This window comes from Felis catus, chromosome B1, assembly GCF_018350175.1.
Source record: "Felis catus isolate Fca126 chromosome B1, F.catus_Fca126_mat1.0, whole genome shotgun sequence".
Lineage (NCBI taxonomy): Eukaryota > Metazoa > Chordata > Mammalia > Carnivora > Felidae > Felis > Felis catus.
Window position 1 is genome coordinate 122,000,847 of NC_058371.1, and position 106,883 is coordinate 122,107,729.

Below are 106,883 nucleotides of genomic sequence, written 5' to 3' on the forward strand. Positions count from 1 at the left end.
TTTCACCTGACCAACCAAAGACATCTAACTGTGTCATTAAGTAGCATTGTGAGGAGCACCTGCCAAGGTATGTGATGCTCTGGTGACGCCCAAGAGCAACCTAGACAAGTTTCCCCGAGGGCACACATGGAGGCCCAGGAAATTGTGCTTGTCCCCTTCAAAGCATAAATATTAGAGGCACACATTTTGGAGACCGAGCGCACAGTGAGGATCAATGCTTTAACAAGTTCTTTAAGGCAACCACTAATCAACTGGAGTTGATCAAAGCCTCCAAAATATTTGAGCCCACATTCCACAAAGAGAGATGTCCAGGATCCCTCACATATGTCCAGGGGTTGGGGGTAATGGGGCAAGAAAGAGTTGAGGACAGTTACAAGCCTTATGTTTTCCTGAGTCACCTGTAGATTCCAGGTCTTGTTTCCAGTGAATTCTCAAATTCCATTCTCCATTTTGTGTCAAGTGTTCACGGTGTTACTCAACACTGCATTGCCCCCATGGAGTTTAAGGCAGTACACCCATCAAATCCTGGGCATTCCAGACTCAAAACTATATGTAGGGCAGGATTTGGAGGAAGGTTTAGGGAGCATGGGTTGGAGATTAGCAGGTACTCCCATTGCATGGCAGCCAGCTGCATCAGCAAACACCTTAAATCCAAACCAATGATATCCCCATTCTAGATAATCTCTGGTGTCTCTGGTGTTAGATGATTTCACTGGTTGTTGACTTCACTTGTACTTCAACCACTCTCCCTATTATGACATTCCTCTCCCTCCTTCATCCTCGCTTCCTCTGCTCCTTATTTTCTGGCTTAGAATCCTCTAACATCCTATTATTTCTTACACAGAGCAATTTGGCCACCTAATGAAGGCCCACTAATGCAGACCCACTACAATATCTGCAGAAGACCCATCTTCATAACCAAGTACATGCATTGCTCTAGCTTTGTATTGCTAAGTGACAATCCACCACCAAACAGGGGCTTAAAACCCACAAAAACCATTTGCTTAGCTTGTGAATCTGTAATTTGGGCAGGGTTCAGCATGGGAGGCTTGGCTGTGTTTTACACAGCCGCTCAACTAGGGACCAGAGAATCTACTTCCATGATGGTTTACTGATATGACTGGAAAGCTGCTGTTATTGGCCAGGCATTCAGCAGGGCCTCAGTTTCTCTTCACCTGGGCTTCTCCATGGGCTGCTTGGGCTTCCTCAAAACATGGTGGCTGACTTCCAACAATGAGTATCCCAACAGACAGTAGCAGATACTACCAGTTCCCAAGGCCTCAATTCATGCAGTGACATAGCATCCACTTTCATCACACTCTATTTGACAAGCAAACACAGAATCCTGATTCAATAGGCTAGAACATAGATCCCATCTCTCAACAGGAAGAGTATCAAATAATTTGGGGACATGTTTTAAAGGCAGTATGCTGATTAAGGTGTGTTTTTAAACAGGTATTTTTTTTTTAAATAAAAGGAATTCTAAAGTCAGTTTTCAGGTTAGTGTAGGCTCAGATTCTAGAAAATTCTAGATTCTAGAATTATTCTAGAAAATATTTAGAATGACAGCAGCCTGTACAAGGTTTAGTGGGCACACTGTGTGTGTGTGTGTTGGGTATATGTTGGAGTCTCACAGAGCAGAAATCTCTGTTGAGTTTCCAGTGTGGAGGGACTCAATATCCTTTGGGAATGAATGAATGCCTGCTATATGCCAGGTGCTCTAATTCATGAAGAGGTTCAGATTTCAGGAAGCCCTTAAATATGGTGAGAATGCCTGATATGCTGGTGAAGCTATCTGGTCTAAGCCTTGTCAAAGGCATGGAGAATGAAAGAGGAACCTGGCTAAGAGCCACCACAAGAAGATATCCAAGCCAACGACCCAGCATGGGGCAGGCAGGGAACAGAGGGGGAAGTGAGAAGAGAACCAGGAAAACCAGAGCAGTAGCAAGAGACCAAAAATGAAGAGCTATGTAGTTGTGCAGGGAGCAGGGAGCTACTGAAGGGCAATAGTAGACCGGTACTAAAAAGGGTATACACGAGGAGAAGCAACACACCCAGAGCCCTTTGACAGGAAGCTTATCCCACAGAAGTGGTGTGAAAAGACAGTCAAAGACAGAGCCAAAACTACGGTTTCTTTTGCCCCTTGAAGTTACAACCTTCATCAACAGATTGTCGTCAACTGTAATCTTCTCTGCATGCTAATGTACTTCAGTACACTGGATACAGAATAAAAACAGGTTTTATTATATACATATGTGTATGGACACACACTAGAAACACAATATTGCTAAATAACATTATGTTGTACCTATTATTATAAAGTGAGAATTACACAGAGATACTCTATATTACCTCTAGCCTGAGGTTAGCATTCAAGAAATATTAACTACTATGCTACGCCTCTCCATTACAGCACTTCTGCTTCTGAAAAATTCAAATTCACTGCTGTAGAGGTTGCTTAAAAATACTCAAACTGTTTATTTGGACATGTTCTACTTAGCATAATAATGCATGTTCTTTGAAGGAAATTGAGAGAATGTTAGGATATTCTAGAAACTGAAGAGTTGAGAAAATTTGTCATCACCCAGAGGTACCCACTACATAAACTGCTTTCTAGGAATAAATACTTGTAAGTATATTTGATACTTTATATGTTTTTTTATAGTCTACTTTTTTGCTTCATAAAATTATAAACCTACCTCCTTTTTTAAAAAATGTTTATTTTTGAGAGAGAGAGAGAGAGAGAACATGAGTGGGAGAAAGGGAGAGAGAGGGAGACAGAGAATCCCAAGGAGGCTCCACACCATCAGTGCAGACTCCAATGCAGGGCTCAAATTCATGAACCATGAGATCATGACCTGAGCCAAAATCAACAGTCAGTAGCTTGACGGAGCCACCCAGGCACCTCGAAACCTACCTTCTTATCTTCCCATATCCTTAGAGGAATAATTTTTAACAGCTGTATCTTATTTCCTCAGATGGCATTATAATTTGTTTAATCAATCTCATATTTTAAGTACTTGGTTTTTATAGCTTTGGGCTGTGAAAATGATACTTCAGTGAACATCTTTGAACACAAATCTTTTCAAGCATCTCTGATTATTTCCTTGAGATAAAGCCCTCTAAGTGGAATTACTGAATGAAAAGGACATGAACATTCTTAAACTTGAGACACATGGGATTTTGAGATGTCTCCCTGCCTCCTTTATCCCAGTTCTGCACACCCACCCACTAACATGCAAACTCACCATCTACAAACTTCATATTTGAGTACTTGTTTAAAATTATCCTAGGGGCGCCTGGGTGGCTCAGTCGGTTAAGTGTCCGACTTCAGCTCAGGTCATGATCTCACAGGTTTGTGAGTTGGAGCCCTGAGTCAGGCTCTGTGCTGACAGCTCAGGGCCTGGAGCCTGCTTTGGATTCTGTGTCTCCCTCTCTGCCCCTCCTCTGCTCGCAATCTCTCTCTCTCTCTCTCTCTCTCTCTCATAAATAAATAAACGTTAAATTAATAAATAAGTAAATAAATAAATAAATAAAATTATCCTAAAGGGGCACCTGGGTGGCTCAGTTGGTTAGGCATCAGACTTCGGCTCAGGTCATGATCTCACAGTTTGTGAGTTTCAGCCCTGCGTCGGTCTCTGTGCTGACAGCTCAGAGCCTGGAGCCTGCTTCAGATTCTGTTTCCCTCTCTCTCTGCCCCTCCCATGCTAATGCTCTGTCTCTCTCTGTCTCTCAATAATAAATAAATGTTAAAAAAATTTTTTTAATTATTCTAAAGACGGAGGGGTGAGAGGCTCCTAATGATTTGCTGAAACCACAGACTTACTTTCTCACCCTCCCTCCCAGCTCCCACCCCCCCACCCCAATTTACAAATGTTAGGAGAGATCAATGGTCTTACTATGATATGAAGTGTCTTCCTCCTTCTCTAGGAGCAAGAATCTAAAAGTGCAGTCCTCATACCAACAGCAAGGGCTTCAACTAGGAAATGCCACCTAGGAAACATTATCTGTTTTCAATGCAAATCCTTGGCCTACCTCAGGCCAATAGTTGAATCTGCAATGGGGGTGGGGGGCGGGGGGGGGTTGGTGGCAGACAGCATCTGTGTTTTAAGAAGCCCTCCAGATGACTCTCATGCACACAGTTTTGGGAACCACTGCTCTGAACCACAGTTGACTGATGACCACAGGCTGACCCCTTGGAAGGAAGCAAGAAGGTTGCTGTCCCTGAGTAGAGAACCCTGCTCTTGAACCATCACGTTAGCATACTAGCCCCCAGTAAATACTGCTTTTCTGATCCTCATTTTTCTCAATGATTTTTTTTTCTAACAGAGATAACAGATGTCTGCATCAGGGTCTTTGTGAGCATTTAAAAAAGACAGTGCTTAAGAAATATGGCTTTCTTTACTTTTTGGCAAAATAAATTTAGTCTTTTTCTTGCATTTTTATTTTATTTTATTTTGAGGGGAGTGTAAGAATACTGGATCATTAAAGGGGAGTAAAATGATTTGTTTCAGAGGATCTGACTGAAATCTGTCTGCTTCAAATGGCTCTTTGGCCATCCTGAAAGGTACAAATGCAGTGACATCCATAGGGAACAGCTCAGTAGTTACTGAACATCATGCACTGCATGGAGGATTCTAAGGACGGTATACGTAGCCCTGAGCTTGAGAAGCTCTTACCCTATTTGGGAAAATAAGATATTTACATAACGAAAGTAATTTGTTAATAACACGACACAATGCAGAAAGGCAGTCCCCCAAGTTGGTACGATTAATTCCCAAGTAGGTGCTAAGTGTAATAAGCATACCTGGGAAGCAGGTGTCTTGGCAGCTGGAAGCTGCCATGCCCAGGAAATGTGATGGGAGCTGGGCTTGCTAAGATCCCTTTGGGCAGAAAGCAGGGGGACAGATGAGAGCAGAGGAACTGAAACAGTTGAATGTTGGTGTGCTCAGGGCGTGCATGCTGCAGGGAAAGGAAGTGTGTTGTTCAAGAAGAGCAGTGCCTATGAGGCCCCAATGAAATGTTGAACCTAAGTGTGGAGAGTGAATGGATTTCCAGGCTTAGGGACTCAGACTGGACCCTGGTTAGGTAGCAGAGTACAGTAGGTACATGCTTGAACTCTAGAAGGAGGCTTCCCTAGGTTAAATCCTGGCTCCTCTCTTCACCATCTGTGAAAATCTTGGACAAGTCACTGTATCTCTCCGTGCTCCATATACCAAGGGTATATAGTAATAGTTCCTACCTTATAGGGTTGGTATAAGAATGAAATGATTGGATACCTGTGAAGTGCCTAGAACCGTGTATGATACCTAACAAGTGCACCTAACCTAAAATGTTTGATAAGTAATAAAGGGAGAGAGGGAGACTTTGGTTAGGCGTAAATTGGTTAATTTTTAGAAATTGTCTACTCCCAATAAATGCTTTGTATTCAGCATGGCCCTCTAGGATTTCATTAAAGAGCTAATGTCTTCTTTCCTGAGAAATACTTTAGAACATCACTGCTAAGCATCTCTTTATAGCTCAATAATTTGAAAGATTCATCTCACACATCTTACCCCATGACTGTGGTTACGTGATTTATCTTCAGGAAAACTGAGTGGAAGACATATTTAAAAACAAAAAAAGTGGGGAGGGGCTAAGCATCTCTTTATAGCTCAATAATTTGAAAGATTCATCTCACACATCTTACCCCATGACTGTGGTTACGTGATTTATCTTCAGGAAAACTGAGTGGAAGACATATTTAAAAACAAAAAAAGTGGGGAGGGGCGCCTGGGTGGCTCAGTCAGTTGAGTGTCCAACTTTGGCTCAGGTCATGATCTCACGGTTCATGAGTTGGAGCCCCACGTCAGGCTCTGTGCTGACAGCTCAGAGCCTGAAGCCTGCTTCAGATTCTGTGTCTCCCTCTCTCTCTCTCTCTCTCTGCCCTTCCCCTGCTCGCTCTCTCTCTCTCTCTCTCTGAAAATGTTTTTATTTAATTTTCAAGTTAATTTTATTTAGTTTAAAAGTGAGGATAGGAAACCTAAAACAGAATGGAAGTGACTCACTTTCAGTAACAAAAGGAATCAGGTAATTCTTTTTTAATTTTTATTTAAATTAATTTAAATTATTTTATTTTATTTAAATTTATTTAACATACAGTGTACTGTTAATTTCAGGTGTACAATACAGTGATTCAACACCTTTATACAACACCTGGTGCTCATCACAAGTGCACTCCTTATCGCTTCTCGGCCTTTTGGCTAAGATCAAGTGTAGTACAAGTGCATTCCTTAATCCCCATCACTTATTTAACTCCTTCCCCCCACCACCATTCCTTTCTGGTAACCATCATTTTGTTCTTTATAGTTAAGAATCTGTTTCTTGGTTTGGTTCTCTCTCTTTCTCTTTCCCACCTTTGTTCATTTGTTTTCTTTCTTAAATTCTATGTGACTGAAATCATACGATATTTTCCTTTTTTGACTTATTTTGCTTAGCATAATACTCTCTAATTCCATCCATGTAATTGCAAATGGCAAGATTTTATTCTTTTTTATGGCTGAGTAATATTCCATTATATAGATACATACCACTTCTTTATCCATTCATCAATCGATAGACACTTGGGCTGTTTCCATAATTTGGTTATTGTAGATAATACTGCTATAAGCATCAGGGTGCATCTATCCCTTTCAATTAATATTTTTGTGTTCTTTGGGTAAATAAGTAGTAGTGTGATTGCTGGATCATAGGGTAGTTCTATTTCTAACTTTTTGAGAAAACTCCACACTTTTCCAGAGTGGCTGCACCTGTTTGCATTCCCACTAACAGTGCAAGATGGTTCCCCCTACTCCACCTCCTCACCAACACCTGTTGTTTCTTGTGTTGTTGATTTTAGCCATTCTGACAGGTGTGAGGTGATATATATATATATATATATATATATATATACACACACACACACATATATGGATATATATATATGGATATATGGATATATATATATATAGGGATATATATATATAAGGATATATATATATAGGGATATATATATAGGGATATATATAGGGATATATATATATATACATATATATATATATAGGGATATATATATATAAGGATATATATATATAGGGATATATATATATAGGGATATATATATATATAGGGATATATATATATATAGGGATATATATATATAGGGATATATATATATATATAGGGATATATATATATAGGGATATATATATATAGGGATATATATACAGGGATATATATATATATATATCATTGTAGTTTTGATATATTTGAGGTCATATATATATATATATATATATATATCATTGTAGTTTTGATTTGCATATCCATGATAATAAGTGATGTTGAGCATCTTTTGATGTGTCTGTTGTCCATCTGTGTGTCTTCTTTGGAAAAATGTCCATTCATGTCTTTTGCCTATTTTTCATTGGATTATTCATTTTTTGTGTATTGAGTTTTATTAGTTTTTTAAAAATATATTTTGGATACTAACACTTTATCAGATGTGTCATTTGAAAATATCTTCTTCCATTCCACAGGTTGCCTTTTAGTTTTGTTGATTGTTTCCTTCACTGTGCAGAAGCTTTTTCTTTTGAGTAGTCTCAATATTTATTTTTGCTTTTGTTTCTCTTGCCTCAGGAGACATATCTAGAAAGAAGTTGCTATGGCCAATGTCAAAGAGTTACTGCCAGGAATCAGGTATTTAAACCTAAAACCTATTCTGGAGAGAATACGTCCAAGATTTTTTATTGCAGTATAGATAATATACAGTGTCATATTAGCTTCAGGTGTACAATATATTGATTTAACAATTCTATACATTACTCAATGCTCATTATGATAAGTGAACTCCTAATCCCCTTTGCCAATTTCATCCATCCTCTACACCCACCACCCCTCTGGTAACCACCAGTTTGTTCTCTGTATTTAAAGTCTGTTTTTTCGTTTGTCTCTTTTTTCTTTGTTCATTTATTTGGTTTCTTAAATTCCACATATGAGTGAAATCACATGGTGTCTTTCTCTGACTTATTTTGTTTAGCATTATACTCTCTAGGTCCATCCATGTGGTTGCAAATGGCAAGATCTCATTCTTTTTTATGCCTCAGTAATAGTCCATTGTATGTATACATGTCCTTTATCCATTCATCTATCCATGGATACTTGGGTTACTTCCATAGCTTGGCTATTGTAACTAATGCCACAATAAACATAGAGGTGCGTGTATCTTTTCACATTAGTGTTTTCATTTTCTTTGGGGAGATTCCCAGTAGTGGAATTACTGGATCATATGGTAATTCTATTTTTAATTTTTTGAGGAACTTCCATACTGTTTTCCACAGTGGCTCTGCCAATTTGCATTCCCACCAACAGTGCACAGGGTTTGCACAGGGTTCTTTTTTCTCCACATCCTCACCAACACTTGTTATGTCTTGTCTTTTTTATTCAAGCCATTCTGACAGGTGTAAAGTGATATCTCATTGTGGATTTGACTTGTACTTCCCTGATGATTAGGGTTGTTAAGCATCTTTTCATTCGAGCAGTGAAGGAAACCGTCAACAAAATGACAAGGTAACCTACTGAATGGGAGAAGATATTTGGAAATGACATATCCACTAAGGAGTTAATATCCAAAATATATAAAGAGCTTATACAACTCAACACTAAAAGAACCCCAAATTATCCAATTTAAAAATGGACAGAGGACCTGAGTAGACATTTTTCCAAAGAAGACAAACACATGGTCAACAGAGAACAAACTTTTACATGTAATCCTAGAAGATTATGGCAGGAATCTTTCTAGTAAAAATAGAAGGATAAAAATAGCTTACAGGTTTATGTGATGTTCCAAGTCAACTGTGAATAAATTAAACTTTTATTAATAGGAGGGTAGCAAATGATTACAAATTCATTCTAGATTAACTGTAATCCCCTGATGGTAGGTAAATGGTGAACTAATATACCACCAATGATGGGCTTTTTATTGATCTAAATTTTTATATTCTTTTATACTCTCATAAAGTAGAAAATGCAATTGTATAGTAAGTTCTCTGAAAGTGAGAATCGTTTATCTGTGGACTCAAGCTGAAGGTACACAGAACATACTTCACTTTGGGGTTGTAGGTATCATGGATTGTAAAGGAATCTGATACACAGCCAAGGGAAGAGGCCAATTTTGGTTGACAGCAGCTGGGATAGAGGTAAAGAAGTCAGGTGAACTAGCTCGAATTTTACCTCCTTGATGTTTTCTTTATCTTTCTTCCTTTTATGCTCTCTTTGGATTTTGAACCCATTTTTTTTTACAACATTTATACCATTGTGCTAAAATTATTTTTAGCTGTATGGCTTACCTCACTTCACTGATTTTCTTGAGGTGAAGGAATCTATTTTATTTTAATTTTTTTAACCTAGTACATTTCTTATTCCTAATAGACCCATCATGTTGTATAAGATGACTGATTAAATCAACTGATAAATTGGAAAGACTCATATAAGCTTGGGCTTTCCATTTTCCCTTCCAAACCTCTATCTACCCTTCCCACCTTTATAGATAGTCTGGATCAATAGGCATTCTTGCCTCTGGCTTCTGGTTGGTATTAGCCAGTGGGTACCACAGACAGGAGATTGGAGGGAGAAAAGCAAGCAAGGTATGGTGTTTGTTTCCCTGCTCCCTCCAGAGGATGTGGTGAGGGCTGCTTGTGCTCTTTAATTCAACGTCATAACTCCACATAGTTTATGTTCTCTAGATTCCAGTGAGTACTCTCTCCCTTGACCTTTCAGGCTTCCTGTGGTTGTGAGCCTCAGGATGCACCGTCTCTTGTTGGCTTCCCTCTAACCTGCTCATACCTTTATGACATTTACTGAGCTCTTCTGAACTTACCCAGTTTGGATGTGCCATCTGTTTCACACAGTGACCCTCTTTCTACAGGGTCCCTGACAAAGAAAGAGAATCTGACAGTGAGGGGGGTGGTGAGTAAGAATTGGTTGACGATTAGATGCAGGACATTCTGTTCCAGTCCTGAAGAAGGATGAGAACTGAGGTGGGATGCAGTCTTCTTCTGGTGTCTTCTTCCCTCTCAAAATGCTATCCATCTCACTTATGATGTGGAGTCCTCTTACTATTGTCCCCCAAAACTCTACTGGAACTCGCTTATTTTATGTCTAGATTTTAGATTCATTCCTTGCTTCCTCATGAAAATACTTACTCTTTCCTCTTGGTAATTATCACAGTCCCAGAGACCAAAAGCAAACCAATTTGGTAAAGAAAGGATCAATGAAATCTGGAATGTGGAGAAATGGGTGAAAGTCATGTTGTTACAAAATATGCAAATGATTTTTAGAATGTGAAACTAGTGTTTTCACGATAAGCAAATAAGCAAACCTGGTGATCTTCCTAAAATCCATGATGCCCACGAGTGAAAATGCAGAAAACAGATTCACTCCATGAGTCAGAATATAAAATGTTGCTTAATTGAGGAGTTCTATAGGACCACATATTAAAAGTTAATATTAGCAAATACTTAGTGCATGCTATGTGCCAGGCACTGGCCCATTAACTTATTTCAACCTCACAATGACCTATGAGGGGCTGCTCATTTTACAGAGGAGGAAACTGAGAAGCTTGGAGGTTTATAAAGCAGACGTGTGTGGACAAGGTGAGATTTCAGATGTGCTGGAGTATCTTACTCCAAATCGCCTTCACTGCTATACTGCCCTGCTTCCCACTTCCCAGATGCTGCATACAAGAGGTTTAGCTACCCAAACCACATTGCACTAAGCCCTGACAGAGAACCACTGTGCTCTCCAACTAGTTGCAAGGTAGAACAAACCAACTTCTTTGCTATTAAATAAGATCAAAGCTGATTGTTGATAAATAAGAACTTGTTCACTACAGCTCTAATATTAAAAACAACATTAATGATAGTAAAAAAAAAAAAAAAACATTTATCAAATGCTCTGTATACTTGGCACTGTACTTTAACATGTCCTGTCTCAACTTAAAATAACCCAGTGAAACATAGATTATCATACCCATATTAGAGATGACAATTGAGTCACATACCCAATGTCATTCAAGCAGTAGGCAGTGGAATTAGAATTCCAAACCAGGCCTCCCTGTCTCCCTCTCTGCCACGCCCACTGCCTTTCAGTTAACCACCAAAATGATGAAGAGCAGTGAAGCTTCAATTAAAGAGAAGTGAAGCTTCTGAATCTCTAAGATTCTTTTTTTTTTTTTTTTCAACGTTTATTTACTTTTGGGACAGAGAGAGACAGAGCATGAACGGGGGAGGGGCAGAGAGAGAAGGAGACACAGAATCGGAAACAGGCTCCAGGCTCTGAGCCATCAGCCCAGAGCCTGACGCGGGGCTTGAACTCACAGACCGCGAGATCGTGACCTGGCTGAAGTCGGACGCTTAACCGACTGCGCCACCCAGGTGCCCCATCTAAGATTCTTAATGCCAGGAGAGACACTTCAAGTTCTGCTTTCCCCATCCCTGTATTTCATTAGGGAGGGCATTTGGATTATTTAAGTGTTTAAGCTTTCAAATAAGACTTTATGAATTCTCAACTACAATTACTTAGAACTAGAGCCATTCCCAATTAATTTGAGCCTTCCTTTTATGTTCTGTGGTCATGAAGGGGAGTTACTGCTATTACTCCCCAACACCATCTTCACCAGCACTGTCATCTTGGCTATGACCACTCTCACCACTCCTATTCAGCACTGTCCTGGAGGTTCTAGCCAGGACGATCTGGCAAGAAAATGAAATTAAAGAAATTCAGATTGGAAAGGAAGAAATAAATCAATCTCTATTTACAGATGGCATGATGTTTTACATAGAAAATCCTAAGTAACTACCAAAAAAATATTAGAACTGGTTAGTTCAGCGGTGCCTGGGTGGCCCAGTCAGTTAAGTGTCCAACTTCAGCTCAGGTCATGCATGATCTTGTGGTTCCTGAGTTCGAGCCCCGTGTGAGCTCTGTGCTGACAGCTCAGAGCCTGGAGCCTGCTTCGGATTCTGTGTCTCCCTCTCTCTCTGCCCCTCTCCTGCTTGCGTGGGCTCTCGCTCTCTCTCACTCTCTCTCTCTCTCAAAATTAAATAAACATTAAAAAATTTTAAAAAAGAACTAGTAAGTTCAACAAGGTTGCAGGATTCATGATCAGTGTACAAAAATCAACTGTATTTATGTACACCTGTAATGAACAATCCAAAAATGAAAGAAAACAATTTCATTTACAATAGCATAGAAATAATAAAACGTGGAATAAATTTAACAAAAGTGCAAAACTTATACCCTGAAAATTATGAAACATTGTTGAAAGAAATTAAAGATTGAAGTAGAAAGATGCCCCATGTTTATGCCTCAGGAGATTTAACATTAAAATGACAATATTCCTAAAACTGATACATAGGTTCAACACAATCCCTATCAGATTCCTAGCTAGCTCTGTAGAAATTGACAAATTGATCCTAAAATCCATATGGAAACCCAAGGAACTCACTATAGCCAAAACAATGTTGAAAAAGAACAAAGTAGATGAACTCACATTTCCTAATTTCATAGCATACTACAAAGCAACAGTAATCAAGTGTGGTACTGGCATAAAGGTAGGTATGTAGATTAATGGAATAAAATTGACAATCCAGAAATGACCTGTTATATATAGTCAATCAAATTGAAGCAAGAGTGCTAAAACAACTCAATGGGAAAGAATCATCTTCCAACAAATGCTGCTGGGATAATTGGATATCCATATACAAAGGAATAAATTTGGACCCCCTACTGCCCACAATATACACAAATAAACTCAAAATGGATCAAATACCTAAATTTAGAGATAAAACTATAATACTCTTCATGGAGAAAGGCATACTTGCAAAGAAACAAATAGAGGTCTATGAATGGACAAGAACTTCAGGTAATATCGGAGAAAAAGACGCAAGAATCATAGAGAAGAGAAGGGCACTGAGACTCAAAACTTTGTAATACAGCTTAAAGCCTTGTAGCTGCTGTTCCATGTTTGTCATTTTCATAACTGCTGTCTGTCTTCTTTAAGTGGCAAATTTTCAAAACCAAAATGATCTGGAAAATATAGTGAATTTGGAGAGCAGATTCTGGGAAAGACCACTCGTATTTGAATCCTAGTTTTACCATTTTCTGGCCAAGAAAATATCTTCTGTGCCAGAAGTTAAATGTCTTCTGTGTCCCAGTTTCTCCATTTATAATTGTACTCTCCAATTCAGTGACAACTAGCCACATGCGGCTATTAAGCATTTGAAACGTGGCTAATCCAAACTGAGATGTGGTGTGCAGTGTATGCTAATTATATACCACGTTTCAAAGATCTAATCCTCCTCCCCCAAAACATCCCATTGATATTTTTTATATTTCTTACATGTTGATATAATACTTTGCATATATTGGGTTAAAATATATTATTAAAATTCATTTCACTCGTTTCTGTTCATTTTTTTTTAAGTCACTACTAGAAATTTAAAATTGTTTATGTGGTTTACATTATGTTTCTTTTTTTTAATTTTATTTTAGGTGGGAGGAGAGGGATAGAGGGGGAGAGAGTTAAAGAGGGGGAGAACCTTAAGCTGGCTCCACACTCAGTGTGGCGCTCGCCGCGGGACTGGATCCCACCATCCCGGGATCATGACCTGAGCCGAAAGCAAGAGTCGGATGCTCAACCAACTGAGCCACCCAGACGCTCCCACATTCTGTTTCTATTGGACAGTGCTGATCTGTAATACGGAAATAATAATGCTCCCTATTAAATATAGCTATTGTGACAATTAAATAATTTAACATATATACAATGCTTACAATACCTGCTACATAACAAGCACTGAAGAAGTGTTAGCTTTAAAATTATTTTTCACGATGGTCAGGTTCAGAGAGGCAGGGAGCAACCTGTCGAGGGCAATACTCTAATGAGATACGGGAATGGCAGCACTTCACGGAAGCAAAGCCGTCAGCTTAAATCTCTAAGGTATACAGGAAGAAGCTACGGCACCTTCCCAGGAAGACATCTTTGCAGGGGACAGAGCTACGGACACTGGTGTTTGAAGCAGTGAAGTCAGAGACTACAAGTGAGGCTTATGGTTACATTTCTGGCTCCAATACATCATTCCAAAATGTGGACTATCACTCCATCCCTCTTAAATTTCTACCTTTTCATCCAGACAGGAGGTAGTGTTTGTTCTATGCTTCAGGTTTCTTGTTTCTTTGGAGCAAGTTAGAGTTGCGAAGTACTATCCATTCTCCAAATGGGCAGCAGCGTTTGACTCGGCCCGGCAAACAAGCAGTTGGGAAGTCCTATAACTCTAATGTCCAGAACACCACAGTCATCACTCTTGAGTAAATTATTGTTTTACATTTTACAGAAGCAATTGTAGTTCATTAAGCATCACATGGCTGAGGTTCCTTCCTGAGATATCCGTGACATCTTTCTCTTAGTGCTCTAGATCAATTTGCTTTTGCTGTAGCATGAGTATCTTTACAGAGTACTCCTTCCAAGACCAATGCCACCACCAGTGATACACTGCCCCCCCTCCAGGTTTTGATTCCTGTTTCTCTTCTCAGTAACATAACAATGAAAGTGCTGGCCCTGAGCCTTATGAAAACTGCAATTAGAGCTTGTTTTCAACAGGTTCTGACTGTGGCTATTCTCAGTTGCTCATTTTCCAAAGGGCTCTGACCTATTGGAGAATCTGGCCTGCTCTATAGAGTGGCAGAAGCTTAGTTGCATATGTGTCTGCGCTCAGAAAGTGGCAGAAACAGAGAAATATGGTGTCCAAAGTAATGGAAGACAAAAGCAGTTCAATAGGATTTCCATATGTTTATTTCACCACACGTCATTTAAAATTTACAACCAGTGATGGGCTAGCTAAACGTCCATTGTGTGTGTGTGTCTGTGTGTGTGTGTGTGTGTGTGTGTGTGTAATGGGCAAATGAGCACTATTATCTGTTTTGAGTTTATCACTATCAACACATATATCTGTTTTCATTAACAGATATTTAAAGATGTTTAACATGGCTCTTTCAATTTGTACAGATAAAGACAATATTTTCTTGATCTCATATTTTAGAAGTCCAAATCCATCAGTTTCTAAAAGCAGTGTTAAAGTCTTTGGGCCATTCTGGTTTTTGTACAGATTGTATTCAAACAGACTAGAACTTTCACCACAAAACAGTTGAATGAAAGATAAAATAATGACTAGATTAAGATGTCCCTTATAAAGGACACTGTACCACATGACAGTCTCAAAGAGACAGTACAAGTAAAATCAAATGGAGTTTCTGAAATTAGTATTTCCAACTCTTATGTGCTAAGTCCAGTATTTTTGCAGGGCAGAAGTCAGAGAACTAAATGGCTTTCTTCTAGCAGTCTGACTTTGTGGTCCGCAGAAAGATAATGTATGTTTTAAATCTGTGTGTCTTCTACCTCAATACTTAGTAAAACTAACAACAAAAGAGATAAATATTCACTCTTGAAGCTGTGACAAAAGTGTTTAGAAAGTCATATCCCCTCCCCCCCCCCCACTTTCCCTCAAAAAAGAAAAAAAGAAAAAGGTCTGGTGTTTTGTTTGTTTTTGTTTTAGTTTTCTGATTGGGCGACACATTTGGTAGAAACGAGCCATGCTTAAGGTCCTGTCAAGGTTTTTATACACACTGATTAAAAATTGTTAAAACAAAATTGGGTTCTCCTGAGCATATGCGTGCTTTGTCATGTGTTTTATAAACAATCGTTTCTTCTCAGGACAGCCCTCTTCCCACCGCACCAAACGGGATTTGATGGAGGGACAAGAAAACTGGGAATGTTGCCGGAAGTATCACGTATGTTGGCTCAGAATGACACTATAGGGAGCATACCGAATAGGCCCACATTTAATCATTGGAGGTTTTTCATAGCTTTTTACAAAAATCTTAAATACAGGTAAACATGTAAACACTGTGCTCTCAGAGAGCAAGTACACAGGCATGTCACATGGTATCCCTTCTGGGAAGACAGATTCAAGTGAAACATCACCAATCAGTTTCAGAACCAACCGCTAGAAGTACTTGCTGGCTCAGGAGCAAACACCACCTTGCACATCTCCGAGTTCTCTTGGTGGAGAGGGAATTCAGATCCTGCTATGAGGCTTTCTTTTCTTCTCCGAGAGACGTAACCTCTGCCTGTGGACAGTCTTTCATACTTGGTCTCCAATTGCCTGCATGACGACAGCAACAATAACAAAATTATACACATATTCAAGTTACCCCACACTCCTCAGAGGCAAATTATTGAGTGTAGACTTGAAGCTTCTGTTTCAAAGCAATCTGAGAAAGGATGGGAGTGCCAAAGACTACCGGTTTCCGTTCCCATGAATGGGGTGATTTTTTCTTCCCATGTCTTTCTATACCAATAGACAAACTGTAGATTCCTGGAATATAGGAGCCCTGCCACACATTTTTCTAGAATGAAGGTCCAAATTCTTCTCAGCTTTCTGGAGATGCCGTTAAGCTCTGCAGACCTTGCTATGTCTCCCACCCATCATTCCAGGAGCCCCACCTTGGGAGCTAGTCCAACTGGATTTAGGCTGAGAATGCTGACAGGCATAACATTCCTTGAGCTCTGGGCCAAGTGGAATGTGGAACCAAACCAGTTAGCTGTGAGCCTGAGTTGGTGGTCACTGCATTTCAACCACAGGAAGGTTGATTTTTTTTAATTCATTAATGGAGATTTATTCTAAAAATAAGTTAGTGTGGGTTAACAATAGCTTAATATTCTGATTATAATCTACTATCTTTTATCTGTAAAAATACAACCCACTCATCTTTGTATTTACATCATTTATGTATTCCTTATATGGGTCATGAAATTTCAGTAAAATAAAGAAGGTGCTCAACTCTGGCCTGCTTATTGAAGGAGATGATAGAAGATGTGGCTTGCTGTTTTAAACATACAAAGTGCCTTCATGGTTAATAACGTGTGTCAGGGTGACCTCTACAACTAACAGAGGAGTCAGCGCTAACTAGACCCAAAGCATTCTACTTCCATGTGGCAATACTGTTACAAATGACCATTAGAAGAGTCAAAGGACACAGTATAAATGAGATGCTATAGGGTAGAAGAGGTGCTAGGAAACTTACATGAACAATCATATATTTAGTATTTGAGACACTAAGAATTCTACTGAAAGCATTTTTTTTTTTTTATTCAAAATCCCAAACTCTCAAGCTTGAGCCAAAACTTAAACAAGGTCAAGTTGCTATGGTACAATTCCCTAAAAATTATGAATTAATTTGGGCTCTTAACCCATGCTAAATGATTGCCAGCTGTTTTGTTTTGCACTTTCTGTCCAGGAAACAGTTGTGAAGTTAACAGACAGTAAATACACATCCACTATTTTTGCTGAAACTACATGGCAACTCTTATAGTGAATCAAATCCCTTTGTTACCTTGATAAATTATTTCTGGACTAGAATATGATATTATCTCCAGAATCAAATGAACTGGTCCTTATAGTTTCTTGGTATCCTGGAAGCTGACTTTTTTTTTTTTAAAAGCTTTATCAATTATTCTCTTATTATGTAAAGGAAATTTATGTTTCACTGTATTTTTATCATTTACTTGTAATTTCTGAAACTAAATGCTCAAAACTGGCTGTTAAGTTCCTGGCCAAATGGGGACTGCCCGAGAACATTCCACGAGCGCGGCCTCTTACCTAAGTGGAGCTCCATCCTTGTCCATCTGCATGCAAACTAAGAACGGGTACTGAGAAAACTGCACCGTGGAGATAAATTCCAGGCCTGTTTCTGTTTCTGTGCTGATCTCCAGGCCAGCTTTCACAAAAGAGGAGTCTACAGTGATGCTGCCAGTTATTGCCAGAGCCACCCTAAAGATTTAGGTAAAACAAACACCATTAATATCACATTTAACTGATTTGGACCAACAGCTATAATTTCATAGGGTCTGAACTCACTAACGTGTGACCTAAATGTGGTCAGAGTTCTGCTGGTAATCAGGGCCTGGCTAGTTTCAGGGATTAGGCAGTGAAGTTCTGCCCTTCCCCTGAGCCCTCCCACAGACTTCAGTTCTAGATCTGGGGATGAAGTGTCTATCAGGTACTACTGTTTGCTATGGGCATACCAAGGGCCAGGGTAAAAACATGCTTGGAATGTGATTCTCTCAGGAAGTCAGAAACACCTGAGCTAGCTTAAAACGAAGTCTAAACTCACAAAGACAGTTGACATTCGTAACAATGCTCTTGGTAACTATCTCTCTGCGGGCTTCTGTGTAGCTATTTCAATTCCATTTGTTTACTGTCTCCAAAGGGTCTCTATATCTATGGTTGCCAAGATATTTGAAAAAAATATTGTGTCACAAAAAACGATTCCTAGAGTGGGGCACGTACAGGCGTGCCCTAGGAAGGACAAATATGGTGGGTGCTCCAGTAATCGCTTTGAGAACTGAGTAGGCAGATTGGGTTGACTGGGGAACATGGCTTGGATGATGATGAAGAAGCAGAAGGCTTACCTCTAGGATCACTCTAATTTAATTGTAGACTTTAAATGAAATTGTGGAAATTACTCCACAATTAAATCTGAGTTTATGCTCCTGCTATTTTGATAGAAGGATACTATCAAGGTTTGCTGTGCAAATTAAAGTCCCTGCTGCTGTTGTTGTCAGTGTAAAAGTAGGTCAGAGGTGGTATCATTTAAATCCCTGAATCCCTTATCATACCTTCTAATATCTTACACTCAACAGAGGCTTAAGAGATATTTTTTAAATGAACAAATGAAAAATTGAAAATAGATTGGCTACAATGTGGATACTGGTAAATTCATAGGGATACTGTGTCCTTTTTAAAAATCCAGATAATTTTTGGTGTTGCTGTTGTTGATTTGTTTCTGCAAAGAATTCAATTCAGTCAAATTTGGGGAAACTTCTATCTAGAAAATACTTCAGAAAAAGGAGAAAGAAGACCAATTCACTGGGAAGCCCTAAATTATACCGCTGATCCCTCTGATGGCCCGTTCTATTTCTCATTCTTCGGTTCCTTTTAGTAACACTGTGGGTCACCTTTCACATTAAATGTGCTGCCTTTTGATTTTTCTCAATTCCTTTAGCCATAGTTTAACATAAATCAAAAATTTAATTTTATCACTCCTATCTCACTTCTGCCCCACCATATTCATAAATATCAAAAAGGGGGGCGCTGGGGTGGCTCAGTAGGTTAAGTGTTTGACTCTAGGTTTCAGCTTACGCCACGATCTTGCAGTTTCATGAGTTCAAGCCCTGCGCTGGGCTCTGTGTTGGCAGTGTGGAGCCTGCTTGGGATTCTCTGTCTCCCTCTCTCTCTCTGCCTCTCCCCCCACTTGTGCTGTCTCTGTCTCTCTCAAAATAAATAAACTTAAAAATATAAATAAATATCAAAAAAGGTAAAAATCAATTGCACTTCCATATTCTTTACTTTGATTTTACAACAAACAGAATCATTCTTTTGATTATCACACTGGTTCAGTTTATCACCTTTTACTCAAAATACAATACTTTCATTTGATTTGACACCTACATTAGAAAAACAAAAGGAGCTGAGGACATTTTGTTTAGAAAAATGAACGCTAATGAAAAACTTAAGGACTCCTACCATTTAAGACATAGATTCTGCACACAAGTGATCATCTTATTAATTTTTCTCCACTGAAGACAGCAAAGGAGGGAACATTTAAAATCCCAACAAGAGGGATAAACTAAAATGTTTGCTTCAAGACAGTATTTCCTGAGAGCATTGTCAACTACTAACGTGGACTACTAAGAGAAAATGAACTTCCCATCCATGGGGCATGCTGTATGTGGACGTCTTTAAAAGTGTGACCATTGTTGGCTGAGTTGATTAGATAACTAACCGGCTCATAAGAAGCTATGGAAAGAATGAGTTCCCATGGTTTCTTCCTGCTCTATGGTTTAGTCATTACAAATAGAAAATACAGATTTTTGAAAAATCAGAGATCTAAACAATTCCAAAAGCATATCTCTGCAGTTCATTGCATAGAATATTATACATATGCTTACCGAGTTTTCACTCGGGTTTTAGACTCACGATACCACAGGCTAAACTCCATTGCACCTGAAATGTCAATAGCTAGGCCACCCTGGACATCCATATTGGCCTTTAGTCCAGATTGCAACTGAAGCTCCTAGAAGCAAAAATATATCATCATCATCATCGTCGTCATCATCATAAGCAAATTTAGTCTACCCCTTTCCAAAGGCATGTTCAACCTCCTGCTATACATAATACCATTTGGGCTATGCTAATGTTGGAGTCTTTCTCTAGGCTTGGAAACACATTATTCTAATCTTGATCACTAGAAGTAGACTGTTGATTTGCTCAAGTATTTAGTCTATTAAAATACTAGAGAAGTGCAGTGCCAATTGAGATGGGTGATGTTTTTCAATCATTGCCTCACTTTGGGAAAGGCAAAGGTTCTCAAAGTGTGCTCCCCTTAGGAACAACATCTGGGAACTTGTTAGAAATGCAAGTGCCATACCTACTGAATTAGAAACTCTAAGGATGGGGCCAAGCAATGTGGGTTTTAATAAGCTCTCGTGATTCTGATGCACATAAATTTGAGAACTACCAGAATGGGGAAAATGAAAGCATTGTCACCCGAAATCCAGCTGTGGCTTTGGGGTGGGGGTCAGAAGTTGGGCTGGATGATCTCTTGTGGTCCTTCAGCACCTCTCTAGCTATGTGCTGTGCCAAATATAGGCAGCTGCAGCGTCATGCTGGCAAAGTAAGTGCAGAATAAAAACTGCTGGTGCAATATACAAGTTCCAGGAATTGCCTAGATAAAGCTGGGAAAGGAAGGCAAGGCAATCTAACTAAGCCTTAACACCTTGTTGTTTGACATTTGAAATGACATCAAATTAACAAACAAGTCCAACATGAACTTAAGAGCATATTCCAGAGGGACACTTCTCATTTACAAACGTAGTCCATCCTAAGTAATTTTGCAGTTGTCTGAAGCCCACTGTTTTGTGTTGTTTGTCAACATTTAAGTCTTGCATTTTCTGAGTACATTAATGAGGTGATGTTGGCTTAAAAGTTCTTCAGCTGGATTGCAATCAGATTGACTGGAGACAGTGTTGGAAATGATAATGGCTCTGGAAAAAAAGGCTCCATATCCTTAATTTTGATATCCCTCCAAAGATCTTAGATTCACGGTAACTGCCAGCATGACTAACTTCCTTATGTAACTGCCCTACTGAGACCAAAGAAGCCATGCTTTCACCAACCATAAATGCCGTGATTTCGCTTTCTAGAAAGGATCATATTGATCTCCTTGAATTCTTCCCCCCTTTCCGAAAAACATGGCAAGAAATCTCAGTCAAAGGCCTTCATTTACAACCAGGTATATCAAAAAAGTCTCACTGTGGCATGAAGCTACTTTCAGTCTAAAAGACACTTGGATGAAAGCATGAGATTCTTGACACAGAGCTCAGGACACATTAGGAGAGCCCTAAGAATACTTAACAGCTACATTTAGTCTAGAATAAAATGTGGTTGTAGTATGATACGAGGTTGTCTCATATATCATAACTAATATGAAGGAACACAAATTATCCTAGGAAAGCCAGAAAATTATGCCCAAATTTTAACCTATGCCTATGAACTACAGAATATCAGATATCAGAGTTCTGCAGTTGCACAGTGGTTGTGATTATTCCCAAATGAATCCTACTGTGTGCCCTGTCTTAAAAGTATTTCCTTGGATCTTTTGATCTCTTCCCAATTTGAAAGCTATAATCTTGTTAGTCCACTCAATCAAAAAAAGGTCTTTGATGTGGACTTTAGCTTTCCCACTGGCCATACATTAAGTAGATATCAAAGCACACCAAGTGCCATGGAAAAGAACATTTCACAGCTTTTAGACGCTGTGCCTTTTATGGGGAGAGAGCATTTCCATTGTGGTCTGGGTTTTAGGGAGTACCCTGGCTTTCTTGGAAGATTCAATTTCTCTCATGCAAAGGGATCATGGAAGAACTCTTATTTGTAGTCACAGAGGAATTTTCCTGAGCCCCCGTGGAAGGACAGAGCACTAACCCCTGTAGAAGAGCAAACCACTCTCTCTTTGGGAAAGGGACTGAACCACATAGTGCAGTGGTTCTAATTTTTGGGGGTATAAAATAAGAGAAACTAACAGTTTTGAGCACCTACTGTGTCCCCAAGGGTCTACATTTGGTATCTCACTTAATTCCCATACTGATCTTCCATGGTAGGCATTATATCTTGAAGATTAAAAAGGAGGTTCAGGCTTGGTGGCACATGTGGAGACAGAATAAAACCCAGACTGTCTCTAGGGCGGATTCTTTTCTATTACCACACATGGTTATCACAAAATCATCTCTCTTTTGTCTCCTGGTGTGCAAGAAAGCATCTTCTGAGAAATATTGTGATAAAAGATCATAGGTTTATGTCCTTATTTGACCCAGGATGCATATTTATTTAAATTATTGTCTATGAACTATAGGAACAAGATACTAAAGCTTTGCATTTGTAGCTAGTGTGACTCCTTTGATCTTGCACCTTTGGCCCCAAAGGTGTTTCTTACAGTTCAAACACTAATATTTTGACAACATGTACCATTGCATCCATTCAGGAAAATATGGTCTTTGCTGGCTAAAGAGGATCTCTCTATTAAGCTGACTTTATCAGACAGCCTTCTCTGAAGAGTAATCCAATTAGACGAAAAGAGAGAGCAAGAGTAAGCACAGAGTAATTCCATCTGCCCTGGTGGCTGTGACAGGCTATCCACTGCCAAAATTTCCTTCAATGTCAGCACTTGACCTAGAGTGGTATGTGCCTCTGAAGCTGGGATGGCATTACTGGAGTGCTCTGCAGAGCCAGGGAGCCTCAAAGAGCCTATTTGTATGGTTACCCTTGATCTGCCAAATACTCCAATCTGAAATTCAGACATTGGGTTACGTTTAATAGCTACAGGATGATCTTGCCTTAGAATATGCTTTAGGTGCCCTCTCTTAATGAACAGAAGAACTTTAAAAGATAATCTAGACCAGGAGTTGGCAAACTATGGCCTGCAGGCAAATCTGGCCCACTTGCTGTTTTTGTAAATAAAATTTTGTTGGAGCACATTCACTTGTTAATATATTGCTGATGGCTGTTTCCACTCTAGTGGCAGAGTTGAGTAGTTGCAACAGAGACCATATGTCCCACAAAGCCTAAAATATTTGCTTTCTGCCTCTTACATAAACTGTCTGCTGAGCCTGATCTAGATTACTGTTTTTATCAGGTTTCACACCCCAATTCTGACCATCAGACTGTTGAAAGGTAGTTGAATACACACAGATGGTGTTGAACCGTAATTATTCCTGTGTCTTAAAATGTGGACCACTTACTCAGCACTCTTACGCCTTCTTCATAGATTCATTAAGAATTCATCTCGCCAGAATCAATACTACAATGGGTATGCACAATGTAAAATTGTGATATAATTTGAGACTTGTTTTTTCATATGTGACCTTGAGGATTAAGGGATATGACAGATCCTGTTCATTGTCCTTCTCTTCATTTGTTCGGAGTGACAATGCACCCATTGAAAAACTACATTTACCAGTTTTCCTTGAAGCTAGAGATAGCCATATGACACAGTTTTGATTAACAACAAAAAGAGCCTTGGTTATTTTCTCCATTAATTTCTTTGTTTCTGTCAGCATCAGTATTGTCTTTTTTTTCTTTCAGTTTTATTGAGATATATGTGGCATTATTATACTCATATTATATTGACTATATCCTCTTTTGCCTCAACAGTGAGATGTCTTCATGGGCTAATGAAGTTGAGAGAAAACCCTGCTTACCTGTAACAAAGGGGAAAAGGATGAAGGGCGGGCGGCAATACCACTAGGGTGGGTGCTTAGAATGTGAATTCCTAGATGGGTGCAACTTTGTCTTGTGTTCTCCAAGCACTGAGCACATTTAAAATGTGCCTAGAACACACTAGGGATTCAATAAATATTTGCAGAATGAATGGATTACCTGGGAATGATCTATCAACAGAATAAGTCCCTTCACCACACTGATAGGGTCACCAGATGCCGACAACATTTTGGACATCAAATCACTGTATCCGTTGAAAAAAGTGACAGGTCTGAGCTGAACATCAAAGAGGATGGCTGACATGCCTGCGTAGGAGTCAAGGTTCTCCTCCCCCTCGTCGGGAGTGGCTGCAATCAAGGCCTCCAGGCCTTGGGCTTCGATGACTACCTAGGGGAAATGCAGATCACATTCATGACGTTAAGCTCCTTGCCTATTCTGTAAGTGATGGTGAGGCTCCTGAGCTATTGCTAGAACTTTCCAAAACCTGAGGTATCTGCAGCAGCTAGGCAAACAAAAACAAAACAAAACAAAACAAACAAAACAAACCACACCTCTGTGCCTGAACATAAGGTGAATTCATTTTCTTCCTTTAGTTCCCACACCCATTGATCCATTTTGTAGAGGCAAAAACTAAAAACAAAAAATTCAAATGGCAGAGGCAGAACTCAAACCCCTTCTGTGTGACTGCCAATGCCATGAACTTTCCTTTTTGTGGTGTCATCCTTGAGACTCTTAATCCCTCCAGGACTGTCATACATAATGGATCAGCTGTCTGGCAGAGCCCCAAGAAGGAGATGGAGAAATGCTGGGACAATTGCCTTGAGGCTATTGCTACAAGAGGATATGGAACACTCCAAGGCATGACTCACACCCTTCCTATCAAACTTTTCTCTCTAGCTGAAAGAAAAGATGATGGAGGCTCACATCAAGATCTCCACCATGTATAGGAATCTTACATATTCTCCGTCCTCTGTACCAGCCCCATACCCAGTGGGTGCTTGGCATTTCAGAATGCATATCAGAAAACAGATGGCAATTCCTCAGGATAGAAGGACATTCCTCAGGATAGAGGTATTCTGACTAGCGTCCTACCAAAGGGTGTAAAATATAATATTGATAAGAACTCAAGTTTGTGTAGGACTGGACCATTTTTAAAACTTAAATGAGCTTATTTAGAAGGCTATAATTTGATATGCATAAAAAGAAGTATATTTCATAATTAGGAAGACTTTATAGATTATAACCAAATTTTGTGTAAGACTAAAGAGATGGAATTCAGTCAGTCATCACATGCCTACACTTTATTCTTTTCTCTCCTAATGGTACTAAAAAATATAGATGGGCTCTTTAGAGAGTCAAAGTTCTTATGGGGAATCAATCTGTTCATAGACACAACCAGAAAAGGGAAGAGAAGGGAGGCGCCTGGGTGGCTCAGGTCATGATCTCACAGCTAGTGAGTCCAAGCCCCGCGTCGGGCTTTGCGCTGACAGCTCAGAGCCTGCGGCCTGCTTCAGATTCTGTCTCCCTCTCTCTCTCTCTCTCTCTCTCTCTGCCCCTCCCCCACTTATGCTCTGTGTCTCTCTCTCTCTCTCCCAAAAATAAACATTAAAAAAAATTAAGAAACAACCAGAGAAGGAAAATATATTCCAGAGTTAGATAAGTGGAGCTTTAACGAATATATCTATGAATAAAAATAAAATATTTTTTAAACATATCTGAAAAATATTAGCACAGTTTCAACTTTGTGAATATGTTTGCCTTTGAAATGACGCATGGATGTTTAACGAGTCTAGTAAATCAAATTACTTAGGTTTCAAGTTCATGCTTGAAACTTTCTCTGGCATTATAAACCATATAGCTTCCTGCAAATGATGGAACTGTGAGCAACCTAAAACAGAAGCCACCATTAACTTATGCATTTTGTAGTGTTACCATCAGTATGTTTTTTATTTTACTTCAGACTAATTTCTTATATATTTATGAAGCAAAATTAATGGAAAATGAGTTACCTGGCTACTGTGAAGATGAGCCTTCCCAATGTACTGAAAGATGTTCAGGTTACTTCTCCTTAGAATGCCAGAACCAGAGTAAAGAATGTCAAGGCTGTAAGTAGATGCTGAATGGGGAGTACCTAATGACGAAACGAAACAAAACAACTCTTGTAGTTTAGTAACAGTTCCCACGATACCAACTTGCGGAAGGGCAGAGAGGGAGAACCCCTTTCTGGGTTACGTACGTTCTATGTAGCCAGTATAGGCAGAAGAGGATCCACTCTTGGAGAAGCGGTCATAATTATGAGCAACCATTTCCTTCAGAACTCTACGGACCATTTTGCTGCAACACGTAAAAGGAAAAAGCACATGCATTGTAATGGCTGCTTCCCAAGTCAGATTTGGAAAAAAAAAACAAATCCTCAGTGGAAAAAAGAGGGGCCAAATTTTCCCCATGCTGCTCCAAGACTGGGGAGGTGCCAGCTGGAGGGCCAGCATCAGGGTTAGGGCTTTCCCCTTCATTCCTCAGATATTTGAAATTTGGTTTGGTATCAAAATGAAAGCAAGACGAGGATGCCCAGCTATGAATGGCTTAAACTAACTGATGGACACACCTCAGGAGTGGAAAATACATATTCCATGAATCATTATGGTTGTATTATTAAATAGTATATACTTTCAAGGAAAGCTGTACCAGACAGGGGATGGTGGAGCAGTTGCCCAATATTTCTTTAAATATTTTCCTACACTCTCTAATGATACCAGTGGCTGATGACATATCACAGTTAATTTCCAGGAATTTTTTCTATTTCTGTAGTTTTCAATTAAAGAGACATCTCAGTAAAACCCATTTTTAAATGATCATCTCCTCTAAAGTAAGTCTTAAACCTTGCCCTATGCCTCTATCTTGTCTACTATCTAAGGACTGTTGAGATCTTTCCAATCTTGACTACTTAACACTAATCATATCAGGAATAATAAAATTATGACACCACCACAAAAAATATCAAAATAATCCACTCAAGAAATTAGGATCTGGACCTGAGGTAGAAACTTATTGAGAGGTGGAAATGGTGACCCTATAGGTGCCCCCCACCACCCAATATCACTAGGTGATAAGATTTAGCCTGGAGAAAGGCTGAGGACACCATGATATCTGTTTTGTAATATTCAAAGGGCCTGGGGGTGGATGAAATGATTAGACCTGCTCTGCTTTGTTCCAAGGATTGGGGCAAATAGGGCCAATGGGAAGCTCTCAGTTACACAAAGAAGTCCTAGTGACACTGTGAATAATGACACAAGTTCCCTCAGGGGAGGTGAGCCCCTGCCACTGGCCAGGTGCAAGCAAAGACTGGATTTCCCTGCTAGGAGACTAGACCCGCACATTGGAGAGAAGCCAAGCAAAGTGGCCTGTGATGTCCTTTCCAACTAGAACCATTCCGGTCGTGAGAATCTGAACCTCAGTGTTTCCAATGGTCTCCTCGCCTTTCCCTGCTGCTCTCTACCCCACAGCCTCCTCTTTTACCATCCCCTGCATCACTAGGTTCACAAGACAAGGACAGAAAACCCACTCAGGATCTCCTTCTCAGAGTCTCATAAAAATAAACAAAGAAATAGAAGTCAAATCCATTCTACTAGGAACACATGGTTGTAGATAGACTGCTTCTTCCTCCCTCACTCATCTGCTCCTTCTTCTTCCTTATCTGTCCCTGCTCTTTTCTCCTGTCTACTCACTCCTCTCACACCTTTTTTCTTTTACTGCCTTATTTTTTTTCCTTTCTCTTTATCCATTTTCCAACACCCACTCCCCCCCATACCTGTTTTCCTTTTCAACTTAAAATACTCAAATTTGATCTTTCCTGGGGATACTGCCGTGCAAATAACTCAGGGGAAATGGAAATTTCTTTTTCAGCCCTCTCATTTCAGTAAGGAAGTGCAGAGAGCCCTGGGGAACTCCCACTTTGAAGGGAGACATCAGTGAATGAAGAGGAAGAGGCCCAGGAACTGGAAGGAAAATGAATCCAGTAAGAGTTACTGAGCCTGATGAAGTCTGCTGATCCCACTCTTCATACCTTGAAGAGTCCCCAAACATGAGCCATGCTTAAGGTATTTAACTTAAATGGCAAATTCATTTGATCTGTGATAGATGAGGTTTCAATGTTAGGTCACTAACGTTTGGAAAGTTAACATGGAAGACCATTTGGTGGGAATTTACATCGCTTTGTTATGCTGTTTATAAAACAATCCTATTAAAGATGTAGTTGGGTTGTAAAACATTACAAACATTTGGCAATATATATTTACAGACTGAACAGGAGACCCAGAGTAACAATCATACACCGGGTTTCAAATCATAGTGCCAGAGTGAAGTTGTTTTATCTGGCCCGCTAAATAGTTCTCATGGGAAATTTGGCAAACTTTGGTTTTATGCAACATAAACTAGCATGATGACCACACCATTATTATCAGCCACATGTGTACCACACCAATATACAAATAAGCTTGAACAAATAAAATAAGCTTGCTTAAATAAACGGAGAGACAGGTGCACTCTATCATACCTTGCAGGCATTTCAAAACGTAGGATGTCTTGAACAAGAGTGAGCATGTATTTATTCATTTCTTTGGGAAGCTCCCCAATAGAAAGAAGAATGTTTTTTACTTCCATGTAGGATGGATTGTTATTTAAAATGATAGCAGCTGCAGTAGTGCGCACAGTCTTTTCATGAACTTTACGATTCTGGTGGTATATCCTGTTCAAAGTCTTCTTGACCTGTTCAAAGATGTTCAAACTTAGTGCACATCTAGATTTTTAAAATTGATATTGTAGCAGGAACAGTTAGTGCTCTTAAAACATATGTGTGTTCTTACATTTCCCAAGGTTCTTTGCAGTCAGGTTGGGGCCGTAATTGTAGCTAATGGACTATGAAGAGAACGGCCATGGGAAACTTCTAGACTGAGACAGTTAAGAGCTGCTGTGCCTTCTCCCTCTGTTTTTATTACTACTTTAGTAGGCTTAGAGCCACATTTTCCTTACCTACACTAGGCATAGCATGAATGAGAAATAAACTTTTGATAAGCTGAGATTTTGTAGCTCGTTTGTTATTGCAGCTTATCATGGTGTTATCCAACTAATATTGACTTTTAAAGACTACTGTCACATAGCAATAGATCTCTGGGGAGCAATGGCTATATTAGCTGATATTTCCTTACAATGGAGTCTCTCAGGATCTTCCCTTTATCCTTTTTTAAAATTAATAAAACTTTCATTTTTTAGAGCAATTTTCGGTTCACAGCAAAACTGAGCTGAGAGTTCCTATATACCCCTTGCTTCCAGGCTCCTCCCTGCCCAGCACATACAAGCTCACCTCTATCAACATCCTGCATCCTACATTTGATAAAACCCATACTGCCACATCGTTGTCACCCGGAGTCCACAGGCTACATTAGGGACTTTTTTTTTTTTAAACAAAATATTCACACCAAAGAAAACTTGCCAAAATAATGGCATTCTGTGGCAACGAATAATTTCACTGGTTACTAGCATTATGTGGTATGGAGTGAGGTGGGGGTGCTCTGTACTAGGCATTTCTGAACAGTTCTTTCCATTCCCACTTCCCTCTGCTTTTTTTTCCCCCCCCCTAAATCTTGGCCTTGTTCTCAGGTATATAGGAGTTAAATGACTCACCTGAGCAAAACAACTGGGAAGGAACAGCCAGAATTTATTTGTGGGTCTGTCTGTCTCAAACACTTGTGGCCCTAGCCATCATGCTCTGCAGCCTACCGACTTTGACACAAAAGCAGTGGGAGGGGTCTCAGCTGCAAACCGGAAATATCATTCTCAGCAGACAGCTTATCTTGAGGCTTATAGACTTTTGCGCTCTTAGAAAAGTTTAATTTAGATGGCTTCCTGAAAATGTAGCTATAGGAACCACCGCAGTAATCCTTAAGCCAGGATATTTCAGTGTTGAAAATTTAACAGCATCTTAAAGCTTATGGAAGTAAAGATATTTCTGGAAAGAGTTTGTTTCTTAAAATAAGAGAATGTGCTTCAATATTTATGCTTCAGGATACGGGACATTATCTATTCAAAATGTGAGGCTGCTTCAAAATAGCCTTAAATTCAATTTAAGAGCTATTTCTCAACAGGAAAGAGAGATCCTCAGTTTGGAAAAAAAAAAAATAGGATGACTTCAGAGAACTTCGCGTTTGACTCAAGTTTAGGCATGCTTCTTTTCTTTTGTTTATGTTACAAATATTCTTTTACCTCATCAGTTATGAAAGAGACATCGTATCTCTGGAGAGCGGTGGTAGCGAGGTGGCTGACGGGCCCTTCTCCAGCCTCTGCAAACTTCAGAAGGAGTGGGATGCCTTCCGGCAGCAGAGCATTCTTCAGAGCCAATAGGTACATCATGGTGTCCTCTTTTTTCTCTGCTCTTTCAAGTCCTCCTAGGATTAATTTCTTGGCTTCTACAACTGCCTAAAAAAATCACATACTACCTCAAACATACATACGACCACAAATTACACAAGGCTTGGACAACACTGGCTTCACTCTTGGACCTAAGAGAACAACCTAAAGTTTTATTTATTTTTTTTAATTTTTATTTTATTTTTTATGTTTATCTGAGAGAGAGAGAGAGAGAAAGAGAGAGACAGACAGAGCATGAGCAGGGGAGGCACAGAGAGAGGAAGGGAGATACAGAATCTGAACCAGGCACCAAGCTCTGAGCTGTCAGCACAGAGCCCGACGTGGGGCTTGAACCCACAAACTGAGCTCATGACCTGAGTTGAAGTCGGATGCCCAACTGAATGAGCCACCCAGGCACTCCAAAAGCAGGCTAAAGTTTTAGAAAGTTTTGCACTAGTTGCCTGACTGAGACACACAATAAAAATGAATAAGTATACTTTATAAAGGTGTTCTGTTTTTTAAGAAATGCAAAAATTAACATATTCGTAAGAAGCAATTTATACAACTAATAATAGATATATAGGGCACCTGGGTGGTTCAGTCAGTTAAGCATTCGACTCTTGATTTCAGCTCAGGTCATGATCTCATGGCTTGTGGAATTGAGCCTGGCATCAGGCTCTATGCTGACAGCACAGAGCCTGCTTGGGATTCTCTCTTTCTCTCCCTGCCCCTTACTTGTGTGCACATGCGCACTTGCTGTCTCTCAAAGTAAATAAGTAAACACTAAAAAAATAGGTATATTTACTTTTGAACACATTCTGAATGTATAAAGTCATTTTTAAAATTCTTTTGTGATCGATTATTCGTAAAACTATCCACACATTGAATTTCTAAAGCAACAATTAAATGGCACCTAAGTGATGCCACGTACTTCTTCTTAAGTAATAATTTGGTGAAAATACTTAGAACTTGACCATAAGGTCTTGTTCTCAATGTTTAAAAAGGGCTTGTTTCCACTTGAATCAAAATTTGATTAATGCTGCCATACAGTTCAAAAAATATTTCAGAAAAATGTCTTCTATATGGCAGATACTTTGCTAGGTACTTTTCACATATGTTCTTTAATCAAAAAGGCCCCTTTTCCTGGCCTAGGGAAAAAAAATGATTGAGTATAAGTTAGTAAGTCAATGGAAAAGCAAAGTAAAAATAGGGACACCTAGATTCTGATTTTTGTCACTATCTATGTTCTAGGGGCTTCAGTTTCATCTTTAAAGAGTCCTAAAATCTAATCCATCTGTAGGATTTGGAAATTATGAAATTAAGCTACAGGGACGTGCGGGCGCAAGCGCGCGCGCGCGCGCGCGCGCGCGCGCGCGCACGCACACACACACACACACACACACCAGAGGAGAGACAGAGAGAGAGGGATAGGAGTTGGGGAAGATATAAAAGGTCTCTAAATGGAAGGAAAGGCACTAAATTTCACAGGTAATAAGAGAAATGCCATTTCTCAACTATCAGATTGATTAAAAGATTCAAAAGTTTGATAAGACGCTTTCCTATTGAGGCTATGGGGAAATAGGCGTTCTCGTGCATTACTGGTGGACGCATAAAATGATACAATTCCTAAGGAAGGTAACTGGCAAAAGCTAACATATCTGCATTTTGTTCCAGCAACCCTAGCCCTGAGGCTATGTCTCCAAAAACGAGAAAAAAATGTGCCCACGATTATTCATCTCTGCATTATTTGTAACAGCAAAATGGTCGAAACCACCTACTGATCACAGGTGGGAGATGCTGAGGACACTGGTATGCCGACACATGCAGTTCTAAGCGCTGCTAAAAGGAACAAGGAAGATCCCTGAGAACAGTACGGGATGACTTCCCGGGTATGTTGTTAGGAGGACAAAATAAGACACAAAAGAGTGTATATTTTGTGAAAGAAAAAATAAGTAAAAATGTGTGTGTACATTTGCTTAGGAAGCACAGGAAGGAGAAACCAAAAACTGACACTGGTTACGTGGAGGAGGCTGGTGAGAACGGGTGGAAGGGGTAAGACAGGGAACAGGACCCCTTTGAGAATGCTTTTAAAATGCAGTTTTGACTTTTGAACCATGTCAATATTTCACATATTCAAGAAATACAACTCAATCAGCAAGGATGGAAGATTGCTAAAAGTGAATTCAAACAGCAGGGAATGTATGTGTATCAAACTGCTAACATAACTAAACAAAAAAGAGTAACAGAGACTTCTGGATATGGACCCATGGCTATCTTTTTTTTTTTTTACATTTATTTATTTTTGAGAGACACAGAGAGAAAGAGAGACAGAGAGCATGAGCAGGGGCGGGGCAGACAGAGAGGGAGACACAGAATCCAAAGCAGACTCCAGGCTCCGAGCTATCAGCACAGGGTCCGACAAGGGGCTCGAACCCATAAACCATGAGATCATGACCTGAGCCAAAGTCGGACGCTTAACCAACGCTTAACCAGGTGCCCCATCTGGCTGTCTATCTTTAGTATATTCCAAAACAAAAGAGCTGCGATGAAGTCTTAATCTTTATTTAGTCTGATTTTTGTAGCAATATCGGTGTAGCAATTCACAAACTATTTTGTGTGCGTTTTAGGCCTGAGCAAATGAATCAACAGGTTGATGTTCTAGAACACCAAGGTTCTCACTATAGGAGAAGGAAGATAAATTTATGGCATGGAAGGAGAGAAAGAAGCTTGTTGCACTGGCCCGGAATTAAAGACAGCAGTATGCACTCACCATATGATAAATATAAATATAAATATACATATTTTGTCCATCTTAAGGGCCAAGATGCAATAGCACTCAAGTAATTAGAAGTAAAGCATTTAGGGGTAAAATGCCAGATATTTGCAACTCAATCTCAAATGGTTCAATATAAGTACAAATAAAATGAAATAAAACAGAATGACACAATGGAAATATGCAAGATGTTGAAAATTGGCAAATCTAGATGAAGCGTACACAGATGTTTGTGGAATTGTGCTATTCTTACAACTTTTCTATAGGTTTTAATTTTTTCAAATGCAAGTTTGAGGAAAAACAAAATTAGGAGGCAAGGAGGTTGAAATGTACGCCAAAAACTAATAGAAAAAAGAAATAGGGGGCTTTGTACTCAATGAGTAAACTTGACCAGCTGCCACTCAGACTGTCACAGGGCAGGTGGGAGCTTTCATGCTAGCAAATGCTGGAAAATCTTTAGTAGTCTATCAGATGGCAGGTACCATTTGGGCAGTAGAAGTATTGTATGCCTTGTAAGGAGATACCTTAAATTTTTGCTTAGAGTACATCATTTTCTTCCTATTCATATGTCTGTGGTTTGGGCTGGAGATAGATGAATATTCCATAGCAGAACGTTGAAAACAAAATGTGAGCATTTACAACAATCTATCTGGTGACTAATTTTCTTCAAAGATGCATTGTTTTAAAAGTTGCTCAAAAACATTAACAGAATTGAATGACAGTGATAGTGGACAGTTTTGAGCTACCTACAAGGTAAATCTAAAGATGTGAGTAGAACTTGGCTCTCCTGTTATCAGCAAAACTTTACATTTAATCCTTTGTTCAGTTTCCTTCTTGTGCTATTCTATTCTCTCTCAAGGTTGCAGCCACTCTCTGTTCCTGGCCCTAACTCCTCTTCTGGGCTGCAGGTGGATATGGCCATCTGCCTTTTGGACAACTCAACTTGGTGGCCCAAAGGACTTCAAATTTAACATGACCAAAACAAATTCATAGCTCTACCCTCCTCCCAACCCCCAAACTGGGTTCTATAAATTGTGCTTAAGTGGTTGACATCACCACACCTAGTACCCTACCCTGGAAGCTTAATAGTCACCCAGCTTCTTACCTCTTTCACACTACCCACCCACATCCCATCAGTCACTGGGTACTATTAACTCTACCTCCTAAATGGCTCTTGAAGCTGTCTCCTTCTCTCTGCCTGCTGCCTCTATGTTAATTCAGACCTTTACTTATTCTTTCCCAGTTGTTGCAAATATTTCCAATCAAATCTTGCTGACTCTAATCCAGTCCACAGCTGGTCCATACACTCTGCTTCTTTCTAAATAAAAAAAAATCTAAGCATATCGTTCACCTGCCTAAAAACGCACTATTCTCCCTTCTCTCTATGGAATGAAGGCCAGACTTGTTAGCTTCTCATTAATAAACATCCTCTTTTCTGTATTTCCACTCTCATCTATCTGCCCCATAAATATGAATACTTTGTTTTCCAGCCCCACAGAATTTCTCATGTTCTCAGGCATACCAGACCCATTTTGACATTGGCCTTTTCATGCATTGTTGTATTTCTCCTAGAATGTCCTTCATTCCATACTACCATCTCTTCACCTAAAGAGCTTTTCTATACGAAGTTCAAATATCACTATTTTGGTGAAACTTTCCCTAGCACCCCCAAACAGAATAGTTTGCTACATATTCTGTATTCTCAGAGCACTTCGTTTATATTTCAATATTATTTTTTGTTTGTATTTGAGAAATGGAGTGGAAGATCTTTGAGGATGGTAGAATATTTTATGCCTTTTTGTATTAAGGGATTAACATCACATCTAGCACAGAGTAGATGTTCATTAAATTATGTGAATGGACTTTTTCAGGTATGAGCTTTGTCTTTAGCCAAGATATTTGATACAGGATTACTGAGGTAAATTGGCTACTCAAATAATCGTGGAAATTGGAAAATATAAGAAGTTATAGTTCTTTGATGTCATAGAAATAGTACAAATTTTATCTCTGCCTGAGCTTACTAAGCTGATACTCAAACATTTTCAATGCCATTTCTTTTTTAGTAATCTTTTTCACACTTAGCTTACATTCTAGTTATGGGTTGCCTCTTTTGGAACTATTTGGTTTCAAGAATGTTTTCTCTATTATTTTTAAGAGCAAGCATTCTGTAAGCAAAATAATACAGTGATGTCTTTTTTGAGATAGAAGAAAAATGCTGACTATAAGCTGGCTATATAATAAATGTGGACAGAAAAAGACTGTTTTTATATATTTAACATTTTCAACCTATTTGCATTATAGAAAGATAGGCTATATTGGATACTAATCTATTTGGATTTTCTACATCTAGTTAAGCTTACAAAGTGAGTTTTTGGTTTTTTATGAGAAAGGTGTCAAAGTTGATAGTCCACTCTGGCAAATGGATAAACTTTGAGCAAATGAAATTAAAAATAAAATGTAAAGTTTTCGGTAATTAGAAATAACTAAATTCACACCATCAAAACTCAAAACTGCAAACCACACTTATAAAGTTCTCCTCTAGGAGATAGCCCTAAAGTCTAATATTTTTTCTAAGAATAAGAACTATACCATACATGCCATTGAAGGCTGCATACATAGTGGGCACTTAGTAAATACAATTGGTGAGGGATTAATAGACTATTTACTCTTTAGCAAGCATTTGTTGAACATTATGCATCACATATTATTTTAAGCAATTGGCGTTAACAAGACAAAGATCCATTTATGCATTGATCTTATGATTTCAGTAGAAGACAAAAATAAGCAATAAATGTAATGAATAACGGAATTGTATCAGGTATGTTAAATAACAATAATTGCTATGAAATAAAGAAAGTGGCATAAGGTAAGGGGAAATAGGAGGGCCAGTGGTGGCCAGCTCAGTAAGACATAGAATGATCTGGAACTATATAACACACAAGATTGGATTCACACTTACTTTGAGTTTGCAGCCTTCATTCTGACACAACTTCTTGACGAGGGCCCCAATGATGATCATAACAGTTTCTCTGATGTCGTTGCTCGCAAAGGAACCTTTGAACTTACTCTATTAGCCAAACAGAGATAAAATAGGTTATCAAAATATTTAAACATTTCTGAGGGACATTTTTAGAAATGAAGACACAAAGTAACCAATGTCTAAGAGAAATGTTTTATGTTCCTAGATAGCAAATTCAAAATTTTGATTTGGGGATACTTGCAAATTCACTACCTAACTTTGAATCGAAGAGTTTATAGAATCTCTCCTATGCAAGTCTTATTAACATATGAACTATGAACTCAGGAAGTCTATGAACTCCTGAGAGGTTTATGGATTGGGCTCACTGGGTTAGTGAACAAAAAAGGAAAAAAAAGAGATCTGCAAAAATTTGTGTATGGGTGAAGAGGGGATTCATTGCTTTTTTCTTCTTCTTCTAAAGTTTATTTATTTATTTTGAGAGAGAAAGAGAAGGAGAGACCACAAGAGGGGAAGGGGCAGAGAGAGGGAGAGACAGAATCCCAAGCAGGCTCCTTGCTGCCAGCATAGAGCCCAATGCAGGGCTTGCACCCACAAACCGTGAGATCATGACCTGAGCCGAGATCAAGAGTTGGATGCTCAACCAACTGAGCGACTCAGGTGCCCCGGGGTTTCATTGCTTTTATCAGGTTCTTAAACGATCTCACTTTCCAAAAAGATTATGAGTTATCCCACTAGATCATAAGCAGATAAGTGCACATTTTGTTTTTAAATCTTGGACCCAAGAGAAGTCTAGTTTTATTTCCAATATAAATTTTTTAATATTGGAAGAATTGTATCTCTTCAATGTGTTGTATATTAAATGCTGTGAAGACTTTTGAACTCAAAACAAATCTTTTAAAATCAATTTTGGGGGGTGCCTGGGTGGCTCAGTCAGTTTAGCACTCAACTTCAGCTCAGGTCATGATCTCACAGTTCTTCGATTTGAGCCCCCATCGGGCTCTGCCCCGACAGCGTGGAGCCTGCTTGGGATTCTCTCTCTTTCCTTCTCTTTCTGCCCCTCTCCAATTCATGCTTTCTTTTTCTTCTCTCAAAAATAAATAAATAAACTTAAAAAACAAATAAAATAAAATAAAATAAAATAAAATAAAATAAAATAAAAATTTAAAGCATAACCAAGACTCATCTCCTCTGAAATTTTATCCCATGTCATATTATATGATGGGTGAATACAATCTTTATATTTCTATATGGCATAGTTTATGTTATTTAGAGGAATTGCAAAGAAGACATTATGTGAAATAGTGTACCACAGTTAATGATTAATGGATGGAAGACAGCCCAATTCCTGTTTAGAGTCTTATGAACTTTTTAGCAGCTGACAAACTTTATTTTCACAGTGTTCATTTGACTTACAATGAGGCCTCTCAGGAGTTCTTCATTGGGATGGGAGGCAAATCCACAGGCATAGAGAAACCTCTCCTGGAGGATAATGCTACTGTCACTTTTGAAATCCAGAAAGTCCAAAATGGCGTCTAATGAGTCTGAGGTCTGAGCAGAGGTGACAGCATCCACCAGTTGAGGTCTACAAAAAAGGGGGAGTCATTGATATCAATTTTTAGCATGCTTAAGGAATTATTTAAATCTCTACCATTCACAGATTCTCCATTGATCTAAGTTTCATAAAGAAGTGAAATTTTTGTATAAACAAAAAAATGAATAATTCCCTCAAAAAGACCCCCTAATTTTGTTTTAAACCTCCCATTTAATTCCTCGCTCTTTAGCTCAATGTATACTCAATATATAAACTAACTTCACATAATAGCCTAAGTCAAACATAATTTGGAAATTTGTATGTCAAAAAATTATACACTAGGTTCAAATTCTTTTCTCTACGAGTAATACATCAGAGTTATAGTCTCAAATATTGATTCTCTTTCTCTAATGATCTCGACAAATATATACATTTCTTAAATGCCTAATTTAACTCAGGTGCTATTAGGAAATTCTTTTAACTTTAATTTATATCCAAGGGAGAAGATTTTGCCCATTGTTTCTAAAAATAAAAAGTACCATGGTATATTCCAGTGTTCAACCATAATGATTATGTGTGGGCAGAATGGAACTCCTATAGGCAAGTTCTCATTAGATATACCAGTCATCAAGAATCTTTGGTTAGTTGAGTCTGGGGTGGTAAAATTTCTGAAACTAGTTGTCATGCTAATGAATATATCATGTATGTAAGTATATTCCACATTGTATACACACACTGTGCATGTGTTTAGCGCTTTATACTATAAAAAAATGATATACTTGCACTGTATCATTTTGTTCCTAACAAAAAACCTAGTGAATGAAGCAGACACTGAGAGATAATACTTATGAGGTGCCTATTATGTAAGTATTGCACTATAAATTTTAAATATGCAATTTTTGCTTTCACTTCTTCGTCTGTAAGATGGGGTTAAAAATAGTGGTTACTTTCAAATTTTGGGGAGAACTGGACTGCATAATCTATGCAGAGCACTTAGAATAGTGTTTGACATGTGGTAAATACTCAATAAAAATACACTGCTATTAACAATTACTTCATTTAATAGACTAAACATCTCTGTCAGTTTAATACTAATATCCCCCTTACATATGAAGAAACAGACTTCAAGGCCCTATAGGTGTTAAGTGTATAGCTGGAGTTGGAACTCAAGGTTTTTCTGACCTAAGGTGTCTCAGGTATCCATGATCTTTTATTTTGTAATTTTTTTTTAATTTTTTTAACGTTTATTTATTTTTGAGACAGAGAGAGACAGAGCATGAACGGGGGAGGGTCAGAGAGAGGGAAACCCAGAATCTGAAACAGGCCCCAGGCTCTGAGCAGTCAGCACAGAGCCCGACGCGGGGCTCGAACTCACGGACCGCGAGATTGTGACCTGAGCCAAAGTCGGCCGCTCAACCGACTGAGCCACCCAGGCGCCCCTATTTTGTAATTTTTTTTAAATGCTCATTTATTTTTGAGGGGGCGGTTGGGGCAGAAAGAAAAGGAGACAGAGGATCCAAAGCAGTCTCTGCACTGACAGGAATGAGCCCAACGCAGGCCTCAAATTCACAAACCATGAGATCATGACCTACGCCAAAGTCGGATGCTCAACTGACTGAGCCACCCAGGTACCCCCATGATCTTTTAAATACATTGATGTTTCCCAAAGTGTTGTCCATGTGGAACATGGTACCTGTAAGCAAAGGGATCTTCAAGGCTGTTTAAGTTTAGAAAATGTTTAAGGAAACTTACACCTAACATTATATGATTAAATATGCTGAAAATTTCTACAGCCAAGAAAACTATTTGATTTGGTTTCACCCCACGCTTTTCTAACTCAGTTGCTCACAGAATCCTTTTCTCTTGCCATACTTGCTAGTATTCTGCAAATTACAGGATACACACAATGGACTCTTTGGGAAATGTTATATTTCTACCACCCTGACTTGCACTATCCTACCATAAACAGAAAGAATTATTCTCTGTATTTTACAGATGTTGAAAGTGAAACTTGGAGAAGCTAAATGTAAACAATTTGCTCAAAGGTTATATGCTGTTGGAAGCCAAAATTAGAAACGACGTTTTCTGATTTTAGTTCATCCTAGTATCCTTTCCATTACACTATGCTACATGTGGTCTACATATGATATGGCACAATATTATGTAAATACAAGTATCTCCTGCTTTTCCAAAGTTTGTGTTAGGCTACTTTGCTTTTACAAAAGACCTATATTAGTACTTGTTTTTGCTAACCAAAAGAAATCCTGAAGAGGAATTTTGCTTTTACCAAAAAAAGGTTAAAAGAAAAATAGCATTCAACGTGTTTTGCAGCAATCCTGTTATAGAGGCAGTGTGCACCCTGAGCAGTGAGGATAGCCCCACCAAGCCCCTTCCCTGGGAAGCACACTCAGCATCTTACAATCAAGTCACGATAGCCTAGAACTGTATCTGTGAGCATCTGTGCTTTCTCTCAATGTACTGTGTACATCCATTAGCAAGATAATGGCCTAAGGTATCAGAAAAACCTAAAAGAAGTTATTTTGGGGGTCTGGAAATGGTCAAAAGATTTGCCACGTAAATTAATGGTAATTCGTTGCTTTGCACAATTGCGGGTTACAAAAGGTTTCATAGAAGTCTCCACTTTGGGATAGCAGGAGAAACCTGCAATCTGATTTAGAAAATACATCATGAAATCATCCAAATTGTTGCCACCTGAAGGTTTCTAGGACTCACATAAGGTTAAAGTGTCATACAATCTCCATTCTAAATTAATAGCTAATTTTTAAACTTTTCTGATCAGTATCTTTGCCTTTCCTATAAAGAAAAATCACCCTACAAATATTTTTTAAAGTTCTATGATTAAAACATGAGTCTGAGAATTTATTATTTCATGTATTTTTCAATTTCTGGTTTAAATATTTATTTTTGAAGAGAGCAACCAACTCTGTTTAGTCATATGGAGTTCCTATCAATTTTTTTAAATGTCCTCAAGGCAAGTAAATAACAAATACAATCAAGAATAAACAGACTTCTCTGTTACTTTTAAGTTATTTATTTATTTATTTTTGAGAGAGAGAGCATGCATGCATAGGTGCACACAAGTCAGGAAGGAGCAGAGAGAGGAGAGAGAAAGAATCCCAAAGCAGGCTCCACAATGCCAGTGCAGAGCCTGATGCCAGGCTCAAACCCACAAACCGCAAGATCATGACCTGAGCTAAAGTCGGACACTTAACCAACTGAGCCACCCAGGTGTCTCAAGAATAAACAGAATTAAAAAAAAAAAAAGCTAAATTATCTTCTTAGAGAATTGAGTTGAGTCCTTTGTACTCAGTGACTACTGTTGCCGCTATTGCTGCTGCTGTTGCTGTGTGTTTGTGTGTGTGTGTGTGTGTGCGTGTGTGTGTGTGTGTGTGTGTGTGTGTAAGTTGGCCAATTTCCACTTTTGATTATGTTAATGGCTAGTTTTGACAGTCAAATTAATTAAGCTATTTTCTGTATCATGAGGGTAATTAGTATCATATAGTTGAATTTGTATTTACAAATTCTATATTACAGACAAAAAACATTTACATCTGGGCGCCTGGATGGCTCAGTCAGTTAAGTGGCCGACTTTGGCTCAGGTTATGATCTCGCGGTCCGTGAGTTCGAGCTCCGTGTCGGGCTCTGTGCTGACAGCTCAGAGCCTGGAGCCTGTTTCAGATTCTGTGTCTCCCTCTCTCTGACCCTCCCCCGTTCATGCTCTGTCTCTCCCTGTCTCAAAAATAAATAAAACGTTAAAAAAAATTAAAAAATAATAAAACATTTACATCTACAAAATAAATTTGAGAATTAAGTCAACTCTTCACTGTGTGTGTGCAATGAATCATACTTTCACCAAACATTCAAGTAGCATACAGATGTCTTTTTCTATATTTTTTGACTATTTACCTCCATTCTCAATTTTCTATATAAAACATGGCTTTGATGGGGATGATCATTGGATCTCTAATAAAATTTTTCATTTTTCAATCGAAAAAGTCATATTCTTTTTTTGTTTTTATAATCAACTCTGCAATCTCTTCAAATGTAAATTAATAGGTCCAAAAACAGGAGGCAGCACATATCAAGATGAAGCCCTCCCCTCCCTTATGTATGTACCAATTTAGACCTGATTTAAACTCATAAACACTCAAAATATGTTCATTCTGAGTCACTGTTAGAACCTTGTTACTACATTTCTGGTCAAGTAACTGTTAAATTACCATATTGAAGCATAACTGTTTGATGAAAATGCAAAACAATGCAATAATTGATTTGGAGGTTGGGCAGTTGGTTAAAAAGGAGTTTTTCTTTGTGGCGCCTGGGGAGCTCAGTCGAGCGCCGACTTCGGCTCAGGTCATGATCTCGCAGTTGGTGAGTTCAAGCCCCTCTGTGCTGTCAGGTAGAGCCACTGCTTTGGATCCTCTGTCCCCCCCCCTCTCTCTCTCTGCCCCTCCCCTATTCAGGCTTTCAATCTCAAAAATAAATAAAAGCATTAAAATAAATATAAAAATAAATAAATAAATAAATAAATAAAAGGAATCTTTCTTGCTTAATTAAAGCTAATAACCAAGAAATGCTTTTCTACAGACAATGCCACACAGTATTCGGGAACTTACAATACTTCCTTGTTTTCAGCCTTTAAGATCTGGAGGATCTCTTCTCTAGTCGCAGTCCTGAGGTGCTGAATGAAGGCCAGGAAGCTTCTGACAGCCTCAGCTTTAGAGAGGTTGTCAGGCTGCAGGTGTTTTCTGGTAGACTGCCAGTGCTCCGAGAGCTGCAAGAAAACATGGCCGCAGGCTCGCACCCTGTTCATAATTCTGAACATCCACATTGACAAGGGATGTTCTCCCCAGAAACAAATTTTTCCTTGTATCTGACAAGCAAAAGAAGCTTTTTGTATCGCCTCAATATGCCAGATTGCTACCTGCCAGTATCACATTCCTGGGATTCACGGAGACAAATATTGAGGCCTGTCGACCCTGTGTATGATTCTTTCTCAGGAGCACCATTTCTGTCTATTACTCTTTAGCTTGAAAGAAATCAGGCTTCTGGGCCTAGAAGGTCATTCCATGGTTACCCTAAGGAAATTCTGTGTGAGGCCGGGCTTTGACTACCATACTAGAACTATGCAGAATTTTTGTTAACAGCAGGATATGTTGGAGGGGGAATAAATCAAAACTGCTGAATAATTGTGTCAGGTTTATTATTTACAGGGAACTCACTGAAAATCAGTATTTGTAATAACGTGAGCTCCCCATTCTATCTCTTTCTTTTATTGTTTTTATGAAATGCAATGTTTAACTACACTGAGGTCTGAACTGCTCATTACTTAAAATGTTAAGTAGAGTATTATTTAGATAAAAGTAATTCTCCTACTATTGTTATTCTACTATGGTTTTAAAAATAGTAAATAATTCTAACTAGTGACATATTCTGGCTTTGAAATAAGCTAAGTAACTGATTTTTCATAGTTTGCCACTTTTCCCCTACTTGTAAATAATGTGTTTAATCCCATTAGCCACCTCCAGCTCTCTAACTCTGAGGTAATCAGCATGCTACCGATTTTTTAAATTATTCAGTCCTTCTAATAAGCAATAGACACATATTTTCTCTTTTTCAAACTCCTCTTGGTTATCTAATCTTAAGAGGATATTCCAAAGCAAAATTCTAGCTATTCTTAGCTAAATATTTACTGGGTCATTTCTGAGGGCAGAAAGAACACTAGTGTGAATTCAGATTTTTTTTCTTTGAAGGGTTGCAATGGTGACAGTATATGGAAATTGGAAAAGCAATTGCTCAAAGACATCAACGCTTCCTATGATAATGAAGAAGTAATTATCAAAAATCTTAAACAGCTTATTCTTTTTAATAACCATGGGGGAGACAAATTAATAATTCACAGTATTAAAAAAGATGATTGGTTTCATTAGTCGTCTTCCTATATAATTTCCACCTCCATATGACACATTAGAAAATCACAGTAGAATATTAAATGATATATGGAAGAAAAACAATTAAAGGGAAAACAAAATTTGAGAATTATTTTTTCTGTTTTTTTCTTTAGTTCAATTTTGATAAATTTGAAATTAGCAAGGAATAGTGTCTTGAACTTTAAGCAAATTATGGTATTCGTTCTTGATAATTCTACTTCTCTGAATACCAATAAAACCCAAGGGAACAGAATCTTCTGGTAGCTACCAATGGAGCATGTTGCTCTGTTGTTCATGCTCAGGGTTTGCTCTCCTGACAAGAGGTTAAGTATTAGGAAATGCTAGATCCTAAGGTCACATCTGTAGCCATCATCACAACTGACTCGTGTAATAAACGAAATTTCTCTTTGCTGATTTTAAAATGTTATAAGATGACCTATCCTTTGCCTGGGAGATGTGAGATCTCGTTTTGCCTATAATTGTAGAGGAATTTGGGGCATGGTAGAAAAATGTTTCCTAATTTAGAAGAGAGCTTGGCATCCTTTTTTAGTTCTCAAAGCAATACTCAGAACACTGAGCTCAGCAAAATATTTCACCTAAGGACTTATTGCTATTAAGTGGCGAAAACTTTCAGGATTCAGATCCTGTCCATGCTCTTGACACTATATGCTTTCCCCTGACTTCATTAGGGCCTTTATCCCCCCAGGTATTCTAGGTGCTACTATTCAGAAGCTGCCCTTACTTAAGTCATAACATTTTTAACTTGAGATGAGTGGATGATAATTATTTGTTAAATATCATTGGATTACCCATCATCTCAGGTGCATATTGTTAAGATAGTGCCATTATAATTCCGTGGTGGCTGGTAGCTCTTTATAAACTTTCTTCAAAGAATTAACTGAAGCTTCCATTGGAAACAAAAAGAAAACGGAATTTTAAGCCTTGAGTATTCCCCTATCCGACCACTCAATGCAGTTGTTCACACTTACGGAAGGGCATCTTTTACACTTGCTCTGGAAGTCCTGTCCCACAATGGGAAGGGCCTTGTACTCTGAATCAACTGCTTTAATTATGGCTGCAACCTGCTTTCCAGACATCAGTCTTGGGCCTGCTTCAGTGGTCTTCAGCTCCAATTTCTGCCTGTGCAACAAGGAAGAGAAATACCACATAAGCAGTTTCCCTTTGAGTGAACAAGCTACTAATGACCATTCTCTTGGCAAACAATTTATTCACACTATGGAAGTCCATATCTTTCAAACTGCAATATCTCAGTAACAGACCTCGAGCTAATTATGAAGTCTTTTTGGAGCAAAAATTTCATTCAAAGATTTGAAAATTTAAGTCTGGATTTAAGAGAATACAGGGAAAAAACTTGCCTGGATGCTGAACAAGATATGTGATGTCACCTCTTTTGAATTTAGCCCTACTTTCTGCAAATAATACCATCAGTACAACCACACACCACTTATTAACTAAGACAGTTAAGAAATCTTTTTTACTAAAAATGGTTTCACAGATATTTTTGCCTGATATACACTCTTTCAGAACCGTGTCTCTCTCCCGTCAAGTGGTAGAGTCTGCATCCCTATCCTTGAGCCTGGGCAGGACTCTGTGACTTCCCCAACTAAGAGAGGGACAGTAGAAGTGACATTGTGTGACTTCTAAGGATAAATCTTAAAAGGAAATTCAGCCTTCATCTGGAAAGCTAGCAGCGCCTGTACCTTCGGAGACTTGAGCCGCCATGTACAAAGTCTGGCTACCCAAACCTACCATTTTGAGAGGCCACATATTGATAAAAGAGAAATGCTTGGGGAGCCTCAGTAGTTTGTCTCCCCAGCCCAGGTACCAAATAGGCAAGGGAGCAACCTTTGAACCAGCTCTGGTCAGTGCCTGTCTGCAACTGCAGAATAGATGCCAAACAAGGCATGCTTAGTTGAACCAACGCGAGACTCAGAATTATGAGAGAATGATAAAATGATTGTTGCTTCTTACACCACTGACTTTGGAGTGGTTTGCTATAAAGCAATGGAAATCTGATAGACCTGGTACGTAATTTAAAATATTTATTTTGTATGAGAATAGATGAAAGTAATATGGTACAAAGTAAAATGCAAAATTCTATCCAGATGAGACTTCAAAAATACTTCAAGCATTTATGGTTTGATGCACTTCTCCCAAGATTTTGCATCCACTGATCTCTGATATTGGAGCTATTTCAGAGAAAACATTTGACAAGCAATGGTATAAGATATAATACATTTAATGCTAGAAAAATCTTTTTCTAAATTAAAATCTTAAAGGAACACATACTCTTAGATTTGAAAATTTAGTTCTTAAGCCTGTGAGAACTTCTGATCAGAGAAATCTTCTTAAATTGAAATAACAGGCTTGAATTTGTAAGTACTATAAATCAAGACTACAAAAATTCTGTCATATCACTTTACTATGGATTTTTTTATGTGTTTTTTAACAACAGTAACAAAAAAAATCTCAAGGAGAGAACATGCAAACGTCACCACTTTTTAACCTTATCATTGTAAACTTCTGACAGAGAAATTAGAAAATAAACCAGAACTTATCAAGTAGTTTGCCTTTTTAAAATGTAAATTCTATTCAATAAACAATTGATACAATTTTTAAATGAAATTCTATTAAATAAACAGTAAGTATTTAATGTATCCCATTATTATAGACGATGTGAAAAAATAAAGATGAACAAGATGTAATCACAGTTTTCAAGAAGCTAACAGTCAAAATGAGGAAGCACTAAATATACATAAAACATATATATTTAACATGTCTAACATATACATGTAAAAACCAAATATGATAATATATAAAAGAATAGGAAAGAAAATTTATATTCCAGCATTATCTTACTTTGATATTATTTTGCCTGCAATGGTTTGTAGAGAATTCATCCGAAAAGCATGTGTCTCTTCTGCAAGCACAGCTATAACAAAGCTGTCTTCTATCTTATAGGTAGTGACAGACGTGGCTTTTGAAGTGACACCCAAGACCTAAATAAGATAGATAGATGATTGATAGATAGATAGATAGATAGATAGATAGATAGATATTTGTAGTTGTAAAAATAAGCTTTTTATCTTTGAATCAAGTCAAGTAGCAAACTGTCTTTTGATGTTCAAAAGAGCTTCCCCTTAATATCTTCCCTTCACCGCCCAAACTTACAACATATGAAAACAAACCTTTTCATTTGACATTGTATGAAACAATACCCTAAACTAAAAATCATAAATATTCCAAAATTATATTATTACCTTATTCTTCTACTATTTTAAATTAATCTCTAAAAATGTAATTATTTGAATGCCTTAAAGAGAGTGATATCAATCATACCTGATTTGAGGTTGTAAATCCAGACCTCTCTATTTTGCATGAATCCAACGCCTTAATTTTGATCACTTTGTCTTGATGAGCCTGGTATGTCACCTTACAATCCCCAGAAATATCCACCTAAAAAGAAAAGTAAAAATACAATGTTTGGCATTTTCCCATGAACCATTTGAATTCCAGGGGGAAGTAGCCTGAAAACTGGGGTTCCTGAGATGCCATGGGGGACTACCTTTTGTCCAAGCTGACAAGATGGTAAGACAGGAAGAACTCAATGCTTCCCATAACATGTGGATTCTTTTCCATCCTCTTTTGCTGAGTCTTACTAGCACCTTCTTATTGCCCCAGGAATAATAAAGGATTTCCTATATTTCTCTAAAGTTTAATGAGAATTGGACAAATGACCTGGTCATAATCAAAACCTCTGGAAAAGGGGTAATTGTGTGGGAAGGGGATTTGACTTTTGATGCCGTATCTAGATGTGAATTGTGTACATGTGTTCTTTGATTAGATGAATATAACTAGAGATCCTTAAAAACCTGTGGGATTAATTCAGCTCATAAGTCACATTAATAATTTGAGTGTGGGCAAATGTATGCCAGTACAGACTGTTTAGCTTCTCTGAGCCTTCCCTCCAAGTCTCTGCCAGCATCACACCCAGCTTTTATTCTAGCAAACTAACGGATATTCCCTCAGCCCCGCCCTGTGATTAGATTTTCTTGCCCATTCGTGGGTTGGCTGAATTCAGAACAGGAAACTTAGACTCAGTTCTGCTTTTGACTCAAAGTATGACACTGGGAGGACCACTTAACTTCTCTAGTTTTAACCTCAGTTTCTTCATCTGTAAAATGAAGGGGGTTGTTGGTATAGACCACTGGTTCTCCAAACGGATAATGTACCCAAATTATCTGAGAAAACTGTTATAATACAGATGCTCAGGTCCTCTCTAATCTATTGAATCAGAATCTTCACAGTGAATCCAGGGAATCTATATCTTAAATAAGCTCCCCATGAGATAGTGATGCACAGTGATGCCACTGACATGCTCCCCAAGGTTTTCTGCATCTCTGTCATTCAATCATTCTATATGCCCCCTTAGTATAATGGATTCTAATTTCCTTTACCCTGTATTTGGGTACAAATTGGGGTAAACGGCAATCTGTTTCACATGTAAATGAGACTTAACCACCCTACTCACCTTTTCTGAGCATTACCATAATAGTAACTTTTTTACTGAATTTCTACAAATAGAAATCCATATAAGCAATTTTGTTAACTATTGATAAATAATATTCTGGATCCTTAATAATATTAGTAAGTACCTCATTGGTGGTTCCAGAACTTAACTGCATCTGAAATAGGCTAGCCAGGCCTCTTTTGAGATTTTCTATGGCCACCGGCTCATTTGCATATGAGTAGAACTCTTTGACCTAGGGAGAAAGAAAGACAAACATAAATGAAGCAAAAATGCATCATTTATTAGATTTGGTTAAACAAGTGGCATGAAAGTTCAGATTTTCACCCTTATCAATCTGGGAAATAGAGATCTGTTTACTCCAAAGCTGGGATTTCTTTTTTGTGTGTGAAAAGAGGCTATTTAAATGTCTAAGAAGCTAGACCATGAGAACATGAAATTTGGGGAGACTGATAATTACGGCTCTGAACATGATGGGAATAGTATAGGGAAGGAAAGAGTGCACGGATTTAGACTGGGATTTCTATGAAAACAAGAAGGATTGCCCAAGGAAGAGAAATCAGGAATATTCTCTTTGAACACATCAACATGTTCTCTACCTATAACTCTGCCTGAAACAAAAATTAACCAATGTTTAAAATGACAAAGAGACTGGTGCTTAAAAGAGAATGGCAATTACACTTGACAGTCATGAGTTAGCACAGCCTCTAAGGGCTGTGACAAGGGCCTAGACATGACCATAATGCCCATGGACAAAATTCCACAGGGGTGACTTTCTCTGGCTCTCCAGAGCATCCATGTTGGCATTAGGTATAAGGAGATAAAGAAGGTTGGAGGATTTGAGGTTGAGATTGCTAGCATGACATGGCCTGATGCAGGCGCTGCTTTGAGTCCCTTTAGAAGGCAGGAAGAGAGGTTGAAATGAGGGGATGACTGTGATTTGGCTGAAATAGCAAACATCTTATCTTAGCTTTGTTTTTTCCTTGATATTTATAGGCACAAGGGTGATAACAATGTCTCATACCATTTTGATAATTTAGGTCATGTTTAAGAAACAAGAATATAAATACAAAGGGAATTTCCTGGAAGGCCTGTGTCACTTTTCACCAAGTATTAACTCCAAACACATCACACAATTTAGAAATAGAGGCTGGGGGCACCTGGGTGGCTCAGTCGGTTAAGCATACAACTCTTAATTTCAGCTCAGGTCATGATCTCACAGTTGAGCTTGAGCCCCACGTCCGGTTCTGTGCTAACTGTGGAGGCTGGTTAAGATTCTCTCTCTCCCTCTCTCTCTGCCCTTCCCCTGCTGACGCTTTTGCATGCATGCACACATGTGTGCATACTCTCTCTAAAAATTTTTTAAAAAGATAGAAATAGAGGATGGATATAGCTTCCCTGTCAAAATTCCCAAGGTCTATGCTAATTATAGCCGAGCATTCCTACTGGAAATATCCTGAATGTCTTACTATTCTCTTTAAAATCAACCATGATTTCTCAAGTAAAACAGAATGCTCAGTAATTTGGCAATGAATTCAATTAATGCCAATCTGAACACAGTTCGATCTATACGGAAACTCTTACACCTTAGAAGGGACTATTTTGTCTGGATTAGCCAAACGAGTGTCTCAAAACTCTATTTTTATTTTCTGCATATACTCTGCCTAGTGACAAATTTACTAGGTATTTTATCCAGCAATCAATTTTAGTCATTACACTAAACGAACCTATAAATGTTGGAAATGTATTTGTCCAGGTTAAAAAGGAACTGGAATAGTGACCTCAGCGTCTGAAAATCCATGGTATCATATTCTCAAACAAATCACTGGCAATTTCTCAGATCCAAGGCTGAGTTTCTGATGTTCTATTTTGTAAACTGGGTCTTCTTTCCTTTTAGGAATTACAGCGTAACCTCCTTTTCAAATATTTGGGAGTATATCTCTAGATATCATGACTTTTAAAAGTTCATAAGTGGGTCTCTTGAACCCAGATACAGTCAGAAGGACTCATTTAGTGGCAATACACATATGTCTATGGTCTGTGACTTTTTGGCAAGGCTTTAGTACTTTAGAAAGCAAAAAGGAGTCATTAAGTGGTAAAAATACTTGTATGATTATCATTAGTATCCTCACTTTCCTTCCATGCTATAAAATGTACCTGAACTATTTATAAAGTTTCACCTAAAATTTCAGGAAACCTAGTTCTCCAATTTAATCTTTGAACTACACAAAAGATTAAGTACTCATCTATCAATGGCCCATGTGTACGGATCAAGTTTTGATCTCGACCACCAGGTCTCTAAGAAAATGGTGTTCACAACTTTTTTTCCCTAATAAACAAACCAAATAAATAACAAACAAAATAATAAACAAACAAAATAAACCAGAAAACAAAAAGAGATTTTTTTTTCAGTTTTCTATTAATTTCTATCATTTCCCTAAAATTAGAAAAGTGGACACATCTGTTTTTCCTCACTTGTATGACAGCTATCTTTGAGGCCTAAATTCTGTTAAGTGCAGACCATTGTGAGCCAAAGTGAAAACAGCTCTGGTATCCACATTAGCTAAATGTCAACTATTAGAATTGAGCAGGCTCTCAATAATTGACAAAACAGTAAGTCAGAACTTTGCAGTTCAATCCTTGTGGCTGTCACAGCAATAATCTTAAATTCATTATTTCACAACAGGAACCAAGTAAGTTTTATTATATTCATGCCATAAAGCTGATTTGCTTCATCCAGTTCTGAAATGAGCTCTGAACATCTGCAAGCACAGGACTCTTATCTAAACTCACAGTCCCCATAGCTTCCGGAGAGCAACAGTGACACCACCTAGTTACAAACTAAGTCTTAAACTCAAGGAAACCAAACATAGGAGAAGATAGGTGAGTTGCAGAAAAGGAGAAAAGGATTATATTCTAGAATAGAACAGAAAGTCTCCTGCTAAATTTTGAGGGCTAATTTCACCGTGGAATCAGTCGAGATTCATTGTATTTTTTCCTTAGGGAAAAAAAATGCTTCTATCCATCCCCTTAATGTATGTATTCTTGAAGAATAAGAGAAAGCAAAATTCCATTAACTGGCCAAACAGCACAAATAAACAAAAAGAATCCTAGCAAACAGACTATCATTTTGTTTAGTCTATTTAGCTGATTTATGCCTTTAAAAATATCTTTGATATATATCTAACAGAGAGTATAGCTAGGGAATGACACAATGAAAAACAGACAAGTGAAGATATACTTGAAGAATTGAAGGTTTTCAAGGTGTCATATTTCTTTCGGAGGTTCAGTGTGTGTGAAGGAGCCATACTGCCAGATTCAGAGAACAAATCAATGCCCAGAAACAACACAAAATAAAGGGCCAACTCGGCAGCCATGAGGTTCATTTAATCCATACTGACAGAAAAAAACAGAAATGGAAATCTGGTAATTATCCAGTTAATTGTATTAGCATTTCAGGCCAAAAAAGGATCCATGCTGTAACTTGAGGCATCTTTTGCTTGTCAGTGTTAATCAACGTAACCAGAAAACTGTCATATGTCCAACTTCACTTATGATCTGTAGACAAAAGCAGAGCCATGCCCAAACACTTATATAGGGAAGATGAGTGGGCATGGAAAAAGGATGATGTGCAATAAATATGCATCTGAGTGTTTTAATGGGCTCTCCTTTTACCATGTAAATATGGGAGCTTAAAACAGGGGGCTCTGGAAGGACAAAAAATACATGTTGTTGAGCATCCCTGAAATCACAGAAATTTCAGGGAGTAAAACTTAATTTGAGCTTGGAGTGGAAAATATTTTTCAATAAAACTGCCAATCAGGAGCTCAGCCCTTGCTTCCCTAATTCCTCTCATGGTAGGCTGAGGTGATCATTTAAATAATGATCTCTCTGACAATGATGCGGCTGAAAACTCCACATGGCTTCTTAGTCTCCAGGGTCATTTTTTTTTCCCAACAGGTACTTTATCATATCATTGATAGATACCACAGTGCACTTTAACCTGAGGCTATCGTAAACCATCACAATCACAGCTCCTGTAGAATTGGCATGTTGGAGTCATTGAAATAATGATGTGGCAGCTCCATCCCAGCCTTTGAACAGTGAGGGCACTGAGTTCTTTTGTGTGTGTAACAAAAGACTTTGTACTCAACTGCTACCCAAGGGGCTATAAAATGGCAGGTTGTCATTAAGATTATAAATGCAACTTATATTTTATGGGCTCAAGTGTCTTTCCACATTAGAAGGTCAGAGAGGAAGAAAATAGTATTTCATGTTGTTGTGCCATATGAAAATCAAATGAGTTAATAGATATACTGAAGGATAAAGTAGGAATATTGCAAGTCAACCAAAGAGGTGGTACTTCCCCAAATACTTCACAATTAGAAAACAGTATAATGTGGAGGTTTCCAGCCTAGCCTCGGAGATTAGACCTGTTTGAATCCCAGCTCCACCACTTGCCAGTTGTGTGACCCTAGGCAAATTTCTTTACTGCTCTTAACTTTGGTTTCCTCATCTATTACAAGAGGACGATAAAGCAGCATCTGCTTCCCAGAGCTGTCATGAGGATAAAAGAGATCACTAATGTAATGCCTTAGGCCTCTGGTGCACATGAAGTGCTCAATATGATTTAGCTAATATTCAGCAAACAATAGCCCAAGACTTTCTCAAAGTTCAACTCATTTTAGCCCCATATAACTTTATGTGTTCATTCCTTTAATTTACATTCATTGAGACCCCACTATGAGCAGGACACTGAAAAATACAGAGTGAAAGACACAATTGCTGCCTATGAGCTTACTCTGAATGCTGACTGCAGACAAAGAGAGGATTTAAACATCTATGATAAACACTTGAATAGAAATAAGCCTAAAGGAGTATGGGGTTTGGGAGAATGTTGGGAAAGTCTCTTAGAATACCAGGTCAGTCAGTACAAGGCATGGTTCTGGGTGTTTTGCAGAGGAAGGGAGTGGAAGGGCATGAAGGGGAGTATGAGGGGCTAGAATACAAAGAGGAATGGGAATTTTCTCTACCAAAACCCAAAGTCTAGTAATGGACACAAATGACCAAAAGGACAGTGATAAGGGCCATGAGTGAGTTACAAAGTGCTAAGAGGGTTCTAAAGAGAGGTGATTATTTCCGGTTGACTGGAAAGATATGAACTTTATAAAAGAAAGGGCCTGTGAGCAATGCCTAGGGCATGGTAAGTATTTTGACAAGTGGAGAAGAGAAGCATCCTTGAGATGGGGATTCACATTTGCTTGTAGGAGAGGTGACAACATAAGAATTCCTTTTACTGCTTTATATAAAAATGCAGATCATGATTAGCAATATATCACATGTCTGAAATTTACGTTATTTTAAAGTATTTGTTTTCACCTTTAAAAATTTTGAATCTAGAGACATTTTGCAGATGTGTAGAGTTTTAACTATAATGGTCCCTCTGTTTTTCTACTTTGGTAACTAAAACTGAGTGTACATCTTTACAGATACATTTTTATGTACATCAATATAATATCTCTACTTTTCATAAACCCACATATGTCATGCCTAGTATTTCACTGATCACAGTTTCTTCTCAGTTACAAACATATTAAGACCATTGTAATAGATCACAAACCATAAGTAATGCACACTTACAGAATTTTCTGAGCAAATTTACAAATGGATGTTATAGTGTTCATTCTTTAATATATAAAATACTTTTCAAAGTCATTGTTTTTAAATAACCCCTAAGTACTTTTTTAAAACACCAACTCTACCTTAGGAATGACATGCCCTTTCAAAAGCTTCAATTTTGTGCATTAGCCAGATACTGATAGTCTCATGAGTTAATATCATTTATCGAATGAAGCTAGATCATTCCATTCTCACAATTTGTCTGCTTTCCTGAATGATGTACACAATCATCTGTGATGACCTAATGTGTTACAATATCTTTCTAATCCTTCCTAATAAGGAATATACCTTTTAATAGTGCCTCTCAATAAACAAATACTTGATTCTATTGTAAAGAGTTTCATAAAAATAAGAAACAAATGGCTAGAAAATATAATGAAAATAAAATGATTGACTTCTGAAGCATTTAGTTTGCAACCTCTACTTATCTACTTAGTTCTTGAAAAAATTCCATTTACTATAAAAGTAGTGATATCATGATCATTTCAATGTAATAACTACAGAAGGAAGAAAAAATTTGAAGTAGGAGAAAAAAGATGTGGACCCCCAAAATCACTTTTACCTTTCCATGGATTAGATGAAGGAGCACAGGTCTTTGTAAAGCTTCCAAGTTTTCCTTTCTTATGATTTTGGGTGGATTTTTTCCTTTGAAAATGCTCTTCTCTCCTCTCTGCTGATTCACATTTTCAACATTTACGTCTTTCATCTGGAAGCATGGAAAGAAACATGTTAGAAAAACTTGCTATCTCTATTTCCATCATAGTCTTTTAGAAAATAAAATGCTAAAGCAATAAACAGGGTTGGCCATAACTTATTCTGTTGCTTTTCAATTCATGATTCATAGGACTTAGCCATTAACTTTAAAATAATGGAGAAGTCACATGAAAATTAGGTTTTTGAATTAGGTAAAAATACTGATACTTTAATAAATCTGTGAATTCAGGTTTGTAATAATCATGACTGAAAGGTAGCTCTTTTTTGTCATTGTCACTCTCCTTATTCATTTTGACTATTGCTGTCTGCCTGGTCTCCTCACTTTCTTTACCATTTTTTGGAAAGGAATCCTGTCCCATTGTATTTCACTTGTATATACAAAATCAAAGATGAACAGTCTGATTACTGAACAAGGAGGTACATAATGTTTTCTGCAGAATAGTTTACTGTTCTATTAAGAAATGGTTTAGAGAGGTGGATGATGAAGTTTTGAGCCAACCTGGAAGTCACAACAGCTATTAGAGACATCCAAAGAAGCAAAGATCACTTGATACATGTATTGCCATGACACCTCATTATAAAGTTTATCAACAACTACTTATCAGTTATAATGGAACAAATCTTGGTCCCGTGTACCTGCTTCACACCAATACGTAGAAGAATAACAGACTTTACTAGAGAAATCTATTGCCTTTAGGCCTTTGAAAGCAAATATGGAATCACCATATATTAAAACTGAAAGAGGTCTCAGAGACCATATGATTTGACCTCCTTTCTCAACACATAAATCTAAACTGTCATAATTGACCAAATACAGCCATGCAGGAGAGCACCTGGCTCTTTCCTCAGGAAGAACACAGAATGGGTTCACTTCCTCATTGGTACTTCCGTTATATGGAGGCACTCAGGAAAATTGAGAGGTTCCAATATTATCTCCTCCTTCAGTGAAAGTAGTCTTAATTGTTTTTCACATGACATGGATTCTAGACTCCTCACTCCTAGAACATTTCAACTGGGTTATAGTTTAATGTGCCTATTAGTGAGAAATATAGACCTGGACATCATACCATAGTTACTCACTAGCATATGCCTTCTTTTGCTTGCTTCAACAACTTAGAAAGACCAGATTACTTTTTATTGGCAAAAACTCCAAAACTGTAGATCTATTTATTTTAGTGATAGATAACAAAGTAAAGGGATATATAACCAAGAGCACAAAACAATTGCTCTCAAATGATAACATTTCTCAAAGACTTTGCTGACATCTAATCTTTGCATGCCTGGTAGAAAATACCTACTGTGATTTGGATCAGTTGGTCATCATCGCCATCAGGATTCCTCCACAGTAAGACGACATCCACATTAGATGAAATTCGGTAGCCTACACTGTCTTGGAGTTTTCCTTTGCCCCGATCAAGAAGAACTTCAGTGGAATATGTGAGTTTGTACAGACGGTCATTATTTAATGAGAGACCGGTTGTGTGACCTGCATAAAGATTGTGACACAAGTCAAATCTCAGTTGTGAGGTACTTGTCATGCCATGGAGTGTGCTATCTTGCCATCAATGCATTCCTTGTCCAGCATAGTGCTGCCTAGTGGGACCTTAGTAATATTTGCTAAATGAAAGATGGTTCTATTCTCCATTTGCTGAAATCACTGACTTGAACAACAACAAAAAGAACAACAAACAAACAAATAAACTTCCATTTCAGAACAGACATTAATTTGTATCCTTTATCAATAATCAGATGATCTAAATATCGTTCTGGTTGAACTATAGAACAGTTTTTTTAAGGAAATGTCATTGCATTGCTTTTAATTATATGAATGTGATTTCTCTTCTCTCTCCAGCTTTATTGAGGTAAAATGAGTATGATTCCAGGTAGAGGTTTAGCCAGGAATTGCTTTACAAAATTAATAAAAACTATTTGTAACTAATATATCATTTCAGTGCAACAGATCAATGCCAAGGTAATTTTAGGGGTTAGAAGGCAGTTCCTTAAATTGGATATTTTGAATATTTAAAGACTATCCCCCCCAATGCAATTAACTCTACTAATTACAGTAAAAATATTATAGTTTATTTAATTATAGTAAACTTTTAGTACAAAGGTACATTTCAAGGTTATACATATGTAATTTTAAATTAGCTATTCCTGAAGAAAATAATGCTTTACTACACAAGATTTTAGTACCAGTTTTAATTTAGCATCGGCAGCTTAATGTCAAATAGTATAGTGAGCCAAAATAATTGATACATGAAGCAGTTTACACATTGTCTAATTCAGCTTACCTTAACCCAAAGAAATGTGACACAGGAGGATCAAATCTTTACCAGAGATGATTTGAAGTTTATGGTCATGCAAACCCTCTGTGTATTTTCTATCTATGGCTCACAGGACATAGTCAAAAAAGATTTCAGTATACATTTTTCCTCCGTGCTAATGGGGTTGCATTGCCTAGTGAACTATAATAAGCAACCATAAGTTTTTCTTCCCTCAGGAAATATGCGTATGGAGGGAGGGCGAGGAAAGGGAGTTCAAATGAGTAGGCCAGAAGAGAGGCAGCTGAGAAAGAAAACAAAGTTACTTTGCAAAGCCAAAAATTAAGAAAACTTCTGAAGTCTACTGTCTCCATCATCTACTATAGTGTCTCCTGTTGAGAGGAAAAAAAATGGTCAAAACACATCGTCTCAGGGCATCTGGGTGGCTCAGTCAGATAAATGTCCGACTTCGGCTCAGGTCATGATCTCTCAGTCAGTGAGTTCAAGCCCCGTGTCAGGCTCTGTGCTGACAGCTCAGAGCCTGGAGCCTGCTTTGGATTCTGTGTCTCCCTCGCTCTCTGCCCCTCCCCCACTCCCTCCCTCTCTCTCTTTCAGATAAATGAGCATTAAAAAAATTTTTAATTAAAAAAACATATTGTCTCTAATAAACTGTTCAATGTGCTTTATGTACATTAACTTCTTTAATTCTCACAAAACCCAGTGGGGTAAGTACCATTATTAGTCTCCTTTTATAGATAAGGAAACCAAAGGGCATAGAGATTATACATTTTCCCCAAGATGACCCAGACAGTTAGTGATACAGTCGGGATTTGAACCCAGGCTGTCTGGCTCTAGAGACCATGCTCTTGCCTGTACTACACACAACTAAACCTTTAGGTTGAACTCTTCTCCATTCCTAGGGAGGGAGCTAGGAATTCACTCATACATCCAACAAGGATGGACTGAGCACCTGGGTGGTAGGCACTTTTCTAGGCTCTGGGGCTGTACTAATTAATAAGCAGACAAAATGTCTGCCTTTGTGGAGCTTACATTTAAATGAGGAGATGAGCAATAAAAAAGTATATAAGCATATTAGAAATGTTAGAAGTGCTAATGAAGAAAAATGAAACAGGAAAGGGAATGGGAATGCTGAGGGAAAGAGCTTAGTGAGAAGGTAATAGTCTGGACAAAGGCTTTAGGCCACATGGATATCTGTGGGAAGGGCATCCCTTCTATGTCCATGCTTACACCTGCCCCAGCCCTCCACACACATAGACAGAATAGCAAGTTTAAAGGCCCTAAGGAGAGAGCAGCGCAGGTGTAATGGAGGAACAGCAGGGAGGCCAAAGAGGCCAGAATTCAGTGAAAGACACTACAGAAGATGAGGTCAAAAAGGAAAGTTTTGGGTGGTGAAGTTATATATTTTGACAAACCTTCAAAGCAAGGGGATACAGAGACAAGGAACAGGGATCTAGAAAAGCTAGAAGGAAGTGTGGGAAGGGAGTATCCAAGAGTATACATACAAACATACACTGTGTCCAAGCAGCAAATCAGGCAGAACCTCAGGTATAAGATACAGAAGACAAAAAAAAAAAAGTCAGGAAAGGGGCACCCGGGTGGCTCAGTTGGCTGAGTGTCTGGCTCTTGATTTCAGCTCAGGTCATGATCCTGGGGTTGTGGGATCAAGGCCCATGTTGTGGAGAGAAATTCTCCCTCTCTCTCCCTTTGTCCCTCTCCCCTGCTCACATGTTCTCTCTCTCTCTCTCTCTCTCTCTCTCTCTCTCTCTCTCTCTCTCTCTCCCTCTCGATAATAAGAAAAAAAAAGTCAGGAAAAACCCTGGAGGAGATAAAGCCTATGACTACCTCTTGCCTCCCCTACCTCAACCTCTTCCACATTTTAACTGGGACACTGCTACAGGTTCAAACATTGATTTTCTGATCAGGAAAGACATTTTGGCCAGAGAGCCTTCTTTTTATCATGCCTATCGAATTCCACAGAGGGCATAAAGGAAATAACATGTCTTATCTAATCCTCACAGCAATTCTGAAAGGTAAGCATTATAGACAGCCGAGAAAAGCTGACTCTGCTCTCAACCCAACATAGCAGATAGAATGCAGAATTTGATGTTTAAATTTACTAAGATCCAAGTTTTGTGGGCTACATAAAGATATCTTCTGGTTAAAATAACTATGAAAAGTTTGTAGGAAGGTAGCCTCTCTTAAATTTTAAAGATTTCCAAAGTATTATGTTGATCATTTTTTCCTTGCTCTTACTTTACCAGTCAAAAGAATGTGAAAGCAGACAATATATAATAGATCAGAACTTGACTATGATGTGGAAATGATAAAGCATAGGAAAGAATAGGCCTTGTTCTAGATCTTTTTCCTACCTCTTGAAACAAGAGCTAAAACCTCAAATGATTCAAATAAGTGGATCATGCTGTAATATTGTCCCTGTTATCCTTTCCTCTTTGACTAGTGTTTCTCTGTTCATGTTATTCAGAGATCTGGCAACACTGGTGATGGGAGCATGTTCTGTTTATACTGCTGACTTACTTCTTTCTTAGGATGTTACTCTATAGAGTATACGGGATGGCATTTTTTGAAACCGAATTTAGACAAAACCTCTTCAACATGTCCCTTCAAATGCATTTAAAAATTTTAAGTGACTTAAAAGCACCAAAACTCTTGGTTTTGAACCTGTAAAGAAATATCTTAAAATATGTATTTTGAAACAGGTAAATTCAAGGTGAGGCTTAAAGGCGCATGCAACAGTGGTAAGGGTAGGCAATGGAATTGAGGATTCCAACAGAAAACTCTAAGACAAAATGTAAAAGAGTAGGATGAAGGACAAGGGGAAAAGATTGGAAGATGTGATTGATGTGAATGGACTGAAAAGCGTGGGTCAAGCCAGGGACTTGAGAGCAAGACTGGAAGTAAAGGAATCGGTCGTGTTCAGAGATAACAAGATTAATAAACAGAACGCTCATGCCTAGGTTAGCAAAAGTAAAAGCACACCCGAAGAATGCACTGAAAATAGATACATCATTACAAAATACGATTGAGAAAAAGTAGGGGAAACTTGAGTCTTTAGGATATTCATACTCAGCCTATCTCTTCTAAATAGACCCTCATCTGTACAAATCTTACCCACCTTCTCTCAGTCCAACCTCTGCTCAATATCTGCCCAGATCTGGGGATTTGCCAAACAGTTGCATGTATAATTAAATATAACATGGGTGTTGAGGTGATACATGAGATCCCCAAATTTACCATGGCCTGATTTTAAAATAGACTTTCACAAGGAGTTTGTTTCTTAAATGTCAATCATTACAGAAGGCAAGGAATCTATAATAAAATCATGGTACTGTAATACAAAAAGTTATCACATTCAGATAGAGAGAGAGCTGCCAAGTCCTATACTTTTTATTTATGGTATTTGGTATAGGTAGCTTGTACCGTGAAGCTAATGATGCTTAAGCTTTGGGGCCCTCACTTGCCCAAGCTCCTTCCAAGATCTTGGAAGGGCACCCTAGCAATGCGCACACATGCCATATCTTTTCTTTCAGTAACATTTGCAAAAGTAAGGTGTTTTTGCAATTTTTTCTCAAGATGCCCCCTAAATTGCATAACCTTCAGGTTCTAAAACTCTGGATTCGCCACTGAGTTTGTACACAACACATGGTAGCTATCTGTCATATTTTAAACAAATTTCCTGTATGTCATTGTTGTGTATGTGTGTGTGTGTGCTTCAGTCATTATAACTGCATGTATTTGAAAACACCAAGTTATCCAATTTTTTTCCTTTATAGAGTAGAAAAAAAATAGAAGTATATAACTACCATAGTTCAATTATTTTTCTCAAAATAATAAGGGTATTAGGCTTGATATTACGGTGTATAAATCCCTCATATTTCAAATACTCTACAATTCATTTGGCAGATAATAGCAAGTAAGGACTGTATTTTTAAATACTAAACACTTTAGAAACTGGTGTTTTAAGAAGCTAAAGAAATCTTTAGTTCAAGAAACTAAAGTGTTATTTGCTTAGGTAAAATAATTTCAATTTAGCCCTGCGTTTTTCTGCTTCAATAACAAAGATTGTCTTCTCTCCTCATGTGGAAATTTTCCACACGAGAAATCTTGAGACAAATTTCACTTATGAAAATATAATTATCCCAAAAGGGTTTTAGAAGTTTAATGTGAATTGTTTGGTATCACTTAGGATACACAGTTATTAAAACTGGACCCTATCATGCACGCTAAGTGATGTGTTAGATCAACTGGTTTTGACAGTGTATCCTCGTAAGAGACTCTACAAGTGTTTATTTTACAGGTGCAACATTTAGAAATCCAAGGAGTTTGTTTACATTCTGGTTGATTTAAAAGAAGATTCCATAATAATACATTTCATTCAGTTTTTAGAAATCATCCCATAAACCATCATAAACCATCTGGTAAACCATCATAAAATATGTTTGTTCTGAAAGGTATACAATTCATATGCATTTTTAAAAATCAACTTTATCTTAAAGTAGAAACTACAACTAGCAACACTATTAATCCAAAGACAGTAAGTCTTATTTCTTAAATCAATACCATGTAGTTTTATTTTCTTTAATTCGCCACTTATGATAATCCTCACTTTTGAATGGCAATGCAATTAAATACATACTTTACTATTTCATTCATAATTCTTTGGCAAATCAAATGCCTGTTTCATTGAGCCTAATGCTTCTTGATGTCACATTGCTAAGCAACTAGAAGAAAATTTAAAAACTGATTTTTTAAAATCCTCTTTTACAATTCAAATGAAGGAGCTGCTTTCAGTGAGTGACCAACAGCAGCAGGTAACAATAGCTGGCATTTCTTTTCTCCCTTTTAAAAATAGACCATGAATGAGACATTGAAGCAAGGAGCACATTAGTCTAAGGGACTGAAACTAAAAGGGACCTCTGTTTCCTTAATGTATGTAGGAATTTGAATTTGATTTTCATTCCAATCCAGTCATGCCTTCACAAGTATTCCAAAGTTTTGTAGTTTTGAAGACGATTTAGTTAGAAACTCTTTCACTGTTCACACACACACACACACACACACACACACACACACACACACTTTTTCCTCTCAGCGATTAAAATTAAAGTTAAGCAAACGGTGACACAAACTTACCTTTGACAGAGGCTGAATATGAGGAAATGAAGCAGAGAAAAAGCACAGCAAGAAGAATCATATTGACTAGCTACCCTCTAATGCATCCAGTTCCCAGCCAGGAGTCACTGAGAAGTGGACTCTTCTGGTGGCAATGAGGGAGTGACCCTCCTCAGAACCTTCAACGAGTGTGTTTATCTTTGGGGAAAGGTCAGATTCCAAACTCCAAAATGAGGACCTAAGTTCACCAAAGAACTCACTATTAATGATTAAACTTAGGTGGGCTGCAGTTTTCAGTTTCTCACTCTTTTTACTTTTTTTTTACTCAAGAAGGAAAATCAAGAAAATGTTCACTTTTGAGAGCTAAACCAGTCTGCCTTCCTATAAATTCAGAAGTGCTTAAGGACATTTGAGAACAACTGGTAGTGATGCTTTTTGGCTCAACACACAATAATCATCATGCCTATATTAAGAGCTTATCTGTACATTTGGCCACATTGTGTGGGAGGGGGACAAGGATTCTCAAACTAAGCTAAACTTAATTGAATTTTATTATGTCTTTTATGGTCATCTTGGATTTTTTTTATACTATTTTTACGCTGTTATTTAAAAATCACTCTGAATTTTATAATTTATTTAAACATTTTTAGGTTGTACCACCACCAATCACTTCAAAAATCATGTTACAGTACATAGAACTTTCAGTTTTGAAAACTAGATGGTTCTTTTTATATGTGAAACTAATGGGGTTGTAGCAAATCAGCATTGTCTATCATTAACATGTGAGCCTATCAAATGAGGATATTACAGTAGAAACATCTAGCTATTTCTGTGACAAGAAACACTTGTCTAAGTCCTCAGACTGGCTGGCTGGAGTCCCCTATGCTTTCTGAATCTCATTTCTAGGAAGAAATTCAGAGGGGGAATTCCAGCCCTTAGCACTTTTGCTACAGAAAATTAATTAGGAAAGTTTTCTAGAATTAAAGTGAATATTCAAGTATGGCTATGACCATACTAACTGAACTAACTCTTGTCCTTGAAAACTCCTGTGAGAAACCTGCTAGGAATAAAATCTACTAAAATGAGGTGGTTTGGGGAGGCATTGTGGGGATGTTTTGGCAGGGAATCAAATACTTGTGAAGGGCTATTTGAATGAAAATATTATAAGTAAGTAAATAATGTAAGTATATGAAAATACTTACAGCCATGTGTAAGTATAAAACAGGTTCTTAAAGTTTCTATCCTCTTTCTCAAAACCCTTTTCTAGAATTCTAACCTTAAGCTTACATCTTTTAGACAACTCAGATAAGAGACAGCTAACTTAATAGAGCCACAAAATGAAATATAAACTTTAAACATCTCTGAAGTTAAGCATATTACCTCTTGAAATCTATTTTTGTATAAAGAACTGAGAGATGAAAATTGTTTGTCTTTATCATCCATTGTGATTAGAATTTTATTTGCTACCATAAGTTTCATATATAAATAATGGCTAAATGTTTAAAATAAACATTTCAAAAATAAAATATTTGGCTGTGACTATCACCTTAAAAGTATAAATATTAATTTTTCCTGGGGTAAATAGAAAAGGCCATTCTTAGAAAAATGTTTGTTGAAAAAATAAAAGTTTTTATGAATAACAGGAATTCTAAACACAAGGTAATGTGGAAATGCTTTGTTGCTTTACATTTAATTAGATTTCTATGTGCTCCACAATTTCCGCATTACATACATAGTGATATGCAGCCTTTAGACTCACCTAAACTTGCTATGTTTATTTATTTAAATAAAAGACTGGTTTAAATCATATGTGATTCTATGATAACTGTCTTTTGTATTTCCATTTGAGGCTCACAGTTACATAGACCTTTAATGTTTGTGGTTAGACTATGTGATGCATGATACGTGTCTCTTTGGGTAAAGTACCATTTGTTGTCAAACGTTTACCAGAGTCCAACCAATAAAAGACACATCACTATTGCCTAATAAAATAAATGCTGTTTCATTCAAGCATTTGCTTTGGACTAGAACGCTTCTATGAATCACACTATTAAATAGTCATTTCAGCATAGAATGTTCAAAGAAGCCTGTTTCTGTCGGTAATAAATAATATCATCGTTCTATATTTTGCTTAGAACTTTCACTTTGTACAAAGACATTTGAAAGACTTAAGGTTGTTTCACCGAAAATAAAGTAAGAATGCCAAACTCTTTCCATATTCGGTGAATTCTGTATACTGAAGAAGAGGCACACTCCTCTATAGCTCGGTTGATCAAGTAAAGCAAACATAGTATAATATATGTGGGAGGTATCTCCCCAAACTCATCTCTTATTTTACATGCATGTGAAGCAGGACCAGAGCATAGCACAGTATAAAAATAACAAGAGCTATCATCTATGAAACAATTACTATGTATAATAAACTATGCTGAGCACTTTAGATTTTTTATTGTACATCCTAACAATCAATTTACATATTAGAAAAATGAGGCTTGGATTAATTTGGTAAAAATGATTTAAGAAATTGGAAAAACAAACCCTAAAACCTAATCATTATTCTCCTTTACTTTAAAAATATTAAAGATAGGATGCAGAAAACTTGATTTCTTAAGAATGACAGAGAATTATTAATTGGGACTGTCACTAACTTTGGTAAATCCACCACAATTTTGTACAGAGGCTAACAGGGCACTTGACTGTTGTGTTTAAATGTTCCAGGCTGAACATACAGGTGAAAAAACTGATCTGTGCTAACGAGACCAAAAATCAAACAATAGATTTTAAAACAATTCTCTTGCAATGAAATTCTATTGGTAGTACTTGACACTGGAATATCTGCTATACACCTATTTTGCAGTGATAAATAAGAAACTATGACATAAAGATGAATTACTAATTCCAAAGTGCAGTTGTGTTTCTGTTGAGTATCAGAGGTTGTTAGGAGTTAACTCATTTTCATAGATTGGAAGATAAATGAACTTCACACGCTAGAGGTTGGAAGGAAATGTATTACCCTACCAGATATAGATACAGTAAGTCAGGCTATATGAAAGCTGTTAGAGGGAGGGAAAGTCTTTATAACATTATAACACTTTACTCTGTTCTTAGAAAAAAACCATGGCACTAATGGGAAAAAAATGTAAAAGGACACTTCAAATACCCCAAAGTGGTCATAATAAAGTCTAACAGCATTTTCAATTCAGTGAGGGGGTTAGAATTTTCAAGATCCTGCATAAAATAATTTTGTTAGATTGAGAATACTCTTATGATGTGATGATCTCTTTTATACCAATGCAAAATTATAGGAGAGTATATAAACTATTTTAAAAGGTATACTTTAAGAATTCTTTGAAAAAATAAAAACCGAAGTGCCTAACACTAAATGCCTTTCTTTAACAAGAATAAACTTGAGACTTAGGTTTGAAACATTTGAAATCTCCAAAAAGGATAGCAATTTTTCCAAAATGAAGTTATCAAACAAACTTTACCTTCACCCCCACCTCCAGACACACACATATTTGACAACAAAAACAAAATCTTTAAGTGTCAATAACAGTCACCCTGAGGGGAATCTAACTTTACATTCTCTTTAGCCACAAAACCCCTGAATTTCTAGCATTTAAAGGAGAGGATTGATGACTCTCTTTCAGTAGACTGCTATAAAGACAACAAAATTTATTATTATTTTTAACATTTTTATTTATTTTTGAAAGACAGAGAGAGAGCACAAGTGAGGGAGGAAGAGAGAGAAGGAGACACAGAACCCGAAGCAGGCTCCAGGCTCTGAGCTGTCAGCCCAAAACCCGACATGGGGCTCGAACTTACAAACTGTGAGATCATGACCTGAGCCAAAGTCGGACGCTTAACCGACTGAGCCAGCCAGGCACCCCAAAAGACAACAAACTTTAAATTTGGATCATGATGACTGATTTTAATTACCAAGACAGTCCAGAGATTTCCCATATAGCCTATACCAAGGCATTCCTATTATTATCTTACATTATTGTGGTAGATTTGTTGATTAAAAAAACAATACTGATACATTATTATTAACTAAAATACATACATTATTGTGGTAGATTTGTTGATTAAAAAAACAATATTGATACATTATTATTAACTAAAATACATACAGGCATAGAATACCTCATTCTATTGCACTTCACCTTACTGGGCTTTGAAGATCAAACTGGTGCCATTTTTCCAATAGCATTTGCTCACTCTGTGACTCTGTGTCACATTTTGGTAATTCTTGCAATATTTCAAACTTTTTCATTATTATATTTGTTATGGAGATCTGTGACCAGTGATCTTTGATGTTACTCTTGTAATTGTTTTAGGGCACCACAAACCACATCCACATAAGATGGAGAATTTAATAAATATGTGTGTGTGTTCTGAATGCTCCACTGACTGGCCATTCCTCCATCTTTTCCATCTCCTTTGGCCTCCTTATTCCGTGAGTCACAATATTGAAATTAGGTCAGATGATAGCCCTACAATAGCCTCTAAATGTTCAAGTGAAAGGAAGGATCACAAGTCTCTCATGTTAAATAAAAAGCTGCAAATGATTAAGCGTAGTGAGAAACGCATGTTGAAAGTCAAGATAGGCCAAAAGCGAGGACTCTGGTGCCAAACAATTAGCCAACTTGTGAATGCAAAGGCAAAGTTCTTGAAGGAAATTAATATTAAAATTATTTCACTGAACACACGAATGGTAAGAAAGTGAAACAGCCTTCTTGCAGATATGAAGAAAGGTTGAGTGTTCTAGATAGAAGATCAAATCAGCCACAACATTCCCTCATGCTAAAGCTTAATCCAGGGCAAGGCCCTCTTTTTAATTCTCTGAAGGGTGAGAAAGGTGAGGAAGCTGCAGAATTTGAAGCTAAAACAGAAAAATATGAAGAAAAGTTTGAAGCTAGCCGAGGTTGGTTCATGAGGTTTAAAGAAAGGAGTCACCTCCATAACATTAGTGCAAGGTGAAGCAGCAAGTGCTCATGTAGAAGCTACAGAAAGTTTTCCAGAAGATGTAGCTAAGATAATTCATGAAGGTGGCTACACTAAATAATAGATTCTCAATGTAGACAAAGCAGAATATGCCATATTAATCATCATCTCAAATGTTCAAAGGACAGGCTAACTGTCTTCTTAAGGGCTAATGCAGCTTGTGACTTTAGGTTGAAGCCAGGGCTCATTTGCCATTCAAAAGATCCTGGGGCCCTTAAGAATCATGCTAAAAAAATAAAATAAAAATAAAAAATAAAGAATCATGCTAAATCTCCTCTGCCTGTGCTCTATCAATGAAACAACAAAGTCTGGATGATAGCACATCTGTTTAAAACATGGTATACTAAATACTTTAAGCCCACTATTGTGACTTACTGCTCAGAAGACTTCCTTTCAAAATATTATGGCTCACTGACAATGCACCTGGTCACCCAAGAGCTCTGATGGAGCTGTACAATGAGATTCATGTTGTTTTAATCACCACTAACACAATATCTATTCCACAGCCTATGGATCAAGGAGTAATTTCAACTTTCAAGTCTTATTATTTAAGAAATGCATTTCATAAGGGACACTTGGGTGGCTCAGTCAGTTGAGCGTCCAGCTTTGGCTCAGCTCATGATCTCGTGATTCATGGGTTCAAACCCCACATCAGGCTCTGTGTTGACAGCTCAGAGCCTGGAGCCTGCTTCAGGTTCTATGTCTCCCTCTCTTTCTCCCCCTCCCCCACACACTCTCTCTCTCAAAAATAAACATTAAAAAAAAAGAAATACATTTCATAAGGCTATAGCTGCCATAGCTCTGATGGATCTGAACAAAACCAATTAAAAACCTTTTGGAAAATATTCACCAATCTAGATGCCATTAAGAACATCTGTGATTCATGGGAAGAGATCAAAATAGCAACATCAAAAGGAGTTTGGAAGAAGTTGACTCCAATCCTCAGGGAGTACTTTGAAGTGTTTAAGACTTCAGTGAAGGAAGTAAATACAGATATGGTAGAAACAGCAAGAGAACTAGAAGTGAAGCCTGAAGATGTAACTGGATTTGTGACTGGATTGTTGCAATGTCATGATAAAACCATAACAGGTGAAAAGTTGCATTTTATGGGTGAGCAAAGAAAGTGGTTTCCTGAAATGGAATCCACTCCTGGTAAAGATTGTTGAAATGACAATAAAAAATTTAGAATATTACATAAACTTAGTTAACAAAGCAGCAGGGTTTGAGAGGATTGACTCCAATTTTGAAAGAAGCGCTATTGTGGGTAAAAAGCATTTGCTGCGCATGAGCTGTAAGGCAATATCTCATTCCAGTTTGGATTTACCTTTCCCTGATGATTAGTGATGAAAAAGGTCTTCTCATGTGTCTGTTGGCCATCTGTATGTTTTCATGGAAAAGCAAATGTCTACTCAAGTCTTCTGCTCATTTTTAAATCAGGTTTTTTTTATATTAATTTGTGTGTGTTCTTTATATATTTTGGGTATTAACCTCTTATTGGATGTTTGACTTGCAAATATCTTCTCCCACTCAGTAGGTTGCCATTTCATTTTGTTGATGGTTTCCTTCACTGTTACAAAGTTTTTAGTTCAATGTAATTCCCCCCCCCCCCCACCTTTTTTAAAAGCTTTTGTTGTCCTTGGACCAGGAGATGGTCCAAAAAAAGTATTGGTAAGATTTATGTTTACAAGCTTCTTGCCTATGTTTTCTTTTAGGAGTTCTATGGTTTCAGGGCTTATAATCAAACTTTTAATCTATTTTTAATTTATCTTGTATACAGTGTAAGATAGTGGTCCAGTTTTCCCAACACCATTGATGGAAGAGACTCTCTCTTCCCCAGTGAATATTTTTGCCCCCTTTGTTATAAATTAATTGACCATGTATGTGTGGGTTTATCTCTAGGCTGTATATTAAATTCCATTGATCTATACATCTGTTTCCATGTCAATACCATACTGTTTTGAATATTGTAGCTTTGTACTGTAGTATCAGGTAGTGTGATACTTCTGCCTTTGTTCTCCTTTTCAAGATTGCTTTGGCTATTCAGGATCATTTGTGGTTCCATACAAATTTTAGAATTATTTGTTCTAGTTCTGTGAAAAAAGCCATTGATATTTTAGTGGGGACTGCATTGAATCTGTGGACTGTTTTGGGTAGTATGAACATTTTAACAATATTAACTCTTCCATACCATGAGCATGGCATATCACTCCATTTATCCATGTCATCTTCAATTTCTTTCATCAATGTCTTATAGGGTTCAGAGTATAGGTCTTTCACCTCCTTGGTTAAAGTTATGCCTAGGTATCTTTTTTTTTTTGGATGCAATTATAATGAGATTTTCTTAATTCCTCTGATAGTTATTAACGTACAAAATGCAACAGGTTTCTGTATATTAATTTTGTATCCTGTAACTTTACTGAATTTATTAGTTTTAAAAGATTTTTGCTCAAAAAAACTTTTAGCATTTTTTTAATATATGAAATTTATTGTCAAATTGGTTTCCATACAACACCCAGTGCTCATCCCAAAAGATGCCCTCTTCAATGCCCATCACCTACCCTTCCCTCCCTCCCACCCCCCCATCAACCCTCAGTTTGTTCTCAGTTTTTAAGAGTCTCTTATGCTTTGGCTCTCTCTCACTCTAACCTCATTTTTTTTCCTTCCCCTCCCCCATGGGTTTCTGTTAAGTTTCTCAGGATCCACATAAGAGTGAAAACATATGGTATCTGTCTTTCTCTGTATGGCTTATTAAACTTAGCATCACACTCTCCAGTTCCATCCATGTTGCTACAAAGGGCCATATTTCATTCTTTCTCATTGCCACGTAGTACTCCATTGTGTATATAAACCACAATTTCTTTATCCATTCATCAGTTGATGGACATTTAGGCTTTTTCCACAATTTGGCTATTGTTGAGAGTGCTAGAATTTTCTATATATAGTAACATGACATCTGCAGGTTGTGACAGTTTTACTTCTTCCTTACCAATTTGGAAGCCTTTTCTTTCTTTTTCTTGTCTGATTGCTATGGCTAGGACTTCCAGTATTATGTTGAATAAAAGTGGTGAGAGTGGCCTTCCTTATCTTGTTCTTGATCTTAGAGGGAAAACTTTTAGTTTTTCACACTAAGTATGATGTTAGCTGTGAGTCTGTCATATGTGGCCTTTATTATATTGAGGCATGTTCCTTCTATACCCACTTTGTTAAACATTTTTATCATAAACTGATATTGAATTTTGTTAATTTCTGCATTAATTGGGATGATAGGATTTTATCTTTTGTTTTATTAATCTAGTATATTCCATTGTTTGTAGCTGTTGAATTATCCTTGCATCTCTAGAATAAATTCCACTTGATCATGAATTGTGATCCTTTTAATGTATTATTGAATTTGGTTTACTAACTTTGTTGAGAATTTTTGCATCTGTTTTGATCAGAAATGTTGGCCTGTATTACTATTATTACTATTATTATTATTATTCTTTTTGACAGTGTCTTTGGTTTTGGTATCAAGGTAATGCTGGCATCATAAAATGAGTTTGAAAGTATTCCTCCCTCTTCAATTTTTTTGGAATAATTTGAGAAGGATTGATACTAACTCTTTTTTAAATGTTTGGTAGAATTCAACTGTGAAGCTGCCTGGTCCTTGTTTTTTAAAGATTTTTTAAATTACTGGTTCAATTTCATTACTTGTAATTGGTCTATTCAGATTTTTCTATTTCTTCATGATTCAGTTTTACAAGGTTCTATATTTCTGTGAATCTATCAATTTCTTCTAGGTTCTCCAATTTGTTGGTATACTTGTTCTAGTAGTCTCTAAGAAAAGTTTTTTTCTTTTCTTATTGCACTAACTAGGACTTCCAGTAAGATGGTTGAATATATATGTGTACTTTTAATATTCTGTATTCTTTTCTGAGTTCTGTCACTCTTCACATCTCTTCTCCAATCACTTTATTTCTCAGGGTTTTTTGTTTTATGTTGTTTTACCTTTTATCTCTAAATTTTTTTTTCCTGTTTTGAAATATTGGGTTATATTTTTCATATGCTTTTTTCTACTTCATATTCTATTATAATAATTTAAAAAGGATTCAATAATAATCCTTTTGTCATATGTTTTTAAGCTAAGTGGATTATTCTTCACCTTTAAGAAAGAGGGGCAGGTATAATAGCTTTTCTAGCCTCATAGTTCTAAAGCTTCCTTTTCTCATGTTTTCATAAAATGACACTTATATATCATTGTCATTTCTGAGCTCTGTCTCTTCCCTCTACTTTTATTTTGACCTGCATTTTTCTTTTCCTCTATTGTCCCTGTCCTGTTCAATTTGGATTTTAGTCCCAGAAATTTCTTACTGTTGGGCTTTGTCCAAGAATGGACCTCAGCTTTATTAAGTTTGATGAGTTCATAAGCTCTATACCCCTCCAGCATTCTCAGACTTTCCTGCTCCTCCCTTTGTTACTCACCCTGAAATTATAGTCAACCAGTTTTGCTTCTGATCTCATACTAGTCTCCCTTGCTTTTCAGTAAATAGCTGTTGGTAGCTTGGGGGTCCTCCCACTCTCATGGCCTTCAGATGCTCTGTGGTCTTCCCACTGTTTCCTCCTACACAGATGCTGATACTAAGTTGATGGTTTGTTCCCACCTGCTCACATTTTGAGCTTTATAAGGATTCTTTTTCACTTAGTTATGTTATTGCCATGACCTGAATTTGTTGTTGTTTTGCTATCCAAGACAGTCTATCTGTTTTTATGAGTAAATTCAGACTACAATGCCTCCATAGTCATCTTCCTAGAGTTTCACTATTCATGTATTACTTGGGGAGAGGGGATAAGTTTTTTTTCGTTTGTTTGTTTTGTTGTTGTTGTTGTTTTTAAATTTTTTCTATATTTTCAAAATCAATCAAAATACAAGTTGAAATTATAATAATAGGTTGATTCTGATTTTTAGATAGCTTTCAAGTAATTTAAAAATTAATGTTTTGCTTTCTTAGCCTGAAATTAACATACTCCAGAGTGTTACTCTATTCCCATACCTTCCCACTTCCAACTTGCTGAAGAATACTCTCAGACTTAATGAAATACCAGAACTAGGCTTAAAATAATGGAATTTGTGATGACTGCCCAATGTTTTCAGGCCAAACATTTGGAGGAGCTCATAGCTGTATTTATTACCATTTTGTTATTGTTATTACAAAATTCTATCTGTAGCCCCTTTCTCATTCTATGGTATACAATCCAATTTAACAAACTGCCAATTATCTGATTGTGGTCCACATGTTCTGTTTAGCCTGCTCACTATTTAAAAAATGAACAAACAAAAGAGTTGCCAACACTTAAAAACCAGATTTCACATAAAAATCCAGTTTCCTGGCTGCTCTTTAAAAATTGAGATCTGGTGTAATTAAGCCCATATTCCTACTTAGAACTTGTGCCCTGACTAAACAGAGAATATTGTCTCCAGTTTGTGATACTTTTCTCCCAGATAGTTTCTCTCATTTGCTACCACCCAGTTCTCATAGACATTATAGATTTGCAACGCATGAACTAGCGTCTCTTTGATTTCAAACTCTTATTTTGGCTTAAGCCACCAGTTATGTGCTGATGATTTCTAAATCTGTTTCTACTTAGACATCCTGTATACTCCCCAGAACCCACATATTCAATATCAAACTATTTTTTTCAAAATGTAATTTCCTTCCACTATTCTTTAAATGACCCAGTTAACATAATTATATTCCTACAGTTGTCCAAATTAAAAAACCCTAGGGTTATTCTTTCATCCTTTTTCCTCATCCTACCCACAGCTTCTCAATCATATGCCAAATTATGACATATCTTTGCTTTTATAGCTCCCAATATTTTAAATACCTTTCCCTTCTTTATATCTGGGAAAACCACTTACTTTCCAAGACGAAGCAAAATTATCCAATTTCTAAAACTGCATCCCCTGTGTCCAGGAGCATTTAGTTGCTCTTTTCCATGTATAGCCATCTCAAGCACATTATATGTTGTATGGTATTTATTTACTCTCCCAGTAGTCTATGGAGTCCTTACCAGGGCAGCGATTATGATTTAGTTATCTCTGTATCAACAGTACTAAGACAAAAACATGGAACTCAATAAATGTGTCAAAAAACAAATACATGAATCTTACAAATCAATGAAAATGAGATTATTTCATGTCATGAATTTACCTTCCTGTACTTTCTATATTATGTTTCAATCTTTGGTTAAATTGCCCCCTCCCCCCTTTTTCTTGCTGGTACTTTTTTGGGAGTTTGCTTTGGATTAACAGAATCATTTAAAACTGTGCACCATATGATTGTAACATTAAATGGCTGTATCAAAAGAAAACTTATTGACTCCACCATGACAATATAAGGGATTTTAAGGTAACTTAAAAGTTATGCTTTAAATAGCTAAGGATGCCAGGTATTAACACTGAAAAAAATATATAATTACTCATAAACAGAATCCTGAGGGGCACTGAACAGCTGTTGAAAAATTTGGCACATCACTATGCCAGCCTGAGTTTAATGACCTACATGTGAAGGGCTACATATCCGATTACTAATCCTTCCTCAGCTACTCTTTGCCCTGATACAGAGGCAGCTGAAAAAAGATGCCCTACTAACATCAGAAATGGATCCAGACTTTGTTGTCAATGTTCAGTTAAAAGATCTTTTCGATTTAAGATGAGGAACAAACAAGGAATGACCCACAGCAGTGTTGCAGCTCACACAGTTTTTCAAGTAAAATTTGAAGGTTGAAAGCAAGAATGACTTCAGTTTTGTGACTAGAAAACTCAAATTCTGAATTTAATTTTCTGGTCATTAAAACCTTTAAACATGTTCAAATATGCTTTCAAATACCAAGAATTATTCACTTCACAATTCTTTCCATACCAATTTGGCAGTCTTCTAGTCATCAATTCAAACTTCATTCTTATCTTCAAATTCTGCAATTATCACCTATGAGAAATAGGCCAAAAGCAAAACTAAATAGAAAATGAGTCTATTAGATTATGTTTCAGTTCTCCCTCTGTTGACTGGGTCTATATATAGCAAAGAAGATCATATAAGGTCACGTATTATAAACAATGAAATGCCACATGATGTTTTGCAAAATAGCGTAGGAAAAATAGCTCAAGGAATGAATGGAGACTAAGATTTATGGCTACAATAATGAAAAAAAGTTTAAACATTCTAGATTAAACGCATCTTACTGGGAATTTGACTCACTCTTTAAATGTGATTTTCCATTTGAGTTGGGTGAAATTATGTGATGCAACCTTCTTCGGTACAAATTATGGCTGAGGCGAGCTACGCTTTCATCTCCAGCAGAGAATTAAGAGCCCTCCATCAGTGTTTTCGCATTTAAAATTTGTAACACTAGGTATGCCTTAACACCCCTCCTCCATCCCCATAGGAATACATAAATGGATACATGCCCGCCAAGTACACATTTGCCTTGAGGTGGAAAAACAGACACCGCTACAAGCATGTCCCTCTCCAAAAACCCTAACTCTAGACCCCGCCCAACATAAAACTCCCTCCCCCTGTCTTCCACTGCGGGTCCAAAATTGGCGCAGTTCGATGACGCTAAAACGTAAGCGCGCAGCCTCCTACGCGTAGCGACCGTCCCTGCCTCTGGGAGTTGAAGTTTCCCGGGGAAGACTCGCGAGCTGTATCAAGATCATTAAGAGAAGGGTTTGTGTTGGTGTTCCCGGTTTCCTGACAACTCCTGAGCTCGGTAAGTCTCCTGGTACTGCAGCTGGCCCTTGCCTCCCCTCTGGTCTCCTTTGGGCGCAAAAGGAGCTCTGGTAAGTGCCATCCTCGACTAGCATCAGGGCTTCCGGCGGAGAGGGGAGTGGGGCCGTGGAAGCCGCGCCTGGACCCAATTCCCGAAGGAAGTGATGTCAGATAGAGCGCGTCCCCGGCGCCAAGCAGCTCCCTGATTCGCTGGCTGCAGTTTAATCCCTCCTCGAGTGCGGCCGCAGGCGGGTGGTCTAGAGAGGGAGAGTGGGGTGAGGTTCTGCCCACCCCCAGTGGGGCCGCCTACGGCAGAGGTTTGTTTGGGGGTCGGGATCCGGTCCTTAGTACGGGAAGAGTGTGAGCCCCCAAAGAATGAAGGGAGAGGGAAATCTGGATTCTGAAGGGCTGGAAAACGAGTTGTGCTTCTGCCACTTGGTGGCTAGAGACCGTGAGCCGTCGCTTTACCTGTTTAAATCGGCCTTACCTCATTTCTCCAGCGAGGGGCTGACGTGGCTGAGCGCTCTGAAATGTAGAGCCCAGGACAGAGTTGCTGCAAGTGCTCTTAAGCCCATGGTGGTGGGCCGAGGATGGTTTTTAAGAAGACTGTTAACTTGATTTCAGTGAAATATTTTCAGTGTTAAAATGCGGGAATTTTTCTGGAGATATAAAGAGGATAGCATCATATGACTTTCTCACTTTTTGTTTGGGTTGTTTTGTAACTTCTTCCCCACTCCCTATCCCAGCCAAATCCTCCCAAGGGGCCTGAGAGCTGAACCAAGCGCTTTCGATACTGCCCATCAGGCTGGCGCATTTTAAAAAGGGTATTCTTTCTTTCCCTGTCACTGTCAGGTCATTTAATTTCATTTTGCAGTTCTTCCAACATTCGTTTGTATCTTTCAGGAAGGGAGGCAGTGTCCTAAATTATGAAGACTTTATTTAGCCCAATCCATGAAAGTTGGTGGGGGTTTTTATGTTTTATTTTTATTTTTTATTTTGGCAATTCACTGATGTGTGATATCTGTGTTCCCTGCTGGAAGCCGTGCTAAGAAGTGGAAATACAAGGAAGATTGAGACGTTTTTCTTTTTCTTTCTTTCTTTCTTTCTTTCTTTCTTTCTTTCTTTCTTTCTTTTTTTTTTTCTTCTTTGTTTCACACCAAATGGGCTTAGTCATCTTTATCCAGTTCTTAGTTTTATCAGATCACCTGGTAACCTATTTCTGTGACTAAATGAACCAACCTTTTACAACTTATGTGTTAAACTAACGTTCATACAAATATTTCTATAATGGCTACAATATATTGTTCTTACATATTTGTTGAACGTGGTTGAATAAACGAAAATATGCTGTGAGTGTCACTTCTCTGGAGGGAAGAACACAAAACTGGTGTGAGGCTTCTAAACGAGCAAAAAAACTTTAAAAAGCGGATATATGTAGTAAAATGCCATATTTTATCAGCTAACCTGAACAAGCTAGTACATAGTGAAATGCTTATTGTATGGGAAGTGGGAGTTAGTACACATCTTTGTATGTAAAGTGTGATGTAAGCAGTAATATATTGGACCTTAAGCTAGCATCATTACTTTTTTATTTTGTGCCTCTCTATATGTAGCTTATCAAAGCTTAAAAAAATTCACTTGCTGCAGTGCATTTTCTTAATTGCGAATAGCTTTAAAAATAATGATGATAAAGTCGACCAGTTCCTGATCTTTCTTTGCATATGATAGCCTGTTTAAAAACATTAGTATGCAATGATAGGCCAAGTTAAAATTAACTTAGACTTCTTAGATAGAAAGGGCAAAAGCTCCCCCTGGTGTACGTGCGAGCTGTAAAACATTGCTATCTATATATTGCTTTTTAAAAATTTTCACATTATAGAGCCAATCAACACTTGCAGCTTTTTAACAGAATAAAGAACTAGCACAAAACACAATGCCACTATGAACAGAAATGTTCTCCTTTGGAATATTTTTTTTAAATGTTAATGTTTACTTATTTTTGAGAGCGCGCACGTGCGTGAGAGAGAGAGAGACATGGAGTGTGAGTGGGGGAGGGGCAGAGAGAGAGAAGGACACACAGAATCTGAAGCAGGCTCCAGGCTCTGAGCTGTCAGCACAGAGCCTGATGCGGGGCTCGAACTCATGAACTGCGAGATCATGACCTGAGCTGAAGTTAGATGCTTAACCAACTGAGCCACCCATGTGCCCCCTCCTTTGTCATATTAATCATTGTTTCATGAAGAAAGCAATTTGTCTCCTGTGGATTTTAATTGGTTTACAGGTTTAGCTTACTGGGCAGGTCTAGCTTACATTTTCTCTACCATGTATTGTTTTGCATATATGCATTGCTGGCTTTTATTTAATGCACTATGTATGGAAAGGAAGTAAAAATGATTCTGGGAATCACAATATTCTAAAATTTTCTTCTAATTTTTTTTGAGCTTACTGAGTTTCCCCTGTCTCCTGTTTCTTAAGCTGAATGCTTATTTTACAGCTTTTTAAAAACACTCTTTAATGAACGCACTCAAGGTTATACATTTATTTTCAGTTAACTTTTTGCTTGTATTTCTCTCATCCTGTTATTCAAGTCTTAACTGTTCTGACATATTTTGTCATTCTAGTTCTCTGAATTCTGAGATTGTCATGATGTCTTCTAATTCATCCATTACCTCTTGGATTCCAGGTAATCTGGAGTTTATCTCATCTGTTGAAATTTTTATATCTTCATTTCCTAGTTTCCAGATAGGTTCTTTTTCATGGATTTTGGTTTTGATTTTTTTATGCCTGCTTTTGTGTCCCAATTTCCTGTATTGTTTTTTATGATTCTTATTCATCTGACCTCTGAAAGATTCCAACCAGACTTATTTTAAAGTCATTTTCACATTGTGCTATTATTTTCAATTTGTGAAGAGTGAATTTGTCTCCTGATTGTTGATTTTATTGTTTTTTTTCCTGCATCATTTCTCTCCTTTTCTAACTTTGCATAGTTCTCTTGAATGGAATTACCACTTCTCTCCCAAGCATCTCTCTATCTACTGGTGATTCTGTGGTTGCTTCTACCCATGGCCCTGTTCAGTGCTTCGTTCCACAGCACAGCTTACATAGGTGGGTTAGAATTCCGATCCTGTAGTGTTCTGTTTTTTTTTGTTTTTTTTTTTATTGATTTTGAGAGAGAGAGATTAAGTGTGCACTGGGAAGGGGCAGAGAGAGAAGGGGAGAGAGAATCCCAAGCAGGCTCCACACTATCAGTGTGGAGCCTGATGCGGGCTCGAACTCATGAGCCGTGAGATCATAACCTGAACCAAAGTCAGATGCTTAACCAACTGAGCCACCCAGGCACCCCCTAATCCTGTAGGGTTCTGAGTTTATATGTCATCGCATGGTTTGGCCCTTGTTGTAGCCAAGAAGCCGTGTCTACTTGCGTCAGATTTCCCCCAAGTATTCAGTGTGGTATAAACCATTATTAGCCTAAATTTCACCTGTTTTCAGACTTTTTCGTGGAAAGAGGAACCCTATCCCCGACACTAGTTTAAGGGTTCATCTTCAACTAGCTCCTGTCTTTCTCCCATCTTCTTTAAAGCTAGGAAAACTCCCAGTTGCCTTTACACAGCAGACCCAGCAGGAACAATATCTGTTCTAGTTCTTGTTTTTGGTTTTGAGAGAGGCTATACCTTTTTTGTCTCCCCTTTTTATATTTTATCTAATATTGTCATGTATTTCAAGATTGAGAGACGGGGTATCTTAAAACATGAACTTCTGGCAACTATCTCTAGGAAGTCTGTCCCATTTTTATATTCAGTGGCATAGGAATAGAACTAGAGCTATTTTTTGTCTTCTTTCAGTGACACAGTGTTCTCAGAGCCCTCCCACAGCAGGGTTGAAACAACACAGCTCTTTTACACTCCTTGGAAACCCTCATTTTCTAAATAAGATTTTGGATTTCTGGGAAAGTGGAGTTGGATGTGGGTTTGAATCTTAGCTCCATCATTTCATTTGTCTATTCGTTGTCTATTCATTCAGCAAGTATTTTGAGAACATGCTTTGTCCTAGATTTGTTCTAGGTGCCTTATTTCTTGGGAATTATTTAGTAGTTTTGTAATTTGGGGCATTCTTTCTTTGTAATTTGTAATTGTTTCTTTGCAAAGTAGGCATGATACTATCTACTTCACTGGTTTGTTTTAAGGATTAAATGAGATAATACATTCTTTACTTAGCACAGTATTTAATAAATGTTCATCATAACCACTTTCATTCATTTTTAAAATCCTTTGTGATATAGTCACTCATTTATTTATTCCAAAAATTTATAATAAGCATCTAAGTGCCAGGCACTGTGTTAGTAATGTAATTAATGTGGCAATGTAATGTTAGGTAAAAGCAGACATCATCCATGCCCATAGGAAGTTTCCAGGGTAAAATCAAATTTGGGTTGTCATTTCTAGGAGATACTTCCCCCAAACTAAGGATACTGTTTGGTTTGTGGTATAAGGAAAACTTGTGAACTCTCACTTGGATTACCAGATGATTCTTTACCTTTAGTAATTTGTGACCTAGCAAAAGGTTAGAGCTTTTGCTGTAGCCCCTAAAGCACACATCTTAAAATTCATCTTTCAGTCAAAAGTTGGTAAACTTTGTGTTTGTTTAATTATCCCCAGGTATCCTGTTACAACATTGTACTTTTAAAGAAAGCAAGAACCATATAATAAAACTACTGTTCATATTATGTTCTGCAAAGGTTTAGTTCTTTCCATTTTCTGAATTGTCAGGATTTTTCTGTTACATACTAGCTTTTCTGCACAGACTTGTTAGCTGTCTCTTTAAGAAGGAATAATCATAGAATTTTCTTTAAGGCCAAGAGAACATTTGCAAGCTTCATGCTTAGTCTTTGGTAGGGACAAGTAAATAAATTTTTAAGCTGTGGTGTTCGTAATGTATTAAAGAAAAGAAATCTCAGTACTTTTAGCCCTTTCCTAATCTGAAGGTAAGTTCATTTCTAGACATAGATATAAAGATGTGGGTTGTTAATCCAATTAAAAATGTTTGAGATGGTTCTAAGTATTCCATGACTGATTATAGGATCATCTTACATGTTGTTTTTTAGCCATAACTAATATGGATATCTATAATTACATATTTACAATGAAATATACTGAGAGGCAACCAAATTTGTTTTCTGCACTGTCCAAAGTATATAAATCTATAGCATGTCTTTTGTCAAAAATCATGTGAGTGTACGCCCAGATAATGAAAGTAACATGTCCCTTGCACTGTAGCATTAATGACAACTAAAAGAAGTGCTTCCAATCTCTTTTTTAAAAACATTTTTTCTTTTATAAAACAATATATTTTCATTATATAAAATACAGAAAATGCAAAAAACCATTGGTAAGAATTAAACATGTTTGTGTGTGTGTATTCTCTTTAAAACAAAGTTGGACATAATGTACATATTGTTTCTATTTTTTTACTTAGCCATTTCCTTTTATCACTAAATAATTTTGGGAAACATGCTTAGTATTCCCAGCCCATGTTATAGATGAACTGTAATTTATTTACAACCACCTTTTGCTAACATTGAAGTAATTTCTAGTATTTCATTGTTAAAAATTACATTGCAGTACACATACCCTTTTGCATTAATTTTGTGTATATTTCTGATCTATTTACAGAGATTTATTCTAAGGAAATAAATTACCAGGTCAAAGGGTATCATGGCATTTTAAAGTCAGATCTGTGTACCTTCTGGAAAAATTGTGCTGTGACCACAAATAGTAAATGCAAACACCCCATTTCATCAAATGATCTTTGCCAGTAAATGACATTCAATTGTCTAAATTTGTATTTTTATTCATTATTGATATGACTTAATTTTAATCACATCTATTGGTCATTTTTTTTTTTTTACTTTGTGTGTGTGTGTAAATCACCTATTCATGTCAAAAGTTGCTTTTCAGTTTTTTCAGAGGCATCACATAATGTCCTCTGAAACATTGCCAGCATTTATTGAGTCTTCTAATGTTGAAAGAAAGCAAAGCTTAAGTGAAGAACAAGAGAAGAGCCAGAAGCCAGGATTAGGTGAAGGATTTGAAGCAATATCTAAACGACAAATGAAGAAGCTAATTAAACAGAAACAATGGGAAGAGCAACGAGAACTCCGCAAGTATGTTTCAAAATGCATATATGCAACCCCATTCAGGAATGTTGGACTTTGCACAGTCCTGTGACACATCAAAAGTAATTGTGTTAATTAACATTGGGGCTGTGCATGTTGTTAGCCAGCACTGGCCACTGGCTGTTAAAACTGTATGTGTTTCAGTCTTGATGGATTTACACTATAATTTTTCTCACCCAGAACCTATTGTGAGTAGCAGCACAGTTTCTGAAATAACTGACTTAGATGAGGGATATAGTTAGCATCCATGTCCTAGATATAGAACAAAAATAGCCACCTCAGAAAGATCAAATTTGGGCCTAACATTGATTTTGCTAGAAAAGCCATTGTAGGTTTTGGTAAGAGCAGTTCAACTGAAGCTGTTATTGTAGAATGCCAAAATTTATTGAGAGGGAATAAACTATAGTTGATATAGATTATAGAAAAGGCTTTGTAAGTTTTTTTTTAACAATTTTACTTTGCTTTTTTCTCTATATTAATGTTCCTTGAAAATTATGTAGGAGAAGAATGATAAAAGTAAAAATTCATTATAGGCCTAAAATTCAGTATTTTATAAAGTCTTACAAAGAAGTCACAATAATAAGTGAATTATTAGTAGTAAGAGTTTGTGTAGAAAATATTACATTGTCTTCGCAAATTCATTTTCTATCTAAAGCTTTTAGATGGACTATGTAAAATTGCTGATATTTGATCCACAGAAATGGCTGTTTCATGTGGTTCAACCTGCTAATTTAAAAAAATAGTTGTTTCTTTGTTAGTTAGAAGAGTCTTGTAAATGTCTGAATATACGAATAATAACAAAGTTTCAATTCCTAATTTTAGACAAAAACGGAAGGAAAAACGCAAGAGAAAACAATTAGAGCGACAATGTCAACTGGAATCGAACTCAGATGGAAACGACAGAAAACGTATTCGAAGAGATGTTGTTCACAGCGCACTCCGCCTTATCATTGACTGCAGTTTTGACAGCTTGATGGTATTAAAGGTATCACGAATCATTGTCAGAAAAACTTGTAGGTAAAGTAGGCTGAATAATTCTTGCTTTAATAGGTATATCACTTGGCTATAAATTTATATATTAAAATGCATCTTTTTTCTTTTTAAATTTTTTTCTTTTTTTTTTAACTTTATTTTGAGAGAGAGAGAGAGAGAGAGAGAGAGAGAGCGTGAGCAGAGGAGGGAAGAGAGAGAGAGAATCCCAAGCAGGCTTTGCACCATCAGCTTAGAGCCTGACATGGGGCCCAGTCCCTCAACTGCAAGATCATGACCTGAGCTGAAATCAAGAGCTGGATGCTTAACTGACTGAGCTACCCAGGCACCCGTTAAGATGCATCTTAAATAAAATTTTTCATGATCGTGCCTCCCTAAATTAAACTAAGCTAATAAAATTATTCTCATTTATATGTATAGAACAGAGATACCATCATTAGATTACAAGACTCACTAACTGCATATAAATCATAGATCCAGGAGTGTTTTTGTTACTTGTTGTAATCAGAAGAAGAAAGTAAGAAATGTGATTGGTAAATAGAATTAACTTCTTATATAGTAGTTTGAGAAAACTGGTTGTCTGAACAATGCTAGTGAATGCTTTACTTACTTTCCAAACCATTAGTAAGTTATGCAAATAGCAGTAGTATTGCTCTACCAGTTTTTTTTTCATTTTGTTGTCTCTTAAGAAGAGTAAATGTCATCATGAATTAGCATTTTAAGTGGATACATAATTGAAATTATTGGTCTCTTATAGGGTATTTACTTCATATTAATTATTTTGTTAGTATGTACAGAAGTTGAATAGAAAAGATCAGAAAGGACCTGTATTTCAAGAGAAAAAAACGTACCTTTCGAGTCATCTCTTCGGCTTATTCTATTCCACTAAGATTGTGGCGTGACCATAGATGATTTTCAAAATGCTGCTTTAAAAATGGCACTTTTTTATAGGACATTAAGAAACTTCATAAGCAGATTCAACGGTGTTATGCAGAAAATCGACGAGCACTGCATCCTGTGCAGGTATGTTTGAAGAATTTAAAACAGATTCCAGTTTCCTTTTTTTTTTTTTTTTTAATATATGAAGTTTATTGTCAAATTTGGTTTCCATACAACACCCAGTGCTCATCCCAAAAGGTGCCCTCCTCAGTACCCATCGCCCACCCTTCCCTCCCTCCCACCCCCCATCAACCCTCAGTTTGTTCTCAGTTTTTAAGGGTCTCTTATGCTTTGGCTCTCTCCCATTCTAACCTCTTTTTTTTAATTTTTTTCCTTCCCCTCCCCCATGGGTTTCTGTTAAGTTTCTCAGGATCCACATAAGAGTGAAAACATATGGTATCTGTCTTTCACTGTATGGCTTATTTCACTTAGCATCACACTCTCCAGTTCCATCCATGTTGCTACAAAGGGCCATATTTCATTCTTTCTCATTGCCACGTAGTACTCCATTGTGTATATAAACCACAATTTCTTTATCCATTCATCAGTTGATGGACATTTAGGCTCTTTCCATAATTTGGCTATTGTTGAGAGTGCTGCTGTAAACATTGGGGTACAAGTGCCCCTATGCATCAGCACTCCTGTATCCCTTGGGTAAATTCCTAGCAGTGCTATTGCTGGGTCATAAGGTAGATCTATTTTTAATTTTTTGAGGAACCTCCACACTGTTTTCCAGAGTGGCTGCACCAATTTGCATTCCCACCAACAGTGCAAGAGGGTTCCCGTTTCTCCACATCCTCTCCAGCATCTATAGTCTCCTGATTTGTTCATTTTGGCCCCTCTGACTGGCGTGAGGTGATATCTGAGTGTGGTTTTGATTTGTATTTCCCTGATGAGGAGCGACGTTGAGCATCTTTTCATGTGCCTGTTGGCCATCCGGGTGTCTTCTATTCAGAAGTGTCTATTCATGTTTTCTACCCATTTCTCCACTGGGTTATTTGTTTTTCAGGTGTGGAGTTTGGTGAGCTCTTTATAGATTTTGGATACTAGCCCTTTGTCCGATATGTCATTTGCAAATATCTTTTCCCATTCCGTTGGTTGCCTTTTAGTTTTGTTGGTTGTTTCCTTTGCTGTGCAGAAGCTTTTTATCTTCATAAGGTCCCAGTAGTTCATTTTTGCTTTTAATTGCCTTGCCTTTGGGGATGTGTCAAGTAAGAAATTGCTATGGCTGAGGTCAGAGAGGTCTTTTCCTGCTTTCTCCTCTAGGGTTTTGATGGTTTCCTGTCTCACATTCAGGTCCTTTATCCATTTTGAGTCTATTTTTGTGAATGGTGTGAGAAAGTGGTCTAGTTTCAATCTTCTGCATGTTGCTGTCCAGTTCTCCCAGCACCATTTGTTAAAGAGACTGTCTTTTTCCATTGGATGTTCTTTCCTGCTTTGTCAAAGATTACTTGGCCATATGTTTGTGGGACTAATTCTGGGGTTTCTATTCTATTCCATTTGTTTATGTGTCTGTTTTTGTGCCAATACCATGCTGTCTTGATGATGACAGCTTTGTAGTAGAGGCTAAAGTCTGGGATTGTGATGCCTCCTGCTTTGGTCTTCTTCAAAATTACTTTGGCTATTCGGGGCCTTTTGTGGTTCCATATGAATTTTAGGATTGCTTGTTCTAGTTTCGAGAAGAATGCTGGTGCAATTTTGATTGGGATTGCATTGAATGTGTAGATAGCTTTGGGTAGTATTGACTTTTGACAATATTTATTCTTCCAATCCATGAGCACAGAATGTTTTTCCATTTCTTTATATCTTCAATTTCCTTCATAAGCTTTCTATAGTTTTCAGCATACAGATCTTTTACATCTTTGGTTAGATTTATTCCTAGGTATTTTATGCTTCTTGGTGCAATTGTGAATGGGATCAGTTTCTTTGTCTTTTTGTTGCTTCATTATTAGTGTAAAAGAATGCAACTGATTTCTGTACATGATTTCTGTACATTGATCCTGCAACTTTGCTAAATTCATGTATCAGTTCTAGCAGACTTTTGGTGGAGTCTGTCGGGTTGTCCATGTATAATATTATGTCATCTGCAAAAAGTGAAAGCTTAACTTCATCTATGCCAATTTTGATGCCTTTGATTTCCTTTTGTTGTCTGATTGCTGATGCTAGAACTTCCAACACTATGTTAAACAACAGTGGTGAGAGTGGACATCCCTGTCGTGTTCCTGATCTCAGAGAAAAAGCTCTCCGTTTTTCCCCATTGAGGGTGATGTTAGCTGTGGGCTTTTCATAAATGGCTCTTATGATCTTTAAGTATGTTCCTTCTATCCCGACTTTCTTGAGGGTTTCTATTAAGAAACGTTGCTGAATTTTGTCAAATGCCTTTTCTGCATCGATTGACAGGATCATATGGTTCTTATCTTTTCTTTTATTAATGTGATGTATCACGTTGATTGATTTGCGAATGTTGAACCAGCCCTGCATCCCAGGAATGAATCCCACTTGATCATGGTGAATAATTCTTTTTATATGCTGTTGAATTCGATTTGCTAGTATCTTATTGAGAATTTTTGCATCCATATTCATCAGGGATCTTGGCCTGTAGTTCTCTTTTTTTTTTTTTTTTTTTAATTTTTTTTTTCAATGTTTATTTATTTTTGGGAGTAGTTCTCTTTTTTTGCTGGGTCTCTGTCTGGTTTAGGAATCAAAGTAATACTGGCTTCATAGAATGAGTATAGAAGTTTTCCTCCCCTTTCTATTTTTTGGAATAGCTTGAGAAAGATAGGTATTATCTCTGCTTTAAATGTCTGATAGAACTCCCCTGGGAAGCCATCTGGTCCTGGACTCTTATTTGTTGAGAGATTTTTGATGATTGATTCAATTTCTTCGCTGGTATGGGTCTGTTCAAGCTTTCTATTTCTTCCTGTTTGAGTGTTGGGAGTGCGTGGGTGTTTAGGAATTTGTCCATTTCTTCCAGGTTGTCCAGTTTTTGGCATATAATTTTTCATAGTATTCCCTGATAATTACTTGTATTTCTGAGGGATTGGTTGTAATAATTCCATTTTCATTCATGATTTTATCTATTTGGGTCATCTCCCTTTTCTTTTTGAGAAGCCTGGCTAGAGGTTTATCAAATTTGTTTATTTTTTCAAAAAAACAACTCTTGGTTTCGTTGATCTGCTCTACAGTTTTTTTAGATTCTATATTGTTTATTTCTGCTCTGATCTTTATTATTTCTCTTCTTCTGCTGTGTTTAGGCTGTCTTTGCTGTTCTGCTTCTATTTCCTTTAGGTGTACTGTTAGATTTTGTATTTGGGATTTTTCTTGTTTCTTGAGATAGGCCTGGATTGCAATGTATTTTCCTCTAAGGACTGCCTTTGCTGCATCCCAAAGCGTTTGGATTGTTGTATTTTCATTTTCATTTTCATTTGTTTCCATATATTTTTTAATTTCTTCTCTAATTGCCTCGTTGACCCGTTCATTCTTTAGTAGGGTGTTCTTTAACCTCCATGCTTTTGGAGGTTTTCCAGATTTTTTCCTGTGGTTGATTTCAAGCTTCATAGCATTGTGGTCTGAAAGTATGCATGGTATGATTTCGATTCTTGTAAACTTATGAAGGGCTGTTTTGTGACCCAGTATGTGATCTATCTTGGAAAATGTTCCATGTGCACTCGGGAAGAAAGTATATTCTGTTGCTTTGGGATGCAGAGTTCTAAATATATCTGTCAAGTCCATCTGATCCAATATATCATTCAGGGCCCTTGTTTCTTTATTGACCTGGGTCTAGATGATCTATCCATTTCTGTACGTGGAGTGTTAAAGTCCCCTGCAATTACCACTTTCTTATCAATAAGGTTGCTTATGTTTGTGAGTAATTGTTTTATATATTTGGGGGCTCCTGTATTCGGCGCATAGACATTTATAATCGTTAGCTCTTCCTGATGGATAGATCCTGTGATTATTATATAATGCCCTTCTTCATCTCTTGTTACAGCCTTTAATTTTAAGTCTAGTTTGTCTGATATAAGTATGTCTACTCCAGTTTTCTTTTGACTTCCAGGGGCATGATAAATAGTTCTCCATCCCCTCACTCTCAATCTGAAGGTGTCCTCAGGTCTAAAATGAGTCTCTTGTAGACAGCAAATAGATGGCTCTTGTTTTTGTATCCATTCTGATACCCTATGTCTTTTGGTTGGAGCATTTAGTCCATTTACATTCAGTGTTATTATAGAAAGATAAGGGTTTAGAGTCATTGTGATGTCGGTAGGTTTCATGCTTGTAGCGATGTCTCTGGTACTCTGTCTCACAGGATCCCCCTTAGGATCTCTTGTAGGGCTGGTTTAGTGGTGACAAATTCCTTCAGTTTTTGTTTGTTTGGGAAGACCTTTATCTCTCTTTCTATTCTGAATGACAGACTTGCTGGATAAAGGATTCTCAGCTGCATATTTTTTTCTGTTCATCACATTGAAGATCTCCTTTCTGGCCTGCCAAGTTTCAGTAGAGAGATCGGTCACGAGTCTTATAGGTCTCCCTTTATATGTTAGAGCACGTTTATCTCTAGCTGCTTTCAGAATTTTCTCTTTATCCTTGTATTTTGCCAGTTTCACTATGTCATGCAGAAGATCGATTCAAGTTACGTCTGAAGGGAGTTCTCTGTGCCTCTTGGATTTCAATGCCTTTTTCCTTCCCCAGATCCAGTTCTCAGCTATGATTTCTTCAAGTACACCTTCAGCACCTTTCCCTCTCTCTTCTTCCTCTGGAATACCAATTATGCATAGATTATTTCTCTTTAGTGCATCACTTAGTTCTCTAATTTTCCCCTCATACTCCTGGATTTTTTTATCTCTTTCTCAGCTTTTTCTTTTTCCATAATTTATCTTCTAGTTCACCTATTCTCTCCTCTGCCTCTTCAATCCGAGCCGTGGTTGTCTCCATTTTATTTTGCAGCTCATTGATAGCATTTTTCAGCTCCTCCTGGCTGTTCCTTAGTCCCTTGATCTGTGTAGGAATAGATTCTCTGCTGTCCTTTATACTGTTTTCAAGCCCAGCAATTAATTTTATGAATATTATTCTAAATTCACTTTCTGTTATATTGTTTAAATCATTTTTGATCAGTTCATTAGCTGTTGTTATTTCCTGGATGTTTTTCTGAGGGGAATTCTTCCGTTTCGTCATTTTGGATAGTCCCTGGAGTGGTGCGGGACTGCGGGGCACTTCCCCTGTGTTGTCTTGAATAACTTGCGTTGGTGGGCGGGGCCTCAGTCAGACCTGATGTCTGTCCCCAGCCCACCACTAGGGCCACAGTCAGACTGGTGTGTGCCTTCTCTTCCCCTCTCCTAGGGGCGGGATTCACTCTGGGGTGGCGTGGCCTTTCTGGGCTACTTGCACACTGCCAGGCTTGTGGGGCTGGGGATCTGGCGTATTAGCTGGGGTGGATTGGCAAGGTGCACAGGGGCGGGAGGGGCAGGCTCAGCTCGCTTTTCCTTTGGAGATCCGCTTTGGGAGGGGCCCTGCGGCACCGGGAGGGAGTCAGACCCGCCGGAGAGATGGATCCGCAGAATCACAGGATTGGGTGTTTGCGCGGTGCAAGCAAGTTCCCTGGCAGGAACTGGTTCCCTTTGGGATTTTGGCTGGGGGATGGGCGAGGGAGATGGCGCTGGCTAGAGCCTTTGTTTCCCGCCAAGCTGCGCTCTGTCGTCCGGGGCTCAACAACTCTCCCTCCTGTTGTCCTCCGGCCCTCCCGTTCTCTGAGCAGAGCTGTTAGCTTATAACCTTCTAGATGTCAAGTCCCGCTTGCTGTCGGAACACACTCCGTCCGGCCCCTCCGATTTTGTGAGCCAGACTTGGGGGCTCTGCTTGGCCAGCAGGCTGCCCCTCCGCCCCGGCTCCCTCCCGCGAGTCCGTGGAGCGCGCACCGCCTCTCCGCCCTTCCTACCCTCTTCCATGGGCCTCTCGTCTGCGCTTGGCTCCGGAGACTCCGTTCTGCTAGTCTTCTGGCGGTTTTCTGGGTTATTTAGGCAGGTGCAGGTGGAATCTAAGTGATCAACAGGACGTGCGGTGAGCCCAGCATCCTCTTTCGCTGCCATCTTCCCGGGATCCCTCCAGTTTCCCTTTATAACTTACTTGGGAAAAGACATAGATAATCCCAATTGCCTTTTCAAAAAATCTTACAGATACTTTTCATTAGAGAACAAAATGCCTATTTGAAAAATGTTTTAATTTTCTACAAAACTAAAATAGTTTAAACATTTTTCCACATGTCAGTCTTAGTCACACGATGCTTAGTGATGGTGTTTTCTACACTTTGACCTCATTCCTGTGTAGTTGAACATCTTCATTAAAGGATATATTTTTTTTCATACCTGTTTCTCCACTCTCAATTCCTTCCCTCTCAGGAAGTGAGGGAACTGTCCGGGTTGATGTGTACCATGGTACCTGTTGGGGAAGTTGCTTCTACCTAAAGGATTTTGAGTCAGTGATTGTTTTGAAAGGTACTTCCTTAGGCTAATTGGCTGCTGTTAAGAGTAGATAGGGTCTTTTTCTTACCCTATCTACTCTTGATTTGAATTCCAGGTGACCTAAATATTAACACTGGCTCACTGATGTTAAGAACCAGAAACTCTTAGTCTATTTTTGGTTAGATATTTGCTTTCTATCAAGTGATCGTGTTTTTATATTTTTACATTTTATACTTTTCTCACCCTTGGTTAAACTTGAAATAGGTGTCAGGGTTTAGAATCAAAGGGAAATTATGAAGACTTTGGACTCATGAAAAAAACAGTGGTGGCAAAAGAAAGTGAATGAAAACTTGACATGGAAACAGGGAGTTTGCAGAAAAGTGATCATTAAGGGAGAGTCCAAAGATAGCAGTTGGAAAATGGGATAAAAATGTAGGTGGAATACTTAAAGTAGTGGGTTATGAGAAACATAAAACATGTCACTTGTAGCAGACATTTATTCTTATATGTTTAAAGCATGTCACGAGCTTATTTTTTTTCTACAATGAATATATTTTATGTTTCATCAATGATAAGATGGGTATAGAAGAGAAATAACATATTGGACTTCAATAGTCATTTGCTCTTTCTTTCTGTGTCTACCAATCTATCAGTTTTACTTGACAAGCCATGGAGGCCAGTTGAAAAAGAACATGGATGAAAATGACAAAGGATGGGTCAACTGGAAGGTAATTAAAATAGATTAACATAATTTTAAGTATTTTTATGCTTAAAGGTCTACATTTTTACCTAAATTCTACATAATATCAGCAAATATAGGAGTCAACAAGTCTCCAAAAGCTTTATATCACTGTTGCTAAGTCTAATGTTACTAATGAGAGAAGCTAAAGAAACTGAAATGCCTGTTCGTATCTGTTCTCATTAAATCTCACTTATTTTACCGCCAACTTTAAAACAAATTTTTTAAAGCAGGAAGAATTTTAAAGGTCTTTGTACAATCTCTACCTAGCAAACTGGCTATACATTATTTATGAGTGAAGTAACTTTAAAATTTGGGAATGTACTTGTATTCTGTTTCTTCTAACTCTGTGCCATCCCATATGGTGTCCACCATCCACATGTGGATATTGAGCTCTTGAAATGTGACTGGTCTGAATTGAGATGTACTGTAAATGTGAAATATACATTGGATTTAAAAGGCAGTACAAAAAAGAGAATTAAAATACCTGCTCAAAATTAAAAAATACATATATATATATATATATATATATATATATATATATATTTATATCTCGAAGCGATAACATATTGGATATATTATGTTAGGTGCAATGTATTAAAATTAATTTCACCTATTTTCGTTTTTTTTAATGTGGCTACTAGAAGATTTAAAATTACATATGTGGCTCACATTTGTTTTTTCTATTGGACTAAACCATTCTCATTTGCAAAGATGAGTAATAGATTGGCTTTAGTACCAATCCCTGAGGAACCTTGCCCTATTCAGAGAGGTACTAGGTTATTCCTATTTTTTTTTCTTTCTCAAAACCAGTTTTTACTGTGAAAAACTTTCCCTCTCACACTCACCGATCCCATAATGACTATTTATTTTGATAATAGCCTATAGTGTAAAACATTTTCAGAAGCTTTCCTAAGTTTAAAGTACAATATATTTACCAAGTTTTATTATATTCATGCCTATTTTCCTAAGAAATAAGATAATTGAAATAGGCATACTTTCACTTATTTTGTGGCTTGTTAAGTTTATTATATACACCATCGGTTTTCTAGAGACTTGGGAGATCACTGGTCTCTACTGAGGTCTCTCTAGGGGCCCTTATTAAGCATAGCGATCAAATTTATAATACTATTTTCCAGAAAAGTGGCTATTTATTACCTAGCAGGATATAAATTTTAGGTGAGAAGTCTCCTTCATTTTTTCTTTAAAAATAATTTCTTTAAAAATTTCAAAATGCCATTCTGCATCTGAATTTGGTGATGCATCATCCCTTATTCCATGAATGTAGTTCGCAAAATTTTGACTGCCAATTGTAGTTCAGTCTTGTACTTCTGACCTGATAATTTTGGTGAAGAAGATTTCTACTATGTATCTTTGTAGAAACAGGTGCATGGAATTTATTAAATCTATTAGCCATTTCCTTTTGATGATTCATGCAGATGGAGAGGAAGTAATTGGAAAAGGCATTTTTTTGGTTGGAGAACAGGTTGAGCAGATATGTGACCAAAAAAATGCATTTGTTTTTTTGGAACAGAAATAAATTGAGAAAGCTAGGTTAGTGCCATATTCAGGAAAGCATCACTAAGTAAAGGGATTTAAGTTTTATCCTATAGGTAAAGATAAAACATAGAAAGTAGGGTTTTTAGGAAGTGAGTCTGCCATCACTCACTTATGGAAGTGAATCAGAGGGATCTGAAGCTAGAGACAGGGAACAGTAGGAGCCACCTTAAATAATTGAGATGTAAGGTGGTAAGGAATGGAAGTGGTAGGTTTTCAATAATACATTGTAAAATATTGTTTTATACTTCATATGCTTCTGGGTGACTTTGTCTAAGGAAAAGAAAATAATCTCTTTTAGCCCATTTTCACAAAATCCTATTAATTAATATCTTTATCCTTACGTCTTAAAGGATATCCACATCAAACCAGAGCATTATAGTGAATTTATAAAGAAAGAAGACCTAATTTATCTTACATCAGACTCACCTAATGTACTGAAAGAATTAGATGAATCAAAGGCCTATGTGATTGGAGGGTTAGTAGACCACAACCATCATAAGGTACTGTTAAGTTTTTATTTTTGTGTTTGCTTATACTTAAAATTGATACACCAATTCTTGATAGTAACAATAGTACTGATGATAACTGATCATTATTGACTGCCTACTGTATATTTCAGTCATCTTTCGCAAAGAAATCATTTCACATATATGACTAGTTTGTTTAATCCTCCCTACAATGCAGTGAGGTCAGTGCTATTCTCTACATTTTACAGATAAGGAACTGGAGGCACAGAGAAACTAAGTCTAAAATCAATAGTAGGTGATAAAGCAGATATTTGAAACCAGACAGATTGTTCCAGAACCCACATGCTTAAACAATATGTTGTATTGATAGTAGATGCTGCTCCTGATCAATTTCTAGGCCACTGGTAAAATTTATAACAATTTACACCAAAATGTATACCAGAATGGTAATACAAGTTTTTTAATATATAATTTTAATGGGATGTGTTTTCTTTTCTCTTATATTTGTACTTTTGTCTCTTCCACCACCTCCTTACCCTCATTTGGATGAAAAATTAGAAATATAGTTTCTAAAAGAAAACATCATGTTGTACTTTGCCAGCTACTTTGCTGCATGCTAAATTCAGCCCATCTCCAGAAAAGACATGTTCACCAAGTGTCAGGTGAAATACTGTCAGCAGGATAATATGAAGTAATTCATCATTCTTCTATAGTATCACTCTGAGGTAGAACCGTCTGCAACATTGGAATAGTTTATATCATCTTGTCCAGTATGGTAGCTATGTGGCTGTTGAGCAGAGAGCCTGTGCGTAGAATGATTGAGAAACTAATCAAATTAAACTTAAGTAGTCACAGTTGTGCCCACAGCAGGGCAGTGCAGCTCTATAGCATTACAGGGAGTTTTTATCAGAATGATCTTTAGCTTTTTAAATTTTTTTCTTAGTGGAAAAATTCTATTTTGTTATTTGTGTACAACCATATTTTTTTCTTTGATGTTGTATGTTTCTCTGAACTACAATGATTTTGTTTTAAAAAACACCTACCTTGGGTGCTTTCATTTGTCCCAAAATATGCAAACTACTGGGTAAGAAATTTAGCTCTTCTTTCTCCTGTACTTTTGGCTACTTGAGTTCTGTTTAGAACCAAGCTTTTAAGGATTTTAATTTTGAGGAGAAAATTTATATTCAACATTTTTTTAATTGACAGGAAAAATAAAATTTATAGGCAATTAAAATTTTTTTTCCATTCAGGTTTTCATTTACTTTGTCTTTACCATTTGTACCTCTTCCTTTTTTTAAGTTTACTTATTTGTTTTGAGAGAGATACATAGTGGCAGAGGGGCAGAGAGAGGAGAGAGAATCCCACAAACCTGGGGCTCGAACTCACAAACCTATAGGTCATGATGTAAGCTGAAATCAAGAGTCGGATGCTTAACCGACTGAGCCACCCAGGTGCCCCACCGTTTGTGCCCCTTAATGTTATGTAATTGAAACAAAGTTTTATGTTTATATCTTTTACATTCACAAAGTGATGGTGCTTCTCTAGGAATTCAATTTGAGTAGTTTAAACTGAGAGAAAGGCAGTGTGGAATAGTGAAAAGCTATTTGAGTCAGAAAGCATGAGCCAGGTCTTCCTATGGTTCTGCCACTGAGGAGCTTTGTGATGGGCAGGGAATATAATATCTTTGGTTTTCTCATTTGTAAAGTGGTTAAAGCAAATGCCCTAAACATTCCTATTATACTTATTGTCAAAAGAACATTTCCAAATTAGAAGCTAAACACACACACACACACACACACACACACACACACACACACACACTTCATCAAATAATGTTCACTGAACTAAAGTCTTTTCTAAAAAGTACTTATTTTGTTGTAGACTTTAAGTTATAATAATCTAATGTTCTAGTCCAAGTTATAGTATCTTTGTTTTAGGGACTCACATATAAACAAGCATCAGATCATGGAATTGATCATGCACAGCTCCCCCTTGGAAATTTTGTGAAGATGAATAGTAGAAAAGTTTTGGCAATTAATCATGGTAAGCTATAAGGGAATTATGAAAATATACCTGAGTAAACAGTGTGAAGAATAACATTACCTCTGGATGAGTAGAAAATATACACCTTGCTAGAGACAAAATTGTAAAATGTAATCATTTATAATTTGTTTGAATATAGAAATAATACATGCATATTATAGAACTGAATTAATATGCATTCATATGGAAATGTAGAAAACTAGAAAGAAAAATAAGCTAGAATTTCACTACCCAGAGATACTTAGTATTAACTTTTTGGTGTATTTCCTTCCAGTTCTTTTCCTATGCGTATATAATATTTATTACATAATTGGATTTTTACTCTGTTGCATAAAATGCTATAAATTTGGGGTGTTCCCCCCCCACACATTTATATTTTTCTATGTCATTGAATCATTGTTCATGTCTATGTAATATTCTGTCATCTGAATATACAATAATGTAACCATTCTATTATTGTTGATTTTTTTTTCTTTTTTCCTTTTGTAAATAACATTATAGTAGTCTCGGACCTGAGTCGTTGCCTGGAGTTTTGCTTTTTAAGCTTTGTTTAGTAGAGATTTTTGTTAGTACACAACTACTTACCGGGCTCTTTTTATGTGCTAAACACTTTCTCTATAGCAGGCTCTAGGGAATTATAGAAATGATTCACGCCTTATTGATTCAAGGAATGAACTTATTCTAAGACCTTTGATAGATAGTAGAAATTACTTTTCCATAAAGTAATGCAAATTAAGACCTTCAGCAATATATTAAAGTAAGAGTACCTTGAAGACAGTATTTATATTCTTTACCTTTAACGTGAAATTTTTAAAAAAGGCAAGAACAAAAAAGCAAGTAAGGTGATCCCCAGAGTGACTGTAGGAAAGACAGAAGAAATTTAGATTAATGCTGACAGTTTCTCGTTGTTGTTTTAGTTTTTATGTTAGTACATAAGGATAAAGAAGTGAAAGGGATTAAGAAGAATAGGAAGGAAATGAAAATGGCTCCTGCCTATTGATTATAATTGATGAAAGATAATGGTAAATCTTTGAGTGTTCATGAACTGAATTAATGAAATGCTAAAGAAGAGCTAACAGGCCTGAGAGACTTGGGGCAAGGAAGTGATACCAACAAAGTAGTTATTAGGACATTTTAATACTCTTAACACAAAAGCAATGTATTTAAAATACAGTATGCAACATTGTGATGCACCTAAGAAACGTATGGAGTTTGTCTTTGTTGCAGTGTTTGAGATTATTCTGGAATATCTGGAAACCAGAGACTGGCAAGAAGCATTTTTTACTATCTTACCCCAACGGAAAGGAGCTGTTCCCACAGACAAAGCCTGTGCAAGTTCTTCGCATGACAAGAATTCTGCCAGTGTTGAAGGTGGATTAGACAGTGATTCTAGTGACGAGGAAAATAGCAGAAATGAACTAGATTCACAATATGAAGAAGAAAAGCAGGATAAAGAAAATAGCAGTGAATCTACAGTAAACTCTATACCACACTAATGTCATCTGTTGTTTTTTGTTTTGTTTTGTTTTGTTAGTTTAAGGAAAACTTAGGAAAAAATGAGGTGCTTCATAGAATACTCTAATTGGAAGAAAATTTCATTTCCTCTTATTTCTGTTGTGAATTTTTAAAACGTTCTTTAGAGCTAAATGATAAAAAGCCCTTATAAGAAAGCATTTTTTGTTTTTGCATAAAATTTAAATGTTTAATTTTTAAAATAGTTTTCTAAGCCTCAAATAACAGTTTCTTGAGAATTTTACTTTTTTGGTAAACCTTCATTCTCTTTTATTTACTGGATTATATTCTTTAGAATGTGCCTTCAAACCTTTCAGTTTTTTTTTATGTTTATATCAAGTGTCTCATTTATTGTCTACTTATTTGTGGAGATAGATATTTATAAATCTCCTGTAAATCTACCAAAACGTTCTAAATGGGAGGTTATCTCCTATTTGCAGCTTTTTTATTCAGTTACTTCAAAGTTACTTCAAAAATAACTCAGTTACTTCAAAGGAATACAGTGATTTTAGGAAGAACTATTAGATTGATAAACTCAACAGTTTATTTCTTTTGCACTATGGAGTTCCTCCTCTGTGATGCCTTTTTGTGGCTCTAAAGCAATCACTAAAGAATTAAGAATCTCTTTAATATGTTTCTTAATTTCAATAATGGTGGTAAATTATTTCAATTGAAAATTTTAATTTTTCAGGCTACATTATTTTAAAAGGCTGTTGAGTCTCAATTTTGTTTTATATTTAAAAGGAAACAGCTCTTAGTTATCCTTCCCTTCCATATGTACTTTTATTAAATAAAATATTTGTTGTTCTTAAAGTGAAACAAGTTAACTTTATATGTGCATCTGTCTACTAGCATATAATATGCAATCTAATGTAACTATGTTTCTACATATAAGCATGTATGAAAAAAATATATAATTGTATGTATATGTATCTGTCCACAATCATGTATGATTCTTAGTTATTAATGATAACAGGACTGAGTTGCCAAATATCCATATTAATTGCATGAATGGTTGTGTTGAACAACACTAAGAATTTGAATTTTAGAAAGTACAAAAATCTGTAACTAAAAATTTTTATGAGGATATTGGCAAGGGAACATGGGACTATAAGGAGATGTTTTGTTTTCTACCAGCAAATGTAGAGTAGTTATTTTCAAAGTAGTGATTTTTCTTTGTCACAGCTAAAGTAAGATTTTGGAAGCCTTCACTGAGTTTGGATAAATTAAGTTTCTGTTCTTTTCACCCATTGACATCTTAAATTATATACACATTTGGTAGAAAGTTCATTGGATTTAGTATCGATGTTCACTGTCTCTTACTTTTGGTTGCTTTAGTTTAGTAATCTGTTGTAGTCATCCATTTAATAAGATCTGTGAGCAAGGTATGTAAATAAAGAAAACCCCCTACTAGTCTAGAAGAGCAAAGCTATGTCTTAAGTTGTATTTTTCAAAGGCTCATATTCCTGAGTAAGTATGGTTTAGTAGCATGAAATCCATTTGACTCTTGAAAAGCATGGGGGTTAGGGGCACCAACCCCCTCACACAGTTGAAAATCCATGTATAACTTTGCCCCAAAACTTAATAACCTACCGTTGACTAGAAGTCTCACTGATAACAAAGAGTGTATTAACACATATTCTATATATGTATTTTATACTATATTCTTACAATATAGTGAGCTAGAGAAAAGAAAATGTTAGTCATAAGAGAAAATACATTTACAGTACTGTCCTATATCAAAAAAAATTCACATATAAATGGACCCATGCAGTTCAAACCCATGTTGTTCAAGGGTCAACTGTATTATGCCTTTTACTTAAATGATTTGATATGGAATGGGGCACAGGTTAATTCTGAAAGGGGAAACATCCCTGCAGGCACTATATAACAATCTTCAGTAATTATGAAAGGCCTGTATTAGTTTCCTAGGGCTGCCATAACAAATTATCACAAACCGAGTGCCTCAAGACACAGACACTCTTCTCTTACAATTACGGAGGCGAAAACCATAGAATCGAGATGGGTCCCTATAGCTTCCCTCTGGAGGCTATAGGGAAGAATTGTTCCTAGCCTCTTCTTGGCTTTTGGTGGTTCCCAGCAATCTTTACTGTTCTTACAGCTGCATCACTCCAGTATCTGTTTTGTCATCACATGGCTTCTAGCCTCAGTCTTCTTTACCTGTGTCTGTATCCCTCTTATAAGGATACAAATCATTGGATTAGTGTTTGTTGTAATCCAATATGACCTCATATTAACTTTTAACATTTGCAAAGAACCTATTTCCAAATAAGGTCACACCCACAGGTACAAGATACTAGGACTTGAACATATGTTCAATGTTCACACGTTCAACATATATTCATATGTAGGCACAATTCTATCCTTACAAGTCCATATCAGGCAGTTGATGACAAGAAGGAGATAAAACCTTCTATTTAAAAAGGGTAAGATTACAATTAGAAACAAGTAATTGCTGAGATATTTAAAAATCTTTTTTAAAATAATAATCTCTTTTCTTATTTTAATGTATTATTTTCTCTCAACATTGTTTTGGTTTATGAAGGTGCCTTATTTAAAACTTCGGTAATTGGGGTGCCTGGGTGGCTCAGTCGGTTAAGCATCTGACTTCAGCTCAGGTCACGATCTCGCGGTCCGTGAGTTCGAGCCCCACGTCGGGCTCTGGGCTGATGGCTCGGAGCCTGGAGCCTGTTTCCGATTCTGTGTCTCCCTCTCTCTCTGCCCCTCCCCCGTTCATGCTGTGTCTCTCTCTGTCCCAAAAAAAATAAACGTTGAAAAAAAAAAAAAACAAAACTTCGGTAATATTGAAGTCACCTGTATTGGAAAATAATAAAGGTGGGGAATTCAGTTAATACTTAAACACATCAAAAGAAGATATGTCTCCTAAAATAATAAAATTTTCTCTCGCTTCTTTAAAAACCCTGCCGTATTAGTAAATCAAGCTCATTCTTGAAGGAGCGTTCTTCAGATTGAGTCTCCAGAAATCAGTGTGTTGCCATCTTGGAGCATTTGAAAATACTTGAGATTGGAAAAGAAAAAAGGAAGCAATTCTGAAGAAATGTTAAGGTGAATGAACAATGATGAGACTCATCAATTACTACCAATTACAAAGGAAAGTGAAAGATCATTTCATGTTATAGATAGGGACACAGATGATACAGTTTAAAAGGCAAGAATTGTCCATGGAGCACTGAGAACATGTACAGACAATAGTTGTAAAAAGAAAACTTAAAAGACAAAAGGGAAAGCAGAGATTAAATGACAGCAGTAGCCTATGGTGCTCATTAAACTTTGATCTCAGTTGACCTAGAGATGTTTGTTCTTTTTTTTTAAAGTTTTTTCTTAATGCTTTAATTTATTTTTGAGACAGAAACAGAGCATGAGCGGGGGAGGGGCAGAGAGAGAGGGAGACACAGAATCTGAGGCAGGCTCCGGGCTCTAGAGTAGGCATTTCATAAACATGAAGGGGAGAACCAGGGTCAGAATGAAGAGAGAATGCAATTAGTAGGAAGAGTAGGCTTAAATTTTGGCACTGCCACCTATTGTGACTTTGGGCAACTTAACGAGCCTTCATAGTCCTTGTGTCCTCATTCGTGAAACAGGAGTTTTATCACTTTTATCCTGTTTCTTAGGGTTGAGCAATCAATTGGTTTGAAACCAAGCAGCAGTTAATTTCATAATCTTTCTCATATTGACATTTCTTCATTACTTGCCTTGTTTCCCTTGGTTTTCATTCTTGTCATTGCCTGCTCCCCCCCCCAATAATATATATTTGCTTCAGACTCTAAGGAACCCAGACTTAGATAAGATTTTTTTAAATATGAGCTTTCTAAATAATCAGAATGTATACATATTAGACAAAATATGGATATCACAGATCACTTAGTGAGATGTTTTAAAAAGCAGTGAAAACACTGCAAACATAAAACAGTAACTACACAAAACCAAATCTATCAGCAAGTATAAATGTCTAAAATCACCCAAATTGAATTTTAAAAAACCCCAAACCTAAATATATGTTGTATTAAATAATGTTGCTCAGCAGTGTTGAAAACAATAGAGAAAGGCATATTGGGCTAATATTTTTTTTAAAAAGTCACAATTTTAACATTGAATTAAGTTCAACATATTACAATTAAGGAACAGAAAGGCATGTTGTAATGTTCAAGAATGCAACCCTTAGTGAAGACTTAATGGTTATGAATATGCACTAAGTAGCATAGTATTAAAATTCATTGAGAAAAGACTTGGAGAATTACGTGAAATAGTGAGAAATACATTAGTATAAGGAGACTTTAATTCACCTTTTCCAACCCACAGTAGCTCAAGTGGACAAAAGATAAATATATGGGAGATGTAAATGCTATAATTAATAAACTTATAATTGATACATATCAAGTCCTACAGGCTGAAAGTAGTTTTCCAGTGCCCATGGAATGTTCATAGAAGTATTTATATATGAGGGCACAAAAGAAAATAAGTTCCAAATGTAAGAAATAAGGAACTTCTCTCATAATATATTATAGTAGGAAATAAACTTGTGAGATAGAAGGAATGCCTTACCACCCAGTACCTTTGTCTTCAATGTTAGATGGTTCTTATTGTAAAAATTAGTGTTGGAGATAAAGTTAGTCATGACTTCATTATAAAATTTTAAACTGTGTTAACACATCACTTTAAAATATATGAATCAAAATGGAAAAATTACAAAGACCAACAGACTACAAAATATACTCTAAAATAGTTGGAAAATGTTATTACACATCTTTATAATTGATAAATGAAACACTAAGAAAAATTAGGGTATATAAAATTTGAACAGCACAAATAACATGTTTGTCCTAATGAATATATCTGCACATTTGTGTTCAACAATTTTATTTCAAAGTTTTTTTTTTTTTTATTTTTTTTTTTTTTTATTTTTGGGACAGAGAGAGACAGAGCATGAGCGGGGGAGGGGCAGAGAGAGAGGGAGACACAGAATCGGAAACAGGCTCCAGGCTCCGAGCCATCAGCCCAGAGCCTGACGCGGGGCTCGAACTCACGGACCGCGAGATCGTGACCTGGTTGAAGTCGGACGCTTAACCGACTGCGCCACCCAGGCGCCCCTGTGTTCAACAATTTTAAAATTCTCATTCTTTTAAAGTCTTATGGGATATTTATGGAATTGACCATGTGCTAACCCTCAAAACTACCCCCAAGAAAATAAAAGGATTAAGTCATCTTTAAAAAAAATAAAACAACTAGTCATTTTTACAGATCACATTATCTGACCACAATGCAATTAAATCATTTAAAAATATAACAAGTTTGAAAAACACTGTATGTTTGAGAATTAAAAATAAATAAATAAATAAACAACTTGGTTACAGGAGAAAGTGAAAATTAGAAGATATTTAATTAGAAAATATTTAAAAGTAAATGAAACTATGGATTAAAACTTGTGGAATGTAACTAAAGCAACATTTAGAGGAAAAGTTATAGCCTAAAATATTTAAGTCAGATAAGGGAAGGCTAGCATTATTGAGCTATGCATTTAACAAGTTAAAAGGAGGACTGCAGCATAAATTCAAAGTTGAAAGAAATAAAGATAGCAGCAATAAACACAGTAAAGAGGCTCCAGGCAAAAATCAACCCTGCAAAGGTTAACCTCTGGCAAAATTGAACCAAAAAAACCAAATGTTAAGAGGGAGAGCAAGAACACACCTATAAAGAAATTAATGTGGATATTGGAAACATGGATATTACAAAGTACTAAATGTCAATCCATTTGAAAGTTCATATGAAATAACTAAGTTCTAAATTAAAATTACCAAAATAACCCTAAAAAAATTAAAATCCCAAAGAATTTTTTTGTTTTCAGTTTTTCACTTCAATTCTAGTTAATTAACATATAGTGTAAGATTGGTTTCAGGTATAGAATTCAGTGATTCATCACTTACATACAACACCCGGTGCTCATTACAAGTGCCCTCCTTAATATCCATCATCCATTTAGCTTATCCCCTGCCCATCTCCCTCCATCAACCCTCAGTCTGTTCTCTACAGTTCAGTCTCTTATTGTTTGCTTCCCTCTCTCTCTCTTTTTCCCTTCCCCTATGTACATCTGTTTTAAAACCCCAAAGAATTTTTAACTCAAACTGGTATAGTATTTCATTTTTTAAAGATTTTAATTTTTTTCTTCTAAGTATAATTTATTGTCAAGTTAGCTAACATGTAGTGTATACAGTGTGCTCTTGGTTTCAGAAGTGGATTCCCATGATTCATTGATTACATATGACACCCAGTGCTCATCCTAACAAGTGCCCTCCTCAATGCTCATCACCCATTTTTGCCCCCCAACCCATCATCAACCCTGTTTGGTCTCTGTAGTTAAGAGTGTCTTATGGTTTGCCTCCCTCTCTGAAACTATTGTTTTCCCCTTCCCTTCCTCTATGGTCTTCTTTTGTTTCTCAAATTCCCCATATGAGTGAAAACATATGTCATCTTTCTCTGACTTATTTCACTTAGCGTAATACCCTCCAGTTCCATCTACACTGCTGCAAATGGCAAGATTTCATTCTTTCTCATCACCAAGTAGTATTCCACTGTATATATAAATCACATCTTCTTTATCCATTTATCAGTTCATGGACATTTGTGCTCTTTCTATAATTTGGCTATTGTTGATAGTGCTGCTATAAACATTGGGGTACATATGCCCCTATGAATCAGCACTCCTGGTGTAGTATTTTAAAATCTAGGCCTAAATGTTTTATGGGCATATCTGTGACACATACCAAAAGTAAAGTAGTCATCTTTTTTTTTTTTTAAGTTTATTTATTTTGAAAAAGAGAGAGAGCATGACCAGGAGAGGGGCATAGAGAGAGCGAGAAAGAGAATCCTAAGCAGGCTCTGTGCTAACAGCACAGAGAGCAACATGGGGCTTAATCCCACAAACCGTGAGATCATGACCTGATCTGAAATCAAGAGTCAGACGCTTAACCAGCTGAGCCACCCAGGATTCTCAGTAAACTGGACATCTTACAGACTCTTTGTAGATAATTAAAAATGAGGGAATTCTCATTTTATGAAGCTTGTTAACTGTGCTGTTCAAGGCATATATTTTCCCATATATATATATATATATATTTTAGTTATGATAAAACATTACATTTACCATCTTAACTCTTTTTAAGTGTACAGTTTAGTAGTGTTCAGTATATTCATTGTTTTGCAACAGCTCTGTAGAACTTTTTTATCATGAAGCACTGAAATTCTATATCCATTAAAAACCAATTACACCTTCATCCTCCCACCAGCCCTTGGTAAATACCTATCTACTTTTGTGATTTTGACTACTTTAGATACTTCATATGGTGGAATTATACAGTATTTTTCCTTTTATGACTGGCTAACTTTCCTTAGCATAATGTCCTCAAGGCTTATTTATGTTGTAGCATGTGACAGGATCTCCCTTTTTTAAGGCTGCGTAATATTCCACTGTATGTATGTTCCATATTTTCTTTATCCAGTCATCTGTCAATTGCCATTTGGATTACCTCTACCTCTTGGGTATTTTGAATAATGCTATGAACACAGGTATGCAAATATCTCTTTGAGATTCTGCTTTCCATTCTTTTGGATATATAGACAGAAGTGGGATTGCTGGGTCATATGGTAATTCTGTTTTAAAGTTTTTGAGTAGTTTCTGGCGTTTTCCATAATGGCTGTACTATTTTACATTCCCATCAACAATGTCTAAGGTCCAACTTCTCCACATCCTTGCCAACATTTATTTTCTCTTTTAATAGTAGCCATCCTGATGGATGTGAGGTGGTATCTCATTATGGATTTGATAGCATTTCCTTAATGACTAATGATGTTGAACATGTTTTCATGTCCTTCTTGGCAATTTGCATATCTTCATTAGAGAAATGTCTATTCAAGTCCTTTGCCCATTTTTAAATTGGGTTGTCTTCTGTTATTGATTTATAGAAGTTCCTTATATATTTTTAGATATTAACCACTTATCAAATATATGATTTGCAAATATTTTCCCTAATTCCATAGGTTGCCTTTTAACTATATTGTTTCTTTTGACACAAAGTTTTAAAGTTTAGTGAAGTCCTATTTATCTTTCTTTTTTTTTTTTTATTTTGTTGCTTGTGTTTTTGGTATCATATCCAAGAAGTCATTGCCCAATCCAATGTTCTTAAGTTTTCCCCCTGTATTTTCTTCTAAGAGTTTAATAGTTTTAGGTTTTACATTTATGTCTTTAATCAAATTTGAGTTAATTTTGTATATGGTATAAAGTAACTTTATTCTTTTGTATGTGGAATCCAGTTTTCCCAACACCCTTTGTTGAAGACAGTACTTTCCCAATTGTGTAGTCTTGACATATGTGTTGAGAATCACTTGGTCATAAACGCAAGGGTTTATTTCTGAGCTCTCTATTCTGTTCCATTGGCCTATATTTCTGTCTTTATTTCAGAACCTATCTTAATTGCCATTGCTTTGTAGCATGTTTTGAAATCTGGGAATATGAGGCTTCCAACTTTTTTCTTTTTCAAGATTTTTTTGGTTGTTTAAGGTCCCTTGAGATTCCATATGAATTTTAGGATATTTTTTTCTATTTCTGCAAGAATTGTCTTTGGTATTTTGATAGCAATTGCATTGAATCTGTAGATATTTTTGGATAGTGTGGACATTTTAGCAATATTGTTTTTCAATCCAATTTCAATTGGATTGAAATTGGATAGTAAATAGGTTTTTTAAATTTTCTTTTTGAATTGGTCATTATTGGTGTACAGGAATGCAATTGATTTTTGTATCATCAACTTTGCTGTATTTGTTTATTAGCTCTAATAGGTGTGTGTGTGTGTGTGTGTGCATATAATCTTTAGTTTTCTACAAATAATAGCATGTCATGTGCAAACAGAGATCATTTTAATTTTCTTCTTTTCCAATTCTTTTTTTTTTTTTGCCTTTTATTTCTTTTTCTTATCTGATTGCTCTGACTAGAAGTGCCAATACTATATTGAATAGAAGTATGGTGAGAGTGGGCATCTCTGACTTATTTCCGATCATATAGCAAAATATTTCAGTGTTTCCCCTATTGAATACAATGTTAGCTGTGGGCTTTTAATATATGGCTCTTTTTATGTCGAGGTAGTTTCCTTCTGTTCCTGGTTTGTTCATTATTTTAATCATGAAGGGTGTTGAGTTTTGTCATCTCAAAAACTTATGCTAATACATGAGAATGAATGAATATACCTATATTAATAACATCCAACTCAAGACATTAGAATAGTAACTAACCTAAAGAAACTAAAATAAAGAATGAAAGGAGATATTAATGAAATAGATATAGGAACATTGTGGAACAAAGCACTAAATCCATCTGATTTTTTTTGAAAATGACAATAAAATGTAAAAAGTCATTAGCTAACTGAATAAAAAATACAAATACATAAAAATGAGATTTCAGGGGCGCCTGGGTGGCTCAGTCGGTTAAGCATCCGACTTCGGCTCAGGTCATGATCTCACGGTCCGTGAGTTCGAGCCCCACGTCGGGCTCTATGCTGACCTCTCAGAGCCTGGAGCCTGTTTCAGATTCTGTGTCTCCCTCTCTCTCTGCCCCTCCCCTGTTCATGCTCTGTCTCTCTCTGTCTTAAAAATAAATAAACGTTAAAAAAAATTTTTTAATGAGATTTCAGAATAAACAGACCAAGGAATTTAGAATCAGGACAAATCTGCCTCAATTCTATGAAGATAAATTTGGAAATGTGGACGAAATGCTTAATTTTCTAAGAAAATTAAAATTTCCAAAACTGGTCCTCCAAAATACAGAAAATATAAACAGACCAGTTACCATAGAAGGAATAAAATTATTAAAGGGTACCATCCCCCAACACCTGATAGGTCCAATAGAAGAATTTCACTACGTTTTCAAGGAAAAGGAATGTGCAGTGCTATTGCAACCTCTCTATAACAAGAAAAAGAGAAAAAGCTTTGATATTAATTTTATGAAGTGAGTATGGTTTTGATACATATCAGTAGTGCCTAGTGGTTAAGCATACAAGTTCCAGCCACACTCTCAGTCAGTCACTAAACCTTTGTGTCAGAGATTTTACTGTCCACCAAAATTCAACTTTCCTTTCCATAGAATATAGTTTTAACTAGACTAGGATTCCTGCTTAAGAATTTTATCAGCCCTCTTTCAGCTAGACTGTTTTCCAACCATGGGATGTGACTAGAAGTGATGTTTGCCATTTCAAGGCCAACACTTTAAGCAGTTGTACCCTCCTTGTGCAAGGCAGAATAATGTCCTGTCACGATCCTAATCTCTGGAACCTGCAAAGTTACACGGTAAGGGGAAATTAAATTGCTAATCATTCGACCTTAAATGAGATTATCTTGGATAAGTTGGATAACTGGTAGGCCCAATGTAATCACAGGGTCCTTAACAGTAGAAGAAGGGGGCAGAAAATCAGTGTCAGAGAGATGTATTGTGAGAAAGACTCAACTGGCCATTGCTGGTGCTAAAGATAGGGATTCGGGAGTCAAGGAATGTAGGTAACCTCTAGAAGTTGGAAAAAGCAAAGAAAGAGATTCTCCCCAGGGCGCCTGGGTGGCTCAGTTGGTTGAGCATCTGACTTCAGCTCAGATCAGGCTCTCGTGGCTGGTGGGTTTGAGCCCCCCATTGGGCTCTGTGCTGACGGCTCAGAACCTGGAGCCTGCTTCAGATTCTGTCTTCCCTCTCTGCTCCTCCCCTGCTCTCATTCTGTCTCTCTGTCAAAAATAAACAAACATTAAAAAAGTTGAAAAAAAGAAACAGACTCTTCCTTAAACCCTCCAAAAGGAATATAGCCCTGCCAACACCTTGATTTCAGCCCAGTGAGATTCATTTCCGACCTGTGCCCCCAGATTTGTAAGAGATTAAATTTGTATTGATTTAAGCCACGAAGTTTGTGGTAATTTATTTATTTAGTTAGCTAGTTAGTTTAATATGAAATTTATTGTCAAATTGGTTTCCATACAACACCCAGTGCTCATCCCAACAGGTGCCCTCCTCAATGCCCATCACCCACCCTCCCCTGCCTCCCACCCCCCATCAACCCTCAGATTGTTCTCAGTTTTTAAGAGTCTCTTATGGTTTGGCTCTCTCCCTCTCTCTTTTTTTCTCCCCCTCACCCATGGTCTTCTGTTAAGTTTCTCAGGATCCACATAAGAGTGAAAACCTACAGAGAAAGACAGATACCATATGTGGTAACTTATTAAAGCAGCCGTAGGAAATTAAAATTCTCCTCCACTCTCCTTTTCCTCTTTTGCTAGTAGGATGCATT

The 106,883-nt window shown here is 37.1% G+C and overlaps 2 protein-coding genes and 1 pseudogene across 9 annotated transcripts; 2 read left to right on the forward strand and 1 right to left on the reverse strand.

Annotated features, from left to right (window-relative positions):
* Positions 1–6,222: 6,222 nt before the first annotated feature.
* LOC111560380 lies at positions 6,223–6,300 on the forward strand (annotated as a pseudogene).
* An 8,548-nt stretch (positions 6,301–14,848) lies between these two features.
* Positions 14,849–74,433, reverse strand: MTTP (microsomal triglyceride transfer protein). Of its 2 annotated transcripts, none has more exons than XM_045056054.1 (18): positions 74,149–74,433; positions 55,787–55,974; positions 54,337–54,480; positions 48,223–48,330; positions 46,907–47,023; positions 46,427–46,566; positions 44,536–44,686; positions 42,233–42,390; positions 37,478–37,646; positions 36,044–36,151; positions 30,168–30,380; positions 28,462–28,673; positions 26,146–26,243; positions 25,919–26,040; positions 24,069–24,296; positions 20,084–20,208; positions 17,733–17,903; positions 14,849–16,235 (listed from the first exon to the last, which is right to left on the reverse strand). In XM_045056054.1, exons 3-18 carry the CDS (start codon positions 54,478–54,480, stop codon positions 16,064–16,066), a joined length of 2,436 nt encoding a protein of 811 aa, XP_044911989.1. In that variant the 5' UTR covers positions 55,787–55,974; positions 74,149–74,433; the 3' UTR covers positions 14,849–16,063. The 2 variants fall into 2 exon arrangements, with proteins under 2 accessions (XP_044911989.1, XP_019684729.2); XM_019829170.3 differs by lacking the exon at positions 74,149–74,433 and adding an exon at positions 61,925–62,084.
* Positions 74,434–74,502: 69 nt separating this feature from the next.
* TRMT10A (tRNA methyltransferase 10A) lies at positions 74,503–96,963 on the forward strand. Of its 7 annotated transcripts, none has more exons than XM_019829175.3 (9): positions 74,535–74,659; positions 77,280–77,341; positions 80,613–80,818; positions 81,653–81,815; positions 82,772–82,843; positions 89,868–89,942; positions 91,864–92,013; positions 93,918–94,023; positions 95,251–96,963. In XM_019829175.3, exons 3-9 carry the CDS (start codon positions 80,634–80,636, stop codon positions 95,517–95,519), a joined length of 1,020 nt encoding a protein of 339 aa, XP_019684734.1. In that variant the 5' UTR covers positions 74,535–74,659; positions 77,280–77,341; positions 80,613–80,633; the 3' UTR covers positions 95,520–96,963. The 7 variants fall into 7 exon arrangements, with proteins under 7 accessions (XP_006931009.1, XP_019684733.1, XP_019684734.1 ...); XM_019829173.3 differs by lacking the exon at positions 74,535–74,659 and adding an exon at positions 74,790–74,975; XM_006930947.5 differs by lacking the exon at positions 77,280–77,341 and having other exon boundaries at positions 74,503–74,659.
* The last annotated feature ends 9,920 nt before the right edge of the window (positions 96,964–106,883 follow it).

What these genes read in the sequence shown, in the direction of transcription:
- MTTP (XM_019829170.3), bottom strand. Translation starts at nt 61,985, where the DNA reads ATGATTCTTCTTGCTGTGCTTTTTCTCTGCTTCATTTCCTCATATTCA. An exon ending in ACCAACTGATCCAAATCACA is followed by an intron (nt 54,481 to 55,786) that starts GTAGGTATTTTC and finishes CCATGCTTCCAG; the next exon opens with ATGAAAGACGTAAATGTTGA. An exon ending in TCTCTTTCATAACTGATGAG is followed by an intron (nt 28,674 to 30,167) that starts GTAAAAGAATAT and finishes ATCTTTGAACAG; the next exon opens with GTCAAGAAGACTTTGAACAG.
- TRMT10A (XM_045056055.1), top strand. Translation starts at nt 80,592, where the DNA reads ATGTCAAAAGTTGCTTTTCAGTTTTTTCAGAGGCATCACATAATGTCC. An exon ending in GAGCAACGAGAACTCCGCAA is followed by an intron (nt 80,819 to 81,652) that starts GTATGTTTCAAA and finishes TCCTAATTTTAG; the next exon opens with ACAAAAACGGAAGGAAAAAC. An exon ending in TAGACCACAACCATCATAAG is followed by an intron (nt 92,014 to 93,917) that starts GTACTGTTAAGT and finishes TCTTTGTTTTAG; the next exon opens with GGACTCACATATAAACAAGC.